The sequence below is a fragment of the Thalassophryne amazonica genome, chromosome 3 (genome assembly GCF_902500255.1).
Source record: "Thalassophryne amazonica chromosome 3, fThaAma1.1, whole genome shotgun sequence".
Classification (NCBI taxonomy): Eukaryota; Metazoa; Chordata; class Actinopteri; order Batrachoidiformes; family Batrachoididae; genus Thalassophryne; species Thalassophryne amazonica.
The window spans coordinates 130,494,293-130,638,471 of NC_047105.1; the positions used below are offsets into that span (position 1 = coordinate 130,494,293).

At 42.6% G+C, this 144,179-nt stretch overlaps 2 protein-coding genes and 1 long non-coding RNA gene across 3 annotated transcripts; 2 read left to right on the top strand and 1 right to left on the bottom strand.

Annotated features, from left to right (window-relative positions):
* Nucleotides 1–22,531: 22,531 nt before the first annotated feature.
* On the bottom strand, nucleotides 22,532–26,924 carry LOC117507610. The gene is made up of 8 exons (XM_034167439.1): nucleotides 25,707–26,924; nucleotides 25,539–25,607; nucleotides 24,863–25,085; nucleotides 24,674–24,789; nucleotides 24,337–24,545; nucleotides 23,985–24,172; nucleotides 23,376–23,869; nucleotides 22,532–23,266 (listed from the first exon to the last, which is right to left on the bottom strand). Exons 7-8 carry the CDS (start codon nucleotides 23,830–23,832, stop codon nucleotides 22,863–22,865), a joined length of 861 nt encoding a protein of 286 aa, XP_034023330.1. The 5' UTR covers nucleotides 23,833–23,869; nucleotides 23,985–24,172; nucleotides 24,337–24,545; nucleotides 24,674–24,789; nucleotides 24,863–25,085; nucleotides 25,539–25,607; nucleotides 25,707–26,924; the 3' UTR covers nucleotides 22,532–22,862.
* A 29,329-nt stretch (nucleotides 26,925–56,253) lies between these two features.
* Nucleotides 56,254–83,513, top strand: LOC117507612. The gene is made up of 3 exons (XR_004559791.1): nucleotides 56,254–56,401; nucleotides 68,630–68,832; nucleotides 83,495–83,513. It is a non-coding gene; the product is annotated as an uncharacterized LOC117507612 (long non-coding RNA).
* Nucleotides 83,514–83,823: 310 nt separating this feature from the next.
* On the top strand, nucleotides 83,824–109,080 carry LOC117507611 (non-histone chromosomal protein 6-like). Its single transcript, XM_034167441.1, has 6 exons — nucleotides 83,824–83,878; nucleotides 100,825–100,955; nucleotides 101,960–102,121; nucleotides 102,200–102,292; nucleotides 108,810–108,852; nucleotides 109,047–109,080. The coding sequence occupies exons 2-6, from the start codon at nucleotides 100,839–100,841 to the stop codon at nucleotides 109,064–109,066; spliced, it is 435 nt and encodes a 144-aa protein (XP_034023332.1). The 5' UTR covers nucleotides 83,824–83,878; nucleotides 100,825–100,838; the 3' UTR covers nucleotides 109,067–109,080.
* Nucleotides 109,081–144,179: the final 35,099 nt, after the last annotated feature.

Here is a 144,179-nt window from a genome sequence, read left to right on the forward strand (position 1 = left end):
AAAAAAACAAGGTTACAATGGGCTAAGGAAAAGCAATTGTGGACTGTGGATGACTGGATGAAAGTCATATTCAGTGATGAATCTCGAATCTGCATTGGGCAAGGTGATGATGCTGGAACTTTTGTTTGGTGCCGTTCCAATGAGATTTATAAAGATGACTGCCTGAAGAGAACGTAAATTTCCACAGTCATTGATGATATGGGGCTGCATGTCAGGTAAAGGCACTGGAGAGATGGCTGTCATTACATCATCAATAAATGCACAAGTTTATGTTGATATTTTGGACAATTGAAAGGATGTTTGGGGATGATGAAATCATTTTTCAAGATGATAATGCATTTTGCCATAGAGCAAAAACTGCAAAAACATTCCTTGCAAAAAGACACATAGGGTCAATGTCATGGCATAGGGTCAATGTCAAAGGGCAGATCTGATTTGATGCAGGTGTTAATTTGGGGGATGAAAATTTACAGGGTGATTCCATAATTTTTTCCTCAGAATTGAGTGATTCCATATTTTTTTCCTCTGCTTGGTCTAAAAAAGTAACCGTTACTGACTGCCACAATCTTTTTTTTCTTGATTTCTTATAGTGTTTCTTAAAGCCAGAAAGTTGCCATTTGAAATGACTTTAGTTTTGTGTCATGTCTGTGATCTGCTTTTTTTCTACAAAATTAAACAACTGAATGAACATCCTCTGAGGCTGGTGATTCCATACTTTTTGCCAGGGGTTGTATGTTACTTTTTCAAGGAGTAATCAGTAATTGGATTACTTTTTCAAAGTAACTGTGGCAACACTGATTACCAACCCCCAGAGCAAGCACACAGGCGACAGTAGTAAGGAAAAACTCCCTCCAATGTATTGAGGAAGGAACCTCAAGCAGACCAGCCTCTAAGGGGTGACCCTCTGCTTGGGCCATGCTACAAACACATTTAACACAACACAGACTCAAGTCCCGTCATCATAAACATCTCTAGTGTAGATACATACATAGATTCACATACTTACATACACACATACCTACATACATATGCAATGCGTGTGATTTTATACTACATATTTACAAGATAGAAAAACAAAGTGCACACAACTAAACAATGATCAACAAAACACCCTAACCCTCAACACCCTTCCTCCTCCTTATACCTAGAAAAAACCATGTACCTATACCGCTGCTTAAACTGGTTCATGCTTGGACATTGCTTGAGCTCCACCCTCAATCTTTTCCACATCCTCACTCCACAAACAAAAATACAAAAACCTTTTAATGTTGTACGTGCCGACTGTTGTTTTATGTTAAACTCCCCCCTCACATTATAATCCCCTACTCTATTAAAGAACATGTTTTTAATATTTCCAGGAAGTAAACTGTTTATTGCTTTATACACAATTTGCACTGATTGAAAATGAACCAGATCAGTAAATTTTAAAGGTTTTGATTTTAAGAATAGTGAATTTGTGTGGTCTCTATAACCAGTATTATGAATTATTCTTATAGCTCTTTTCTGCAGTATGAATAATGGTTGTGTTGTACATTTATAATTATTGCCCCAGACCTCTGCACAATAGTGTAAATATGGTAAGATCAGTGAGCAATAGAGAATGCGGAGTGAGTTGTGGTCCAGAATGTATTTAACTTTGTTCAGAACTGAAATGCTTCTTGACAGTTTGCTCTGTATATGTTTTATATGAGACTTCCAGTTTATTTTATCATCAATTATCACCCCAAGAAACTTAGTTTCATATACTCTTTCAATATCCACCCCTGTACTTGTAACTGTACTTGTATGTCTTTATTACAATATTTTGTTTTACTTAAGTTTAATGATCATTTATTTCTGTCAAACCACATTTTCAGGTTTGCCATTTCTGTAGTGATGTTCCTTAGTAGTTTCTGCAAATCCCAAAAATATCATTTATATAAAGTAAAAAGAGTTTCGGACCCAATACTGAGCCCTGTGGGACACCACAAGCAATGTCCAAGCATGATGATGTATATTCCCCCAACTTCATAAATTGTTTTCTGTTACTCAGTGCAACACTAATCCCCTGATCCCATACTGTTCAAGTTTAATGATTAATATATCATGATTGATTGTGTCGAAAGCTTTTTTAAGGTCTATGAATACTCCAAGTGAATGTAATTTATGATCTATGGCATTTGTGATCTCCTCAACTGATTCTATTAATGCCAGTGATATTGAACTATTTGCTGTAAATCCAGACTGTCAATAAGTAATTTATGTTTGTTTATGAATTTATCTAATCTATTGTTGAATAATTTTTCTAATATTTTGGAAAATTGTGGAAGCAAAGAAACAGGCCTATAATTTGTGAAGTGGTGTCTATCCCCAGTCTTATACAGCGGTACAACTTTGGCTATTTTCATTTCATTGGGAAATTTACCGGTTTGAAATGACAAATTACAAATATATGTTAATGGTTCTGAAATCCCTCCAATGACCATGTCAATTTCATTTAAATCAGTAAATGTTTCGTATTTGCAATTAACAATATCTATGATTTCTTTTTCTTCCACTGCTGTGAGGAACATTGAACAGGGATTCCTCTCTATAAGATTATCATTCCAGTCCTCTGATAACAATGAATCGGGAATCTTTTCTGCCAAGTTAGGTCCAACATTTACAAAAAATTATTAAAGCCATTAACCACCTCATCCATATTCTCCTTTCTGATATTGTTATCAATGAAATATTGATGATAGCTCTGCTGTTTTGTACCATTTTTAATAATGCTATTTAATATATCCCATATTCCTTTGATATTATTTTTGTTATAATATAGTATCTTACTATAGTATTCCTTCCTACATACCCTTATAATATTAGTTAACTTATTTTTATATTTCTTATATCTATTTTCTGCCTCCTTAGTCCTTAGTTTTATTAATTCTTTATATAGAGTATTTTTCTTTTTACATGCATTTTGTAATCCTTTCGTCAACCATGGCCGATCTTTGAATTTTTGTTTTCTACCGTATTGTTTTATTGGACAGTTTTTTTTCATATAGTGATGTAAATATTTTTTAAAAAGCTCCATATGCTCTATCAACATCACCTTCACTGTATACCTCTTCCCAGTTTTGCACCCGTAAATCATACTTCAGTGTATTCATCTTTTCCTCTGTTCGCTCTCACCTGTATTTTAGTTTTTCCTCTGGCTGATTCCTCCAGTGGTTTCTATTATAAACAATGAAAACTGGTAAGTGGTCACTGATGTCACTGATTAGTAATCCACTCACTGTATTGTTTTCAATATCATTGGTGAATATATTATTGATTAAGGTGGTACAATGGGATGTAATTCTACTTGTCCTAGTGATTTTTGGATATAAACTCATGCTGTACATTGTATTGATAAATTCATCTTATTTTATGCCTGTTTGGATTAAGCAGATCAATATTTAAGTCACCACAAACAAAGACAACTTTTTGATTGGTTTTTGAGAACATTTCTCCCATCCAGTCAGTGAATGCTTCAATACTAGACCCTGGAGCTCTCTATATACAGCTGACTATTACATTTTATTTTTTCCTTCACATATTTCAATAGTTATACATTCTAATAAGTTATCAATCACAACTGTCATATTTTCTACTACTTTATAATCCATGTTCTTATTCACATACACAGCCACTCCTCCTCCACTCTTATTGTTTACACAGTTAAATTCATATTCATCCACTTCAAAATCCATTCCTTTATCTGCGTTGATCCATGTTTCTGATATAGCAATTATACTGAACTTTTTTTTTTAAATTGACTTAAATATTCCTTGATGTTATTAAAGTTTGCATACAGACTTCTGCTGTTGAAATGAATTATTGATAATTTATTATCTGTTTTAATGGTCTGATTGAACTGTTCATCTGTGTAATAGCAACAGCTGTCACTGATGTTTGAGAAAAAATTATTGTCCGGATCTATATCACGCTCCAAGTCCAGTAAATTATGATCCGTGTATTTAAATGTTGTCAATTCCAGTTTTTCATTATCAACAATTCTTTGAATTCTATCCCTCTTGTCGCCAGATGTAGATGATGTAGATGAATAAGTTCTTCCAGTCTGCGTCATGGTGCTGCGTTATGTTTGAGTCATCATACCGTATTAGCCGTATTTGTCCAGTTCCTCCATGTTCCTGATTGCCATAACTTTGGCTTGCTCTGGAGTCTCGTTCAATTTGATGAATATTGATGATTATGATGATATTCCTCTGCCTCCACGACGGACTTGAAGATCAGATGCTGACCGTCATGAGTGATTACCAGATGAGCCAGATAGAACAGCCCATAGCGGATATTCATGCTCCAAAGCTGGGCCTCAACTTGAATTGCCGTTGATGCTGGCAGGTTTCAGCTGACAGATCCTGAAAGAAGCTGATTCGTTGGTTTTCATACTGCACTTCCCTCTGCTGTCTGGTCTGGGTGCTGAAGACCGGATTGTGTTAACTTTGCCCACTCAATGTGGTTGTTCAATTATCGGAGTGGGGGTGAGAGCGTGACCCAGTATTTTAGGAAGCCAATTTTCCAAAAAGTTGCACACATCTGGTCCTTCGGTTTTCTCAGGGAGACCGACTAGCCTGAAGTTTGAGCGTCTTTCTCTGTCCTCTTAGTCTTGGATTTTACTGTTTAGTACTTTCAGCGTCCCCTCAAGCTGTTTAACATTTTGTTGGAGGGCAGTTAAATCTCCCTCCGTTTGTGAGATTCTCTCTTCCTCTTCCCCAATCCTCCTGGAGTGACACACTAAATCACCTTTAATGTCATTAATCGCTTTCAGCATTTCGGCAGACTGTTTGACAATGTGGTCCTGGAGTGAATGTACTGCACCCAGTATGTCGCTGTTTGAAGGTCCGTCAGCATTAGCTCATTCGTGTTCTTTGTTAGTACTGTTGCTAGCATTGGTCATCTTGCTGCTAGCCGTGTTGGTTTGTGCCAGTGCCTTAGACGGTTGTTGTCCACTTTTAGAATTTTTGGCTGGCATAATTTCTGGCAAAGCTTCCCCCAAGCTTAGAAGAATTATAATATGAGCCGTCAGTCTCTTTTCAAGGATTTTCGCAGAAGTTAGTCACGAGCCCAATTAATGCAACTTGTCAGCGGCATAACATAACCGGAAGTCCTGTGTCTCAAGGGTTAAAAAGACATCAGCAGGCATCAGTGCCTTTTCTTGCCATGCTCATAGCTTGTGGAACAGGCTGCCTGTTGGCATTTGAAATGTAACTTTAAGACTATTTTTAAAACATATTTTCGATTGCCTGCAATTAGTTTTATGGTTTTTAATCTTCTTTTCATTTTTGTTTGTTATACTTCATTGTTTTGTGTTTTTAATTGGTTTTGTTTTTGGTTATGGGGATCTTTGTTTAATGTTTGTCTGTGGCTTTGTTTATCAAACTGTTGATTTCTGTTCCTCATTTAAAATGCTTTATAAATTTAATATTACTGAGGACAGCACGGTGGCTTAGTGGGCAGCACTGTTGCCTCACAGCAAGATGGTCATGGGATCGATTCCCACCTGTGGCCTTTCTGTGTGGAGTTTGCATATTCTCCCTGTGTTTGTGTGGGTTCTCTCCGGGTGCTCCGGCTTCCTCCCACATCCCAATACATGCATGTTAGGCGTACTGAAAACTTTAAATTGACCCTCAGCGCGGGTGTGAATGAGTTTGTCTGTCTATATGTGGCCCAGCGATAGACTGGCATCCTGTCCAGGGTGTAACCTGCCTCACACCCCATGACTGCTGGGATAGAGTCTGACCCCCCGTGACCCTTATTGGAGTAAGTGGCTATCAAAAATGGATGGATGGATTATTATTACTTAAATGACAAACAAGATGTCAGAATTCATCAAATATGACACGAACACATCTATCGTGACATTACAACTTATACAAGAATGTATAAGGCAACTAATTTAATTAATATTTTGTAATGTTGCTGTTCACACCAGAGAGTGTGTGTAAACTACAGGGGCATCACACTACTCAGCCTCCCAGGTAAAGTCTACTCCAGGGTGCTGGAAAGGAGGGTTCAGCTGATAGCCGAGCCTCTGATTTAAGAGGAACAATGCGGGTTCCGTCCTGGTTGCGGAACAACCGACCAGCTCTTCACCCTCACAAGGATCCTGGAGGGGGCCTGGGAGTATGACCATCCAGTATACATGTGTTTTGTGGACTTGGAGAAGGCGTATGATCGGGTACCCCGGGAGATACTGTGGGAGTATGAAGTGAGGGGGTCCCTTCTCAGGGTAATCCAATCTCTGTACTCACAAAGCGAGAGTTGTGTTCGAGTGCTCGGCAGTAAGTTGGACTCGTTTCTGGTGGGGGTTGGCCTCCACCAGGGCTGCGCCTTGTCAACAATCCTGTTTGTGATATTTGTGGACAGGATATCAAGGCGTAGTCAGGGGAGGAGGGTTTCCAGTTTGGTAGACTCAGGGTCCCATCACTGCTTTTTGCAGATGATGTGGTCCTGTTGGTTTCATCGACCTGTAACCTCCAGCACTCACTGGATCGGTTTACACCCGAGAGTGAAGCAGCTGGGATGAGGTTCAGCACCTCTAAATCTGAGGCCATGGTTCTCAACAGAAATCAATGGATTGCCTACTCTGGTCTTGATTTTCCTCAGAAAAACTGAGTGGGTGTGGGAGGACACTGAGCCCACAGAAAATTATTTTCAGTCGGCCTCAAAGCGGTTCTGGAAAACAGTCAGACGAGTCAGGAAACTGAGGCAGTTCTTCGATCAGACCGTTTTCAACAAGGGTGCAGAGTCGCTTACCTCGAGTGGACATATCATGAAAACATGACCAAATCAGGCTGAGAAGTGGCAAAGTTCATTACAAAACATGACAAACTTTTGATAGAGGCAGAGTTTAACAAAAACTGTGTAATGCCATCAGTGGAGAACATTTGCCTTGAGAAGAAGCAACAAATTTCTGATGTTTGTTTGGGTCATAACACTGTGTTAGAGAAATTGTAAATATATGTTATCATTTATAATGTCTCTATTATAAGGTCTTTCTTGTACATTGGTTGCAGGTTTTCATTTTCCAAATGAACTACTGATCATGGTTGTGTGAAATGACCTCTTGTTGCCTTTGAGGAATGTCTGAGAGCGTAAATCTTATGAGCTGAGCACAGTAGTGTATTTTTAATTAGGTGATCATCCTTGAATGGGAACGTTGAAGCCCTGTGAAAGCCAGCTGTAACCAGTTCTGTTTTGACTCTGTCGAGAAATCCATAATAATGTGTTATCTGGATGGAGACAGGTGCCAAGTTGTTTTTATGCTTATTTTTTACCTCTTATGTTTATGTCTGAATAAAAGGAGGAAAGCAGGGATGGGCCCTTCGGAGACAGATTAGGAGAGGGTGGGGTCCCGCTGTCTGCTCTCCTTGCATGCAAGAAAGAATTACAGTGTCTCATGTGGTCATTTTCTGTATTCAGATGTTTGGGTTGTCTTGTTTTAACAGGTTTAACTCTGACATTTTCATGGTCCTTTGGAGCCGGATGCCAACAAACCTGAGGGTGATCAACCCATGAGGGAGGACTCCGTGGAAGACCGTGGCCGGGATCACATCCCGTTGAAAACCCTTTCCACGGCGGACTCCTCCCTGACGGGTTGGCATTCATCAGGGTGAAGGCATTTGAATTTCAGCGACAGAGATTGACCACGGGTGAGAATCATTTTTCTTGGTACAACCTTGGGCGTGTGACTGGGGATCACCACGTAGAAACACCCCGTAATGTCTTTAGACTTGTCTTTTTGACTGTAAGGTCATCGCAACTGTCACTAGGCTGTAAGCTGTTATGTCACGCTTGTCTTTTGGCTGTAAGGTGTGAGAAAAAGTCCTCTTATGGGTCCGGATCAGCGCAAAAATTCTGTACAGTGTCGGGTCTGTAAAACCTTCGGTGGACGGGCTGTAAAATTCTGGGATAAACGCGTTCCCTTAATATTATCCACAGGAAATATTAAAAAATGGATGGTGGAGTTAAAACGAGGTGTGAATGTGTTTGTATGAGTGTGTTTGTATGGAGTGTTCGCAATCGAATCGCGGGTTGCGTGGGATCTGTCTAACCAGCAGACAAAAATGAAGCCACTGTCTGAAGTAGAATGTGAACATTCTATGCTGCACCTGCTTGGAAACCAACAAATCTGAAAAGAAGCTCTAGGCAAGGTTCACCTGCCTCTGAGGTTGAAGTGGTGGCACTTTTCTGGTTGATCGGTGACAAAGCAGTAAAAGCAAACAGCAATCCATTTGTTTAGATCTCCCTATGAGATAACTCCACAAACGGCTAAAATGGGAAATTGTTGTTGTTCCTGCTGCAAAGATGACACCGAGCCATAGTCAAATGATTACAGATACATGGAGGTTAAATATCCAGGGTTGTCTAAATACCTAAAAATGCGGCGAAGGAAATTTAACTTTTCGGGAAGATTACAACCAGATTCAACAACAAAACTGGTTAATAACATAAAAGAGAAAACCAAAGATTCTACAAAATGGCAAAAGAAATACAGATTGGAAAATGCACAAAGAATAAAAAAGCTGACTCCAAGTGTAGAAGGTCAGAGACCTCCGAGTTGTAGGAAATAAAAGACGTCTTATTTCCAAGTTGAGTTTATGTAAGGGTCAAAGGTGACTGAGTTGTGAAATAAAATTAAGAAAATTAAGATTCTGTCTGGTCTCGGGGTCAGGAACCCTGTGGATATTGTGTATTGTATTTTGGTGTGGATTTGACTACCTCAACGTGATGGACAAAACAGGTATTTATAAGGAAAGACTGCAACACCGGCTCTTTGAGAATCGGTGTTATCACTGACGACTTTGATAAGTGTATCGCGGATGTCTGTTATTGTATGTGTATATGTGTGTGAGTCTGTGTCCAGGGTGAAAAGAAAGATTCTTTAAGGGGAAAATTCTGAGATAAACCTGTTAATGAAATAAACTTATTCAGCTTGTTAAGATGATAACTCAAAAACAATAAATACTATCACCTTCCTATTTTCCATATCGAATAATCATATAACTTGGATGAAGTGGTTAGAATATGGCTAATTTTTGCACACTCGAAAAAGTGGAAAAGCTGATTAGTTTTGCCTATTTAATATATTTCAAGCAAAAGGTAATCAAAATTACATACCGGTAAAACAATTAATGATTGGATTTATTATTGTAAATATTTCTATGTGGTGTTGGATTGTGTATTTGTCCTCTGTAAATGTACTTGTGGGATATTGAAATTTGTGTGGGCTGGTTCTTTTCTGCCTGGAACAAAATTCAGATTGACTGTTTTAACTGAAAACTGCAGTATTTGGCTTATTTTTGCCTCAGTAATCATGAATGAGCTACTGTGGAACTGACCAATTAGATCAATAAGTTCCAGCAGGTATTCATTAACTTGTCTGGAAGCAGGCTCATCTAGGCAATAAAGAATTTGTGTTATAAAACATTTCTATGAATCAGTTCCCCAGTATACATATTAAATACTGCTTTAAAAAAAGAGTAAATTTTTAATTGACTGATCAATTAATTATTTTTGATTGAAATAAGACAGAATTGCCTGTGTGGGTAGACAGAATAGAGTGGGTGGTTGTGGTAGATTCTCTGTGGACTGTTAAAAACTGATTTTGAGACTGAATTAACACCCAGTTCCCATCCTCCAGGCCCCAAAAGGTCTGGTAGACGGTTGGCGGGCAAGTCTCCTATCAGGGCACTGTAATTAATAGTTCCTTTGAGTTGTAGCTGTATACATGTGTATATAATATGTTGAGTGTAATGGGACAAAGGTCATTTTTGGACCTGTGGACGTTTTCTATTTTTATTTGAGAAAAGTTGGTTTATTCTGCTTATTTGATATACTTTAAGCAAATGTGAAATTCTTATTTTCAAATTATGGTATTGTGAAGAAAAAACAAAAACTGCTGTGAAGTGTTATCAGTTTGTTTGGGAACACAGTGTAATTAAACTCTCAAGTCTGAGGGAAGGACAGTGAGCCAACTGAAAGGTATCAGAACGTTTTTGGACCCTCAACTCCGATGGATTTCAGTTGACAGGATGGAAATGTGGCACTATGTGTGTTATTTTCCGTGCATGATATGTGGAGAGAAGGTACGTGCAAGTGAAAGTTGGATTAAGAATGTTGGAAAGTTGGAAGTGCAAGTTTGGTTTGGTGGAAAGTGTGTGGTCACATGAAGTATGGAGAAAACAAGGTGCTAAACTGAGAGGTCACTTTTACATGTGACCTTTGGGCAGGCCGATATTACCCAATATCAATGGGTAGGTATTTTGAGCCATGGGCTTTGCCATGCCTCAACAGGAGGGATGGTGACAGGTACATCAACATTTCACCACATTTGGGTTTCAGAATATGACATACCAGAAACATTGTACAGTGATAACGGCACACATTTGCAAATAAAATCATCCAGTATTTAACAGATCACTTGAGAATAAATGCAAAAATGTACTGTGCTTATCATCCGCAAAGTACAGGTTTAGTGGAAAGAACAAATGGCACAATTAAAGATAGACTGAAAAAGTGCATGGAAGAAAACAGGAAAAAACTGGATTTATTGTTTAGATCTAGTGAAACTGTACATGCATATAACGCATAGTTTAGAAACTGGTCTTACTCCATTTGAAATTCTGTATGGGAGACCCTATAGGTTGCCAGACTTACAAGCAATAACGGGGCCCGATAGTGAAAATGAGGGATTAGTTGATTAAATGAGATGAGTGTTGACCCACAAAAACGTAACACACGCTAACAAGATGCCAGATTCTCCTGTTTCTGTGCAGGAAGCTAAGAATTCGATCCAGACTGGCGATTGGGTGCTGATAAAGGCCATTAAGAGAAAGAATTGGTCATCTCCAAAGTGGGAAGGTCCATTCCAAGTGCTGCTAACCACCCCTACTGCAGTAAAAACTGCAGAAAGGTCATCTTGGGTGCATCTATCCCACTGCAAAAGACAAAGATATCTGAAAGATACTGAACTGGATGACGGAGACAACGTGGAAAGGTGTCAGCTGATGACCTGTATAGATCCAGCAACGGCTGGAAGCACATCTGTCCCTCCGTAGAGTCAAGATGACAACCAAGAGAAGGTGACCAGAGGGTGATCAAGGGCAAGATAAAGATAAAGCAGATGAGAAACCAGTTAAACTGAGGAGAATCCTATCAATATAACCCAGGATGAGATGTAGACGGACTACAGGCTTGAAATAGAGCAAAGAAGCAGACAAATCCAATTCTTTGAGAACAGGACACAAGGAAATCCTGTTCCATTCCTGTGTACCTGTGTCTGAGAAACATTAAGAACAGGACACAGGACAAAGTACATAACACATTATTGTACTTCCAACTACAGCATGCTTTACACATACTGATATAGTACAGATTTATGTACCACATCTGAAGGAAAACAGCATAAAAAGAGTTCCTGATTCCTTCAGTCCCTAAGCCCAGAACTGCTGAACTGAAATCCTGAACTGTTACCTAAGAAAGAAGACATCTACTCTCCAAGCACAGAACTGTTGAGAGATTACAAGACTGTTCCAGCTATGGAAAGATTTGCCACCAGAGCGGGGTGTAACGTTCACACTTTGCTGCTAATAGATTAGATTAGATTACGTAGATTACATAAACCTTTATTCATCCCTCAATGGGGAAATTTCAGATTTCCACACTCACATTCCACATACAAACAGCAATTGATCTACAATTATTACTTGTTTACCGTAATAATGGCACACATCAGAATTAGTACAACACATATACATTGACATTGTTTATGTGCACTAAACTTGAAACAGTCCGTTTTCCAATTGAGGCAATGTGAGTGTGTTGGTAGCCACTGCAACTATCAAGTCACGATGCCTGCCATCTTGGGAAAGAACGGAGGCCAGCCACAGGAAGGGAGGGGCAGGAAGAGGTGAGAGGAGAAAACTGGAACATGCTTCAGTCCATGTGTAAGTCTGTCAGTTTATTGTCCTTGTGGGTTGAGATAAGAATGGAGCCGAATAATCTCACCAGAGCCTGGATAAATTCCTCTGGAGGTTAACAGTGGGCAATTGACCTTGATGCTAGATAGCCTGTAGTGTTGCAGCCAAGCAATGAAAAACACTATTAACAGTTCCACTCGCACAGCCAAATCCCAATTCTGAATTAAGAATATTCCCAATATTGAATTAAGAATATTCACCGGCCTCCGAAACTTTCAGCTTCAACTGCAAGGCACGCATCAGCTCCAAGGTGTCATCCAATTTGCGTCCGAGTTCAAGAGTCAACGCAGTCTGAGAATGCACTGCCTTGCCAACCTCATTAATCATGACGGACAAGCGAGGGCCCGTAGTTCTTGATGCCGCCGTCTTGCCAATTTTCCGGTAGATCAGGGCAGCACATAAGCCAAAAAGTACCAGCCCTGCTACCATGAGACCAAAAATGAATAAATCCTCGACATCCTCAACGGAGAAAGGCGCCAAGCATGCCACATGCCAGGAACTCCAGGAGCTGAGGACATAGCCCACAGGATACGTTCCATCTGGGCAGGCAGGATCCCGCGGTCCTGACCTTCTTGTAGAAAAAAAAATGGTGTCAACAGCATTCAGAGACCAGCTGATCAATTCCATGGTTAATCCAATAGTAGTCAAATAGATCCAGAATCCAATATAGTTTTGAGGAATTCACAGTCTGGTGGAGTAGGGACTTGAAGATTAAAAGCAGAGAGATAAGGGAGAGTGGAGGAGATGCGACCGCCCTCGTCGGAGTCCCAAGCAGTAATACTGATGCTTATTGCTATAATTGTGACATCCACTTCTTGGTATGAGCACGTAAGCCCGCGATCAAGTTTTGAGTGGATGTTTGATACTCCACGTAACCCATATCAGATGAACATGTGGTATAGGTATGCTACATTTTTGGCTAATGGGGTGAATTTGACCAGTTGTTATGTGTGCTCTTTGATGCCTGTTTCTGCAGCCCACCCACGTATAAAACTACTGCCGTTTCTCAATGTCAGTCTTTTGTTTCCACATGTATTGACATCAGCAATCAATCCGATGCTACTTAATCTGTCAGTTCAACAACATACGGGCTCCTACATTACCACAGAGGCACCAAAAAATATATCATTTAAAAATTTACTATCTGCAGAAGGATCGCTTGATGCACCCATGCACACTAATCTTTTCCTTGATCCCAGAGCTCGACTCACCTGTTATGCAAATAACCAGCTCTTGTTGTCTGGTCCAATTACCAATTTGGGAAAGATAGCCAAGCCATTGTGTGGCATCATTTTGGGGTTGTGTACTCAACAGCCCAATGGGAGTTTCAACAACACCCAGGCCCCTGACAGAGGCAAATGTGCAGACTACTTTCAGGCACCTGATCCGATGGGAGCATCTGCCCGGGTAGACATATACTGGCTTTGTGGTCATGAAGCCTATGTGGCTCTCCCAGTAGGGTGAAAAGGCAGATGTTGTTGTATGGCTGGGGGGCCTGGCTGCCTTTTTGTTTCTTTTGTTTTTCCTTCCAGGTGGCTTGCATTTGGGACTGAGTGGCTGTGTTGCTGAGGTTATCAGGACCTCACCCTGATCACCTGCGGCTCATCAGGACTCACAGCTGAGGTGCATCTATATGGATTGGAACATGGTGGCATTTAAGACTGGAGTATACAGTGTGTATTTGCCAGAGACTCGACCTTGTGACCAGACGGGTGAGATCGTCGTCTCGGGAGCCATCTCATCATCAGTGGATGCAGAGAACGTCCAGGGTTTGATGCACGGTCTGTGAAAGAGGATGGGGTGAGGTCTCACGCTCGTCAGCACACTTCCTGAGGTACGTTAGATTTTGTGACTAACATTTATACAGTCAGTAAATGTGGTGTCCCTCACACCTTTTTATATTGAGCTGTATGTTAGTCATGTATCGGCTTCCACTGCAGTGGAGTTTTGTGAACTGGATGTTCCATGCCTGCAGGTTGGGAAGCTGATTAGTAATCAAGCCAGGAAGTGTTTGCTGTTTGTACACCTTTAAGTGTTCTCTCTGTGTGTAGAGTGTGGACTCACATAATGGTTCCTTCTTTCACAGACTCGGTTTGTTGCGGCCACCTGGGGGGTGTCGGCGGGGTCCTTGGGTCCGAACAGCTTCTGGCTCCGGACCGTTAGCGCTGCTGGGAGCGCACCACGCCAGACCGCACTTTCTTTTGTTATTTTTTGTATCACTGTTATGTATTAAATTCAGTTAGCCTTTGTACCGTGCTCTGCTTATTTCATACTGGGTCCTTCAAACGCTGGTCGGTTCTCCGAGCTGCGTCCGACACATAACAGATGTGCCCCGATAACCACTTCTTGGCATTCCTACATCGTAGCCGCTTACCTCTCGACCAGTCATCGCTTTAAGCGTGACTTTGTTCCCCACAACTCTGTATGGGGAACGGATGTGCCTCTGGATGCGAAGCTGTAACCGACAGACCAGAAAGTCCTACTGTCACTCTTCCCCTGGTTGGGTGTGGGCAAGTTGATGTTATGGGTGGAGACTCTTAAATTATCGATTTAGTTATTTTGTAAACTCCACTGTTGTGGCTCTCAGAGGCATAAAGGCAGAGTTGACAGTTCTGAAGATCATAGAAATGCAAAATCGGATGGTTTTGGATCAATTAACTGTGGCCTCAGGTGGAGTGTGTGCCATGGTGGGAGAAAGCTGTTGTATATTCATCCCAGACATTGATTATGATGGAGGCTTAATACACCTGGCCATCCAAAATCTAACACTTCTGAGAAATACCATGTGTAAGGATTTTATTACAGATAATAGCTGGTCCTCATGGCTTTTTTCTGGGCTGTGGTACCAAATTCTGTTAAAACTGCTTACCCCAATTATTGTAATACTGGGCCTGCTGAGTATTATGGTATGCTGCATAATTCCATTCATACAATCATTAATTCAGCAGATGATTTCTGGCACAGCAAACGATTTGTTGCTAGATGGTGATTATATAGCCCTGTTACAGTTTGATCCTGATATTTGTCGTACCACCCAGGTGGGAAAATAACTGTTGTAATGTCTGAAGAAAACATTTGACCCCTCTGAGTGTAAAGTTTAAATGCATCTACAGATATGATCAGACTGCCGAAAATCTGTAAACTGGAAGGGGCAGATTTGTGATAAAGGAGAATATAGACATTAAAATTGATAAACAGAGAATGTTTTAGAAATTGTAGATATGTTATCATTTATAATGTCTTTATTATAAGGTTTTTCTTGTACACTGGTTGCGGGTTTTCATTTTCCAAATGAACTACTGATCATGGTTGTGTGAAATGGCCTCTTGTTGCCTTTGTGTAATGTCTGAGAGCATAAATCTTATGAGCTGAGCACAGTAGTGTATTTTTAATTAGCTGACCGTCCTTGAATGGCAACGTTGAAGCCCTGTGAAAGCCAGCTGTAACCAGTTCTGTTTTGACTTTGTCGAGAAACCCAAAATAATGTCAAATCTGGATGGAGACAGGCGCTGAGTTGTTTTTAGGCTTATTTTTTTTACCTCTTATGTTTGTGTCTGAATAAAAGGAGGAAAGCAGGGATGGGTCCTTCGGAGTCAGATGAGGAGAGGGAAGGGTCCCGCTGTCTGATCTCCTTGCATGCAAGAAAGAATTACAATGTCTTGTGTGGTCATTTTCTGTATTCAGATGTTCGGGTTGTCTTGTTTTAACAGGTTTAACTCTGACACACTGTGGCACAGAGGACTGAAGACACATCATCTGATATTAAAAAGACAACTGGGGAACAGAGGTGAATTTAAAGCACAGACTCTTCTGACACCAATCAGTGATTTTTTTGAGGCTCTGATGACATAAACGTAGCAGAAAAATTGCTTTACATGAAATGCCTTCAAGACCAAAAAAAGAGGAACAGATTAACAGATAAAGAAAATGTTCAAGTTGTTTTAAATCCACATATTTGTGTGAGCAGACATTTTCAGATATTAACACAGGGCTCGAAATAGTACATGCATGTGCTAGTTTGTGCACGTACTATTCAAGCGGTGCACGTAATTTTATCAACTTTTAATTTTATCAACTATAAGCACCAGTAGAATGAACCAATGAAGGAATAAATAAGGAAAAAAAAACAATTTTCATTGTGTTGTCTTCATCTTCCCTGTGTTTTATGACTCTCACACATGGAGTGAGTTGCTGTGATGATTTGTTCATGCACGCACATGAAAAAAAAAAAAAACTATGTGCCGCTGCTTCTGCTCTTCCATCAAACCACACCGGACCTGCTTCGAGTTGCTCCCAGTCGCGTCGTGTGTCGTTATGATGAGGCCATGTGGAAGCAACTCAGTGCCGAGACGATGCAGCTCGGGGCCAAAACAGCACGAGGGGCGCAAAGGACGAAGCAAACCGGACGCTGAAAATTAAACATTTAATTTTTGTTTGGGTCCTCTGCTCGACGCAGAAATTAAGTGGTTTCAGCACAAGTCAGAGCCAAAGGACAGTACTCAGCGTGACACATAACACAGAGACACCTTGTTCTGTGCGCTGAACAGACAAGGGGGAACATGCTGCTCACAGTGGCTGCTGTTAGATCTCTGCTCCTGGACATCCCAGCTGGAGAACACCTACTGTGTTTTGAAGGACATGGACTTACAACATTCCTAAAAGTGGTCCTCACATGGAAATACATAAAACATACATCGCTTTTGCGATGGGCTGGAGAGCGTGCACATTGACAGGCTGTTCCAGCTGGACAGACCGTCAGTTCATGTGGACACACAGCAGACGATCTGAATGTCACGTCTGACAGGACATGCGCGTCCTGTGAGTGGCGCGCTGCAGGACCATATGACAAGCCAACAGTGTGACAAATATGCCAGTTTGTCACGTATCAGCAGAAATATGCCGTAACAAATGCCGTTTGGTCAGTTATCACTGCATTTTTTCTCTTCTAAAAAAAACAAACATTTATCTGCTTGTTGATTTTAGCCATTTCACGCTCCTGTTAAAAGACAGTGATTGTAGCACAGCGGTAAAGTTTCCATCTGGTAATCAGAGCTTACAGGTTCAAATCCAGTGAGTGGCATTTATTTTTTTTATTTAACCACAGGGTTCTGTATTGCATCCCATTTTATATCAACCCGGTGATGTTCACTAATTATACAGTTGGTTTTTATTTTATTTTTCTCCACATCAGCAGTGCGATGTGGTGCACCACGTCCCAGCTGGTCACACTGTGTTCCTGCTCGTACGACACCGTCGTGTGCATGATACCGTCGCAGCGGGATAGTGCACGCTTGCCCGTCGGCTCTATGTTTTTGTGGTTTGCTCATATGAGTTGTTCCGCCGTGATTCGCCTTGATTTGTACTCAATAATTTGGTCAGGAAATCCCACCAGTGCCTCTACTTCCTTAGGAAGCTGCGGAGAGCTGGACTTGGGAGCTCCATTCTGAGGAGCTTCTATCACCCGTGTAGTGGAGAGCATCCTCTGCACCTGCATCACTGTGTGGCACGGCAGCTGCACGGTTGCTGAGAGGGGGACTCTGCAGAGGGTGGTAAAGGCTGCACAGAGGACTGTAGGGAGCAGTCTTCCCACCACCTCAGATCTCTACTCATCACGATGCAGAGGAAGGGCTCTTCACATTCTGAGGGACTCCTCATATCTTGCACACAGTCTGTTTCAGCCCCTCCCCTCAGACAGGCGGCTCAGGAGCATTCAGAGTAGAACTACCAGGCTCAGAAACAGCTTCTTCCCTGACGCTGTCACTGTTGAACTTGAGCCGTGCTCCACAGAACTTACACCATCACATAAAGACTGCACTAAAAACACTTAAATTGCCCATGTGCAATAATCTCTCGTGTGCAATATATGTGCAATGTTGGTTTTCACTTAATTCCCAGTGCAATATTATAGTCTACTTGCTGTTCACACTTATATTTGGTATTAAACATAGCTAATTTGGGCTTTTGTTTTATTAGGTTATATTTATATCTATAATTTTTGTTTTTAAATAACCGGGACCTGAGTACTAATTTTGTACCACTAACATGGAAATGTGGGTTGGCACAACAAATAAAGTTCCTTGAATCCTATTTAATGTTCACACTGTCAAACTTTATTATTTTTGTGCAAATATTTGCTCATTCTGAAATGGATGCCTGCAACACGTTTCAAAAAAGCTGGGACAGGGGCATAAAAGACTGGGAAAGTTGATGAATGCTCAAAGAACACCTAATTGGAACATTCCACAGGTGAAGAGGTTAATTAGAAACAGGTGAATGTCATAATTGGGTACAACAGGAACATCCCCAAAAGGCTCAGCCATTCACAAGCAAAGATGGGGTGAGGATCACCACTTTGTGAACAACTGTGTGAAAAAAATAGTCCAACAGTTTAAGAACAATGTTTCTCAATGTTCAATTGCAAGGAATTTAGGGATTCCATCATCTACAGTCCATCATATAATCAGAAGATTCAGAGAATCTGGAGAACTTTCTACACGTAAGCGGCAAGGCTGAAAACCAACATTCAATGCCCGTGACCTTCGATCCCTCACTGCATTAAAAACCGACATCATTGTGTAAAAAGGATCTTACCATGTGGGCTCAGGAACACTTCAGAAAACCATTGTCAGTTAACACAGTTCGTCGCTACATCTACAAGTTAAAACTCGACCATGCAAAGCGAAAGCCATACATCAACAACATCCAGAAATGCCGCCGCCTTCTCTGGGCCCGAGCTCATTTGAAATGGACAGACGCAAAGTGGAAAAGTGTGCTGTGGTCTGATAAGTGCACATTTCAAATTGTTTTTGGAAACCAGCGCAAAGTTCAAAAGCCAGCATCTGTGATGGTATGGGGGTGTTAGATGGCATGAGCAATTTACACATCTGTGATGGCACCATCAATGCTGAAAGGTACATCCAGGTTTTGGAGCAACACATGCTGCCATCCAAGCAACGTCTTTTTCAGGGACGTCCCTGCTTATTTCAGAAAGACAATGCAGAGCCACATTTTGCACGTGTTAAAACAGCGTGGCTTCGTAGTAAAAGAGTGCGAGTACTAGACTGGCCTGTCTGCAGTCCAGACCTGTCGCCCATTGAAAATGCGTGGTGTATTATGAAGTGCAAAATACGACAACGGAGACCCCGGACTGTTGAACAACTGAAGTCATACATCAAGCAAGAATGGGAAAGAATTCCACCTACAAAGCATCAACAATTAGTGTCCTCGGTTCCCAAACGCTTATTAAGTGTTGTCAGAAGGAAGGGTGATGTAACGCATGGCTTGTCTGCAGGATGTGAAGAACTGGCTGGCTCAAAATTTTTTTAAACTGAATGAAGACAAAACCGAAGTTGTTCTGTTTGGTCATCCTAATTCCTCATCATCCACTGATTGTGCTCTTGGCTCCTTGGCACCTTTCTCCCAGTCTGTGGTATAAAAACAAAACAAAAAAACCTTGGGGTTCTTATAGACAGCTCATTTAAGTTGGACAAACAAATCAATGCTGAGGTTAAAGCTAGCTTTTTTCAACTGCAAGTCCTTAGCAAGGTGAAACCTTACCTCACCTGCAAAGACTCTGAGCGTGTTGTCAACACATTTATCACATCACAACCTGATTACTGCAACTCGCTGTACTGTGGAGTAGACCAAACCAACCCTTAGCCGCTTACAGCTCGTGTAGGATTCTGCTGCTCGCTTGTTGACGGGCACAAGGCGCAGTAAACACATCATGCCTGTTCTGTCAATTCTGCACTAGCTCCCAGTCAGCTATCGTATTGATTTTAAATTTTTGCTCATTGTTTTTAAATGCCTGTATGGTTTGGCTCCACCTTATCTTTCTGAGCTATTGTCCTTGTATGCTCCCTCAAAGATGATGGGGTCCATCAATCAGCTGCTGCTAAACGTGCCAAGAACATGTTTAAAAACCAGAGGAGACAGGGCCTTCTCTGTAGCTGCTCCCAAATTGTGGAACAGTCTTCCTTTTAATATTAAAGCTGCGCCCTCCTTAAATGTTTTTAAGTCATCACTGAAGACCCGTCTCTTTGCACATGCCTTCATTACCTAGGCGGAGTTGCACTTTTGTATTAAATTTTTTTCTTGTATTAATTAGTGTTTGGATTTTGTATTTTTGTATTCTTTATATTTTTTATTATGTACCTGTGAAGCACATTGGGCAGCTTTGCTTGTTGTAAATGTGCTGTATAAATAAACTTGACTTTTTTTTTAATGTGTTGCAAGCACCCATTTCAAAATGTACAAATATTTGCACAAAAACAAAAAAGTCTATCAGTTTGAACATTAAATATCTTGTCTTTGTGGTGTATTCAATTGAATATAGGTTGAGGAGGATTTGCAAATCATTGTATTCTGTTTTTACTTACTTTTCAGACAACATCCACACTTCATTGGAATTGGGGTTGTACAGTACGGATGGCGCATTCCTCACAACACAATCTCTGTTGTCATCTGAGAAGTGTGTAAAGCCACCTGTGAAGAGCTTATGGACGAATGTTTGACACCTCCAACTGCATCTCCACAGTAGCTTGCTATAGCTGAGGGCTTCTTTAAGAAATGGCAGTTTCCAAACTGTTATGGTGCCCCTGACGGCAAGCATATTGCTTGTGTCCTCTTGGTACAGGAAGCATGTACCACAATTATAAAGGATTCTTTCTGTCATTCTCCTTGTCTTGGTTGATTCAGACTCATCTCATCAAATTCATCTGGGCAGACATCGGTGGTAAGTAGAGATAAAAGTCAATAAAAAAAATTTAATTAAATATAGTCATTTATTAATTTTATTTGTTCAAATTTTTTACTCTCAATTTCTACTTTAGGTAAAGGATCATTAAGTGATGCCCAGATTTATAACGAATCTGAACTGAAGGCCAGCCTGGAAGACGGCACAAAAGGGCTTTCTGACCCACGGCCACTCCCACATGATACAGAAGACGTATCATTCTTCTGGGTTGCAGATGATGCCTTAGCTTTGCGTCTTAAAATGATTAAACCATACGCTCATCGCCACATCACAGATGAAAAACGGCTCTTCAATTACAGACTGTCACATGCAAGAAGAGTGGTCGAAAATGCGTTTGGAATTCTAGCAAATCAGTTCCAGGTTCTCCTGAGGACAATGCAGCACAGTCCGAGGACTGTGAGACTGACTGTCCAAACCTGTATGATGCTCCATAATCTTATGTGGATTAGATACCCCGGCCTCCAGAATAACATCATTGATCTTAAAGATATCCCCACTGGGCAGTTGGTGCCTGGAAAGGGAGCAAGGGAACAATCTGCAGGATATACAAATCCAGAGAGGGCGCAATACTGCATATAACCCCGGCAAGAGCCAGAGGAATTTACTGAAGCACTAATGCAATTCCGAGGCCGGTGCAGTGCCATGGTAAAGAGAAATGTGTCACTTATGAACATTGTGCATAATTATGTGCAATTGTATTTTGGAACCCTCATTGTATAAATAACTGATTTGTTAGGAGCCATGAAAATTTATGTTCTAAATAATAAAATGGTTATCAACAATCTATAAATCTTCTTCTGTCTTTATTGAACAAAATATAAAAATTATTGTAATTTATGTGTAATAGGACTGCAAAATATATTTTTTAATGGGAATGAAAATTATTCTATGTTGTTTTTACTAGGACCGGAATTTATTACATTTTTACTTGAAATCAAAGTTATTCTTATAGGGAAAGTTATATTTACCATAAAAAATTAGCAAAAAACACAAATCTCAAGTTTGAGAAAAATCTATTATTCTGCTATCTACACGTGCCAAACTTTGGCATTGTGTGCACTGAACTGACAGGAGGTGTGGTCAGCAACAGCTACGGATATCTGTGGATCTGGATGTCACGGCTGGACAACAAGCACTGTTTGGACGGACATGGACTAACAACTGCCCACTGTGATGCATGCATCTGCTTGCTGTCCTCACATGGACATAAATAAAAACATATATGGCTGTGGTGATGGGCTGCAGTGAGCGAGCGCGCGCACACACTGACAGGCTGCCCCCATGTTGAAACGGACCATCAGTTCATAACACGCAGCGGGTAATCTGACTGTCACGTCACTCATGTGAGCTCTGTTCCATATGATGCGGTGACTGTCCTGCGGCATGCCGCCCACAAGATGAGTGTCGGGCAGGACACGCACGCAGGGCCGGCTGGACACGAGGACGGCAGATATGGACATGATGAGAGTGCACTGCCTCTCATTCATGTTATTTCATGACTGTACGTCTGTGACCATGGGTCACTGACAGAGGAACAGACGGATCATATTTGTATTGCCCGCTTGATAAGAGGGATTCACCAAAATGTGGTGTTTTTAATATGGTGTGTGTTTTTTTTTGTTTTTTTTTTTTAAATATGCCCATGTCCTTCCTGATATCAGGCAGTTTCCTGCACTTTTCACAGGACAGTGATGGCAGCTCAGTGGTAAAGTTTCTGACTGCCAATCAGAGCTTTTGAAAAGTGTGGGTTTGATTCCTGTGGGTGGCATGCAATTTGTATTTTTTTTAATTTTCACAGCAGTTGCGCAATGTGTAACCCCATCACGCAGCTGCTGTGAAAAGCTGCAGTGCTCCCACGTGCACAAAACCGTCACAGCATGTATTTTTATTTTTTTTATTTATTTCTTCTTCACAGCAGCTGCGTGATGTGTAATCGCTGTCACTGTGTCCCCGCGTGCATGAACTGTCGCAGCGTTATCGTTCATGCCTGGCTGTCAGTGCCATGTTTGTGTGGTTCCCTCATATGAGCTGTTCCGCCGAGAGTGGCCCTGAGTTGTACATATTTCCACTATGTGTGAAGGGGCCCTTAGTGTCTCTCCTCACTTTTTGTCAAGTGTGGATCTGTCATCATTGTCATCATGTTGGTCATCATCTGCTGTAGACATAATGTTGTCAAGCAGGCTGGTGTTGGGTATCTGGAGCTGGGATGTGCTGGATGATGGAAAAGACATACTTGAAAGGTTGACATCATCCTCAGCCTCCTGAACAAACCTGGACATCACTCCCGACACTGAAGTCTGCACAGACTGTTGTCTCACAGCTAGAAGTGGTGAACGTGGCACACAAGCACTCTGGGTGGCACTTGTCATCCTGTTGGAACTTGCAGATGTGGGATTCAGGTTTGGATCCACAGCCTGCATCCATGCGATGTTCTGTGACTGCCAGAGCCCTGTGTCCATCCAAGGAGGTACTGCAGCCCACTGAGCTGGCATGGGTTGGATTCCTGTCCCACAAACCGAAAATAAAAAAGGTTAATGTATCATTACCAATAATTTTACAAATTTATTGACAAATTGAATAAAATAGTTCAGTTAAATATTTTTTTTACTCACTAGACGATGCCGGTTGCTGGCTAGCCAGTTGCAGTCCTTGGACAGGCAGGACAGTGTGTGGTGGCCTCATGTGGTGGTGAGGTAGTTGCTGTTGGAACTGCTGTTGTTGCTGCTGCTTGACCCTTTCCTCTTCAGCCCCATCTTCATACTTTGTCAACACCCTGTAGATTTCATCCTTTGCTTTTCTGTAGCTCCATTCTGACATGGTGTTTAAGGAGTCCCGGACATAGGCTGCGAAGGCGTTCTTAGCTGTGCTGGGGTGCTGTTCTTTACACTTTCGCAGTTCGTCCATGTGGGCCCGACTCTTCTCCACTCGTTCCTGTATTAGCTGCAACATTCGGTCCATCTCACCTTCTTTGACACTTCGCCTTCTTGGACCAGCTGAAGTGGAAGCTCTCGGTTCACCTTCATAGTCTAACGTCTGTGGCCTCCTGTGCAGCAGTAGCTTCAGCAGCATCCAAGATGCCTGAGTGCTCAAGGATAATAGCCTCCGCCTGTAAAGACAAAATCAGAAACCAAGGTAAGTTTTATGGGAAGTTAAAAAAAAAAAAAAAAAGGAAATAATTCATTTTATTAATTTTAGGTAATTAAAGTAATGTTTGTACTTACACGTCTGACTGATTTCAGCAGATGACGAATCACTCTTTTCATGAATTTCATGGATGCCATGATGAACCGTTGCCGGTCTGTCCAGATTTCATCATCATCATCTCCGTCCCCCGACTTCCCTTTGCCCTTCTTGACGAGTCGAGTGTTTGTGTCACGGACACTCTTAAACCACCCAATCAGATGTTCAGCTTCAAGCAGAGAAAAGTACACAATTTGGCATGTTAAAATATTGTAAGTAAAAATAAGTTAAATTTTTGTTTTTGAAGTCTAAATATTATAGAATATATTATTGGGGCTCAAATCATGGTGGACAAAGTGAAAATACAAAAGGAGCAGCTTATCTAATTCTTACCACTCTTGTTCATAACTTTGGCCTGGACCTCCCAAAGTCCTTGTTTGACATTATGTTTGTGATAACCAGCCTTCTTTGCATTCAAAACCTCTTCTGTTGCCTCAAGCCACTCAAACCTGACTTTTTATTCTTCTTCGGATAGCACAAAGTCTTGTCTTGGGGCCCTTGGCTTCTTGGTAGTGGCTTTGGTTGCCTTCAGACTGGGAGACCTTGACGAAATACAAATATAAAAACCAGTAAAAAGAAAGAGTCATAATAAATTACATAAATGACAAGCATTGAATGATATGAATGGAATGTACAATTAAAAAATGACTGTCAACAAAGTTACACTTACGCATAGTGTGATCGGGTGGAGCATGGAGACTGATCATGGGAGGACTGACTGGTGGGGCTGGTGACCAAAGGTGTGGCAACCAGTGATGCTGTTGCACCAGCATCTGTTGCTGTGGCCTGAAAAACTAGTAGTTGGTGATGAAGCAGTTGAAGTCATAGCTGGAACAACACAACTCAATTATTTTCTCACCTAAGAAGATGTGTGCAACTGGGAGGTTTGGTCCCTCAACCTTGGAGAGATGCTTATCGGGGGTTCTGCAAATTGATGAGGTGTCTCGTCACCTGATGAGGAAAGGGATTCCTCTGGAGAGGGAGTCCTCTCCCTCTCCTTTCTCCTTGCCCTCAACTTCGTCTTTGTCTCAAGAGGCTGCTTGGGCATGATACTGCTGACCAACTTCTAAAACTGCTCAGAACTACAAAACAAGAGTCAGATACTTGTCAAAGGTACTCGTCAGCAGTATTTCCACAGTTACTTTGAAAAAGTAATCCAATTACTGATTACTCCTTGAAAAAGAAACTCAGTTACTTTACTGATTAATCAATTGTAGAAGTAACTAAGTCAGATTACTAGCTACTTTTAGCAGATGCCTGTTGACACCCACCTGCCACCTCAACATGAAAATGATAACCTGCTTTGCCAATGCTCACTTTATAGTCACCCTTTCTTGACTTCAGTGAACATAAATACTTGTTTAATAAAAAATAAAATAGACATCTTTCTTGAATGCATATTTAACCATTGACAGCACTGCAACTGTAAAACTTACCATTTCTAACCTATATTGCTCATAAATGTAACTATTAAGTTATTTCTAACATTTTTCTAACATTTAAATTCTTTCTAAACATTTTAGTAGTTGACACACCTTGGGATCCCCCAGTCAGAGGTGGTCAATGTGGCACAGGAAAGGGAAGTCTGTGGTCCCCTGCTGGAGCTGCTCCCCCCATGGCCCAAGCCCAGAAAAGCGGTTGAAGATGAGTGAGTGATTATAAGTAGCAGTAGTAGTATGAAAAAAATGTCTTCAAAAGTGGACCTTTAATCCACAGGTGTTGTGGGGGGCTGTGCCCCTCATGCTCCCTTTCCATCTGGATTTGTCCCTGGATTGGCGTCTCAGCAGGAAGAATTGGTAACATGTATTTATGGAGAAAAGGAAAAGGAAAGTTTTATCAGCGTTTCTATGTCATCCTCAGAAAGAGACTTTAGGTGCATTTGGGTGGAAAAAAGAGCATTAGTATTAGTTGATAATGCATTGCGGGTCTTCAGCTGTTTTTAGTGACACACACACACACACACACACACACACGTTTAAAGAAAAAAAATTGTAAAAAATGTCTTTGTAAAGCTCAGTGCAGGTGTGCTGCTGTCACCGCGCTTTCAGAGATGACAACTGTTTTTTTCAACTCTGACCTGCTACACAAACCGCTGATGGAAAAGCTCCAGCTTGCTGAAAGTGGCCAAAGTGGGCAGTTCAGCTGAACCCTGATCTTCTCCTGTCTATGGGAATTTTAATCCTACAATCAACCCACAATACAAAAATAACATGAACGTACAGTGATTTGGAGAAGTAACTTTAATCTGATTACTGATTTGGAAAGATTAACGTTTTAGATTACTCGTTACTGAAAAAAGTGGTCAGATTCGAGTTGACCTTTTCGCATTAACTTCGCCTTACTAAGTAACACGTTACCGGCATCACTGGTCAGGATGGGTATCTGGGTGATCCTGAGCAAAAAGAGAGAAGCTGAAGAACTTATGATGGTAATTTTTTTTATTCAGTCTCCTGCTCTTCATGTCAACTTGTATCTGTTTTCCTGTGCAGTTGGAACATCAGCAGTTTCCTTCAGGATAAATTAAGTCTTCTGATTCTAACTGGTTATCAGGGTGCTGCGTTTTGAAGCTCAGTGTTTCTACAACAAAGTGAACAAACTTTGATAAATGATGCTTTTTATGTTCAGAGGTTTGTTTGCATCACTGTGATGCAAATCACAGTGAAACCACGATGTTGTGCTCAGAGGTCGGCAGTCTGGAGTCATGATGTTGATATGAGCTTCAGATTTTAGGAATTGTGTGCAGAGTTACATTTTTGTGTGTATAAAATGAGAAAAAACTGTAATCGATAGTATCAATTGATCGGCTTCATCAGTCCATCAACTTCATTTATCATCATAAAGCACAGTTTTTCTTATTTATTTTTGCTGATATTTGGTGTTCAGTCTATAATAAGAACTCCAACACAAACTAACAGCATCATTTGGATGTTTAGTGGACAAACCTGCTCTGGATCAACGAACTTCAGGCTTGAAAACAGCATCCAGCACGTTGACTAGTTTCTTCTCTTCTTTAAATCCACTCGTTTCTTCTTGCTGCTCTGTGATCTGTTTGTTTCTACCAACTCAAATATCTCGACATTAGCAGCAGTTAGCCGCTGTTACAACAACCTTCTCAGCTGTTCCACCTTTTCGCGCTAACTTCGCCTTTTCTTCTTTTTCCGATTTACTGTCGACCTTTGTTCTTCTAGAGCTCTTCAAAAAACATATTCGAGGATCAGAGAGTGAAGTTTGATCTGTTCAGAGAAGTTTCCAGCATGTCCAGCTAACTAACTTTAGCCTCGCACACCAAAAAGAATGTTCTTCTTCTTCTTAATGATTTCCGGCAGGCTGTACGCTAAACAAGCGCAATGCTGCCCCAGCCGGTCTTCTTCTTCTTCTTTTATGTTTCCGGCAGAAAAGACGCCTTCAGGCGTATTGCTGCCTCTCACAGGTTGCTGACAGTACTACGCTGATTTACTCAAATCTTTAGATGGAGATTTGTGCAGTGAATAAACGATACAGCAGCAGCCACAACTTCATCTCTGTGGCTATCTTGGCCAAGAAGAGTCTTCAGAGAGATTTTTTCAATGCCTAACTCAGTGATTCTTTTATAGAGGTGCGCTTTCTCCACTTTATAGTTGACACACTCCATCAAGACATGCTTTACGTTTTTTTTCTTTTCCACACGAGCAGAGTGCATTAGTCCTTTTTCCAATCAAACACAGGTCAGGAGCCAGGCCACAATGTCCCAGCCTTAATCTTGAAAAAAATCACTTGCTCTGACCTACTTTTTCCCAAACTGGTGTCTCCCCGTTTAACATCCCTCTGCACTCGATGGTAATGCCTCCCTCTCTTCTCAGAGTCCCATTGTCGCTGCCACTGACTCAAGCACGTTGAGGGCCACCACGCTACAGTACTCCGAGAACCCCAATGTTGTAAACACACTGATAAAATCCTGCCTCAGAGCCTGCTTGGCAGTCAGGTGTGCCACCTCGTTGCCCACCACTCCCACATGGGCCGCTACTCATATAAAAGCAACAGACAAGCCCACCATATCAGCTCTTTTTAGACAACTAAAATTTCAAAAATTAAGTTAGCCCGCACCTGTGACACTCCAACCTCCAAAGCCATTAAAGCAGCAGCTGAATCTAAACAAATTAAAGCATGTTGAGGCCCAATTTTGCCCACCCATTCTAGAGCACATAACAAGGCTATAACTTCTGTGGTGAATACTGACACATTATCTGGAAGTCGATAACCCTGGCTCAAGCCAACCTCAGGAATGTGCACAGCAAAAGCCACTCTGTTGGTAGTCGGATCCACAGATCCATCAGTGTAAACTACCAAGTGCCCATCCCAATGCTCATTAATCACTTTGTTGTGATTACATTGCATTTTCTTTAATAAATGGGGAACACTATGACCCCCTTTCCAAATTGCCCCATTATCAGCAAACAGAGATATTAAAAAGAACAGATCACACTAGATCACACTACCCTGCGGAGTACAATTATCAATCTCCAGGACATCAGACAGTACAATACCTACTCTAACCTGGATCCTCCACTTCTGCAAAAAAAACGGCAATCTTGTTCAGAGGCTTTCTCTGTCTAAAAAATTGCTACAACCCCCTCTTTGTTAACCATTGCCTTCTGCACTTCCGATTCCAGCAATAAAACAGAGTCCATAGTTCCTCCCCCCAACCTAAAACCATTTTGTACTTTGGAAAAACATCCCTCCCTTTCCAACTTGTACACCAACCTATCAGCTACCATTCTTTCCATAATTTTGCAAATAACTGATGTTAACGCTATTGGCCTGTATGACCCTGGATTCTTGGCTTCCTTACCTGGTTTTAAAATAGGAACCACAACTGCCAGGCTCCAAGAAGCTGGTAACTCTCCCATTTCCCACACATTATTAAGCAGAGCTAAAATCTCATATAAAAATTCCTCATCAAATTGCTTAAAAATCTCATACCCTAACCCATACTTTCCTGGTGCGGTTTTGCCTCCTCTATTAATAGCATTCTGCAATTCCTTCAATGAAAAGAATAAATTAACACAGTCAGAATTATCAACATTAACCTCTAGTTTAAAATTCTGATTAGTCAAAGTGTCATTCCTTTGCCTGCTCTCACCCATCCCAATATTATCACCGCAATGAACTTCCTGAACTTCTTGGCCATCATATTTGCTTTCTGGCGGTCACATAAGGCTTCCACCCCCTTATGCTCTAACACAGAAATTAATCTTCACCTACAAATCCCTGCCATACAACACATAGCTGACCAAACTTAAGACACTGATGTCTCCCTCCTCAGCTTACTACAACATTTCCTCCAACTGTCTGGTTTAGCTGTCTTAATTGTACTTTGAGCCACAGCTACCAACCTTTTACACTCAACAAAAATATAAATGCAAAACTTTTGGTTTTGCTCTCATTTTGTATGAGATGAACTCAAAGATCTAAAACTTTTTCCACATACACAATATCACCATTTCCCTCAAATACTGTTCACAAACCAGTCTAAATCTGTGATAGTGAGGACTTCTCCTTTGCTGAGATAATCCATCCCACCTCACAGGTGTGCCATATCAAGATGCTGATTAGACACCATGATTAGGGCACAGGTGTGCCTTAGACTGTCCACAATAAAAGGCCACTCTGAAAGGTGCAGTTTTGTTTTATTGGGGGGGGGGGGATACCAGTCAGTATCTGGTGTGACCACCATTTGCCTCATGCAGTGCAACACATCTCCTTCGCATAGAGTTGATCAGGTTGTCAATTGTGGCCTGTGGAATGTTGGTCCACTCCTCTTCAATGGCTGTGCGAAGTTGCTGGATATTGGCAGGAACTGGTACACGCTGTCGTATACGCCGGTCCAGAGCATCCCAAACATGCTCAATGGGTGACATGTCCGGTGACTATGCTGGCCATGCAAGAACTGGGACATTTTCAGCTTCCAAGAATTGTGTACAGATCCTTGCAACATGGGGCCGTGCATTATCCTGCTGCAACATGAGGTGATATTCTTGGATGTATGGCACAACAATGGGCCTCAGGATCTCGTCACGGTATCTCTGTGCGTTCAAAATGCCATCAATAAAATGCACCTGTGTTCTTCGTCCATAACAGACGCCTGCCCATACCATAACCCCACCGCCACCATGGGCCACTCGATCCACAACACTGACATCAGAAAACCGCTCACCCACACGACGCCACACACGCTGTCTGCCATCTGCCCTGGACAGTGTGAACCGGGATTCATCCGTGAAGAGAGCACCTCACCAATGTGCCAAACGCCAGCGAATGTGAGCATTTGCCCACTCAAGTCGGTTACGACGACGAACTGGAGTCAGGTCGAGACCCCGATGAGGACGACAAGCATGCAGATGAGCTTCCCTGAGACGGTTTCTGACAGTTTGTGCAGAAATTCTTTGGTTATGCAAACCAGTTGTTTCAGCAGCTGTCTGAGTGGCTGGTCTCAGACGATCTTGGAGGTGAACATGCTGGATGTGGAGGTCCTGGGCTGGTGTGGTTACACATGGTCTGCGGTTGTGAGGCTGGTTGGATGTACTGCCAAATTCTCTGAAACGCCTTTGGAGACGGCTTATGGTAGAGAAATGAACATTCAATACACGAGCAACAGCTCTGGTTGACATTCCTACTGTCAGCATGCCAATTGCACGCTCCCTCAAATCTTGCGACATCTGTGGCATTGTGCTGTGTGATAAAACTGCACCTTTCAGAGTGGCCTTTTATTGTGGGCAGTCTAAGGCACACTTGTGCACTAATCATGGTGTCTAATCAGCATCTTGATATGGCACACCTGTGAGGTGGGATGGATTATCTCAGCAAAGGAGAAGTGCTCACTATCACAGATTTAGACTGGTTTGTGAACAATATTTGAGGGAAATGGTGATATTGTGTATGTGGAAAAAGTTTTAGATCTTTGAGTTCATCTCATACAAAATGGGAGCAAAATCAAAAGTGTTGCGTTTATATTTTTGTTGAGTGTATATACAGTTACTAGTTAAAGTTAATGGAATACTCAGCTCAATAGAGCTCTGACTCTTTGTCAGCCTGGCTACAGTGCTGAAAAGAAACCTGGGATTGTTCTTATTTTCTTCAATTAGTGATGAGTAGAAAGATGTCCTAGCTTTACGGAGGGCTTTTTTATAGAGCAACAGACTCTTTTTCCAGGCTAAGTGAAGATCTTCTAAATTAGTGAGACGCCATTTCCTCTCCAACTTACGGGTTATCTGCTTTAAGCTACGAGTTTGTGAGTTATACCACGGAGTCAGGCACTTCTGATTTAAAGCTCTCTTTTTCAGAGGAGCTACAGCATCCAAAGTTGTCTTCAATGAGGATGTAAAACTATTAACAAGATACTCTATCTCACTTACAGAGTTTAGGTAGCTACTCTGCACTGTGTTGGTATATGGCATTAGAGAACATAAAGAAGGAATCATATCCTTAAACCTAGTTACAGCGCTTTCTGAAAGACTTCTAGTGTAATGAAACTTATTCCCCACTGCTGGGTAGTCCATCAGAGTAAATGTAAATGTTATTAAGAAATGATCAGACAGTTAAGTCTTCTATTTCCATACCATAAGTCAGAACAAGATCTAAGATATGATTAAAGTGGTGGGTGGACTCATTTACATTTTGAGCAAAGCCAATAGAGTCTAATAATAAATTAAATGCAGTGTTGAGGCTGTCATTCTCAGCATCTGTGTGGATGTTAAAATCGCCCACTATAATTATCTTATCTGAGCTAAGCACTAAGTCAGACAAAAGGTCTGAAAATTCACAGAGAAACTCACAGTAACGACCAGGTGGACGATAGATAATAACAAATAAAACTGGTTTTTGGGACTTCCAATTTGGATGGACAAGACTAAGAGTCAAGCTTTCAAATGAATTAAAGCTCTGTCTGGGTTTTTGATTAATTAATAAGCTGGAATGGAAGATTGCTGCTAATCCTCCGCCTCGGCCCGTGCTACGAGCATTCTGACAGTTAGTGTGACTCGGGGGTGTTGACTCATTTAAACTAACATATTCATCCTGCTGTAACCAGGTTTCTGTAAGGCAGAATAAATCAATATGTTGATCAATTATTATATCATTTACAACAGGGACTTAGAAGAGAGAGACCTAATGTTTAATAGACCACATTTAACTGTTTTAGTCTGTGGTGCAGTTGAAGGTGCTATATTATTTTTTCTTTTTGAATTTTTATGCTTAAATAGATTTTTGCTGGTTATTGGTGGTCTGGAGGTGGGAGCAGGCACCGTCTCTACGGGGATGGGGTAATGAGGGGATGGCAGGGGGAGAGAAGCTGCAGAGAGGTGTGTAAGACTACAACTCTGCTTCCTGGTCCCAACCCTGGATAGTCACGGTTTGGAGGATTTAAGAAATTGGCCAGATTTCTAGAAATGAGAGCTGCTCCATCCAAAGTGGGATGGATGCCGTCTCTCCTAACAAGACCAGGTTTTCCCCAGAAGCTTTGCCAATTATCTATGAAGCCCACCTCATTTTTTGGACACCACTCAGACAGCCAGCAATTCAAGGAGAACATGCGGCTAAACATGTCACTCCCGGTCCGATTGGGGAGGGGCCCAGAGAAAACTATAGAGTCCGACATTGTTTTTGCAAAGTTACACACCGATTCAATGTTAATTTTAGTGACCTCCGATTGGCGTAACCGGGTGTCATTACTGCCGACGTGAATTACAATCTTACCAAATTTACGCTTAGCCTTAGCCAGCAGTTTCAAATTTCCTTCAATGTCGCCTGCTCTGGCCCCCGGAAGACAATGACTATGGTTGCTGGTGTCGCTAACTTCACATTTCTCAAAACAGAGTCGCCAATAACCAGAGTTTGATCCTCGGCGGGTGTGTCGTTGAGTGGGGAAAAAACGGTTAGAAATGTGAACGGGTTGGCGATGTACACGGGGCTTCTGTTTAGGACTACGCTTCCTCCTCACAGTCACCCAGTCGGCCTGCTTTCTCGGCTGCTCGGGATCTGCCAGAGGGAAACTAACGGTGGCTAAGCTACCTTGGTCTGCACCGACTACAGGGGCCTGGCTAGCTGTAGGATTTTCCAAGGTGCGGAGCCGAGTCTCCAATTCGCCCAGCCTGGCCTCCAAAGCTACGAATAAGCTACACTTATTACAAGTACCGTTACTGCTAAAGGAGGCCGAGGAATAACTAAACATTTCACACCCAGAGCAGAAAAGTGCGGGAGAGACAGGAGAAGCCACCATGCTAAACCGGCTAAGAGCTAGTAGCTGCGCTAAGCTAGCGGATTCCTAAAAACACGCAAAGTGAATAATGTGTAAATAATTTAGAGGTGATTCAGCAGGAGTGCTTTAGTTAAGGCACGTGAAGATTACACTGGGAAACAAATCGTAATCTAGATAACTAGATCAATCTAACTGCACAGATTAAACAGCTAACAGATACAGCAAAACACCGCTGTGCTCCGGAACAGGAAGTGATACAATACCGCAGTGAGAGCCAACTACCAGTAGAGGCAAAAACACCCTTTAACACCCTAAAAGCTCGGTTCCTCCGTTTTACAGCTTCTGTACATGCCCTATTACACCATGGGACACTAACCCTCTCCTTCACACCTTATATTTGAGGAATATATTTACGAGCATTTTTCGTAATGATTTCACAAACACTCTCCCACCACTCATCTACAGTGTCATCATTTACTTGACCCAGATCACCATTACACCCCTCCACAAATTCCCTCCACTTTGCTTTACTAAAATCAAAAGTCTTAGGCCTACCAAAATCTTCCTATACCAAAATATTACTAAACTTTAGTATAATTTGAAAGTGATCAGTCACTCCCTATTGCACTGGACTTTAAACAATCCCACTCCCCCACACTAGCCAGTGTCAGAGAAGCTAGAGTTAAATCAATACAAGAAAACTGCCTGATCTAATATCAAACCTTGTGCGCCTGCCGTTATTCAAACATACTAAAACATTACAATCCATAAAATCTTCAACCACCACACAATTAAAGTCCTGCTCACCACTACCCCAGAGCGGGTTATGCGCATTGAAATCACCAACCCACAATACTGGCGCCACAACTGACTGCATTATGGTGCAAACATGGATTATAAATATTAACAGTAATTTTACCCTGTGCACCCCAAATTCTAACTACTAAACACTGCAATTCATTGTCTAATGATAACTTTTGATACTGACCCCCTGCATTAATAAATATTGCACATCCCCCTCCAGGCCTATCAGAATGTTCTAGCCTCACACTGTCATAATTAGTCATAATTAAATAAATCTAGGCATGGTTTTAGCCGTGTCTCTTGTACACATATTACATCGGGTTTGAGCAGAAATTCATCTACATATTTTTAAGTTTCTGTCCATTTGCAATAAGACTTTGGAAATTCCATTGTAAAACGTGGAACATGTAGATATACCTTAAACCTTCAGAGTGTCTCAGAGGCACCCCAGAACCCCTGTGAACATAGGTTATGTTCAAGTGTTCTGGGGGTACCTCAACTCCTAAAAACCTCTGAGCCTCTTTGACAATTATTGCCTTAATATCACTCGAAGTCTCCGCTGCCTTACTGCCCACAGCATTTCCACCAAAAATGCAAGAAAAGCAGCTTTATCAACAACTAAGAGATTGTCTGGCACAGTAGGTTTGGCTTCTGTGGAGCCCATGGCAAAGGGCGACACCTGGTGGTAGGCGCATCTGGCCTTAACTCGCCTAACAGCCTCTGCATAAGAGATGCTTTCCAATTCCTTAACCTTCTCCACTTGTTGGGCTTGAATTTGCGCCACGCATCCTCTGAAACCCGCCACATGGTTGCCGCCACATGGTTGCCCTCACAGTTACAGAATTTCACATTATAATTTGTACAGTGAGACCGATCATGTCCTTCACATTTCCCACACCCCTCTTCACCTCTGCACACTACCGCAACGTGCCCAAACCGCTGGCATTTGTAAGAGCGGAGAGGAGGGCGCACATATGGTTTAACAGGATAAACCATAAATCCAAGAGTAACTCATTGTGGGAGCATTTCATCTTTAAATAAGATATAACAAGCACCGCAGTATTATTTTCTTCAGCTCCTTCTCTCCTCGTCTTAAACCTCTTCACTCCCACAACACCTCCTCCCTTCAGATTTTGAAGCAAATCTCCCTCAGAAATCTCTGGAGCAATGTAAACAACTCCTTTTACACCTTGATCAGACTCTTGACTGAGCCCAAAACCTTGAACTGCTCCTTTACCTAACTCCCTGAGCTTCAGAGCTTTCGCTCTCTGGGCTTCAGATTTACAAAAAATCAATACATTCCCATTAGACAACATCTTGGCGTGCAAAATATCCTCAATTTGGTCTCGGATCTCTGAGGATAACTTAAGCGGGTTAAGGGCTTTCTTAACATCATCACAGAATTTAATGATAACTCTAAATTCTGCCTCATCAAGCCTCACCATTTTGACCCCCTCCCTATCCTGGCTCTCCTCATTACACAACCTTCCACGCTTACCCTGTTCAACCTCCACCCCTCCAACACCAGAACTCAACCCTCTCTTTCTCACCAAGGAAAAGTGCAGAATAATATATACAAGTGCTCAACATGAACCACTTACTTTATATTCTTACGTAGTGGTTGGTGGAGAGAAGAAACCCTATAACAACTCTATTAACTGCAAATTCTGTCCGGAGGAAAAAATAGACTTTATAGAGAACGTTGTTAACCCAATCTCTGAAAGCTCCTCAAACATAATCCTTCTTTCGGCAATGTAGTGATCACATGATTGTTGGGAAAGTGTAGTGACACGGACCCACAACAGGGGGCGCAAATGAACGGTCAATAGATGAGCCAAAATATAACAATTTAATGTTGTGAATGTGCACAACGAACATACAGACAATCTCAGAATATCACAACAGTCAATACACAAAGGTGACGTGTGGGCAGGCTCGAGGATAGAAGACGTCTGTCCTGAGGAGAGCCGGAACCACACGATTTCCGCGGCCCCAGAACCTGGTGAATACTGGAGCCGCCAAGTCCCGAATTCCCAGGTGATCACCGTCCCCGACTGTCGGATCTGGTACTGCTGGCGAAGAACAAAGACAGTCAAGTGTGGGTGTGTGTACACCCAGTAACAATAACGGTGGGAATGCCACCTCCACCTCACACTCAGCGCGTTGCAGCGGTCTCAGCTGAAAAGGAGCGCCGTCTTGCACAGCCTCCTCAAAAACGACCGGTTCTCCTGCAAACACTCACAATAAACATTTACAAAAGGCTGAGGATATTACCTCCAATGAAGTATGATATCTCGGCAACGAGGTGGAGATGACGTCTGGTCTTTATGGAGTGAGATGATGTTGAGTAGATGGGTGACAGCTGTCAAGAGGTAATGAGCGACAGCTGTCACCCCCGGCTGTGTCCATGGCGGCAGCGCCCTCTCGTGCCTGAAGCCCGCACTTCAGGCAGAGCGCCCACTGGTGGTGGGCCAGCAGTACCTCCTCTTCTGGCGGCCCACACACAACAATGATAATAACACATGAGAAATAGCTTCAGGTTAGCCAGTCCACAATGCCCCAGTCTTAATCTAGTAATTTTGACTTGATTGATCGGACAAACTAACTCCAGAGTTCTTTTATTCTGAACAGAATGTTGACACTGAAAATAATGTCTCCCCTTTGACCCACACACCCACTCATCTTCCCACTGCTGCTGCACAAAGCGTTTAAAAATACTACTAATACAAGTTTACTAATTACTTTAGTAATACAAGTACACTAATACAAGTACAATATGTGGCTAATATGAATCTAAACACATTCAACTGAACGGTGCAAGCATACATGAACACAATATTATCATAAATTAGTAGTTTTAGGATTATGTTATAAACATCACACCGTTATTCAAATGTCAGCATAACAAAATCAGGTCAAAAATAGCTCAGATAAGATAATTATAGTGGGCGATTTTAACATCCACACAGATGCTGAGAATGACAGCCTCAACACTGCATTTAATCTATTATTAGACTCTATTGGCTTTGCTCAAAAGTAAATGAGTCCACCCACCACTTTAATCATATCTTAGATCTTGTTCTGACTTATGGTATGGAAATAGAAGACTTAACAGTATTCCCTGAAAACTCCCTTCTGTCTGATCATTTCTTAATAACATTTACATTTACTCTGATGGACTACCCAGCAGTAGGGAATAAGTTTCATTACACTAGAAGTCTTTCAGAAAGCGCTGTAACTAGGTTTAAGGATATGATTCCTTCTTTATGTTCTCTAATGCCATATAACAACACAGTGCAGAGTAGCTACCTAAACTCTGTAAGGGAGATAGAGTATCTCGTCAATAGTTTTACATCCTCATTGAAGACAGCTTTGGATGCTGTAGCTCCTCTGAAAAAGAGAGCTTTAAATCAGAAGTGTCTGACTCCATGGTATAACTCTCAAACTCGTAGCTTAAAGCAGATAACCCGTAAGTTGGAGAGGAAATGGCGTCTCACTAATTTAGAAGATCTTCACTTAGCCTGGAAAAAGAGTCTGTTGCTCTATAAAAAAAGCCCTCCGTAAAGCTAGGACATCTTTCTACTCATCACTAATTGAAGAAAATAAGAACAACCCCAGGTTTCTTTTCAGCACTGTAGCCAGGCTGACAAAGAGTCAGAGCTCTATTGAGCTGAGTATTCCATTAACTTTAACTAGTAATGAGTTCATGACTTTCTTTGCTAACAAAATTTTAACTATTACAGAAAAAATTACTCATAACCATCCCAAAGACGTATCGTTATCTTTGGCTGCTTTCAGTGATGCCGGTATTTGGTTAGACTCTTTCTCTCCGATTGTTCTGTCTGAGTTATTTTCATTAGTTACTTCATCCAAACCATCAACATGTTTATTAGACCCCATTCCTACCAGGCTGCTCAAGGAAGCCCTACCATTATTTAATGCTTCGATCTTAAATATGATCAATCTATCTTTGTTAGTTGGCTATGTACCACAGGCTTTTAAGGTGGCAGTAATTAAACCATTACTTAAAAAGCCATCACTTGACCCAGCTATCTTAGCTAATTATAGGCCAATCTCCAACCTTCCTTTTCTCTCAAAAATTCTTGAAAGGGTAGTTGTAAAACAGCTAACTGATCATCTGCAGAGGAATGGTCTATTTGAAGAGTTTCAGTCAGGTTTTAGAATTCATCATAGTACAGAAACAGCATTAGTGAAGGTTACAAATGATCTTCTTATGGCCTCGGACAGTGGACTCATCTCTGTGCTTGTTCTGTTAGACCTCAGTGCTGCTTTTGATACTGTTGACCATAAAATTTTATTACAGAGATTAGAGCATACCATAGGTATTAAAGGCACTGCGCTGCGGTGGTTTGAATCATATTTGTCTAATAGATTACAATTTGTTCATGTAAATGGGGAATCTTCTTCACAGACTAAAGTTAATTATGGAGTTCCACAAGGTTCTGTGCTAGGACCAATTTTATTCACTTTATATATGCTTCCCTTAGGCAGTATTATTAGACGGTATTGCTTAAATTTCATTGTTACGCAGATGATACCCAGCTTTATCTATCCATGAAGCCAGACGACACACACCAATTAGCTAAACTGCAGGATTGTCTTACAGACATAAAGACATGGATGACCTCTAATTTCCTGCTTTTAAACTCAGATAAAACTGAAGTTATTGTACTTGGCCCCACAAATCTTAGAAACATGGTGTCTAACCAGATCCTTACTCTGGATGGCATTACCCTGACCTCTAGTAATACTGTGAGAAATCTTGGAGTCATTTTTGATCAGGATATGTCATTCAAAGCGCATATTAAACAAATATGTAGGACTGCTTTTTTGCATTTACGCAATATCTCTAAAATCAGAAAGGTCTTGTCTCAGAGTGATGCTGAAAAACTAATTCATGCATTTATTTCCTCTAGGCTGGACTATTGTAATTCATTATTATCAGGTTGTCCTAAAAGTTCCCTAAAAAGCCTTCAGTTAATTCAAAATGCTGCAGCTAGAGTGCTGACGGGGACTAGAAGGAGAGAGCATATCTCACCCATATTGGCCTCTCTTCATTGGCTTCCTGTTAATTCTAGAATAGAATTTAAAATTCTTCTTCTTACTTATAAGGTTTTGAATAATCAGGTCCCATCTTATCTTAGGGACCTCGTAGTACCATATCACCCCAATAGAGCGCTTCGCTCTCAGACTGCAGGCTTACTTGTAGTTCCTAGGGTTTGTAAGAGTAGAATGGGAGGCAGAGCCTTCAGCTTTCAGGCTCCTCTCCTGTGGAACCAGCTCCCAATTCAGATCAGGGAGACAGACACCCTCTCTACTTTTAAGATTAGGCTTAAAACTTTCCTTTTTGCTAAAGCTTATAGTTAGGGCTGGATCAGGTGACCCTGAACCATCCCTTAGTTATGCTGCTATAGACGTAGACTGCTGGGGGGTTCCCATGATGCACTGTTCTTTCTCTTTTTGCTCTGTATGCACCACTCTGCATTTAATCATTAGTGATCGATCTCTGCTCCCCTCCACAGCATGTCTTTTTCCTGGTTCTCTCCCTCAGCCCCAACCAGTCCCAGCAGAAGACTGCCCCTCCCTGAGCCTGGTTCTGCTGGAGGTTTCTTCCTGTTAAAAGGGAGTTTTTCCTTCCCACTGTAGCCAAGTGCTTGCTCACAGGGGGTCGTTTTGACCGTTGGGGTTTTACATAATTATTGTATGGCCTTGCCTTACAATATAAAGCGCCTTGGGGCAACTGTTTGTTGTGATTTGGCGCTATATAAAAAATTGATTGATTGATTGATTGATTAGGTTCTGTTTGTGATTTATTGCATTCTCTGTTTTAGTTATTTTGTATTGTCTTATTATTATCAGGTCTATGCATTTATGTTTATACATTATTCTGTGACAGTTCTGTTGCAGCTTAGTTTATTATTATTATTGATCTCCTAGTTTTCCACTTTTTGGATTAGTCACATTAGTTCCTAGTTTCTTTCCCCCTTTTGTTTTGCTCACATTAATTATTGTCTGCCTTAAGCACTTCACTTAGTTCTCTTGGTTCTGTCTGCACTGCATTTTTTCTTCCTTCACTCTCTTGCACCTGTTCCTCATCTGTCAGCCACGCCCCCCTTTCCAGATCCTTTGTCCTCACGTGCATCTTGTTTTCCTGTCACCACCTTCCTTATTTATACTGCCTCTGTTCACTCCCTCATGGCTCGTTTGTTGATGATTATCACTTACCAGCACCTCGTCTCTGTCCTGTTTATGCCATGCTGTGTTTTGACTCTGCTCTGTTTACCGGATCCTGCCTTTTGCCTCAGCTCTGAAAACCCAGTTTTCTCGTGTACTGACCCTGCTTGTTTTTTGACCATGTCTTCTGTCTCGCCCCTGCCTGGTACTTTTGCTCCTCGGACTGCCTTCCTGTTTACCGAACCCCTGCCTGAAATCAAGACCTGTATTTTTACTCATACGTTCTGCATTGAGAGCCTGCATTTGTGTCCAGCCTCTGTCTGTGCCTTGCCTCCGCGCAGCCTGACAATCTTGGTGCTATTTGTTGTTGTTTTATTGTCTGAAACTTGGTGCTAAATTTGTTGTTGTCTACACTTCTACAGAGATACAGTTGCTATTTATTTAAATTTATTAAGATCTTATTGTTCTGTGTTCAGTAGGGATGGTGGCCAAGTGGTTAATGCACTTGGTTTCAGTGCAGAAGGTTCCCGGTTCAAATCCCACCCCTACCACATTTCTCCATGTAATGTGGAGTTGCGTCAGGAAGGGCATCCAGCGTAAAATTTGTGCCAATTCAACATGCAGATCCACCTTGGATTTGCTTTGGCGACCCCGAGTACAAAACAAGGGAGCAGCCGAAGGGACTTACTTTTTATTGTTCTGTGTTCAATTTGTACTTATTTTATTTCATTGGTATCCCAGTGTAAATGATTATATATAAACTATACACTTATTGCTACTTACATTAATTGATGAGATTATAATGCCTTTGCAATCTGTACATGTTCAATCGAGCTCCTCAGTGTTGTCAAGTTTTAGCCTCACATGGACCACAATGGAAATAAGCCTTTATGATTTGCTGTGTCATCCATGTATCATTGATATCGTCACATTTCTGTGTTTATATTGATTTTACAAAATTAACTCAATCAATTTTGTAAATACTGATGATTTCTGTTTTACTCTAAATACAATTTTATTTGAGGGGGGGAAAAAGTGTGGCTTCAGATGCACCCAACAAGGCTGTCCACATTGCAAGACTGGGAACTCTTCAACTCAGCATCCAACACCTGCAGAGCCAGCCACATGGTCAGCTGGTGGTCTCCAGTGACAGCTGTCACCTGTGTCATCCTGTCAGCCGCTGTTTGGTAGAATGCCCCTTGTGGGGTATATCCTGGACGTCTTGATGATGCAGGGATGCAGATGCTTCTCTAGTAATGTGCACAGTTCTGAAACTACAAAACGTTTATGTCAATTTAAATCATGTAATGTCACACAAAACAGTTGGGCTTATCTGGTGATTTTTCCACAGTTTTGGCAGCTTGACAGAAACTGAATGCAGATGTCAGGTCCTTCATGATGCCTCTAATATGTTCTTTGATTTGTGTGGACTGAAATAAATGATGCAAATTTCATCATATTGACTGTGTGATACCGAAATAATTTGACTCAAAATAAAATGCAAATTGTTCTTAACAATGAGTTTTGTTGTCCAGCAAAAGAGGGAGGCTCTTCTGGAACAATATCAGGATCTTCAAGATTGATATCAGCCAGTATTTCTTTGAAGTCCTTGGGAAAAAAAAATAGAAATTGCTGTAGTGAGGCTTGCAGCCTTCTGATGCCAGACACATCTCTGCATGTTGCCTTTGGACTGACTAAAATCCCCACCCCTATATCTATATACATAAAGGGCTATGTCTGTCTGTCTGTCTGTCTGTCTGGGATAAACTCCCAAACTATAATATGTAACCCTAAAAAAAAAAAAAAAAAAAAAAAAATGACTGAGAGAGGAATGTAATTTAATTTAGGGAAGAGACCAACAATGCCACCCGGGGATATGGCCCTGGGACCATTCAAAACTTAAATTGTTCCAAAAAGGCCTCACTAGGCAAGGGAAATATAGAGAGCTGTGTTATCACAAGGTAGATTTATTTTTTCATAATTTAACATAGGCCTACAATTATATATAATATATTCCCAGAATTACAGATTACACAATTCACATATTACATAATTACATAAATGCATGAGAGAACCAAGAATACAATAAAGAACCAAGACCAGGAACACAGAATAATACATGAACCAGAATACTAGAATGAACATAAACAAGAATGAACATAATCAAGAGGCAAAAATTAAAAACAAAGTCAAGACCGGGCTAAACTGAAGGAAAAGAAAAGGGGACGAATAAGACTGGAACCCAAACAGGACAGAAACATGACAGAGATTCGGACTAAAAAATAATGGATTGCAAGATAAGCTCGTCTTTTGGACCAGAAATGACATTAAAAAATGAAAACAAAAGGGTAGCATTCCTCTTCCCTTAGCTGACTGAATAAAATTGACTTTAACTGTCTTTTAAAACTTGTGTTGTTGCAAATCAACTGCAAGATCTATATTTTTTATAAGATATATTGATCTGAATAGTTCCAGACATGTGGGATATGTGGGTTATATCTTGATCTTTCAGCTAAACCGGTTGTTTGCAAACCTTCACAGCAATAACGGTGTGGCAGCGACGAAGCATTTTCATTTTGAGAGCAGAGTGAATTTGGGAGCGATAATCGGGGCAGCTAGAAAATGTAAGGATCAGTAAATTATTCAGATTAATTGATCAAAATATATGTTAATCTTTAACCTTATTTTGTGATGTGTGACATCTTCGATTCCCAGCAGAATATTGGAGTGGGGCAAAAAAAGCATTTAGTCAGTCCCTGATTGGCAAGTTCTCCTACTTAGAAAGATGAGAGAGGTCTGTAATTTTCAACATAGGTACACTTCAACTGTGAGAGACAAAATGAGAAAACAAATCCAGGAAATCACATTGTAGGATTTTTAAAGAATTTATTTGTAAATTATTCTGGAAAATAAGTATTTGGTCAATAACAAAAATTCAACTTAATACTTTGTAACATAATCTTTGTTGGCAGTGACAGAGGTCAAACATTTCCTGTAAGTCTTCAACAGGTTTGCACACACTGTAGCTGGTATTTTGGCCCATTCCTCCATGCAGATCTCCTCTAGCGGAGTGATGTTTTGGGGCTGTCGCTGGGCAACATGGACTTTCAACTCCCTCAACAAATTTTCTATGGGGTTGAGGTCTGGAGACTGGCTTCGCCACTCCAGGACCTTGAAATGCTTTTTACGGAGCCACTCCTTCATTGCCCGAGCGGTGTGTTTGGGATCATTGTCATGCTGGAAGACAAAGCCACACTGCATCTTCAATGCTCTCACTGATGGAAGGAGGTTTTGGTTTAAAATTTCATGATACATGGCCCTGTTCATTCTTCCCTTAACACGGATCAGTCGTCCTGTCTGCTTTGCTGATAAACAACCCCAAAGCATGATGTTTCCACCCCCATGCTTCACAGTAGATATGGTGTTCTTGGAATGCAACTCAGCATTCTTCATTCCTCCAAACACGACGAGCTGAGTTTTTACCAAAATGTTCTATTTTGGTTTCATCTGACTACATAATATTCTCCCAGTCCTCTTCTGGATTGGGAGATGTGCTCTCTGACAAACTTCAGATGGGCCTGGACATGTACTGGCTTAAGCAGGCGGACACACCTGGCACTGCAGGATTTGAGTCCCTCTCTGCGTAGTGTGTTGCCTTTGTTACTTTGGTCCCAGCTCTCTGCAGGTCATTTATCAGGTCCCTCCATGTAGTTCTGGGATTTTTGCTCACCATTCCCATGATCATTTTGACCCCACGGGATGACATCTTGTGTGGATCGAGGGAGATTATCAATAGTCTTGTATGTCTTTCATTTTCTGCTTCCATAGTTGATTTATTCACACCAACCTGCTTGACTATTGTAGATTCGCTCTTCTGAGCCTGGTGCACATCTACAGTTTTCTTCCTGGTGTCCTTCGACAGCTCTTTGGTCTTGGCAGTGGTTGAGTTTGGAGTGTGACTGTTTGAGGGTGTGGATAGGTGTCTTTTATACAGATAATGAGTTCCAACAGGTGTCATTAATACAGGTAACAGGTGGAGCACAGAAGCACTCCGTAAAGAAGAAGTTACAGGTCTGTGAGAGCCAGAAATCTTGCTTGTTTGTGGGTGACCAAATACTTGTATTCCACCATAATTTACAAATAAATTCTTTAAAAATCCTACAATGTGATTTTCCTGATTTTTTTTTTCTCTCATTTTGTCTCTCATAATTGAAATGGACCTATGTTGAAATTACAGACCTCTCTCCTCTTCCTAAGTAGGAGAACTTGCACAATCAGGGGCTGACTAAATACTTTTTGGCCCCACTGTACCTGAGAAAGAAGCGCTGGCTGCAGAGCAAAAGACCGGAAGTAAAGAACACCAAGTCCTCCCACTCATGCGGGGCACAACCTCAGCCCCCAAGATCAGATGCAGTTTTTGATGCGGGAGAAGTGGGCAGCCGCCCGGGGCGCACTTTTTCATGACAGACGGGGGGCACAAACAGTTAAGAAAAAAAGAAATAAATCCTCTGCACTGCAAAGCGGTTATCATATCACTGTGTGGAGAATTAGTAAATTGGCGTCCCCTCCATGCAGCTGTAGACGCCCCTGCTTGCTGAGCTGCACAGAACAGAACCAGTGTGAAAGGCGTCTCCTGCGTTGTCCTCTGGGACAGGCACTGTCCTCCATAGTGCTCTGCTCGGTTTTGACTGTGGATGGAGCATTCCACAGTGCTCCCGTTTCTCGGCTATTCCCCTCAGCAGGATCCTGCTGACCGGTGGCAAAGTCCACTTAGGATGCAGCACAGAACCAGAACTCTGCACCCAGAACAGGCGTTTGAAAGTGGCTAACACACAGGGTGTAAGAACGGGTTTGAATTTCACCAGAGAGGACAAACTGCCCACTCAGCGGAAAAAAATTTGCAGAAAGGACAGCCTGCCTGTTTGTAAGAAGGGTTTAGAAACTGAGCTGCGTTAACATTACAAGCTGAAGTGCCTTGAATCTGTTTTTTTGTGTGTGTGTGTGTGTGTGTGTACGTGTGCCTGCCTGTGATGCAGTGTACACTTTAACAAATTGGAATGGAATGGAATGAGATTTATTATCATTGTCATTACAAATGCAACAACAACGAGATTACGTTTACACTCCAATTACCTCAGACAAAATACAGCAATTAATCCACAATTATTACTTGTTCACCATAATAATTGCACACATCAAAATTAAAGACAACACATATACATTTGACATTGTTTATGTGCTCTAAACTTGAAGCAGTCCATCATTCGAACTGCGGCAAAGTGGGTGAGGGCCGCAGCAAACATGAGTCGCACCGCCACCAGCTTGGGGGGAGTCCCAAGCTGAAATTACAACATATATGTACTTAATATAATTTTTTGTTAACACTCATCACATAATTTGGTTGTTCAACAAAATATATAGCTTGTTATGTGCCGATGCGGGTTGAGGAGCGGACCTGCGTCTGACTGAACCCAGCGCTAAATAACCAGAAAGCGGTTCCAAAAACAAAACATTTATTTCCCTTTCTGTGCAATAATTGTGTACAACATAATATATGGTTTGTCTGGCGGAGTGAAGGATGGCACGCTCTCCAGCGCCCAAAAGGGATCGAAGCCCGGCGCTTCTGGACTCAAATTCACCGCCAAACACCCCCCAGGTGGACACGACAAACTGACTCTGTGAAGGATAGAAGAGGTGAGGTAAGTCAACAGCTACAACTGATATCCTTCAAAGGCACACACTATCAGCAACACATTCAGGTCTGAATTTAAGCTTTATGTAAATGAGCAGCTTCTCACAACAGGTGGAGGATCATCAGTCCGCACGCCACGGCCGTGAGAAGCGAGCTGCACAATTCTCATCAATGTTCAAATATACTGCGTAACAAAATACCATATTACTATTAACACTTATTCAGACAATCAATCACCTCTGATGTGTGCTGACAGCATGTGTCCCTCACCCGTCCTCCTTCACAGGCACGATGTGTCAAACCCAGGCGCGGTCCTCAGCGTCTCACAAACGAACGTCACAAGGTCGAGTTCCCGGCAATTCTGCTTGAATCACTCATGGCTTAAATGCAGAACGCCATCTCATTATCTGCCCCAGCTGAAAGTCTTTAAGTCTGCACATGAGCATCATCCACAGGTGCTGCGAGTCATTAGGCCTGCACATGAACATCTTCCACAAGTGCAGCCAATAATGTTGATAAGGGTGAAGGATTCTTCTGCCAGCACCTTCTCCACAGACAAAAACCAGTTTGCATACCACCTGGAGAGCAAAGAAAAGAAAACAACACAAAAACGTCCAGCCAAACCCCCCAACACACAACATAGCTAATTTAACAAAATATGCAATTCATTGTTTTGTATTCTACAGTATATTGTGTTTTTTATTTTAACAACCGAGGTCTGTGGGACTGGTTTACAGAACTAGATTAGGTGATTATAGCAGAGTGTGAATGTGCCAAATCAAATTATTTGATGTGAGATTTGGGCTCCTTACTGTTTTATGAGCTGCCTGAACACGTCAAGTTTAATTTATGTATTTTTCCTGTTACCTTCCTCTGTGTATGTGCTCAGAGATCAGATTCAATTCTGATTTCATTCTGCTTTCAATGTCATCACTGGTGATATGACTGCTGTGAGATCAGATAACGGTCACTTACAAACAGGAAAAAACAAACAAACAAAAAGATTTAGGAACAAATATCACAAAGACTCAGAAATGGGTGGGGTCTCATCAGAAACTGTAATGATGAAACAAGGGCCAGAAGGAAAGTCAGCACTGTGGAATCACTCGCAGCTACAACAAGCGTCTGTCTGCATATGTCAGAAATATCACAGAGGATGTACATCTAAGATTGATCCACACAGTCAAACAAGACGATCTGTTTGGTGCTACACCATAGTCAATATGACTGACGGCTGACAACAGATACAAATAAGTAAAAAACTTTTCACCTTTAAAAATGCATAACGTTTACATGCCGTTAATATTCGGGATAAGGGCAATATTCCGGTTTCTGAATCATTAGGAATAACCCTGTTGTGTGGGCCGCTGAAGAGGAGGTACTGCTGGCCCACCACCACCAGATGGCGCCCTGCTTGGAGTGCGGGCTCCAAGCACGAGAGGGCGTCGGACCTACTGGGAGTGACAGCTGTCACACATCATCAACACCAGCTGTCACTCATCAACCACATCCTCCATAAAAGCCGGACTGCAACTCCACCTCCCTGCCGAGAAATCAGCTACCATTCAGGTAACCTTCTCTGCTGTGATTTTTCTGAGACTGAATATTGTTCTGTGTGCAGCCGTTTTCCTGTGGTGACAGTCTGAAGCTGGACTGGCAGATAGTGTGAGCGCGACGTCTTCGCCTCTCACTCCTTCCAGGGAAGTGACTGACAGGAGCTGCACGGGTGATTCTGTGTCTGGAGGTGGAGGTTTTCCCTCCTGGAGGAATTAAGCTCTGTAAGATTGCTGGGTGTATATACACACACCCACCATTAACTGTTTTTGTCTCTGCCAGCAGTACCGGGTCTGACTGCTGAAGACAGTGGCCACCTGGGGCGCAGGGCTTGGCGGCTCCGGTGTTCTTCAGATCCGTTGGCGGTGGAAACTGTGTGGGATCCGGCTCTTCTCTTGCCAGACGTCTTGTATCTTCGAGCCTGCCCACACGTCACCTTGTGTATGATTGACGATCCACATTCTCTGTCATTGTCTGTCTTTCGTTGTGCGATTCACAACATTAAATTGTTACTTTTTGGCTTATCCATTGTCCGTTCATTAACGCCCCCTGTTGTGGGTCCGTGTCACGATACCTTCCCAACAAACCCATTTACATGCTTAAGCAGACAGAGTTACTCCTGTATACATGGTCATTGGTATCATTTGGAATATCCCCATCTAAACAACGATGCACGTCTTCCACTGGTGCTTGATTTAGTCTGGCGTTCATGCAAATCCTGCTTCGCATAACTTTTCGGCCACCTTCTTGTAAATGTCGTTATCTCGGTACTTTCTACCGTCAATAAAAGACATTATATTCATGTCTTTCACGATACTAATAAAGTACAGTACTCGGTTTCCTCCTCGCTAAAAAAGAGTGGTGCTGTGCTGCCGCGTCTGGATTTCCCCATGCTTGTTTTCCTCCGCTTCTGTGGTGTCCGGTGGGATCCGGCTCTTCTCTTGCCAGACGTCTTGTATCTTCGAGCCTGCCCACACGTCACCTTGTGTATGATTGACGATCCACATTCTCTGTCATTGTCTGTCTTTCGTTGTGCGATTCACAACATTAAATTGTGACTTTTTGGCTTATCCATTGTCCGTTCATTAACGCCCCCTGTTGTGGGTCCGTGGCACGATACCTTCCCAACAGGATTTCTCGGCCAGCGTCATGGATCCCAAGGGGCGTCAACCACAGCTTGGACAGCCAATGGAAGAGCAAGGTGCACAGGCGCCAGCAGGAGGCGTGTTAGGTGAGCTGCAGCAAATTCTAACCGCTTTCACTGCTCGGTTGGATTTGGTAACTGAGCAGAACTTTATTCTCAATCGGAGGATGGAGGCACTCACCGCCAGGGTGGAGGCGCGCGATCAAAGCGCTGCTGCAGCACCTCCTCCTGCTGGTCCCATGCCCGACACAGACGTTCCACTGGTCGTTCAACGACCCCCCCCCCCCCCCCCCCCCACCGTCCCCTGAAGCATACATAAGCCCTCCGGAGCCGTACGGAGGTTGTGTCGAGACGTGCGCGGACTTCCTAATGCAGTGTTCGCTTGTCTTTGCACAGAATCCCGTCATGTACGCAGCAGACGCTAGCCGGGTGGCTTATGTCATCAATTTGCTTCGAGGAGAGGCACGCACCTGGGCTACGGCGCTCTGGGAGCAGAACGTCATATGCTGGGTTTGTAAGGGAGTTCAAACAGGTTTTTGATCATCCCAACAGAGGCGAGACCGCTTCGAGCGTGCTACTGTCAATGAGACAGGGGCGCCGGAGTGCAGCCGAGTATGCAGTCGACTTCCGCATCGCGGCTGCGAGGTCCGGCTGGAATAACGTTGCACTCCGTGCCGCCTTCAGAAACGGACTGTCTCCGGTCCTGAAGGAGCATCTGCTGGTCAAGGAGGAACCGCGGGATTTTGATGGGCTTGTCGACCTGGTTATACGCTTAGACAACTGCTTAGAGGAACACCGTCGGGAGCAGGGCGGGGGGCGTGACCGGGCACGAGCCGTCCCTCTTCCTTCTGGGTCCGAAAGGGTGCCGTCGTCCCCATGCTCCACAGCTAGAGGGCTCCGTGTGGCAACAGCTCCCCCTCCCCCCCATCTGTTCTGTTAATCGGTTGTCTAACCATATAACCAGGTCGATAAGCCCATCTAAATCCCACGGCTCGTCCTTCGCCACCAGGTGCTCCTTGAGGACCAGAGACAGTCCGTTTACAAAGGCGGCGCGGAGCGCAACAGCATTCCAGCCGGCTCGCGCTGCCGTGATGCGGAAGTCGACTGCATACATTGCTGCGCTCCGACACCCCTGTCTTATCGACAGCAGCACACTTGAAGCGGTCTCGCCTCTATGAGGGTGGTCGAACACCTGTCGGAACTCCCTCACAAACTCAGTATAAACCGTTAGGAGCTGTGAATTCTGCTCCCAAAGCGCCGTAGCCCAGGCGCGTGCATCTCCTCGAAGCAAGTTTATAACGTAAGCCACCCGGCTGGCATCTGACGCGTACATGACGGGATGCTGTGAAAAGACGAGCAAGCACTGCATCAAGAAGTCCGCGCACGTCTCCACACAGCCTCCGTACGGCTCCGGAGGGCTTATGTATGCTTCAGGGGAAGGTGGGGGGGGTCGTTGAACGACCAGCGGAATGTCTGTTTCTGGCACACGGTCAGCAGGAGGAGGTGCTGCAGCAGCGCCCTGATCATGCGCTTCCACCTGGGCGGTGAGAGCCTCTATCCTGCGATTGAGAACACTGCTCTGCTCGGTAACTAAGTCCAACCGAGCGGCAAAGGCGGTTAAGATGTGTTGCAGCTCACCCACCACGCCTCCTGCCTGTGCACCTCGCTCTCCCATTGGCTGTTCAAGCGATGGTTGACGCCCCTCGGGATCCATGACGCTGGCCGAGAAATCCTGTTGTGAAAGTGTCGTGACACGGACCCACAACAGGGGGCGTTAATGAACGGACAATGGATAAGCCAAAAAGTAACAATTTAATGTTGTGAATCGCACAACAACGTACAGACAATAACAATATGGTGGACTGTCAATCATAGACCAGGTGACGTGTGGGCAGGCTCGACGATAGAAGACGCCTGGAGAGAGAAGAGCTGGATCCCCACACAGCTTCCGACACCAATGGAGCTGAAGAACACCGGAGCCGCCAAGCCCTGCACCCCAGGTGGCCGCTGTCTTCAGCAGTCAGACCTGGTACTGCTGGCAGAGAACAGAGACAGTCCAGATGAGTGTGAGTTCGCACACTCAGTAATCCCACAGTCTGTATTAAGTAAAGGAGGGAAAACCTCCACCTCCAATCACACACACTCGTGCAGCTCCTGGTCAACCACTTATCTGGGTTGGGGTGTGAGGCGAAGCCGTCGCTGTCACACCAAACGCCAATCCCTCAGATAAGGACACACTCCAAGAAAACGGCTGCAACAGAAGTTCAGGTTATTACACACAAAGTGTCAGTCAGCAGAGAAATTACCTGAATGGTAGTTGATTTCTCGGCGAGGAGGTGGAGTTGCAGTCCGGTCTTTGTAGTGGTGGTGATGGGTGACAGCTAGTGTTGTCACCTCCAGCAAAGCCGACGCCCTCTCGTGCTTGAAGCCCGCACTTCAAGCAGGGCGCCATCTTGTGGTGGTGGGCCAGCAGTACCTCCTCTTCAGCGGCCCACACAACAGAACTGACCCAAATGGTCAAAACTACAACGCCCGTCCTTAGATAATGGGCTAAGGGTGGGCCATAACATGCACGCGGGGAAGCCCCGTAAATCCGCACGAATCCCAGTCACGATCCTAAGTGAGGATTTAACCTTTCACGCCCCAGCACTAGTAGACACGGGGTCGGAAGGGAATCTGCTGGACAGCAGATGGGCAAAGGAAGTAGGGCTCCCTCTGGTGGCTCTGCCTTCACCTTTGAAGGTACGGGCACTAGATGGCACCCTTCTTCCATTAATCACACACCAGACACAGCCCGTGACATTGGTTGTGTCTGGGAATCACAGGGAGGAGATTGTGTTTTATGTAACACCTTCTACCTCCCGAGTGATTTTAGGGTTTCCATGGATGGTGAACTACAATCCCCGGATTGATTGGCCGTCTGGGGTTGTGACGCAGTGGAGCGAAACCTGCCACCGGGAATGTTTAGGATCTTCGGTTCCACCCGGTGTGACAGCTAATGAGGAGGTCAAAGTCCCCCCCAATCTGACGGCGGTGCCGGAGGAGTACCACGATCTTGCTGATGTCTTCAGCAAAGATCTGGCACTCACTCTTCCCCTGCACCGACCGTACGATTGCGCCATCGATTTGATCCCGGGCGCTGAGTACCCGTCCAGCAGGCTGTACAACCTCTCACGTCCGGAACGCAAATCAATGGAGACATACATCCGGGACTCATTAGCTGCCGGGCTGATCTGGAACTCCACCTCCCCGATGGGTGCTGGTTTCTTTTTTGTGGGCAAGAAAGACGGCGGACTCCGTCCATGCATTGATTACAGGGGGCTGAACGAGATCACGGTTCGCAACCGATACCCTCTGCCCCTGTTAGATTCAGTGTTCACGCCCCTGCATGGAGCCCAAATTTTCACAAAACTGGATCTTAGAAATGCGTACCACGTGGTTCGGATCCGGAAGGGAGACGACTGGAAGACGGCATTTAACACCCCCTTAGGTCACTTTGAGTACCTGGTCATGCCATTCGGCCTCACAAACGCCCCCGCGACGTTCCAAGCATTGGTTAATGACGTCTTGCGGGACTTCCTGCATCGGTTTGTCTTCGTATATCTAGACGATATACTCATCTTTTCTCCGGACCCTGAGACTCATGTCCAGCATGTACGTCAGGTCCTGCAGCGGTTGTTGGAGAACCGGCTGTTTGTGAAGGGTGAGAAGTGCGAGTTCCACCGTACTTCTTTGTCCTTCCTGGGGTTCATCATCTCCTCCAACTCCGTCGCCCCTGTCCCGGCCAAGGTTGCGGCGGTGAGCGACTGGCCCCAACCAACAAGCCGTAGGAAACTACAACAGTTCCTCAGCTTTGCAAATTTCTATCGGAGGTTCATTAAGGGCTACAGTCAGGTGGTTAGCCCCCTGACTGCCCTGACCTCCACTAAAGTCCCCTTCACCTGGTCGGATCGGTGCAAAGCCGCATTTAGGGAGTTGAAACGCCGATTCTCGACTGCGCCAGTCCTGGTACAGCCTGATCCTAATCGCCAGTTCATAGTTGAAGTGGATGCCTCTGACTCAGGGATAGGAGCCGTGCTGTCCCAGAGCAGGGAGTCCGATAAGGTTCTCCACCCTTGTGCCTATTTTTCCCACAGGTTGACCCCGGCTGAAAGGAATTATGATGTCGGCAACCGGGAACTCCTGGCGGTGAAGGAGGCTCTTGAGGAGTGGAGACACCTGTTGGAGGGAGCGACGGTGCCCTTCACGGTTTTCACAGACCATTGGAACCTGGACTACATCCGGACTGCCAAGCGGCTGAACCCCAGGCAAGCCCGCTGGTCACTGTTCTTCGGGCGCTTTGACTTCCAGATCACATATCAGCCTGGACTTCATCACGGGCCTCCCACCGTCCCAGGGCAACACCACCATCCTCACGATAGTGGACCGGTTCTCCAAGGTGGCCCACTTCGTGGCCCTCCCGAAGCTCCCAACGGCCCAGGAGAAGGCAGACCTCCTGGTCCACCACGTCGTGTGTCTGCATGGGATACCATCGGACATCGTTTCGGATCGTGGTCCTCAGTTCTCTTCCCAAGTCTGGAGGAGTTTCTGCAGGGAACTGGGGGCCACCGTGAGTCTCTCGTCCGGGTATCACCCTCAGATAAATGGACAGGCAGAGCGGGCTAACCAGGAGCTGGAGCAGGCCCTCCGCTGCATGACCTCTGCGCACGCGATGGCCTGGAGCAACCATCTGGCCTGGATCAAGTACGCCCACAACAGCCAAGTGTCGTCTGCCACCGGCCTCTCCCCGTTTGAGGTGTGTTTGGGGTACCAGCCCCCATTGTTCCCGCTCGTGGAGGGAGAGGTCGGTGTGCCCTCGGTCCAGGCCCACCTCAGGAGGTGCCGCCGGGTGTGGCGGACCGCCCGTTCTGCCCTGTTGAAGGCCCGGACGAGGGCCAAGGCCCATGCAGACCGCCTGCGTTCCCCGGCCCCTGCATACCAGCCCTAGCAGGAGGTGTGGTTGTCGACCAAGGACATCCCGCTTCAAGTGGAGTCACAAAAACTCAAGGACCGGTTTATTGGACCATTTCCCATCCTCAAGGTCCTCAGTCCGGCCGCAGTGAAGCTAAAACTGCCAGCTTCACTGCGGATCCACCCGGTTTTTCATGTGTCACGTCTCAAACCTCATCACACCTCACCACTCTGCACCCCTGGACCTGCACCGCCTCCTGCCCGGATCATCGACGGGGAGCCGGCATGGACCGTGCGTCGGCTCCTGAACGTCCGTTGTAAGGGTCGGGGGTTCCAATATCTGGTGGACTGGGAGGGGTATGGACCCGAAGAACGCTCCTGGGTGAAGAGGAGCTTCATCCTGGACCCGGCCCTCCTGGCTGACTTCTACGCCCGGCACCCGGAGGAGGCGCCCGTTGAGGGGGGGGTCCTGTTGTGTGGGCCGCTGAAGAGGAGGTACTGCTGGCCCACCACCACCAGATGGCGCCCTGCTTGGAGTGCGGGCTCCAAGCACGAGAGGGCGTCGGACCTACTGGGAGTGACAGCTGTCACACATCATCAACACCAGCTGTCTCTCATCAACCACATCCTCCATAAAAGCCGGACTGCAACTCCACCTCCACGCTGAGAAATCAGCTACCATTCAGGTAACCTTCTCTGCTGTGATTTTTCTGAGATTGAATATTGTTCTGTGTGCAGCCGTTTTCCTGTGGTGACAGTCTGAAGCTGGATTGGCGGATAGTGTGAGCACGACGTCTTCGCCTCTCACTCCTTCCAGGGAAGTGACTGACAGGAGCTGCATGGGTGATTCTGTGTCTGGAGGTGGAGGTTTTCCCTCCTGGAGGAATTAAGCTCTGTAAGATTGCTGGGTGTATATACACACACCCACCATTAACTGTTTTTGTCTCTGCCAGCAGTACCGGGTCTGACTGCTCAAGACAGTGGCCACCTGGGGCGCAGGGCTTGGCGGCTCCGGTGTTCTTCAGATCCGTTGGCGGTGGAAACTGTGTGGGATCCGGCTCTTCTCTTGCCAGACGTCTTCTATCTTCGAGCCTGCCCACACGTCACCTTGTGTATGATTGACGATCCACATTCTCTGTCATTGTCTGTCTTTCGTTGTGCGATTCACAACATTAAATTGTTACTTTTTGGCTTATCCATTGTCCATTCATTAACGCCCCCTGTTGTGGGTCCGTGTCACGATACCTTCCCAACAAACCCATTTACATGCTTAAGCAGACAGAGTTACTCCTGTATACATGGTCATTGGTATCATTTGGAATATCCCCATCTAAACAACGATGCACGTCTTCCACTGGTGCTTGATTTAGTCTGGCGTTCATGCAAATCCTGCTTCGCATAACTTTTCGGCCACCTTCTTGTAAATGTCGTTATCTCGGTACTTTCTACCGTCAATAAAAGACATTATATTCATGTCTTTCACGATACTAATGAAGTACAGTACTCGGTTTCCTCCTCGCTAAAAAAGAGTGGTGCTGTGCTGCCGCGTCTGGATTTCCCCATGCTTGTTTTCCTCCGCTTCTGTGGTGTCTGGTGGGTTGCACGTGCCGCATACAAGTTGTTGCTGTACTCAAAAGACCAAGATTCCATGCGGATAGGACATGCGCAGAACACAAAATAATGTTCCTTTCTATGGGCATATCCCGATGCGCATTTATATGACCTGATATTTGGGTTAGAAAAGGAGTAACCCAGGGGTCATATTCGGGTTTTTAAAAACCGGAATATGAACGTATTCGGGTTTTTGCGGGTGTTTACATGGCCGTGCGCAACCTGGTTATTGCTAATATTCCAGTTATGAAAGGGTTATGAAAGAGTTATTGGCTGCATGTAAACGTAGTCAATGTTTTAGATGGTTTCACAAACATCAAGCTAAATATTTAGCTAAATGTTGAGACAAATATGCACCTTAATAAAAGCGCTATTCGTTCCTCCCTGAAATACAGATTAATAAAGTGTCTAATGACAAACATTTAGCATGTAAGGGCATGTTTCTTTAAATTTGCAATTCATGGGTGTTTTGTATAAGAGTTATATTGTAACCAGCGGTCTTTTGATGTCAATTTCAATTGCAATTTCAGGGGCACTTCTAAAATATAAAACAATAATAATAAAATAATAAAAAATGGCTGTGTTTGCAAAATTTTGTCTGTTTTTTTGGGGGGGGGGGGGGGGGGGGCTCGGAGGGGGTCTCACCCGGGGACTAATTCAGTGTAGAACCGCCACTGCCCGAGATAAGAAGCTGGCAGTCCATCTCTCTACTTCTTTGGTTTTACATATGACATGCTCAATTAATGCTCTACTCCCTAACAGTTGGTGACGGTAATGCACCGGTTTGCAAACCGCCAAAAAAAAAAAAAAAAACAAACAAAAAAACGATAGAAGAAGAAGAAAAATTCAACGAAGAACTGTTTCCTGTTAGCTTCCGTGGCTAAAACTAGTTGGCTGTACACGTTGGAAACTCTTCTCTGAACAGGTCAGACTTCACTCTGTGATTCTCAGATATGTTTTTTGAAGACCTCCAGAACCACAAAGGTCGACAGTAAACCGTAAAAAGAAGAAAAGCCGAAGTTAGCCCGAAAAGGTGGAACAGCTGATAAGTTTGTTGAAACAGCGGCTAACTGCTGCTAATTCCGAGATATTTGAGTTGTTAGAAACAAAGAGATCGCACAGCAGCAAGAAGAAACGATTGGATTTAAAGAAGAGAAGAAACTAGACAAAGTGGTGGATACTGTTTTCAAGCCTGAAGGTCGCTGATCCAGAGCAGGTTTGTCCATTAAATTTTATTTGAAACCAACACCTTTGGTGTGTCTAAACACCGACAGGAGGCCTAAAATAAATAGTTGTACATTTATTTTACTCTACTGTAGCTTTTGGTGCCATTGTAGCAGCACTTGTAAATTTGCGAGAGTGACTAATACAATGAAGGCAAAGCCTTTGATCGAGCAGCGTTTTTTGTTTGATTGAAATAGCCTATTGTAAAAATTGAAGATTCAATTGGACAGTATTTTCATAATTTTCTTCAGGGGTTGACGATTTAATTAAAAAAGTGATCTTTACACAATAAGATATTTATTCTCCTGACTTATGTGGTACTGACAACACGTTATAACGTATTAAATTGCAGTTACCAAAACTTTTTCCCGACTTTACTGTTACAATGAGGCTTATAAACAGTTTGTAGTTTCTAAACAGTTCCAATGAAAACTTTTCATTGTGAAAATGAGTGAAACCCCCTTCCTCCTGCTCTCTTTCTCTCTCCCACCCCTCGCTCTCACCGAGCAAACGGAGCGTTTTAGAAACACGAAGCCTTTACCATACATAAACCATACATTTCTTAATGAATCAGCATCTACAGGACACAAAAATAACTGGATTATATAATGAAAGATTCTGATAGTTTTTTTTCTTTCAACTCAGAGCGGAGAGCGACTTTGTTGATCGAAGTTACGGCAGTAATGCGGCTCACTCAGTGTATTCCTACGCCAGCCTTTCTCTGGTGTTCGGTGTGAGGAGCTTTGCGCTCACAAATGCAGCGAAAGCTGTAACCAGTTAACGCCATTTCTACACGTTTCCTGCCTTTAATTAGTCCGCAAACGGAATATATTAAGTAATTTTTCCGAACTACTTTGATGGAAGCCGTAATGCGGCTCACTCAGTGTATTCCTACGCCAGTCTTTCGCTTGTATCCACAACGGGACGACCACCGCGGCAACAGCGGTAACCAGGTAACGGCGTTCTCCCATCATGCACCTCGGTTTCTCCCATCAGTTTACAGACTTGCAAGACATTAACATTAATCTGAGCAGCCATTTGTAAAAGGCCGTGGCTATTCGCACGGCGTCCGTGTCCATAATTCTCATTTGGCTATTCGCACGGCAAGACTGTGGTACGTATATTCGCGCGTCAAGTCTCTGGTGGCAAATCTTGGAACTACTTGTATAAACAACCATACTGCATTCAAGATGTCATAACTCCTTTAATATTTTTCGATTTTGATTTTTGTTATTATTATTATTATTATTCGGCCGTGTCCATAACTCTCATTTCACTATTCGCACTGCAAGACTCTGGTGGCAAAACTTGTATAAACAAACATACTGCATTCAAGATGTCATAACTCCTTTAATATTTTTCGATTTTTTTTTTTTTTTTCGGCCGTGTCCATAACTCTTTTCACTATTCGCATGACTCTGGTGGCAAAAGGCTGACCCTATTTGAACGGTGGCCATGTCCATAACTCTCATTTAACGCAGTATGTTTGTGTGACCGTAGGACCTTCGTGGCTGGGACGGCGGTGGGATCGAACCCGGACGGCTCGCACTAAAGACCATTCCTCTACAAGGTCGGCCAAAGGGGAATTCCCCATTAGCCAAGCTAGCGGGAACGTCTTTTCAATCAGGACCCTGGACCTTCATCCCGCTACAATTGTTTATACAAGTACTTCCAAGTTTTACCACCAGAATCTTGCCATGCAAATAGCCAAATGAGAGTTATGGACATGGCGGCCGTGCAAATAGCCACTTCCTTTGTAAAAACAAAAAGAAACAATGCAAAAACAGCCAACAACATTAAGGTGCCCCCAGGGTAAAAGACAAATCTACCATGTTGTCATGAAGCCATAACGCCTTCTTAGTTTTACAGATTTTTAAAGTAGACCTGCATTGAAATAAATGTGGTCAGATTTCAGAAAGAAATAGCTGATATGTATTTTTAAGACCCTTGTGAATGCAGTAAAGTAAATCTGTAAGCCCAAATTTGTAATTCAGCTGAGAAATCTTCGTTTAAAAATGACAAATTTGCAGCTAAAATTTAGCCCTCTGTGAAAACAGTTTGTACAGCCGTATCATTTCCATGACGTCAGGAACAAGACGACGCGTTCCCGCCTTCAGTCCGATCCCGCATTGAAATTGATTTTATCTGTTAGTAATGTTACTTATACACGTCCTGGTTTCAACATCCAAAAGTAAGCTGCAATGAATGTGAGATACAGATCTGTGTGCTCAGATCAGCAACGACATCGACAGCGGGCACCGTTCTTCCTCTCCCACTCTCTGCCTCCGCTGCGCTTATTAAGTCTGCGGGCTTGTTAACCGCCGACGCGGGCCACTCACACCGCCCGTATCTGCTTTGCAGCCGGTGTTGTGCCAGATTCAGCGCACAACACCGGCATCACCTGTCTGTCTACTGAATGGAGCTGCAGCACACTTGGCACAAGTCCTGAGCTTACGCTCGCTGTTTTAATGCGAAGCGGCCGGTACACCTGTTGCTGCAAGGACAGACTTCTTGCAGTAAAATCCACAGCACCGCACGTCTCGGCAATCGGAGCCCCAGAGCTCCATGGACGCTGAGAGAGGTTTATATATTTTTAATGACTGGGATTCTTTGCGGGTCTCGCCTCCATATCCCGCGATGGTACCGGAGGCGAAAGACAGTAGATTTTCATTGTGACACCACTCAATCAAACGGGCGTATGAAAAAGTCCCCCGAAATAATTTTCAGGCAAAAATAAAAATAAATGTATACTCATCAAACGTACCACAAGACAATATGAAGTTTTAAAAAACCGTCCATCCTTCCGTATAAGACAAAAGGGTAAGTGATGCAAACTGACATAAATCCACTAATTACAATTGGCGCAATGCATGCTGGGAGAGGGTCTTGTCCGTGACGTCTCGGCAGCGTCCATGATGAGAAGGACAATTTGCGGAGGGCTAAATGTTAGCTGTAAATTTGTCATTTTCAAATGAAGATTTCTCTGTTGAATTCAGAAGGATCTCATGTGTAAATGTAAGTCATTTTTTGTTCAAAAAATCTGACTGCATTTTTTTCAATGCAGGTCTCCTTTAAAGAGTCCTTAAAGGAAGCAACTTCTTTCAAAAAAACAAACAAAAAAACAATAAAGGCAGGTTTGTTATTCCAAACTTACATTTACGTAAAAAGAATTACCATGATAAGCAGGTTATTAATTGTAAATTATTTTTTCTTGTATTCACCAGATTTTACGTCTGTATAATTCAAAGACAGGATACCCAAGTTATAATGTTTAGCCCATGAACAAAAACTGTCCCAGAAAATTTTTGTAAAAATACAGGTGAAAAAGAGAGGTTCTTATGTTTCTGTATTATTGTTACAAAAAAATACATTCATTGTCAGCATTGAATTTGGAATGTGAAAAATCTTTACAGGGATAAATGTTGTTAATCTTAAAGTGAACTTTTTTGGCCTTGGGTGGGATCGGAAATTTAACATTATTGCATCTAATGCTTCTAACATCTTCACTACTGAATCCTTCTAATAAATTCTTTCTTCTCAGAGATAAGGGAAAAAATTAATTGGTGAGGGAAGTTCTAAGAAATTTATTACATTTTTTGTTCACAAGGGGGCAGTTTTAGATTAATAGAGAGTGCAAAGAAGGAACAATGTGTGTATATAAAAGGGCACCTCTCAAAGTGCAGATAAGAGCTTGTGGGATTGCATTAATAACATTAAACTGTTGAACCGTGCAAACAATGTTGTATTTATGGGTAAACTGCAAAGTTGAGAAAGTTCCCTCTCACATCCATTAAATGCAGTATCGGCCATAAGGATATATCTATTGTTCCATATTGGTGTATCATGAAGGGTGAAGTTATTTTTATACATTAATTTCCACTACTGTAAAACTTGTTCATGAAATTTGGACAGTTGTTTGGGTAATTTGGATGATTCGAAATCGCACTGTAAAACAAATTGGATTGCCGCCTACATTTGAGAATATTTTGGATGGGAGATTAAACCATAAAGAATTAGGGTTGGGTATCGAGAATCGGTTCTTTTCGGGTATCGTTAAGAAATGATTCAATCCACCATTATCAATAGTCTTTTTGCTTAAGGATTCCATTATCAGTCCTTCAGAGCAGCTGTTGTTTTTGAGAGTGTCTGTCGGGAAAATGATCATTCCTCTACGTTGATTACAGACCCTGCAGCGGGTCTGTAATCAACCGTTTCTGCAGCGCGACTCCAGTTTGAAGTGTGAATCAATGAAGCAATGCTTTGATCTGCTGGCTCAGTGGTTCTTTGACTTGCTCCTCTTCAGAAGTGGAAAGTCCGCTTCTTAACCCTTCTCAAAGCCATTAAATTATGTTAATTGTGATTCACTTTTGTGTGGATTAAAGTAACTAACTGGGAGTCTTGTCTTGTTGCAGTCAAGAAACGAGAATTGTCCTTCGTTCTGTTGGCACAGCTCCAAACACTGCGCAGGTCTCTGCCGAGACAGAGTCCGGTCAGAATTAATAACTTCAAAACGAATTGCTGCTTTAAATAAAATGACACCTCTTTCCAAACGTTGTAATACAGACAATAAATTACAATAGACTAAAACGGTATTTTCCTCCCAAAATAAGACATCCTGCATTCTTTATGAATTACATCCTGACGTGCAGCGCAGCCAGCTGCAAGAGCTCAGCTCAGATGTATGGAAAGACATTCATGCCAATAATGTCTGAAAGGAAATGCTTTTGACAATAACTACAGATTTTGATTATTTCTATTTATGTCCCATGTAGAGTTTATTATGTCCAGAGATTAAGGATCCAGTCACCAATTTCACATTTATTTACTTTAAGACTCAATAAAATGTTGTTGACATAGAAAACCTGTAAAGCGTACTTTTAGCACACAGAAAATTCACAAGAGGTATCGATAAGGGAATCGATAAGGAATCGGATCGATAAGCGGAATTGATAATACTTGTAGTATTGATAGACACAATCTTATCAATACCCATCCCTATAAATAATCTATATGTCAAAAAATTTTGTAGCCACCTCCATTTTAGGGCCCCATTCATAGGGTCAAAATCAGTCGCATTAAAGCCCACCTTCCTCAAGAGATTTCACAATATCATTCTTCCATATATAATGATGTCGGTTTTTCCAGATGAGATTGAAATTGTTTTGATTTGTTTAATCACACACTGTGGAATATTTTGAAAATATGTGAGCAACAGTTTACTGAAAATGGAGAGATCTCTCTGTAGCCATGTGTTTAAAATAGCTTTACTATTTTTAATAGTGTTACCAAAATTGTTTTTTACTCTTTGTTCTTGATTTTTTTTTTTTTTTTTATTAATTCCTAAATATTTAACTTGATTTTTAACTGGTATGCTATATAGTATTGTCTGTGGGCAATTGTGGATGGGTATTAATTCACATTTATCTATGTTTAAATAAAGACCAGATGCTTCTGAAAAGCGTGTTACTATTTAAGAGCTATTGGTATTTGTGCTTCATTTTTAAGGAAAAGAGTAGTGTCATCCATGAGCTGACTTGTAGCTCATTTATTTTAACTCTTCACAATTTTTTACCATAATGCTTAAGATTTCAGCAACCATAATAACAATAAAGGTAATGCCGGGCAGCCTTGTCGGATGCCCCTTTTCACACCAAAATCAATCAATCAATCAATCAATCAATCAATCAATCAATTTTTTTTATATAGCGCCAAATCACAACAAACAGTTGCCCCAAGGCGCTTTATATTGTAAGGCAAGGCCATACAATAATTATGTAAAACCCCAACGGTCAAAACGACCCCCTGTGAGCAAGCACTTGGCTACAGTGGGAAGGAAAAACTCCCCCTTAACAGGAAGAAACCTCCAGCAGAACCAGGCCCAGGGAGGGGCAGTCCTCTGCTGGGACTGGTTGGGGCTGAGGGAGAGAACCAGGAAAAAGACATGCTGTGGAGGGGAGCAGAGATCGATCACTAATGATTAAATGCAGAGTGGTGCATACAGAGCAAAAAGAGAAAGAAACAGTGCATCATGGGAACCCCCCAGCAGTCTACGTCTATAGCAGCATAACTAAGGGATGGTTCAGGGTCACCTGATCCAGCCCTAACTATAAGCTTTAGCAAAAAGGAAAGTTTTAAGCCTAATCTTAAAAGTAGAGAGGGTGTCTGTCTCCCTGATCTGAATTGGGAGCTGGTTCCACAGGAGAGGAGCCTGAAAGCTGAAGGCTCTGCCTCCCATTCTACTCTTACAAACCCTAGGAACTACAAGTAAGCCTGCAGTTTAAGAGCGAAGCGCTCTATTGGGGTGATATGGTACTACGAGGTCCCTAAGATAAGATGGGACCTGATTATTCAAAACCTTATAAGTAAGAAGAAGAATTTTAAATTCTATTCTAGAATTAACAGGAAAACAATGAAGAGAGGCCAATATGGGTGAGATATGCTCTCTCCTTCTAGTCCCCGTCAGTACTCTAGCTGCAGCATTTTGAATTAACTGAAGGCTTTTTAGGGAACTTTTAGGACAACCTGATAATAATGAATTACAATAGTCCAGCCTAGAGGAAATAAATGCATGAATTAGTTTTTCAGCATCACTCTGAGACAAGATCTTTCTGATTTTAGAGATATTGCGTAAATGCAAAAAGCAGTCCTACATATTTGTTTAATATGCGCTTTGAATGACATATCCTGATCAAAAATGACTCCAAGATTTCTCACAGTATTACTAGAGGTCAGGGTAATGCCATCCAGAGTAAGGATCTGGTTAGACACCATGTTTCTAAGATTTGTGGGGCCAAGTACAATAACTTCAGTTTTATCTGAGTTTAAAAGCAGGAAATTAGAGGTCATCCATGTCTTTATGTCTGTAAGACAATCCTGCAGTTTAGCTAATTGGTGTGTGTCCTCTGGCTTCATGGATAGATAAAGCTGGGTATCATCTGCGTAACAATGAAAATTTAAGCAATACCGTCTAATAATACTGCCTAAGGGAAGCATGTATAAAGTGAATAAAGTTGGTCCTAGCACAGAACCTTGAGGAACTCCATAATTAACTTTAGTCTGTGAAGAAGATTCCCCATTTACATGAACAAATTGTAATCTATTAGACAAATATGATTCAAACCACCGCAGCGCAGTGCCTTTAATACCTATGGCATGCTCTAATCTCTGTAATAAAATTTTATGGTCAACAGTATCAAAAGCAGCACTGAGGTCTAACAGAACAAACACAGAGATGAGTCCACTGTCCGAGGCCATAAGAAGATCATTTGTAACCTTCACTAATGCTGTTTCTGTACTATGATGAATTCTAAAACCTGACTGAAACTCTTCAAATAGACCATTCCTCTGCAGATGATCAGTTAGCTGTTTTACAACTACCCTTTCAAGAATTTTTGAGAGAAAAGGAAGGTTGGAGATTGGCCTATAATTAGCTAAGATAGCTGGGTCAAGTGATGGCTTTTTAAGTAATGGTTTAATTACTGCCACCTTAAAAGCCTGTGGTACATAGCCAACTAACAAAGATAGATTGATCATATTTAAGATCAAAGCATTAAATAATGGTAGGGCTTCCTTGAGCAGCCTGGTAGGAATGGGGTCTAATAAACATGTTGATGGTTTGGATGAAGTAACTAATGAAACTAACTCAGACAGAACAATCGGAGAGAAAGAGTCTAACCAAATACCGGCATCACTGAAAGCAGCCAAAGATAACGATACGTCTTTGGGATGGTTATGAGTAATTTTTTCTCTAATAGTTAAAATTTTGTTAGCAAAGAAAGTCATGAAGTCATTACTAGTTAAAGTTAATGGAATACTCAGCTCAATAGAGCTCTGACTCTTTGTCAGCCTGGCTACAGTGCTGAAAAGAAACCTGGGGTTGTTCTTATTTTCTTCAATTAGTGATGAGTAGAAAGATGTCCTAGCTTTACGGAGGGCTTTTTTATAGAGCAACAGACTCTTTTTCCAGGCTAAGTGAAGATCTTCTAAATTAGTGAGATGCCATTTCCTCTCCAACTTACGGGTTATCTGCTTTAAGCTACGAGTTTACGAGTTATACCACGGAGTCAGGCACTTCTGATTTAAAGCTCTCTTTTTTAGAGGAGCTACAGCATCCAAAGTTGTCTTCAATGAGGATGTAAAACTATTGACGAGATACTCTATCTCACTTACAGAGTTTAGGTAGCTACTCTGCACTGTGTTGGTATATGGCATTAGAGAACATCAAGAAGGAATCATATCCTTAAACCTAGTTACAGCGCTTTCTGAAAGACTTCTAGTGTAATGAAACTTATTCCCCACTGCTGGGTAGTCCATCAGAGTAAATGTAAATGTTATTAAGAAATGATCAGACAGAAGGGAGTTTTCAGGGAATACTGTTAAGTCTTCTATTTCCATACCATAAGTCAGAACAAGATCTAAGATATGATTAAAGTGGTGGGTGGACTCATTTACTTTTTGAGCAAAGCCAATAGAGTCTAATAATAGATTAAATGCAGTGTTGAGGCTGTCATTCTCAGCATCTGTGTGGATGTTAAAATCGCCCACTATAATTATCTTATCTGAGCTAAGCACTAAGTCAGACAAAAGGTCTGAAAATTCACAGAGAAACTCACAGTAACGACCAGGTGGACTATAGATAATAACAAATAAAACTGGTTTTTGGGACTTCCAATTTGGATGGACAAGACTAAGAGTCAAGCTTTCAAATGAATTAAAGCTCTGTCTGGGTTTTTGATTAATTAATAAGCTGGAATGTAAGATTGCTGCTAATCCTCCGTCCCGGCCCGTGCTACGAGCATTCTGACAGTTAGTGTGACTCGGGGGTGTTGACTCATTTAAACTAACATATTCATCCTGCTGTAACCAGGTTTCTGTAAGGCAGAATAAATCAATATGTTGATCAATTATTATATCATTTACCAACAGGGACTTAGAAGAGAGAGACCTAATGTTTAATAGACCACATTTAACTGTTTTAGTCTGTGGTGCAGTTGAAGGTGCTATATTATTTTTTCTTTTTGAATTTTTATGCTTAAATAGATTTTTGCTGGTTATTGGTAGTCTGGGAGCAGGCACCGTCTCTACGGGATGGGGTAATGAGGGGATGGCAGGGGGAGAGAAGCTGCAGAGAGGTGTGTAAGACTACAACTCTGCTTCCTGGTCCCAACCCTGGATAGTCACGGTTTGGAGGATTTAAGAAAATTGGCCAGATTTCTAGAAATGAGAGCTGCTCCATCCAAAGTGGGATGGATGCCGTCTCTCCTAACAAGACCAGGTTTTCCCCAGAAGCTTTGCCAATTATCTATGAAGCCCACCTCATTTTTTGGACACCACTCAGACAGCCAGCAATTCAAGGAGAACATGCGGCTAAACATGTCACTCCCGGTCTGATTGGGGAGGGGCCCAGAGAAAAATGTTTACAGGTACCAAAATGAACAAAACAGAACTATTAATGTCACTGTATAACATTTGAATTATTTCACAAAAAGAAGCCCCAAACCCAAAGTGATGTAAGGTATCCCAAATAAGCCAATGTTCCACACGGTCAAAAGCCTTGCAAAAGTCCAAGAAAAAAATGAAACCCTCGTCAATTTTGTCACGATAATCTAATAAATCTAGTACTAGCCTTATATTATTATGGATAGAGCGACTTCTGAGAAAGCTAGATTGAGATTCGCTGATAATCTGTTAGACACCTTTTTTGAGCCTATTAGCAATGACATGAGCAAACAATTTATAGTCTACGTTGAGCAGTGTTACTGGTCTTATGTTGTTCAAATATTTTGTTTGTCCTTACCACTTTTGATGAGACTTTGTTTCATTGTGGTCATCAGGGATTTGTTTTTGATATATTCCTGTATAGCAAAGGAAAAAGGTCTTTTATGTCTTCCCAAAAGTGTTAATAAAAGTCTGAGGAGAGGCCATCCTGGCCAGGAGATTTTCCTTAAGAGAGTTGTTTAACTGCATCATCCGGTTCAAACAATTCAAAGTCAGAGTCACACACATTCTTAAAGTCCAGGGAAATGGATGGAATGTTGTGCTTCATGCTGTTCAGAATAGAAGAGTCACTAATGGAGGTCGAAGGAGTGTAAAGACTTATAAAATTGGTAAACCTCATCAGAAATGACTTTTGGGTCCATGCATCCCACTCCATTGATCATGAGAGTGTTGATCAGATTCCTCTCCTGTCTTCTCCTTTCCATACCCCAGAAATAAGCTGTGTTTCTCTCACCTTCTTCGATTCATTTGGCTCTTGATCTAATGAAAGTTCCTTTAGCTTTCCTAGCGTTCATTTCATCCAGCTTGAATTTAAGATTTATGAAGGCAGCATTGTCTGAGTCAAACATTGGGGTTCTTTTACAATAATTGTCCAAATTTTGTATTAGTTTAAGTTCTTGTTTCCTTAAGACTTTACTTCTTTATTTTCCAAATTGAATGGAGATTTGGCTGACCTTGAATTTAAAAAAATTACCATCTACACCCATCATGCTTCTTGTGTACTTCCTGTTTGTGGTAACGAAAGCATACTTACGGCTTGTGATCATGGCGGAAACTGAGTTGGATGGACTACGAACTCACTCACACACATCTGTCAACATCCTCGCCCTGCTCAGTATAAGCCATCTCACAGTTACGAGTGCGCATGCATGGGAGAGCCTATAGTACTTCAGGGTTAACGGTAAAGTACCCCAAACAATAAGTCTTTTCACAGTCTGGAAATGCGCATGTCTTTTTGCTTAATGATTCCCTTATCGGTCCTTCAGTGCAGCCGTTGTTTTTGAGGGTGTTTGTCGGGAAAATTTACTTTGCAAAAGTAAATTCTGAAATATCAAAATTATCTCTCAATTTACTCAGAGTACAGCTCTTCAAAACTTTGTAACAAAATTGCGTTGATGACTGAATTGCTAGTTTTATGATGCCATGAAAGAAAAAGTTCAGTAATCTGTCTTTCAAAGTTGATCTACCATTCAGAGCTGATATTTTGCTTTCTGAATATGCAAATACAGGTTCACAATTGGTTCGAGCCATGTTATGGTACCCTACTTTGCAATTTTTTTTTTCTCTATGAAGGTATTTGAGCTATATTAAATTTTTTTTGACAAAGTTGGTATATCAATATGCTCTCCAAAAAAAAAAAAAAAAATTATGAGGTGGCTGAGCACTTGCCCACATGGTCAAATCATAAAGAGACTGGAGGCCTATTTTTGACATTCTGTGATCATGTTCGATTTTCAAAAGTAAATAATTCAAAAACCCTTCAAGTTATGACCACAGTGTTTTACACACATAACGAGTACCCCAGATATATGTATTCTGCAATATGAAGCTTATCCATTGAATCCCTTCTTTAGTACAGCTCTTTGTAATTTTGTAATTTTTTGCAAGAGTGAACAAATTGCCATTTTTGTGATGCTACAGAATGAAAAATTAGCTCTGTATCCAATTTTTGAAATCGACTACTGTATCTGGGGTGCCCAAATAGGGTGCATTCCAAATTTGAGCTTTATATCTGCATTTTTAGCTGAGATAATGCTTTTTAAAAATGAAAAAAAAAAAAGCTCAAAATGTGTTCGCAAGTGAAAAATAGGATTGTGGGTACCCTTATTAAAGAAGGTATATCTAAAAACAAAACTACTTGGAATTAAGCAGAAATATTTTGCATGTGTTCATCAGACGTATGTAGATACTTGCAAAAAAAATCATGAGAATCAGTCGGTGACCTGGGAAGCACCTGATTTCACATGGAATGACCCACAGCTTTTCCAGGTAGATAAAAATTCTTACCATGTTTCCTGAGGGCACAAGATTACATTTACGTTTCTTTTATCTTTTTTCACAGTCTTTCTTGCCACCTCTCTGTCTGACGTAGCTCTGTGACACAGACCTACCACGAAATTCTTTTTTAAAAACCTTGATAGCTCTAAAAGTATGTGATGTCCACATGCTATTTTTAGCTTAAAAACAGCATCTTGGAGCAAGCACACGGTGTCGTCTTAGCAACCAACCAGTTCCACTTTAAGACAGCTGTTGTAAACCTGCTGTCCTCATTCCATCTCCCCACAGACTTTGTGATCAGATGATTAAATTGGCCTGTTTTCAGTCATTCCTGGTTTCTCCTCAACGACTCTTCACCTCAGTCAGTGTCTGCACTTGTTCTCTCCCTGACAGTTCACTGATTCATCAATTCACTTGGTCATTAACTCTTTTTGTGTCTTTAAAGGCTTTCTACAAACATGTCCAAAGCCCAACAGCTGAGGGACAGGCTGAAACCACGGCTGACAGCTGCTGATGAAGAAATATTTGAGCTGTTAGAAGGATTGATTGCAGACTATGAAGAAGAAATTCATCGTTTAAAAGAAGAGATCAAAGGATGGAAAGTTCTTGAAGCTGTTTTTAATCCTCGAGTTTGCTTGTACAAAGCAGGTTTGTTCACTAAACATTCTATTACGTTTACCCCATAACAGGTTGTTATGACTGTCAAATAGTTTCCTAATCAGGTGTTCAACCAGTAATTTTGCGAATACTTGTGCAGCTGGATGAGAATGATTTTATGAAAAAATTTAGAAAATCGTAAATATTTCATGATATAAAAGCTCTGATTTGACATTAGAACACATTGAAGGACAAAGTGTTTCCTTTATAAAACAGAGCCTAGGACTCATGATCAGGAAAGCTGGAGATGGTGTTTGAAAAAAATCAGGTTTATAAAAACCATGCATATACACACACCTGCAAACAATGTTCTTTATAAATGGCCCTCTAAAATTGTGCACACCTGATCAGCCACATATTCCACCCTGTAAATGACCACATTCAGCCATACTTTAGGCAGGTGAGAACTGCACATTTTTACGTATTTATGCATTTTAAACTTTCTGCCAAAGTGTTTTGCGATGAGCCGGTCTGTTTTGATGGCACATGTTATATGTATTGCTTAAAAAGGACTACCGTAAATGGGCGAAAATGTCCGTAAAGCTGTCAAAACAAACAAACAACAAAAAAAAAACAAACATGCTTTTTAGTGGCGCCGAACTGCAGCCAAACAAAATGAGTCTAAATCTGCGGAAAGACAACAGGAGATGAAACTGGTGATTTGGATGACTTTGTGTGAGATCCTTGTAGGTTATTTAATGTCCCGCTTAGCAATACATCATGTTATCATTGTATAACTGATATATTCACTTCTGTATGTTTATAGGCAAAGGCTATATGCCCAACCGTTGGTCAAATAAATGTGTCTTACCTTATTCGCCCAACCGTTTGGGCAGATAAGTCATACATTGAACGTTACATGCACAGCCGTTGGGCAGATAAATATAATATCTTATCTTATTCGCCCAACCATGATCATGTATTTGACATGTTTTGTGCATCTAAACTACGTTTTTTACACCACTTTTTAAGGCTCTATTACGGCGTATGTTTGACATTTAACGGCACTGTCTTTAATTACTGCAAAAACACCGCAATGGATGAAAACAGACAAACTTCATAAGCATTTTGAACGGAAGCCTGTTAACGACGAAACAGTTTTTGAACAAAATCCTGCTTGTTGGCTGTAAGATGGTTAGTTTGACACTGTTCCCTGGGTGTGATGAGCCAAACAGAACCACTTTAAATCACAGCTCTTCCACGGGCTGCGGGCTGGCAAGAAAATATCCGCCTTTTTTCCCTCCCGCATTGAAACCTGAAGTGAGCTTACAAGCGCGCTCATTGGTCGGTTGTGGTTGGGCGTATATGCTCGTGAATTTACTTTATTGACTCAGTGGTTTGGCGTATAGCCACTCTCATGTTTATATTAATGTTGCAGAATAAACTCAATCAACCAATCATAAACAATATTTTATTTTTGGATTAAGGGTGTCTGCAGGAGAGCGTGCTTGTGCGCATACATCAGCTTTTTGAAAAGAGCGCAAGTTAGGGCCCCTTCACACACAGTGCGAAGTTTGATCGATTACGGCGAAACAGCGCGAAACAGTTTGAAATTAGCGCACCATGAAACATCTCGCCAACGGGCAGGCGTGCACGATCCCGGTGCGAGAGTTCGTGTATGCGCTAGTGTCTTTCGATCAGGAAGAAATAAAAATAAAAACCAGCTGGCACCTGTGGGACCACATCGCGCCTCTTATGTGGGGGAGAAGTGAAAAAAAAAAAAAAGCACCCCACCAAGAGATTCATAGCTGCACTTGACTGATTGCCAACCTGACACTTTACCAACTGAGCTACCATCACTGTCTTGTAAAAGATGCTGAAAACTCCCTCACATTGGGAAGCATTTGGATGTATTTAAAAATAAAAATGACGCACTAAATCAGTGGTCTCCTACCTATTCCAGAAAAGGCTGAGAGAGTGCAGATTTTCCTTGTAGCCACTGACTTCAGCAGGTGATTTCACTGATTAACATCCCTTTGAGCAGGTGGGATGAGTTCATCGGTGAAATCACCTGCTGGAGTCAGTGGCTGCAAAGAAATCCTGCACCCTCTCAGGCATTTCTGGAATCATTTGGACGCCACTGCACAATATACAAACATCACATTGTATTAAATACCTCTTATCAAGCGGGCAATACAAGTATGATCCATCTGTTCCTCTGTAGATGACCCATGGTCACTGATATACTGTCATGAAATGACATGAAAGAGAAGCAGTTTGCTTGTCTCATTCATGTCCACATCTGCTGGTGAGTCTCCAGCCGGCCGGAGGTGCGTGTCATGCCGACACGCGTGTCTTGTGGATGGCGCACCGCAGGACACCGCGTCATGTGGAACAGAGCTCAAGTGGGTGACGTGACAGTGAGATCGCCTGCTGTGTGTTATGATCTGACGATCCGTTTCAACCTGGGGGCAGCCTGTCCGTGTGTGCAGGAGCTGCAGCCTGTCACCACAGTGATATATGTTTTTATTTTGTCCACTTGATGACAGCAAACACATGCACATCACAGTGGTCAGTTGTTAGTACATGTCTGTCCAAACAGAGTACTGCCCAGCTGGGATGTCCAGAATGACAGCTCTCCGCAGCCGCTTCTGTCATAGCCTCCTGTCAGTTTTTAGCGCACACACAACACTCGTGGGGCATTTAGGCAAATTTCACTGCCAAAACGACAGTGGTTGTTTGCAGACTGTTGTCGTGCCAAGAGTGCGACTGGCCACATATTTTCTAAGTGCCATGCGAGCAGTGTTAGATGTTCGTGCATATCAGTTGGAATTTTGCTGACACCTGCCGTGAAGGGGTTCGATGGGCTCGCACAGCACACACTCTGTCTTTCAGTCACTGGTGTGCGCAAATAGTCGTAGCAACAGGTGTACGAGGCGTTAGAGGCAGCTACGACATTACACAGTTTGCATACGATTCCTGTTTCGTGCGCACTGAATGTGCAGTCTCACCAAATTTGCTCCATGTGTGGAGGGTCGCTTACCTTTGACCATGTGTGTGTTAAGGTGCGTTTACACATAGGCAAGATGCATTACGATTGTCATATTTGCGTCATTCTTGGCACATTCCTGACATTCTTAATGTGACTTAATGCATCTGAATAGGTTTCTTAATAGCACGTGTTGGTGCGTGATATTCATGATTTTCGTGGAGCATGTTTTTGGCTGTCAAAAAATCTTCCACAAATGTCACGCACCACCTTCATTTCACCTCATGTCGTGGAGGTTGCAACTGAGGGTGTTGAACCATCTTGATTAGTAATGATCCTTAATAGAGCATGACAGCGTTCTTTTCTGACGTGTGCACAATTAAACCTTGCTGCGCTACATTCAGTTTCATTGCTGCAATATGCTGAAGGAGGACAGTGACACCAAAAGTCTTGTTCCAATGCTCCTCAGCGTGTTCCTGCAGGTGTTCCACCTGCTGCATGTGCATGATGTTTGGGAAAATGAGTGAGACGCGAGCCGCATGAAGCCACACATCTGGCTCTCGCCATCTCCTCCTCCTCTCTGCACCACTCCATGGCACAGAGCCCAACGAAGCATGCAGTAACAAAGTTCTGCTGTGGCTGTTGAGGAAAATTGGAGCGGTCTGAATTGTTCAGCAGCTGACAGTGGGATGTATATGGGTGTGTGTGTGGAGACAATTCGCCTCATTCACAACGTGACAGAACTTAACAATGCGCTGTTACACGCGATGGCGTGCAACAACGAGGAACATTCTTGACCGTGCGTAATGGTTCCTGATAATTCTCCAGCAACATGTGCCATTTATTGTAACGTGTGGTAACAGGTTACAGTAGTTCCTGAGACCTGATGCCTCTGCCCCGAATCATCACATTTGTGATCAGCTGCCAAGAATGTATACTACTTGACATTTGTGACGGGCTGTCGTTATGTGTAAACGCAGCATTAGGCGTGCACACTGACATCTGCGAGATGTCTTGTAAATCACTCCAGAGGTGTTATCAGGGTACAAAAACATATTTCTAGTGAGCTTTTACATAATATATGATAAACATGTTGGATTTACAGAGAAACGCAGCAGATTGGGAGCGAGCTCTGCCATGTGTAATGCGCCTTCATACTGACATCCATGAGATGTCTTGTAAATCGCTCCAGAGTTATCAGGTTACAAAAATAGCATTTTCAGTTTTAGAAGTGTTAGTGTGAGAAACATGTTATATTTACACAGAAACACAGTGATTTCAATTAGCAGCCAGATAGAGACAAGCCAGTGACATCACTTGCCTCTCTTCTCTGATTGGCTGCCAATCCCCACCAAAAAAACAAACAAAAACAAAAGAAAAAACATTTGCATGGTTCATAGAACTTATAATAGGAAACAGAATGTGATATTTTGACCTCTTCACCCTCTGGAGTCGAATGATGTGCCCTCGCGTCAAGTCACATGATCTAATTTAGCAGACATAGCAAAAAATCTGCTCCACTCTGAGTGTCTGTTTGAATGCATGTTGAAAGTGGAGACTTCAACCTCCACACCACTTTTTAAATTTTGTTATTAGGCCAAGTATAACTTGAATTATGATTAATAATTTATGCAAGTTTTTTGGGGATGATATTATCATATTCGCTGCGTGTTTTGCGGACGGCCGCAGCAGAAATTACTCGTTTTCTGATTCAGCTGCAGGAGCGAGAGGGATGGAATGAAATACGACTCCCTCAGCTGCAGCAGGAGAGAGGGGCATTACCCTTGGTGGAAAACTCAAGACTCACTGACTACGTTTACATGCCGTTAATATTCGGGTTAAGAACAATATTCCAGTTTCTGGATTCAAAGGATTCAAAAGGAGTTTATTGTCATATGCACATAGGAACATGTTCCCTGCACAATGAAATGTGTTTACTGCATTTTACCCATCCTAATTGCCAGTTAGGAGCAGAGGTCGCCTTTTTGGCGCCCGGGGACCAGCTCCAGATGTACATCCCTGCCCTAATCATTCGGAATAACCCGTTTACATGCTTAAGCAGACAGTTACTCGTGTATACATGGTCATTGGTATCATTTGGAATATCCCCATCTAAATAGCGACGCACGTCTTCCACCGGTGCTTGATTTGGTCTGGTGTTCGTGCAAATCCTGCTTCGTGTAAAACCCCTCACTACACACTTTATACACTTTTCTCAAACAGGCATTAACATTTTCTCACTTTTCTCTCCTGTGTAAACACTCTCTTTTTCTTCTGGATGAGAAGATTATAAATAGACACACGCAGAACACAATGCGCATGCTGTCCCTTCGCTCACTGCCTCCGGGGGTACGGATGCGGGACCTGCAAAGAAGCCAAGTCATGGCCATGGAGCTCTGCGGCTGCGGTATACCGAGACCCTGCGGCGCTGTGGATTTTTTCCCGCAAGAAATCTATCCTTGTGGGTTGCCTCTGCATCAAAACAGCGAGCGTAGTCTCTGGACCTGTTGCCACAGTTGGCACAGCTCCACACAGCAGAGAGGGGCGGTGTGAGTGTCCCACTGCGGCGTTTACCGAGCCCACAGACTCAGTAAGCGCATCGGAGGCAGAGCAACCATGGTGATGCCGACTGGTGCCGCGACCGGCCCGCCTGATAAGGACGCAGAACACAATGCACTGTTTATCTCTGCTTCTGTGGTGTCCGGTGGGCTGCGCGCACCGCATACAAGAAGTTGCCTTACTCAAAAGACCAAGATTCCTTGCAGATAGGACATGTGCAGAACACAAAATAATGTTCCTTTCTATGGGGATATCCCAATGCATGTTTATATGACCTGATATTCGGGTTAGAAAAGGAGTAACCCAGGGGTTTTATTCGGGTTTTTGCGTCTGTTTACATGGCCGTGCGCAACCGGGTTATTGCTAATATTCCGGTTATGAAAGGGTTATTGCATGTAAACGTAGTCACTGTTTTAGTGCAGTATATCAGAATGAAAGAAAAACTGTAAAGTCACACAGGTGGGGTTGTGCTGAAAAAAAAAAAATAAAATTACACCAGACAAGGCAAGGTAAACAGTTTTTGAGGTAAATTTTATATATATATATATATATATATATATATATATATATATACACACACACACACACAAACATTCTAGTTGACTTTTGATGTTCCTTGTGGTCAGAAGTGGAGTGCATCTTGGAATCCAGCTGTGAAGTCCTTGTTTATTCAGTGTGTAGCCTGGGTCCCACCGAATAATGAAGGCTGAATAATGAGCCATGCAGCATGTTTTCTTTGCTACAAGAGGGTTTCTTCAACTATCGTGGGAGTTTCGTGGCTCTTACAGACATTATCTTCAGTTAATGAGGCTCCTCTCTGAGTGTGGCGCTAATTTCAAGTTCAAAATTTAGCAACAACTGCATGGCACAGTTTGTGTACGACTTACTGCAATGACTTAGAGGCATTTGTGTGGTGCTTACGAATCTGCTAAAAGCCCATTATCTGTGCGCCTGGCAGCTACACAGGACCTGAGAGGCTATTTTTGGAGTGGCTGCCCTCTTGCACACACAATTCCACCTGCTCTGTGAGCTGGACGTTGTGTATAAAATAATTATTTTGTAGCAGATTAATCATTTTCTGCCAAACCTTGGATGCTGAAAACACCTCTAATCGCTTCTGGAATCACAGAGGATTGTTTCATCTGGATGCTTTTTTTTTCCTCTTTCCTGCGCAGTGTGGAATGTATTTTGAACAGCTTAAGGTAACTATTTTTAATGTTTTTATAGCTTGATAAAACAGTTCCTAGCTGTAAAAGTATGTCTCTAGTTGATTTAATGTCTTGTTAATGGATCACATGAGCTCCACTATGTGTGCGCACTGACGCAGTGACTCATCATGCTCCAAAGGAGCATTTAGGTAGAATGCCAGCTCACGAAAGAGTAATTTTTCAGTCAATATTGGACAAACACAAAGTTAAAATTTGGATGACTGCGTGAAAGTGGATGTGTTTAAAGCCGCGGAAAAAATGACTCCAGTGAAGCTGTTAAGAGCAGAGCTGTGCAGCCACACAAAAAGAGAGCGCACAAAAGACCAATTTTTAAGACATAACACAAAGTTATATGTTGTATCACAGTGACTTGTGAGCTTGATTTGATTTGATTTGTTGATTTAGCACAAAATAAAACACAAAATAATTTATACATAAAACAACCAAAGAGAGATGGAGAGAGGAAAAAAAAATACAATATAAATAAAATGCAAGGGAGTGGTGGAAGCCAAAAGGCTTATAAAGAGTCCACTCCCAAACAAAGCAAACATAACAGAATACAAAAGAATTACACAATTTTTTCCAGATTAAAACAAATCATTGTAAGTACTCCTGCAGGATCTTCGCGTTTAGAGAACTTTTATACATATATAAAGTGATAGATGGATTCACAAGATGTACATTATCATTCCAAGATTTAACACCATGATATCTGATCTGATGCTGATAATGAGTCGCTCTGTGCAAAGGTAAATGCAAATATGGAGCCTGCCTGGTCGGATAATTATGAATTTGATGGTTATGCACAAAATAATATTTATTGAAGGAAGGCCACTTAATATCATACAGAGCTCTGAAAACAAACGTACAAGTCAAGAAAATATTTATATGGAAAATATTTAAGAGCTGCAATGTATATTAAAAAAAAAAAAAAAAAAAAAAAAAGGTGTACTTGGAGCACAACGTTTCGAACGAGTAGCAATTCGAACAGATTTTTTGTAGAAAAAATATTTTGTTTATATAGGTTGCAAAGGTTCTTCCCCACACAATATCACAATAACTTAAATGTGGATAAATGAAACTATAATATAATGTTAAGAGACATTTGTGATGTATTCAATATCTTATTTTGCTTATGATTCCTATTGACGGGTATTTTTTTACAAACATGATCAATATGTTCTCTCCAAGACAGTTTCTCATCTATCCACACACCCAAAAAACATATAGATGAGACCCTTGATATTATTTCATTATCAATGCAAATTTTCATTACACCATGATTACATTTTTTTATTGCCAGCAAATTACATAAAATTTGACTTTTTATATTTAACGATAATCTGTTGGCTTTGAACCAGGTTGAATAATTAAAAAGATCATCATTTAAAGTACTAACCAAACTATCAATATCTTTGCTGGAAATAAAGAGTAGCATCATCAGCGAACAACAAAGGGAAGTAGTGGTAGAAACAGATGCAAAATCATTAATATATATTATGAACAATAACGGTCCCAGAATTGAATCTTGAGGTACTCCACACTTGATACAATTGATATCCGAGTCCAGGTTTAGAGAAACATACCGTTTTCTTTCAGATTAATAATTACTAAGCCACGTGTGTGTACAGTTGCCTTAAATCCATATTTGTTTAACTTTGAAAGCAAAATTACATGATTTACCGTATCAAATGCTTTTGAAAGATCTAAAAACACACCAATACCAAACTCATTATTTTCCAAAGCTAAATGAATTCTATCCAATAATTCGATCAAAGCCATATAAGTTGAATGATTTTTTCCGAAAACCATATTGATAATTATATAAAATTGAGTTCTTAAGCAAATAATTATTTAATCTCTTATAAACAAGTTTCTCCAAGATATTTGAAAAACATGGCAAGAATGAGATAGGGCTATAATTTGAAAAGATGCAGAATCACCTTTTTAAACAGAGGTATGATTTTAGCGATCTTTAAATCAGAAAGTACTATGCCCGTTTTCAAATTCAAAGAAAAAATATGTGTAAGTGGTTCAGAAATTTCACATATAACAGATTCAACAACAGATGTACTTATTCCATCATGGCCAGCTGCAGATGGACACAGACCAGCAATGATTTCACAAACCTCATTGGAATTTGTGGGTTCAAATTCATCCATAAAAGGAAATGAACCTTTAATGTAATCAACAGGATTTATATTTGTGGAGTCAATTTTCTTTGCAAGAGAAGCACCAACATTTGAAAAGAAATTATTAAACTTGCAAGCGATATCAAAAGGATCAGAAAAACTTCTAGATCCATCTGAAAAAGTTGACGAATATTTTGATAAACATGTTTTCTTTTTAAGTAATTCATTGATTATTTTCCAGGTGCCTTTAATATTGTTTGATTTTTGAAAATTGTCACTGAAGTATTTCTTCTTTGCAGCCCTAACAAGAGTAGTGTATTTGTTTTTATAGATTTTATAAGTTGATAAATTTAAAGGTGAAGGAGATGATAAATATTTTTTATTCAACTTATTTTTTCTGAATAAGGATTTTTGTAGTCCCTTAGAAAACCATGGGTTTTGCTTTCTGGACGTATCACCAGATAATTTAATGATTGGAAATTATTTTTTGTAAGCTTCATTAAACATGTACATGAAGACCTGATAGGCTAAATTGGGATCGGTTTCCATACATATATTTTTCAAAGGATATGTTCTCAATTAGTCTCTTAAATTTCATTTTATTAGTAGTATTGACATTTCTATAATAAGTAGTAGACTTCTTTTTTGGCATATAACAATTTTCTAATTCCACAATTTGAAATATTGGAAAATGATCTGAAATATCCGTAAACAATATTCCAGATTTCATTGCGTAATTTAAGTTATTAAATAAAATATTATCTATTAATGTAGCAGAATATTCTGTACCTCTTGTTGGTTTGGTAATTGAGGGGAAAAAGTAATTTGCATGAAGATTATTTAAGAAATCATTTGTTGCACAATGAGTTTCCCTGTTGAACAAATTTATATTAAAGTCACCAAGAATTTGACAGATTTTATCCTCTCTGTTAATGAATTCCAGAATATTTGAAAAACACTGGTTGAAATTTACAACATCTGTATTTGGTGGTCTATAAATACAACTAATGATAAGTTTTTTGTTCTATCAGACAATATTTCTATGAAAATTGATTCTAAATCAGATTCACTTGAGTTCATAAGATCAGATCGCACCTTGAAATCCAGATTTTTATGTACAAATACTGAAACTCCTCCTCCAGACCTTTGTTGTCTAACAAAGTGAGTAGAGTTATAAAGTGGCAATTCATACAAGCCAGTGTCTTTGCACTGCTCAGTCAGCCATGTTTCTATAAGGGCAGTTACAGAAAATTCATGATTCAAAGAGGATATAAAATGTGTCAAATTCTCATAATTTTTAGGAAGACTACGAATATTTAAATGTAAGACTGAAAATGTTTTATAAGAATTAGGATAAGATTGTAGAACATGTCTGAATTTGAGTTCGTCATAATAATCACATGAATTAGTTATTTGCATTAGAAAAATAATTCATATCTGGATCAGATTGTAATCTATGAGTAACATCATCTCGATCTAGTTCAAATGGATTGAATAACAAAGTCTCATTAACAGCAAAACTATCATAATTATCAAGATGTCTTTCAAACTCCATCATTAAGTGAAGAGAATGGGAACATTAAGCAACAACTTTCACAGAACCACGTACAATCTATCTTCTTAATTCTGTCAGAAAAAAAGTGCACATTTAGGATGAAATATATTTTTTTAGCTGCGGAAGAAATAAAGAAATACATATATATATATATATATATATATATATATATTTTTTTTTTTTTTTTTTTTTTGAAAGTGATCCACAGGTGTATATAATTAAAGTGGCCACCTCATTGTGTATGCAGAATGGCACAGGGCGCAAAAGAGCAATTTTGCAGAAAGAAGCGGACAAACACAAAGTTTAAAGTGGGGTCATGTGTTGTGTGGGCTGCCCGAAGAGGAGGTACTGCTGGCCCAACGCCAGAGGGCGCCCTGCCTGAAGGCGGGCTTCAGGCACCAGAGGGCACAGTCCCCGCCAGGAGCACCAGGAACTTTGACAGCTGTCACTCATCTACTCATCATGCCTCACCCATAAAAGCCTGGAGAAGACACCACACCTCTGCCGAGAAATCGTCTAAACCGTTCAGGTAGACACTCAGCCATATTATTCAGCAAAGTTAAGTTGTGACGTCTTTCACATCTGTGCTGGTAGCGATTGCATCTTCTGAGTTTGCAGCTTCTCCACTGACAGCCAAGTTGGAGGGAGTGGTAAGAGTTGGTGTTCTCCAGTCTTCACTCTAACACTTGTGTAGTGGAGTCTTCACGGATAACCGGAGGAAGTAGTAAGATAAGGAGGTAGTGTTTTCTCTCTCCACCAGGAATAATCAGCTGACTGTTTTACTGGGTGTGTGCACTCACACCCACTCTTGACTGTTTCTGTTTCCTGCCAGCAGTACCTGATCTGACAGCTGGAGACGGTGGCCACCTGGGGACTCAGGACTTGGCGACCAGATCCATTGGCGGTGGAAATCGTGTGGGTCCCGACTCTTCTCTGGACGGGCGTCTCCTATCCTCGAGTCTGCCCACACGACACCAACTTTATAATTGACCGTAGTATTGAATTGTATCTGTATCCGTTGTGCACATTTCACAACATTAAAATTGTTACTTCGTATTTCCATTGACCGTTCATTTACGCCCCCTGTTTGGGGTCCGTGTCATCACACTTTTCACAACAGTCATGACTCTTTAAAGCCAGAGAAAAATTAAAGCCAGCAAGCCACGGATAGAAAGGAAGCCAGTGAGAAGGAGTACAGAGGCGGCTGTCCAGAAATGGAGAACAGCAGCGTGCGCGCAAAAGAGTGATTTTGCAGCAATAAATGAATGAACACAAAGTTTAAAGTGGGATCACGGTGTGAAAATGACTGTGTTTAAAGTCAGGGGAAAAAATAAAGCCAGCGAGGAGCACAGAAGTGGCTGTCCAGGAGCCCTTGGTTCGGTTCTAGCTGGTCTGGTGCATTACCGGTGCTGCTGTGAATCTGTGAATTGAAAACCCACATTTTAAAGGGACCAGGTGTGGGAGGACTGAGGTTTGGACCAAACCCATCATGCCTGAACATGCGCCAACATTGTGTTATCATGGCGCTATCACGGTGCTACGTGGCTTAGTGTGGCTGATGCGAGCCATTCGAGGCTCTAATGACCGGTCGGTCGTGGCTCACTAGAGGCTGCTACGTGGCACATGCGGGGTACAGAGAGGCACATAGAGGCACCTTCATAACAGATAAGGGATAGATGAAAACATGGGTCATTCTTCGAATAATCGCTGACACACCCATGCGTGGCTCATTATTCATGGCTTATTATTCGGTGGGACCCAGGCTTATGTCTTATAGTTGCCACTGAATCACTTGTACCAGCCTTCATCAGATCATCCTGTAGGTGTCCTGCAGTCACACTGGGGCTTCTCTTAGTTGTCCTGACTAAGTTGCTAAGAGTCCTTGATGAAATTATGTGCTTTCTTCCACAACCAGGCAGGTTTGCCGCTGTTCCATAAGTTTTAAATTCCTTATAATGCTCCCACTGATGTCTCTTGAAATATATATATATATATATTTTTTTTGGAAGTCTTCTTCAGCCCAAGGCCCTTCAGGTGTGATGAAATAATCTCCTCAGTCAGATTTTGTGGACGCTCCTTTGTCTTTTCTATGATTGAAACTCACCTTGAGAACCTTCATGGGTGGGGTTTATATTTGCATCACAGCTGAAGCAAATGAAGGATCATTGAAGAGTTCCCAAAGACTTAATTATGTTTTAGCTCCACTTTTGGCTATAAAAACTGCCAAACAGCTTTAAAAAGAACAAAATTATATTGGTGTTGAATAATTGTGACATGGCTATCTTAACAAAACATACTGCTACACACAAATACTACATCATGGATTTTTTTTTTTGTGTGTGTGTGTGTGTGTGTTTGGTGTTATACTTTGCAGTGTTTTTTAGTGGTGAACTCATAAAAGTCATCCAAAGCAGAATCTTGTTCTTTGAAAAAACGTTTGATAACTGCAACTGTACCACCTTGTTCTGGACTTCCATGTGTGGAGAAAAAAAAAATATATATATGCAGCACGAGGATGCTGACGTACAAGTGTGAGTGAGTGTCGTAGTTCATCCGACTCAGTTTTCATCATGACCGCAAACTGCAAGTACACTTTCATCACCACAAACAGGAAGTTAAAACAAAATACACAGGAAGTACACAAGAAGCATAATGGGAGGAATTTTTCCTGCTAACGCAGTGAAACAGCATTATGTCGTTACGCTGGACACCAGCAAAAGGCTGGCATAGGAATACACTAAGCGAGCTGCATTACCGCTGTAACTGTATAACTTCGATCAACAAAGTTGTTTGGAAAAGAATCAGCCCGAATCTGACTTTCTTCTTCACATTTAATAGCGGTTGACAACCAGCTTTTACAGAGCATTACTGCCACCAGCTGGACTGGAGCATATGTCAGGAGGCTAACGTCCACAAAATAAAATAAGAGGGAAAAAATAGGTGGTAGACTTATACCCTGTGCAGTATTCTTCAGAAAGTCATAAATGTAATTGAAGCAGATGGAATTTGACTATCTAATGGATCAGCTTCTTAAAGAGCTCAGTGGTAATTAGTCATTTGTAATCAAAATTGTGAATTGGGCATAAATAATATATATTGTTGTGACATTGATTACAAATCTTGAAGAAAGAATTATATATATATATATATAAAATAAAGTATGAACTGTTACTAATTAGTTGCTGTAATGAATATTTCTACATTGTACATAGCATAGGTATCTACTTTCATTGAATTAAAATGTTTTCTGATAGTCATTAAATATCTCTCAGTATATTTATTATTCAATTTAATACATGTTATCGTGTCACATAAGTCAGGAAAATAAATATCTGTTGTGTAAACATCACTTTTTTTTATGAAATCATCAGCCCCTGAAAAAATGATTTAAATAATATTGCCAATTGAATCTTCAAATTTTTACAGTATTTCAGTTGAACAACTTCAGTAATTTTCCATAGAGAAAAATGCTGCTCAGTCAAAGGCTTTGCCTTCATTATATTATATTTTTGTGAACACAATCATAAATTTTCTTTTGCACATCCCCTCAGTCTCCACAATTTAGGAAACCAGGGTCTACAGCAGGGGTGGCCAAGTTTGGTCCTCAAGAGCCACCTTCCTGACACTCTTAGTTGTCTCCCTGCTCCAACACACCTGAATCCAATGAAAGGCTCATTAAAAGTCTGCTAACAACTCTTTCATTGGATTCAGGTGTATTGGAGTAGGGAGACAACTAAGAGTGTCAGGAAGGTGGCTCTCGAGGACTGAACTTGGCCACCCCTGGTCTACAGTTTAAAGCCACAGATGTCAGAGCAGAGGATCCTCATTTCCCTGTCAGATTTGAAACTCACAAAGGATGTTAAACACCAAATTGCTCCACTTCATGTGTGAAGATTTGCATGAGACATCACTGTTAAGCTCTTTGAGCACATTTATCAGATGGTAAAAAGTGCTGTTGAAGTGAAGTCCATTAACATTGTGTTTAAAATCAGCAACATTATAAAATATTAATTACAATAGTTAGCTTATGTATTTTTTAATGAGTTGTAATGTCACTGTAAATGTGTTCATGTCATATTTCATTAATTTTGACATTATGTTGGAGTCCAGCTAAAGTATGTGTGAAATGTAAAACAAATCCTGATGTCCATTTCTACTTTATCATTTCCATTGCCATCCAACTTAATGTCATCAGGTCAAACTCGCCACTCTGCTTCTTAATTTTAATTAGTGTTGTTCTGACATTTATTGTTAAATTGTTTCTTTGCAGACATGCAGCCATTAGTGGTGATTAAAGAGGAACCTCTCCCTGAACACCAGGAATGGAATCTGAGTGTTTACCAGAAGGACATTAAAGAAGAAGACAAGCTGTGGATAAGTCAGCAAGGACATCAGCTTCAGCAGCTGGAGGAGGCAGATCTCACCAAGTTTGGTTTCACTGCCGTCCCTGTGAAGAGTGAAAATGATGATGAAAAGCCAGAGTCATCACAGCTTCATCAAAGCCAAAGTGATGAAAGCACAGAGGCTGAGCCTGTAGCCAGCAGCTCATCTGTACACAGAACACTGACAGCAGAAGCTGATGGAGAGGACGATGGAGGACCACAACCAGCCAACAACTCAGGTCCAAACAGGCATTTACAACCAGATACCATTGGTAAGAGTTCAGGCAGTTCTGGAACAGAGACTGATGACAGTTACAACTGGAAACAGACCAGAGGACTTCGGTCAAGTTTTAGCTGTCAAAAAATGTCTATTATTTGTTCAAGAAATTGCAACATTGCAGAGAGACCATTTAATTGCTCTAAACATGTAAAAGCATCTAGCCACATGAACAGATCAGAGCAGCACAAGGGGAGGCAAGCAAGTGTAGAACCATTTAACTGTTCTGATTGGAGTAAAAGAAACAGATGGGCACTCTGAACCAAAAAAATGATAAATCATTCAGGAGAAAAACAATTTGGCTGTTGTGAATGTGGTCAGAAAGTTGTACCAAAGGGCAACCTGAAAACGCACATAATAATTCATACAAGACACAAACAGTTTGGGTGTTCTGAATGTGGTCGAAGATTTGGACAAAAGGGGCACCTGGACAGACTTGATAATTCACACAGAACAGAAACAGTTTGGCTGTTCTAAATGTGGTCAAAGATTTGGACAAAAGAGCAACCTGCACAGACACGTGACAATTCAGGAGTTCAGACAGTTCTGGAACTGAGACTGATGACAGTGATGACTGGAAACAGACCAGAGAACTTCAGTCAAGTTTTAACTGTCGAAAAAAAAACCCAATATTGTTCATTCAGGAAACACTGATGAAAAACAATTTAAAGGCTCTAAATATGGAAAAGCATCTGGTCACATGAACAACTCAGAGCAACAAAAGGGGAGGCAAGCAAGCGGAAAACCATTTAGCTGTTCTGATCGACAACAAATACTGGAACAGAAGGACACTCGGCTGGATAATCCACCAGATCAGCATAGTTCTGATCCTGGACTCCAGCAACAACAACAGCATCAATGGGCCAGAAGAAACAAGCAAAACTACACCACAGTTAATTGGACCATTGAAGAGAAAAAAAGATCTTTCACTGCTTCACTTACTCAAGGCATGAGAAGTGGGGCAGAAAGAAAAAGGCAGTATTTGAGGAACGCATAAAAGAAGCGGATTTACCTACACAAAAGAAAGAAGCCACCACAACCGCAAAACTGGAATCAATCGCCTCACAGATCGGGAAATATCTGACGGCTGAGGAAATAAAAAAAATAAAGGAAGAAGCCCAAAAGGAAGCGATAAGACTATCAATTGCTGGATAAAGGGAAGCAACTCCAGTTTAAAAGGAGTCAGTGGAAGAGGGAGGAAGAGTGGATACTGTTGCGGGCAAAGGAATATGCCAAAATAAAATACCCCAAAAATCAGACAAAGAGATCCAAAGAATGGCAAAAAATATTCCACCACCACTGCCCAAATAAGAAAGACATCACTTGTAAGAATCTCACAACCCAAAAACATTTCTCGGATAATGAAATAAAAACGATGCAACAGGAGGTTGAGCAAATGATAAGAGACGGCATCTGCCCTCTGACGCAACCCATTACACCACCAAAAAATGATTGCCCTCAAAAAAAAGTACATCCCCGAAAAAACAAACCATCCACTGCCCCCCGAAAAACCAAACCATCCACTGCCCCTCGAAAAAACAAACAACTCACTGCTCCCCGAAAAAATGAACAGTTCACCAGCTCATCTACAAAATAATATACAGGTGCACACAGACCCAGAACAGCAGGAACTAGAAGAGGAATTGGCAAATAAGATTGAAGAAACAAGAAAAATGGACATGAAAGAGCGCCCAAAACTGACTAAACTAAAGGAGAATACAAAATTCAAAAATATCCTTCAAAAAGTTAACATAGGACTGACCAAACTGGTCCCAAAAGGAGCCACATTGACAGAGTTAAACTCTGTAAATTATGGAGCGGCATGGTACATACAAAGTAAATTAGCCCCACAAGATTTGGAGAGAAACGGCACCACAAATAAGAAAAAGAATACCATGCCACGATGGAAAAAGAAATTACAACAAAAAAATCAGCCACCTAAGAGCAGAGATCTCCCAAATGGCCACATTTTCGGGAAACAAGAACCACAAAAAGAATCTTAAAGTACATCGCATTAAAATAAAATACAATGTTGAAGACAAACTGCTAGGTGGAAGGCTGGCTGAACATCAAGCCTTAGTAAAAGCTTTCGCAGCACAAATTAGGAACAAAGACAAGAAAATACAAGCAAAACAGATAAACTATTTGCAAAAAATCCCAGACTAGTGTACAGAAAGCTGGCAAATGACACAATAGAAGTACAACAGCCACCTGAGAGAGAAGAAATTGAAAAATTCTGGAGACCACTCTTTGAAGACCCAAAACAACACCAAGAGGCTGAGTGGATTGAAAAAATAAAACAGAAAAACAAAGACAAACAACAAATGCCAGCAATTGTAATCACTGAAGAGGACATCAGAAAGAAAATGAGTGAATACAGTAACTTCAAGGCACCTGGCATCGACAAAATCCCAAATTTTTGGCTGAAAAGACTGACAGCATTACACCAACATTATGCTGTGACTTTCACAAAAATATTGAATGAAGAAGAGGACACACCAGACTGGCTACCGACAGGGAACACAAGCCTAATTCCAAAGACCAAGGAAACACAGCTTCCCAACAAGTACAGACCCATCTGCTGCCTAACAACAATGTACAAATGGCTGACAGGAATCATAGCTGATGCTATTTATGAACAGAAAGGATGTTCCAAAAGAAGATTAGGAGCTAAAGACCAGTTACTGACAGACAAAGTTATCCTGGAGGACTGCAAAACAAGGCAGAGGAATCTCAGCATGGCTTGGATTGACTACAAAAAGGCATTTGACAGTGTACCACACTCCTGGATCATGAGGTGCTTAGAACTCTACAACATCAATGAGGAAATAAGATCTTTCCTGAGAGCACAAATGAACAAGTGGAACACCACTATCACCCTCAGTCACACAGAGGGACAAATAACAATCCCAGACGTACGAGTTCAGAGAGGGATACTTCAGGGAGACAGCCTTTCACCTCTCTTATTCTGCTTAATCATGGACCTGCTCAGCAAGATCCTGAAGGAGCAAGACATTGGATATGACTTAAGTAAAGACAAAGGAAAGGAAAACCATAAACTTGTGAACCATCTGTTGTTCATGGACGATTTGAAAATCTATGCCAACACAAAAAACGGACTCACTCAGCTCGTGGAAACTGTCCATAAGTTCTCAGAAGACATTGGCATGGAATTTGGACTGGATAAATGCTCAAAATGCACAATGTCAAAAGGAAAAAAGACAAAAACCGAAAACATACAATTGGATGAAGGGAGCTTCATTGAAGATCTGGCTGCAGACTCCACATACAAATACTTGGGAATTGAACAAAGTAATACAATTGAGCACAAGAAAATGAGAACAAAAACAACAAAAGAATACCTAAACCGCTTAAAGATCTGCAAAACACAGCTGACACCAAAACAAGATCACAGCCATAAACCAGTTTGCAATACCAGTGGTGACCTATGGGTTTGGCATAGTGAACTGGCCACAATGTGAGCTTAATAAGTTGGACACAAAAACCAGGAAAATGCTCACCCTCCACAAAATCACATACAGAAATCAGTGCATGGACAGAATATATCTCCCTCGCAGAGAAGGTGGTATGGGTCTCACTGAAATCAACCAGGCCTACAGAGCATCGGAGTATTGGACAGTACTTAAAGAGCTCTGAAGAAGAAATCGTAAAAACGGTTACACAACACCACGAGGCCATAACTGAACAGACCTCAATCACTAAACTGACAAAAAACTTTGGCGGAGAACTTCTACAAGAGAGAAAAAGCAACAGTCTCATGCCTGCAACAAAACTTGCAAGACAAACCGGAGAACAATACAGCAAAAGAGAAGGAAAACATCGAGTGGAAAGATGGAAACAGCACAAAAGAGCCGGACGTTTCCAAGAAGAACTTGAAAAGGAATACATCGACAAAGTTGGATCAATGCATTGGCTAAAAAATGGAAAACTTGGTTTTGATGGAGAAAGAATTCTGATTGGAGCACAAGATCAGGGACTTCTAACAAATGGCTTCAAAAAAATGGCAGGGATCTCACAGAATTATAAATGCTGATTCTGTCATACAGCTGTTCAGAGTGTAAACCATCTAACTTCAGCATGCCAGATCCTCATGGCAGATGGGCATTATACATCCAGACACAACAAGATCTGTCAATATCTCCACTGGAAGATCTGCAAGGAACTGGAGATGGAAGTCAAAGAACATGTCTGGGAGCACGAGCCAGCACCAGTCTCATCCAAGGGAAAAGTAACGATCTTCTACGACAAAGAGATCCCAGCAGGAAGACACATTGAAGGAGGTGCAATCAAACCTGATATTGTCATCTGGAACAAGCAAGAGAAAACAGCCAAAATCATCAATGTGACAGTCCCCAATGACTACGGCCTGAATCGAGCTGAAAGGGGAAAGATCTCGAAATACCAAGACCTGAAAAATGACCTACGAACAACATGGTCATTGAAAGACATCGATATCATCCCAGTTGTGGTGGGAGCAACAGGCCTGATGTAGAAGAACCTGAAGAAATACCTTGAGGCAATCCCCGGTCACCCAAGTGCACATGGGTGCAGTTGTCTGCGATTAAGGGAACGATCACCATCTTGAGGAGAGCCCTCGGATACAATGCCAGATCTGGTTAGGATAACCATAGAGCCTAGGGTGCAACTTTAGACCCCAGGTTTGGGGCCCATTGCATTCTACTAAAAAGACATCAAAGATAAATGAAAAACCAAAAGACAAAAACTTTGTTGCAGGTATCATCCACCTGCACCAAAGTTTTCTCAGATTGAGATGTCATCTCCTGACCTCCACCACTTATCAGTTATTCTAATTCTCAAAGGATTCTTGATGCCCCAGTCACACTGAGATAAGACATAACATCCCAACATGTGCAACATTTGTTTTGTGTCTGCATCAGCATCTCTCAAAGTAGGGCTGAAACGATTAGTCGAGTAATTTGAATAATTACAAAAAATGTTTGAGGCAAATTCTGTGCCTCGAAGCTTCGTTTAATGTTGTAGTACATATGCCAGGCCTGTGTGTGGCGCTGTAATGTCCCCAGAAAAACAAACAGAAGAAGACTAGAGCAAGCGCTAATCAAATTAGCACAAAAGCTACAGCTTTCCAACGCGACAGAGTGAAATAAAGCCTTTTAGGAAAGACGGTCCACGCTGATCATCTGAAATTGCTTACTGTGCATTTAAAGCAAAGCAGTGTTTTGTTTTTTTTTTTTTTGAAAAAAAATACAGTTTCGTCCGGTGGCCAATCTACGTGCGGCGGCCGGCTGCTGCCTCTCTCTGCCCGGTGTGAGCGGCTCAGCACTGCCCTCACACAGCTCCCTCCTGGCCACAGTCTCTGGAAGAAGTCCACTCTTTCTTCTGTGTTTTGGTTAGACTCGCAATGAGTGTTTCGCTTTTTAATTTTCGCTTTTTTCGGCAACACAAAATGCTTCACAAACACGGGAACTCAAATAAAATAATAATATTAATAATAAACAGTGACTGCGAGGCTGCATGTTCAGTCTCCAGCTGAAAATGAAATGCATTGGCCGAATCTCAGAGAGAGTGTTAAAAAGAAATTCATGCAGGGACCTAGTCCACCACCTTAATAAATAAATAAAAATGGTTAAATTTTACAAGTTGGGGAAAACAAAAAACAGAAAGCCACAACCCATCGCCATTTCAGCAAAATGTGAAGACTTTGGCTGAGCTCCTGACACCAGGAAAGATCCAAAACAAAAACTTGTTAAGTGGTTACCCAGGAACACAGAAAGGGATACACTAAATTTGGCAATCTCCGTGATGACGCAGTGACATTGTGCCTGTTGGGAAAGTGTAGGTACACGGACCCACAACAGGGGACGCAAATGAACGGACAATGGAGGAAGTCAAATAACAACACTTTACTGTTGTGAATGGGCACAACAAACACAACAGATTACAACAATAGACAAAAAGCCAAATCACAAAAGGTGTCGTGTGGGCAGGCTCGAAGATAGAAGACGTCTGTCCAAAGCAGAACCGGAACCACACGATTTCCTCCGCCACCAGACCCCGGGAATACTGGAGCCGCCAAGTCCCGAACTCCCAGGTGGCCACTGCCTCCGTGTGTCGGACCTGGTACTGCTGGCGAGGAACAAAAAAACAATTAAATGTGGGCGCGTTTGCACCCAGCAATCCACACGGCAGGAAAACTACCTCCACCTCTCGTTGGAAAAAGAGTCTGCTATACAATGCACAAAAGTCACAAAAGGTTACTGTCGAAAGATCACACAGTCAGCTGAGAACGTTACCTTCCAGGTAGAGCGATATCTCGGCAAAGAGGTGGAGACGTCATCCTGCTGATCAGGTGATTGGTAACAGCTGTTGCAGGTGATGCGTGACAGCTGTCACCCTGGCTGCTCCTGTGAGGCAGCTGCGCCCTCTGGTGCCTGGAGCCCGCACTCCAGACAGGGCGCCCTCTGGTGGTGGGCCAGCAGTACCTCCTCTTCTGGCGGCCCACACAACAGGACCCCGCCACCCGACCAGGCTTGTCCGGGTGGCGGCGGTAGAAATCGGCCAGGAGGGCCGGGTCCAGGATCAATCAATCAATCAATCAACTTTTTTCTTATATAGCGCCAAATCACAACAAACAGTTGCCCCAAGGCGCTCCATATTGCAAGGCAAGGCCATACAATAACCATGAAAAACCCCAACGGTCAAAACGACCCCCTATGAGCAAGCACTTGGCCACAGTGGGAAGGAAAAACTCCCTTTTAACAGGAAGAAACCTCCAGCAGAACCAGGCTCAGGGAGGGGCAGTCTTCTGCTGAGACTGGTTGGGGCTGAGGGAAAGAACCAGGAAAAGACATGCCGAGAAGGGGGGCAGAGATCGATCACTAATGATTAAATGCAGAGTGATGCATACGGAGCAAAAAAGGAAAGAAACAGTGCATCATGGGAACCCCCCACAGTCTACGTCTATAGCAACATAACCAAGGGATGGTCCAGGGTCACCCGATCCAGCCCTAACTATAAGCCTTAGCGAAAAGGAAAGTTTTAAGCCTAATCTTAAAAGTAGAGAGGGTATCTGTCTCCCTGATCTGAATTGGGAGCTGGTTCCACAGGAGAGGAGCCTGAAAGCTGAAGGCTCTGCCTCCCATTCTACTCTTACAAACCCTAGGAACCACAAGTAAGCCCGCAGTCTGAGAGCGAAGCGCTCTAATGGGGTAATATGGTACTACGAGGTCCCTAAGATAAGATGGGACCTGATTATTCAAAACCTTATAAGTAAGAAGAAGAAGTTTAAATTCTATTCTAGAATTAACAGGAAGCCAATGAAGAGAGGCCAACACGGGTGAGATATGCTCTCTCCTGCTAGTCCCCGTCAGTACTCTAGCTGCAGCATTCTGAACCAACTGAAGGCTTTTTAGGGAACTTTTAGGACAACCTGATAATAATGAATTACAATAGTCCAGCCTAGAGGAAATAAATGCATGAATTAGTTTTTCAGCATCACTCTGAGACAAGACCTTTCTGATTTTAGAGATATTGCGTAAATGCAAAAAGGCAGTCCTACATATTTGTTTAATATGCGCTTTGAATGACATATCCTGATCAAAAATAACTCCAAGATTTCTCACAGTATTACTAGAGATCAGGGAAATGCCATCCAGAGTAACGATCTGGTTAGACACCATGCTTCTAAGATTTGTGGGGCCAAGTACAATAACTTCAGTTTTATCTGAGTTTAAAAGCAGGAAATTAGAGGTCATCCATGTCTTTATGTCTGTAAGACAATCCTGCAGTTTAGCTAATTGGTGTGTATCCTCTGGCTTCATGGATAGATAAAGCTGGGTATCATCTGCGTAACAATGAAAATTTAAGCAATACCGTCTAATAATACTGCCCAAGGGAAGCATGTATAAAGTGAATAAAATTGGTCCTAGCACAGAACCTTGTGGAACTCCATAATTAACTTTAGTCTGTGAAGAAGATTCCCCATTTACATGAACAAACTGTAATCTATTAGACAAATATGATTCAAACCACCGCAGCGCAGTGCCTTTAATACCTATGACATGCTCTAATCTCTGTAATAAAATTTTATGGTCAACAGTATCAAAAGCAGCACTGAGGTCCAACAGAACAAGCACAGAGATAAGTCCACTGTCCGAAGCCATAAGAAGATCATTTGTAACCTTCACTAATGCTGTTTCTGTACTATGATGAATTCTAAAACCTGACTGAAACTCTTCAAATAGACCATTCCTCTGCAGGTGATCAGTTAGCTGTTTTACAACTACCCTCTCAAGAATCTTTGAGAGAAAAGGAAGGTTGGAGATTGGCCTATAATTAGCTAAGATAGCTGGGTCAAGTGATGGCTTTTTAAGTAATGGTTTAATTACTGCCACCTTAAAGGCCTGTGGTACATAACCAACTAACAAAGATAGATTGATCATATTTAAGATTGAAGCATTAAATAATGGTAGGACTTCCTTGAGCAGCCTGGCAGGAATGGGGTCTAATAAGCATGTTGATGGTTTGGATGAAGTAACTAATGAAAATAACTCAGACAGAACAATCGGAGAGAAAGAGTCTAACCAAATACCGGCATCACTGAAAGCAGCCAAAGATAACGATACATCTTTGGGATGGTTATGAGTAATTTTTTCTCTAATAGTCAAAATTTTGTTAGCAAAGAAAGTCATGAAGTCATCACTAGTTAAAGTTAATGGAATACTCAGCTCAATAGAGCTCTGACTCTTTGTCAGCCTGGCTACAGTGCTGAAAAGAAACCTGGGGTTCTTATTTTCTTCAATTAGTGATGAGTAGAAAGATGTCCTAGCTTCACGGAGGGCTTTCTTATAGAGCAACAAACTCTTTTTCCAGGCTAAGTGAAGATCTTCTAAATTAGTGAGACGCCATTTCCTCTCCAACTTACGGGTTATCTGCTTTAAGCTACGAGTTTGTGAGTTATACCACGGAGTCAGACACTTCTGATTTAAAGCTCTCTTTTTCAGAGGAGCTACAGCATCCAAAGTTGTCTTCAATGAGGATGTAAAACTATTGACAAGATACTCTAGCTCCCTTACAGAGTTTAGGTAGCTACTCTGCTCTGTGTTGGTATATGACATTAGAGAACATAAAGAAGGAATCATATCCTTAAACCTAGTTACAGCGCTTTCTGAAAGACTTCTAGTGTAATGAAACTTATTCCCCACTGCAGGGTAGTCCATCAGGGTAAATGTAAATGTTATTAAAAAATGATCAGACAGAAGGGAGTTTTCAGGGAATACTGTTAAGTCTTCTATTTCCATACCATAAGTCAGAACAAGATCTAAAATATGATTAAAGTGGTGGGTGGACTCATTTACTTTTTGAGCAAAGCCGATAGAGTCTAATAATAGATTAAATGCAGTGTTGAGGCTGTCATTCTCAGCATCTGTGTGGATGTTAAAATCGCCCACTATAATTATCTTATCTGAGCTAAGCACTAAGTCAGACAAAAGGTCTGAAAATTCACAGAGAAACTCACAGTAACGACCAGGTGGACGATAGATAATAACAAATAAAACTGTTTTTTGGGACTTCCAATTTGGATGGACAAGACTAAGAGACAAGCTTTCAAATGAATTAAAGCTCTGTCTAGGTTTTTGATTAATTAATAAGCTGGAATGGAAGATTGCTGCTAATCCTCCGCCCCGGCCCGTGCTACGAGCATTCTGACAGTTAGTGTGACTCGGGGGTGTTGACTCATTTAAACTAACATATTCATCCTGCTGTAACCAAGTTTCTGTTAGGCAGAATAAATCAATACGTTGATCAATTATTATATCATTTACCAACAGGGACTTAGAAGAAAGAGACCTAATGTTTAATAGACCACATTTAACTGTTTTAGTCTGTGGTGCAATTGAAGGTGCTATATTATTTTTTCTTTTTGAATTTTTATGCTTAAATAGATTTTTGCTAGTTATTGGTGGTCTGGGAGCAGGCACCGTCTCTACGGGGATGGGGTAATAAGGGGATGGCAGGGGGAGAGAAGCTGCAGAGAGGTGTATAAGACCACAGCTCTGCCTCCTGGTCCCAACGCTAGACAGTCACAGTTTGGAGGATCCCAAAAAATTGGCCAGATTTCTAGAAATGAGAGCTGCTCCCTCTAAAGTGGGATGGATGCCGTCTCTCCTAACAAGACCAGGTTTTCCCCAGAAGCTTTGCCAATTATCAATGAAGCCCACCTCATTTTTTGGACACCACTCAGACAGCCAGCAATTCAAGGAGAACATGCGGCTAAACATGTCACTGATTGGGGAGGGGCCCAGAGAAAACAACAGAGTCCGACATTGTTTTTGCAAAGTTACACACCGATTTAATGTTAATTTTAGTGACCTCCGATTGGCATAACCGGGTGTCATTACTGCCGACGTGAATTACAATCTTACCAAATTTACGCTTAGCCTTAGCCAGCAATTTCAAATGTCCTTCGATGTCGCCTGCTCTGGCCCCCGGAAGACAATTGACAATGGTTGCTGGTGTCGCTAACTTCACATTTCTCAAAACAGAGTCGCCAATAACCAGAGTTTGATCCTCGGCGGGTGTGTCGTCGAGTGGGGAAAAATGGTTAGAGATGTGAACGGGTTGACGGTGTACACGGGGCTTCTGTTTAGGGCTACGCTTCCTCCTCACAGTCACCCAGTCGGCCTGCTTTCCCGACTGCACGGGATCTGCCAGGGGGGAACTAACGGCGGCTAAGCTACCTTGGTCCGCACCGACTACAGGGGCCTGGCTAGCTGTAGAATTTTCCACGGTGCGGAGCCGAGCCTCCACTTCGCCCAGCCTGGCCTCCAAAGCTACGAATAAGCTGCACTTATTACAAGTACCGTTAATGCTAAAGGAGGCCGAGGAATAACTAAACATTTCACACCCAGAGCAGAAAAGTGCGGGAGAGACAGGAGAAGCCGCCATGCTAAATCGGCTAAGAGCTAGTAGCTACGCTAAGCTAGCGGATTCCCAAAAACACACAAAGTAAATAATGTGCAAATAATCCAAAGGTGATTCAGCAGAAGGAGTGCCCCAATCAAGGCACCAAACAGGCCATGAAGCAGCACAGGCAACGCACGACAACGGTGCTAAAATAAAATAAAAATAAAAAAAAAATAAAAACGAAAGCGTTAGCAAGCTAGTTAGCCTGCCAACGCTAATAAAAGTTAGCTGATAAAAGTGCTCCGTCGCGATGTTTCGACCGTTAGAGGTCTTCCTTAGGCGTTGGAGCACAGTAAAAAGTTAAAAAAAATTAAAAAGTAAAAAAGTAAAAAAGTCTTGAAAAAGACTGTTAGTTCAAGTCCAAAGCAGCAGGTAGCAGTCTCTGTGTAAACAGTCCCCAGGATGTAAACAGGATGAAGCTCCTCTTCACCCAGGAGCGTTCTTCGGGACCGTACCCCTCCCAGTCCACCAAATACTGGAAGCCCCGGCCCATCCTACGGACATCCAAGAGCCGGCATACAGTCCAAGCCGGCTCGCCATCGATGATCCGGGCAGGAGGCGGCGCCGGACCCGGAGTACAGAGGGGTGAGGTGTGATGCGGTTTAACTCGGGACACATGAAACACAGGATGGCCTCACTGCGGCTGGACTGATGACCTTAAGGATCTTGAAGGGGCCGATGTAACGGTCCTGTAGCTTGGGGGAGTCCCCTTTGAGGGGAATGTCCTTTGTGGATAACCACACCTCCTGCCCTGGCCGATACGCAGGGGCCGGGGTCTGCCGACGGTCTGCATGGGCTTTTGCCCTCGTCCGGGCCTTTAGCAAAGCAGAACGGGCGGCACGCCACACCCGACGGCACTTCCGTAGGTGGGCCTGGACCGAGGGCACACCGACCTCTCCCTCAACCACCGGAAACAACGGGGGCTGATACCCCAGACACACCTCAAAAGGGGAGAGGCCGGTGGCTGAAGACACCTGGCTGTTATGGGCATACTCGATCCAGGCCAAATGGGTACTCCAGGCCGCCGGGTGCGTGGCAGTCACGCAGCGCAAGGCCTGTTCCACCTCCTGGTTTACCCGTTCTGCTTGCCCGTTGGTCTGAGGGTGGTACCCGGTCGAGAGACTCACCGTGGCCCCCAGTTCCCGGCAGAAGCTCCTCCAGACTTGCGAGGAGAACTGGGGACCGCGATCGGAGACGATGTCTGTTGGAATCCCATGCAGCCGGACGACGTGGTGGACCAGGAGGTCCGCTGTTTCCTGGGCTGTTGGGAGCTTCGGGAGGGCCACGAAGTGGGCCGCCTTGGAGAATCGGTCCACTATCGTGAGGATGGTGGTGTTACCCTGGGATGGCGGGAGGCCCGTGACAAAATCCAGGCCGATGTGGGACCAGGGGCGATGAGGCACAGGCAGCGGCTGGAGTAGTCCTGATGCCCTGCGATGGTCAGCTTTGCCCTTGGCGCAGGTGGTGCAGGCCTGGATATAATCCCGGACGTCGGCCTCTAGGGACGCTCACCAGAAGCGCTGCCGGACAACTGCCACGGTTCTTCGCACCCCTGGATGACAGGAGAGCTTGGAGCCGTGACAGAAGTCCAGGACTGCAGCCCTAGCTTCTGGTGGGACGTATAGTTTGTTCTTCGGCCCAGTTCCGGGGTCCGGGCTTCGTGCCAGGGCCTCCCGGACGGTTCTCTCTACGTCCCAGGTGAGGGTGGCCACGATAGTGGACTCCGGGATGATGGGTTCCGGTGGATCCGACAACTCCGCTTTGACTTCATCTTCATGTACCCGGGACAAGGCATCCGATCTCTGGTTTTTGGTCCCGGGATGGTAGGTGATCCGGAAGTCAAAACGGCCGAAGAACAGTGACCAGCGGGCTTGCCTGGGGTTCAGCTGCTTGGCGGTCCTGATATACTCCAGGTTCCGGTGGTCAGTGAAAACCGTGAATGGCACGGACGTTCCCTCCAACAGATGTCTCCACTCTTCAAGAGCCTCTTTCACTGCAAGGAGTTCTCGATTGCCGACGTCATAGTTCCGTTCGGCCGGGGTCAACCTGCGGGAAAAGTAGGCACACGGGGTAAGGACCTTATCGGTCTTCCCACTCTGGGAAAGCACAGCTCCTATCCCTGAGTCCGAGGCGTCCACTTCAACCACTAACTGGCGACTAGGTTCGGGCTGCACCAGAACGGGTGCAGACGAGAAGCGCCGTTTCAACTCCTTGAACGCGGCATCGCAACGATCCGACCAGGTGAAGGGGACTTTTGGTGAGGTCAGGGCTGTCAGGGGGCTAACTACCTGACTGTAGCCCTTAATGAACCTCCTGTAGAAATTTGCAAAGCCGAGGAACTGTTGCAGCTTCCTACGGCTAGTGGGTTGGGGCCAGTCTCTCACCGCCGCAACCTTGGCCGGATCAGGAGCGACGGAGTTGGGGGAGATGATAAACCCCAGGAAGGACAAAGATGTGCGGTGAAACTCACACTTCTCGCCCTTCACAAACAGCCGGTTCTCCAACAACCGCTGCAGGACCTGACGTACATGCCGGACATGAGTCTCAGGATCCGGAGAAAAGATGAGTATATCGTCTAGATATACGAAGACGAATCGGTGCAGGAAATCCCACAAGACATCATTAACTAATGCTTGCATCGTCGCGGGGGCGTTTGTGAGGCCGAACGGCATGACCAGGTACTCAAAGTGACCTAAGGGGGTGTTAAATGCCGTCTTCCACTCGTCTCCCTTCCGGATCCGAACCAGGTGATACGCATTTCTAAGATCTAGCTTAGTGAGTATTTGGGCTCCATGCAGGGGCGTGAACACTGAATCCAACAGGGGCAACGGGTATCGATTACGAACCGTGATTTCGTTCAGCCCCCTATAATCAATGCATGGACGAAGTCCGCCGTCTTTTTTACCCACAAAAAAGAAACCTGCACCCATCGGGGAGGTGGAATTCGGGATCAACCCGGCGGCTAAAGAGTCCCGGATGTAGGTCTCCATTGATTCGCGCTCAGGTCGTGAGAGGTTGTACAGCCTGCTGGACGGGAACTCAACGCCTGGAACCAAATCAATGGCACAAACGTACGGACGGTGGGGGGGAAGGGTGAGCGCCAGATCCTTACTGAACACATCCACAAGGTCATGGTACTCCACCGGCACCGTCCCTAGATTGGGCGGGACTCTGACCTCCTCCTTAGCCTGGGAACCGGGAGGAACCGAGGAACCTAAACATACCCGATGGCAGGTCTCGCTCCACTGAACCACTACCCCGGACGGCCAATCGATCCGGGGATTGTGTTTTAACATCCACGGGAACCCTATAATCACACTGGAGGTGGCAGGAGTCACAAAAAACTCGATCTCCTCCCGGTGATTTCCTGACACCACCAGAGTTACTGGTGGTGTCTTATGTGTGATTAGAGGGAGTAGGGAGCCATCTAGTGCCCGCACCTGCACAGGCGAGGTAAGCGCCACCAGAGGGAGCCCTATCTCCCTGGCCCATCTGCTGTATAACAGATTCCCTTCAGAGCCCGTTTCCACCAGTGCTGGGGCCTTCAGGGTTAAATCCTCATAAAGGATTGTCACTGGGAGTCGTGTGGCAATATGGGTATGTCCCACGTGAATGTTTTGGCCCACCCCTAACCCAGTGTCTAGGGGCGGGCGTTGGTGTTTAACCACTCGGGGCAGTCCCTCACTTGATGCTCTATTGAGCCACAAACAAAGCACGCTCTGCGGGCCAGCCTCCTCTGTCTATCTGGTGCCCTAAATGTGGCCCTGCTCGTGTCCATAGCTTCGTCAGCAGGGGGAGCTGTCACCAAACAGAGCGTAGAGGCCGTGGAGCGTGGGGAGGGCGGAACTCGGTTGGAACTGGAAGGGAGAGGGACGGAGCGTGCCCGGCCACGCCCTTCGGCTCGTTCCCGACGGCGTTCTTCTAACCGATTGTCTAATCGTATAACGAGATCAATAAGCCCGTCTAAATCCCGCGGTTCGTCCTTGGCCACCAGGTGCTCCTTCAGGACCAACGATAGTCCGTTTACGAAGGCGGCGCGGAGGGCAGTGCTATTCCAGCCGGACCTCGCAGCTGCGATGCGGAAGTCGACTGCATAAGCAGCTGCGCTCCGGCGCCCCTGTCTCATTGACAGCAGCACGGCTGAAGCGGTCTCTCCTCTATTTGGGTGATCGAACACTGTTCTGAACTCCCTCACAAACCCATCATATGTCAGAAGGAGCCGTGAATTTTGCTCCCAGAACGCTGTAGCCCAAGCGCGTGCCTCGCCGCGAAGCAGATTAATCACATAAGCTATCTTACTAGCATCAGTCGCGTACATGACGGGACGTTGTGCGAAGACGAGCGAACACTGCATAAGAAAGTCCGCGCATGTCTCCACACAACCCCTGTACGGTTCTGGAGGGCTTATGTATGCTTCAGGGGAAGGTGGGAGGGGTCGTTGAACGACCTGTGGAATGTCACTATTGCGCACAGGATCAACAGGAGGGGGAGCCGCAGCAGCGCCCTGAGGGCGCGCTTCCACCTGCGCGGCGAGAGCCTCCACCCTGCGGTTAAGGAGGACGTTCTGCTCGGTCTTCAGATCCAGCCGAGCCGTAAAAGCGGTGAGGATTCGCTGCAACTCACCGATCATTCCTCCTGCAGACGCCTGTGCGCCCTGCTCTTCCATTGGCCGTTCAACGGCCGGTTGACGCCCCTCGGGGTCCATGACGTTGGCCGAGATATCCTGTTGGGAAAGTGTAGGTACACGGACCCACAACAGGGGGCACAAATGAACGGACAATGGAGGAAGTCAAATAACAACACTTTACTGTTGTGAATGGGCACAACAAACACAACAGATTACAACAATAGACAAAAAGCCAAATCACAAAAGGTGTCGTGTGGGCAGGCTCGAAGATAGAAGACGTCTGTCCAAAGCAGAACCGGAACCACACGATTTCCTCCGCCACCAGATACCGGGAATACTGGAGCCGTCAAGTCCCGAACTCCCAGGTGGCCACTGCCTCCGCGTGTCGGACCTGGTACTGCTGGCGAGGAACAAAAAAACAATTAAATGTGGGCGCGTTTGCACCCAGCAATCCACACGGCAGGAAAACTACCTCCACCTCTCGTTGGAAAAAGAGTCTGCTATACAATGCACAAAAGTCACAAAAGGTTACTGTCGAAAGATCACACAGTCAGCTGAGAACGTTACCTTCCAGGTAGAGCGATATCTCGGCAAAGAGGTGGAGACGTCGTCCTGCTGATGTACCCCTGCTGATCAGGTGATTGGTAACAGCTGTTGCAGGTGATGCGTGACAGCTGTCACCCTGGCTGCTCCTGTGAGGCGGCTGCGCCCTCTGGTGCCTGGAGCCCGCACTCCAGACAGGGCGCCCTCTGGTGGTGGGCCAGCAGTACCTCCTCTTCTGGCGGCCCACACAACAGTGCCATGACTTAGGGAGAGCCCTGGACTGTTAATGTTTTAAAACACAAAAGTATTTTTTTTTTATCCGATTACTCTATTAATCGCCAGAATAATCAATAGAATACTCGATTACTAAAATAATAGATAGCTGCAGCCCTAGCTCAAAGCACTTTACACATCAGTGCCTCACATTCACCCCGATGTCAGTCTGATGCCATGCAAGGCGCCCACTACACACCGGGAGCAACTAGGGGATTAAGGACCTTGCCCAAGGGTCCTTAGTGATTTTTCCGGTCAGGCTGAGATTTGAGCCGAGGATCCTCTGGTATTAATCTCAAATCTTAACCACTAGACATCACCTCCCACAAAGAAGTGAAGGTCAAGAGCTGCTTTGTAAAGTGAAAATAACAAAGTACCCAAATCAGGACCCTGACATCCCCTGATGATGTCACATAAGGTGCTCCGTAGTTTATAAAACAGTCAGGTTTGACATTACTCTGCCTTTAAACTTTCACTAATGAAATAAGTTCACTGGTGATGACGATGTTGTGTATTTTTATCTTCACCTGCAGGAGAACCACCATGGATGTTTTCCCGTTTTCGAGTGAATGGTTGCAAGAATGAGCCAGCGCTGAAAGACCTGACAGGTGTGCCTTGTGTTGTCATGCGCGCACGTCCCCTCCCCCCTGAACAACAAACACAGGTAGGTTCAACAGTGACAGTACATGTGGAAATATCACTGCAAAGCCTGAAAAGTTAGTTCAACTCAAACAGTTTGAGGAAACACTGACCTCAACACCTATCCTTGTGCTGGTGACGACATTGAGTTTGGACACGAAAACTGTAGATGAGCGAGTCAGCCAGCCAGTGATTCAGTGAGTCAGTCAGTCCATTCCAGCCATCCTTGTGTAGACAATAACTCTGGTCATATTGTGTGTAAATCACAAACTCAACTGCATCTGGTGAACTTTGATCAAAAGAGCAACTTCATTTTGTCAAATTAACATCATCATGTGACTCTGACCTGCTGGATAATCAGGAGAGACGTCCATCTTCTGATCAGCATCAGGGAGGACACAGACACGAGTGTCACTGCAAGACAAGTGACTGTGTCCACAAGTTCAAGGGTTTTGCTGCAAAATATAAATGTCTGGTGACCGAGTCCTGGAAGTCATTAAAAGCCTGGATTTTAGACTTTGTTCAGACGGCTAGTTCAAACCATATTTAATGTAAATCTGATTCAAGTCTGATCTCACTCACTGACTGTCTACATGACATTTAGTGAGTGACCACATCTGATCTGTGTGTCTGATCCCTGGAGGTTTCCCTTATTTCCATCAGTCATTAACAAACAGGATGGTTCTGTGTGGAAAATCTGTCTGGAGGCAGCAGTTCTCAAAAACTGAGTGAGTGCAAGAAGGATACAAGTGAGGGAAGCCACCAAGACATCCAGCACAACTCAGAAAGAGTAAATCAGCTTGTGTGACTGTGATTGGAGAAACTGTATCGTGAAGCTTTTGTTGCATCTGTTGCACAAAGACTCACAGATCAAATCCAGACTTGAGTCTCCCGTGTGCTTTCTGACAAACCTGGAGTTTGTCATAGTTTTAGGTTTGGGTCCACACAGTTTTAGAAATGAAGTCCTGGAAGGATGTGACGTCCCATTTGCTGTATGTGTCCTTTTTAACGTTCTGTCCCTCTCCACAGCACGTGGACAACCGACGAGTCTGCAGTGGGAAAGCGAAGTCCCAGAAGACCAAAAGACCTCCTAACGCCTTTCATTTTTATGCACGAGAGCACCGGAGGACCGTGGAGAGGGAGTTCAACACCACCAACGGTGCCTTCATCAACAAGGTGCTGGGACAGAGAGTAAGTGTCTGTGGGTGAGACATTCACAGCATCCTCACTGAGTGTGTCCACTGACATTGTGTTCTTGTCTGTTGACAGTGGCGTGCTTTGCCCTCATTGGAGCAGTTCCCATTTTATCGAATGTCTCGTGCTGAAGAACCCGCTGAGACGAATCTGCACCGTGTCAGACATGTAAGTGTCCACATGACTTTTCTGACTTTTTTTTTTCTTCTGACAGCGTCCTATCTGTGTGGACAGTCTCACTGTGTCTCTGTCTGTCTGTGGCAGTCTTCTGCTCACACTGAAGCAAAAGCCCCACAGTTTTCTAACAGACTGTAATAATCATCTGGAAAGTATTCACAGCACTTCACTTTTTCTACATTTTGTTATGTTACAGCTTTATTCCAAAATGAAGTAAATTAATTTTTCCCTCAAAATTCTACTCACAACACCCCATAATGACAACATGACAAAAGTTGGTTTTGCCATTCCTCTTTGCAGCACCTCTCAAGCTCCATCAGGTTGGATGGGGGTCATTGGTGCACAGCCATTTTCAAATCTCTCCAGAGATGTTCAGTCAGATTCAGGTTTGGACTCTTGCTGGGCCACTCGAGGACATTCACAGAGTTGTTCTGAAGCCACTTCTTTGATATCTTGGCTGTGTGCTTAAGTACCTTTCACACCGGGCCCACTTCGAGTTGCGTCATGCAGTGTCATGATGACACCACGTGGAAGCAACCCAGTGCTGAGACGATGTAGCTCAACACCAGAACAGCACGAGGGATGCAAAGGACAAAGCAAATTGGACGCCAAGAATTAAACATGTTTAATTTTTTTTCCTGTGTCGACCACAGGACGCAGAAATTAAATGGTTTCAACAAAGTCCAGGCAAGGCGACAGTACTCAACGTGACTGGAAGCCACACCCTTACAATACAACGTTACCTGATGCCAATTTATGATTCCTGCTGTGTTCCATTGTTCCCGAAGTATAAATCACGCAGGATTGTTTTTATACTCACTTCCTGTTCCGGAGCACAGCCGTGTTTTTTTGTATCTGTTAGCTGTTTAATCTGCGCAGTTAGATTGATCTAGTTATCTAGATTACGATTTGTTTCCCAGTGTAATCTTTACGTGCCTTAACTAAAGCACTCCTTCTGCTGAATCACCACTAAATTATTTACACATTATTCACTTTGCGTGTTTTTAGGAATCCGCTAGCTTAGCGCAGCTACTAGCTCTTAGCCGATTTAGCATGGCGGCTTCTCCTGTCTCTCCCGCACTTTTCTGCTCTGGGTGTGAAATGTTTAGTTATTCCTCGGCCTCCTTTAGCAGTAACGGTACTTGTAATAAGTGTAGCTTATTCATAGCTTTGGAGGCCAGGCTGGGCGAATTGGAGACTCGGCTCCGCACCGTGGAAAATTCTACAGCTAGCCAGGCCCCTGTAGTCGGTGCAGACCAAGGTAGCTTAGCCGCCGTTAGTTACCCCCTGGCAGATCCCGAGCAGCCGGGAAAGCAGGCCGACTGGGTGACTGTGAGGAGGAAGCGTAGTTCTAAACAGAAGCCCCGTGTACACCGCCAACCCGTTCACATTTCTAACTGTTTTTCCCCACTCGACGACACACCCGCCGAGGAACAAACTCTGGTTATTGGCGACTCTGTTTTGAGAAATGTGAAGTTAGCGACACCAGCAACCATAGTCAAATGTCTTCCGGGGGCCAGAGCAGGCAACATTGAAGGAAATTTGAAACTGCTGGCTAAGGCTAAGTGTAAATTTGGTAAGATTGTAATTCACGTCGGCAGTAATGACACCCGGTTACGCCAATCGGAGGTCACTAAAATTAACATTAAATCGGTGTGTAACTTTGCAAAAACAAAGTCGGACTCTGTAGTTTTCTCTGGGCCCCTCCCCAATCGGACCGGGAGTGACATGTTTAGCCACATGTTCTCCTTGAATTGCTGGCTGTCTGAGTGGTGCCCAAAAAATGAGGTGGGCTTCATAGATAATTGGCAAAGCTTCTGGGGAAAACCTGGTCTTGTTAGGAGAGACGGCATCCATCCCACTTTGGATGGAGCAGCTCTCATTTCTAGAAATCTGGCCAATTTTCTTAAATCCTCCAAACCGTGACTATCCAGGGTTGGGACCAGGAAGCAGAGTTGTAGTCTTACACACCTCTCTGCAGCTTCTCTCCCCCTGCCATCCCCTCATTACCCCATCCCCGTAGAGACGGTGTCTGCTCCCAGACCACCAATAACCAGCAAAAATCTATTTAAGCATAAAAATTCAAAAAGAGAAAATAATATAGCACCTTCAACTGCACCACAGACTAAAACAGTTAAATGTGGTCTATTAAACATTAGGTCTCTCTCTTCTAAGTCCCTGTTGGTAAATGATATAATAATTGATCAACATATTGATTTATTCTGCCTTACAGAAACCTGGTTACAGCAGGATGAATATGTTAGTTTAAATGAGTCAACACCCCCGAGTCACACTAACTGTCAGAATGCTCGTAGCACGGGCCGGGGCGGAGGATTAGCAGCAATCTTCCATTCCAGCTTATTAATTAATCAAAAACCCAGACAGAGCTTTAATTCATTTGAAAGCTTGACTCTTAGTCTTGTCCATCCAAATTGGAAGTCCCAAAAACCAGTTTTATTTGTTATAACATTTACATTTACTCTGATGGACTACCCAGCAGTGGGGAATAAGTTTCATTACACTAGAAGTCTTTCAGAAAGCGCTGTAACTAGGTTTAAGGATATGATTCCTTCTTTATGTTCTCTAATGCCATATACCAACACAGTGCAGAGTAGCTACCTAAACTCTGTAAGTGAGATAGAGTATCTCATCAATAGTTTTACATCCTCATTGAAGACAACTTTGGATGCTGTAGCTCCTCTGAAAAAGAGAGCTTTAAATCAGAAGTGCCTGACTCCGTGGTATAACTCACAAACTCGTAGCGTAAAGCAGATAACCCGTAAGTTGGAGAGGAAATGGCGTCTCACTAATTTAGAAGATCTTCACTTAGCCTAGAAAAAGAGTCTGTTGCTCTATAAAAAAGCCCTCCGTAAAGCTAGGACATCTTTCTACTCATCACTAATTGAAGAAAATAAGAACAACCCCAGGTTTCTTTTCAGCACTGTAGCCAGGCTGACAAAGAGTCAGAGCTCTATTGAGCTGAGTATTCCATTAACTTTAACTAGTAATGACTTCATGACTTTCTTTGCTAACAAAATTTTAACTATTAGAGAAAAAATTGCTCATAACCATCCCAAAGACGTATCGTTATCTTTGGCTGCTTTCAGTGATGCCAGTATTTGGTTAGACTCTTTCTCTCCGATTGTTCTGTCTGAGTTATTTTCATTAGTTACTTCATCCAAACCATCAACATGTTTATTAGACCCCATTCCTACCAGGCTGTTCAAGGAAGCCCTACCATTATTTAATGCTTCGATCTTAAATATGATCAATCTATCTTTATTAGTTGGCTATGTACCACAGGCTTTTAAGGTGGCAGTAATTAAACCATTACTTAAAAAGCCATCACTTGACCCAGCTATCTTAGCTAATTATAGGCCAATCTCCAACCTTCCTTTTCTCTCAAAAATTCTTGAAAGGGTAGTTGTAAAACAGCTAACTGATCATCTGCAGAGGAATGGTCTATTTGAAGAGTTTCAGTCAGGTTTTAGAATTCATCATAGTACAGAAACAGCATTAGTGAAGGTTACAAATGATCTTCTTATGGCCTCGGACAGTGGACTCATCTCTGTGCTTGTTCTGTTAGACCTCAGTGCTGCTTTTGATACTGTTGACCATAAAATTTTATTACAGAGATTAGAGCATGCCATAGGTATTAAAGGCACTGCGCTGCGGTGGTTTGAATCATATTTGTCTAATAGATTACAATTTGTTCATGTAAATGGGGAATCTTCTTCACAGACTAAGGTTAATTATGGAGTTCCACAAGGTTCTGTGCTAGGACCAATTTTATTCACTTTATACATGCTTCCCTTAGGCAGTATTATTAGACGGTATTGCTTAAATTTTCATTGTTACGCAGATGATACCCAGCTTTATCTATCCATGAAGCCAGAGGACACACACCAATTAGCTAAACTGCAGGATTGTCTTACAGACATAAAGACATGGATGACCTCTAATTTCCTGCTTTTAAACTCAGATAAAACTGAAGTTATTGTACTTGGCCCCACAAATCTTAGAAACATGGTGTCTAACCAGATCCTTACTCTGGATGGCATTACCCTGACCTCTAGTAATACTGTGAGAAATCTTGGAGTCATTTTTGATCAGGATATGTCATTCAAAGCGCATATTAAACAAATATGTAGGACTGCTTTTTTGCATTTACACAATATCTCTAAAATCAGAAAGGTCTTGTCTCAGAGTGATGCTGAAAAACTAATTTATGCATTTATTTCCTCTAGGCTGGACTATTGTAATTCATTATTATCAGGTTGTCCTAAAAGTTCCCTAAAAAGCCTTCAGTTAATTCAAAATGCTGCAGCTAGAGTACTAGCCGGGACTAGAAGGAGAGAGCATATCTCACCCATATTGGCCTCTCTTCATTGGCTTCCTGTTAATTCTAGAATAGAATTTAAAATTCTTCTTCTTACTTATAAGGTTTTGAATAATCAGGTCCCATCTTATCTTAGGGACCTCGTAGTACCATATCACCCCAATAGAGCGCTTCGCTCTCAGACTGCAGGCTTACTTGTAGTTCCTAGGGTTTGTAAGAGTAGAATGGGAGGCAGAGCCTTCAGCTTTCAGGCTCCTCTCCTGTGGAACCAGCTCCCAATTCAGATCAGGGAGACAGACACCCTCTCTACTTTTAAGATTAGGCTTAAAACTTTCCTTTTTGCTAAAGCTTATAGTTAGGGCTGGATCAGGTGACCCTGAACCATCCCTTAGTTATGCTGCTATAGACGTAGACTGCTGGGGGGTTCCCATGATGCACTGTTTCTTTCTCTTTTTGCTCTGTATGCACCACTCTGCATTTAATCATTAGTGATCGATCTCTGCTCCCCTCCACAGCATGTCTTTTTCCTGGTTCTCTCCCTCAGCCCCAACCAGTCCCAGCAGAAGACTGCCCCTCCCTGAGCCTGGTTCTGCTGGAGGTTTCTTCCTGTTAAAAGGGAGTATTTCCTTCCCACTGTAGCCAAGTGCTTGCTCACAGGGGGTCGTTTTGACCGTTGGGGTTTTACATAATTATTGTATGGCCTTGCCTTACAATATAAAGCGCCTTGGGGCAACTGTTTGTTGTGATTTGGCGCTATATAAAAAATTGATTGATTGATACTATGTACACAATGCAGTGAAACTACACGCTCAAAAAGAGCACAGAAAAAAAAACAAAATACTGATTGCAGCCTGACTGCTGCTGCAGCTACTCACTCTTAAATTCTCTCACAACTGTGTTTAAATAAAGTCCATAAAAGTCCTGCTCACAGACTGATTGCCAGAGACAGGACATGTCTACATCCAGTAAAAAGTCCAGACAGTCTGGCTGGAGCCAAACTGTGCACTCTGATTTCTCTGTGCAGAGGACCTGCAGGCAGACCTGCAGGAGGTGAGGACGCAGAGTCCTCACCTCCTCTCTCACCCCTGCTGCGTGCACCGGACGCAGACATTTCTGCGTCGTCATGATGCCACATGAAGCAACTCGAAGCAGCCCCGTGAAAGAGGTGTTAGGGTCATTGCCCTGCTGAAAGATGAACCGTCGCCCCAGTCCGAGGTCAAGAGTGCTCTGGAGCAGGTTTTCATCCACGATGTCTCTGTACATTGCTGCATTTCCCTCAATCCTGACTAGTGTCTCAGTTCCTGCTGCTGAAAAACATCCCCACAGCATGATGCTGCCATCACCGTGCTTCACTGTAGGGATGGTGCCTGGTTTCCTCCAAACATGATGCCTGGCATTCACGACAAAGAGTTCAATCTTTGTCTCATCAGACCAGAGAATTTTATTTCTCATGGTCCGAGAATCCTTCAGGTGCTTTTTGGCAAACTCCAGGTGGGTTGGCATTTGCCTTTTACTTACGTCTGCCACTCTACCATACAGGCCTGATTGGTGGATTGCTGCAGAGATGGTTGTTCTTCTGGAAGTTTCTCCGCTGTCCACAGAGGAATGCTGGAGCTCTGACAGAGTGATCATCAGGTTCTTGGTCACCTCCATGACTAAGTCCCTTCTCCCACAATCGCTCAGTTTAGATGGGTGGTCAGCTTTAGGAAGAGTCCTGGTGAATCTGAACTTCTTCCATTTACAGATAATGGAGGCCACTGTGCTCATTGGGAACTTCAAAGCAGCAAACATGTTTCTGTACTCTTCCCCAGATTTGTGCCTCAAGACATTCCTGCAAAAATCTAAAAAAAAAAACCCATTTAAATAAAAATAAAAACTTGCATTGTCATTATGGGGTATTGTGTGTAGAATATTGAGGAAAACAATAAATTTCATCCATGTTGAAATAAGGCTGTAACATAACATAATGTAGAAAAAGTGAAGTACTGTGAATACTTTCCGGATGTACTGTAGTTCAAGAAAAAATAGTTTAAAAAAACTGGCAAAGTTGATATTGTTGTTTTTGTTGGACTCGTGTCCACTGTTGGACAGTGACACATTTTTAGCAAGATCAAACACAGAAACCCAAATGTGTTCTTTTTTTGTTGTTGTTGTTTTTTTCCCATGCAGGCTGAGATGAAGGTGAACGCCCTGGCTTCCACTCAACGTGAAGGTAAGACAACATTCTGATGAAAAACAACTTCTCATGGCAAATGTAACTTCTTGAAAACAGAATAAATCATTTTAAAGGCTTCAGTCAAACTATAAATATACAACGCTGCATGTTTTATTTATACAGCCTGTAGTTTTGTTTCAAAAACAGGATTACAGTGGAAACATTGATGGATTTGTGACCTTGTGTTGCAGCCGCCCGTCCACAAAGATGACCCTCTGAGATGCCGCCCCCCCCCCCCCCCCCCCCCCCCCCCACTAATAAATGAAAAAAAAAAATTCTAAATAAAATCCAAATTCTGTTGAATATTTTGTCTTGTGTCCAACATTATTAATGGTCTTTGTGGTCTCCGATGAGGACTTGAATTTCTTCTTAATGTCATCAAGATAAAATTAATCTTGATTAAATCTTTAATATTTCAAAGTTTAAGCTCCGGTGTGAGCTGTGCTGCCACGCTGAGGTTATAAAATCTAAAATAACTTCATATAAGTAAATACAGTAGTGTTCAGAATAATAGTAGTGCTATGTGACTAAAAAGATGAATCCAGGTTTTGAGTATATTTCTTATTGTTACATGGGAAACAAGGTACCAGTAGATTCAGTAGATTCTCACAAATCCAACAAGACCAAGCATTCATGATATGCACACTCTTAAGGCTATGAAATTGGGCTATTAGTAAAAAAAAAAGTAGAAAAGGGGGTGTTCACAATAATAGTAGTGTGGCATTCAGTCAGTGAGTTCGTCAATTTTGTGGAACAAACAGGTGTGAATCAGGTGTCCGCTATTCAAGGATGAAGAAAACTGCGTATAAGGAAAACTTATACGCAGGTGCAAAAATTATAGGCTGTTCATCTACAGTGATCTCCAATTCTTTAAAATGGACAAAAAAAAAAACAGACGCGTGGAACAAAACGGAAAACAACCATCAAAATGGATAGACGAATAACCAGAATGGCAAAGGTTCACCCATTGATCAGCTCCAGGATGATCAAAGACAGTCTGGAGTTACCTGTAAGTGCTGTGACAGTTAGAAGACGCCTGTGTGAAGCTAATTTATTTGCAAGAATCCCCCGCAAAGTCCCTCTGTTAAATAAAAGACGTGCAGAAGAGGTTACAATTTGCCAAAGAACACATCAACTGGCCTAAAGAGAAATGGAGGAATATTTTGTGGACTGATGAGAGTAAAATTGTTCTTTTTGGGTCCAAGGGCCGCAGACAGTTTGTGAGATGACCCCCAAACTCTGAATTCAAGCCACAGTTCACAGTGAAGACAGAAGCATGGTGGTGCAAGCATCATGATATGGGCATGTTTCTCCTACTATGGTGTTGGGCATATATATCGCATACCAGGTATCATGGATCAGTTTGGATATGTCAAAATACTTGAAGAGGTCATGTTGCCTTATGCTGAAGAGGACATGCCCTTGAAATGGGTGTTTCAACAAGACAATAAGACAGTAAGGGCACAGGACCACAGGAAGCTTTCATGTTGATGGCTGCTGAGAAGGATGTCCTCGTGCACCAGGACACAGACAGACACTGTGATCAACAGAGCAGCACAGAAGACTGAGCTGTTGACTAAACTTCATCTAATGAGGTAAGACAACTTTAGATGTACAGTAGCAGTAATATTATTGAAGATACTGTGATGTGACTCAATCACTATGTCCCATGTTTTCTTTCTCTCTCTCTCTCTCCTGTTTATGAAAACTGTTGAAAGCAGGCAGTTCATCAAGGGCCAGTCAGCATTTTATTTCACTCTGTGAGTATTGTTGTGAGTTAGTATATTAAGTACTGGGTTGTTAATTTATAATTTGTAATCACTTAAATAACGGTGTCTTATGTTTCACAAGGATGTGGAGAGCTTTATATTTGTTCCATACAGTGTGTGCTTTGTGGGACCTACAGTCGTCTTCCTTGCAGTCAGTGTCCTGATGTGTTTTTAGCTGCATCCTCCTTGTAAGAGAAGTACACTTACTTTCCTGTTTTCTTGGCTACAGCCCCTGGCAAAAATGATGGAATCACCGGCTTCGGAGGATGTTCATTCAGTTGTTTAATTTTGTAGAAAAAAAGCAGATCACAGACATGACACAAAACTAAAGTCATTTCAAATGGCAACTTTCTGGCTTTAAGAAACACTATAAGAAATGAGGAAAAAAAAAATTGTGGCAGTCAGTAACGGTTACTTTTTTAGACCAAGCAGAGGGAAAAAATATGGAATCACTCAGTTCTGAGGAAAAAGTATGGAATCATGATAAAAGAACGCTCCAACACATCACTAGTATTTTGTTGCACCACCTCTGGCTTTTATAACAGCTTGCAGTCTCTGAGGCATGGACTTAATGAGTGACAAACAGTACTCTTCATCAATCTGGCTCCAACTTTCTCTGATTGCTGTTGCCAGATCAGCTTTGCAGGTTGGAGCCTTGTCATGGACCATTTTCTTCAACTTCCACCAAAGATTTTCAGTTGGATTAAGATCTGGACTATTTGCAGGCCATGACATTGACCCTGTGTGTCTTTTTGCAAGGAATGTTTTCACAGTTTTTGCTCTATGGCAAGATGCATTATCATCTTGAAAAATGATTTCCTCATCCCCAAACATCCTTTCAATTGATGGAATAAGAAAAGTGTCCAAAATATCAACGTAAACTTGTGCATTTATTGATGATGTAAGGACAGCCATCTCCCCAGTGCCTTTACCTGACATGCAGCCCCATATGGAAATTTACATGTTCTCTTCAGGCAGTCATCTTTTTAAATCTCATTGGAACGGCACCAAACAAATGTTCCAGCATCATCACCTTGCCCAATGCAGATTCGAGATTCATCACTGAATATGACTTTCATCCACAGTCCACGATTGCTTTTCCTTAGCCCATTGTAACCTTGTTTTTTTCTGTTTAGGTGTTAATGATGGCTTTTGTTTAGCTTTTCTATATGTAAATCCCATTTCCTTTAGGCGGTTTCTTACAGTTCGGTCACAGACGTTGACTCCAGTTTCCTCCCATTCGTTCCTCATTTGTTTTGTTGTGCATTTTCGATTTTTGAGACATATTGCTTTAAGTTTTCTGTCTTGATACTTTGATGTCTTCCTTGGTCTACCAGTATGTTTGCCTTTAACAACCTTCCCATGTTGTTTGTATTTGGTCCAGCGTTTAGACACAGCTGACTGTGAACAACCAACATCTTTTGCAACATTGCGTGATGATTTACCCTCATTTAAGAGTTTGATGATCCTCTCCTTTGTTTCAATGGACATCTCTCGTGTTGGAGCCATGATTCATGTCAGTCCACTTGGTGCAACAGCTCTCCAAGGTGTGATCACTCCTTTTTAGATGCAGACTAGCGAGCAGATCTGATTTGATGCAGGTGTTACTTTTGGGGATGAAAATTTACAGGGTGATTCCATAATTTATTCCTCAGAATTGAGTGAGTCCATATTTTTTTCCCTCTGCTTGGTCTAAAAAAGTAACTGCTACTGACTGCCACAATTTTTTTTTCTTGATTTCTTAGTGTTTCTTAAAGTCAGAAAGTTGTCATTTGAAATGACTTTAGTTTTGTGTCATGTCTGTGATCTGCTTTTTTTCTACATAATTAAACTGAATGAACATCCTCTGAGGCTGGTGATTCCATAATTATTGCCAGGGGTTGTACTCAAAACCTGGATTAATCTTTTTAGTCACATAGCACTACTATTATTCTGAACACTACTGTAAGTTGAAGAGGATTTTCAAGTCATTGTATTCTGTTTTTATTTACATTTCACACAACGTCCCAACTTCATTGGAATTGGGGTTGTATTAGGAACTAGAGCAGTAAGAATTAGCCAACAAGATTAAGGATACAAGAAAAATGTACATGCAGGAGCACCCTAAACAGATCAAATTGAAGGATGATAAACTGTTCACAACTATACTACAGAACATTAACCTAAGAATGGCTGGACTGGTCCCAGAAGGAACCATACTGACCAAGTTAAACTGTGGGAATTATGGCGTTAATTTGCCGCAGAATATTTGGAGAGAGGAACAAGACTTAGAAAGAGCCTTCTAATAAAAAACACGGGGAAAACAGTTTTAGTCCTCCTTTTTTTTCACTCATGCAGTCCACAAGTTTTGGACTCCGGTTCACCTCCCGATAAGAGAATGAAAGTCCTCCAACTGTCACCATTGGCTCATTGTCTACTTCCTCAAACTCATGCTCGTCGTCTTCATTGACACCGTGTTGAGCAGCTGCAGCAGGATTCGGGCTTGTGTGAGAATCCTCGCCTGAGTCACTCGTACCGCTCTGGGTTGCTGACATTAGCTGTGGCTGGAGTCCCTTTTTTCGGAGAGTAGTAACATGAGATGAAAAAAATCAGTCACATGACTCGTGGTCCCATCTTGGGGCCAAAGTAGCGTTCGCTGTTAATCTGTCTGCATGTAAATACAGCTATTTTATTTATTTATTTGCTGAACAAACAAACAATAAACAAAACCTTTTTTTTGCAATTATTGTTAAAAACCATTGCATATTTTATGAAATACTCTGATTATACAAAACTTGTTAATTGGCATTTATTTTCAAACATACTGTAAATTCTGTGCTCAAATGTAGGGGTGCCAATAATTCTGAAAAGGACTGGACCTACGAAGAGTCAGAGTTGTTTGCTTTGTTTATGTTTTGAAGGTTTGTAAGTTAATGAGTATTTTTAATAAATTTGAAAAGAAAATCTCACTTTAAAAAGTAAGTACGTTTGGACATTTCAAGTTGATATTTATTACTGACCCACTGACTGGAGAAAAATAAAATTAAGGTGCCAAAAACTTTTAGGACAGTGTGATATATTACAATGACAATAACCTGTGTCTTTTTGCAAGGAATGTTTTCACAGTTTTTGCTCTATGGCAAGATGCATTATCATCTTGAAAAATGATTTCCTCATCCCCAAACATCCTTTCAATTGATGGAATAAGAAAAGTGTCCAAAATATCAACGTAAACTTGTGCATTTATTGATGATGTAATGACAGCCTTCTCCCCAGTGCCTTTACCTGACATGCAGCCCCATATCATCAGTGACTGTGGAAATTTACTTTCATCCAGTCATCCACAGTCCACGATTGCTTTTCCTTAGCCCATTGTAACCTTGTTTTTTTCTGTTTAGGTGTTAATGATGGCTTTCGTTTAGCTTTTCTGTATGTAAATCCCATTTCCTTTAGGTGGTTTCTTACAGTTCGGTCACAGACGTTGACTCCAGTTTCCTCCCATTCGTTCCTCATTTGTTTTGTTGTGCATTTTCGATTTTTGAGACATATTGCTTTAAGTTTTCTGTCTTGACGCTTTGATGTCTTCCTTGGTCTACCAGTATGTTTGCCTTTAACAACCTTCCCATGTTGTTTGTATTTGGTCCAGAGTTTAGACACAGCTGACTGTGAACAACCAACATCTTTTGCAACATTGCGTGATGATTTACCCTCTTTTAAGAGTTTGATAATCCTCTCCTTTGTTTCAACTGACATCTCTCGTGTTGGAGCCATGATTCATGTCAGTCCACTTGGTGCAACAGCTCTCCAAGGTGTGATCACTCCTTTTTAGATGCAGACTAATGAGCAGATCTGATTTGATGCAGGTGTTAGTTTTGGGGATGAAAATTTACAGGGTGATTCCATAATTTATTCCTCAAAATTGAGTGATTCCATATTTTTTTCCCTCTGCTTGGTTTAAAAAAGTAACCGTTACTGACTGCCACAATTTTTTTTTTCCTGATTTCTTAGTGTTTCTTAAAGCCAGAAAGTTGCCATTTGAAATTACTTTAGTTTTGTGTCATGTCTGTGATATGCTTTTTTCTCTACAAAATTAAACAACTGAATGAACATCCTCCGAGGCCGGTGATTCCATAATTTTTGCCAGGGGTTGTATATTATACATTTATTTTAGTCAAGATTTGACAACTTGCATGGATATTGTTCAGTAATCACTGAAATAATGCATAAATCTTTAGTTGTCTGTCTTTCTCAGGGCTCTCTGTGTGATGTGACCTGCAGTACCTTGCTGCCAACCTGGCAATGTCACGACAGTTTCACCGCCTATGAGTGAGTGACTGATAAATAAAACACTCTTGAATCTTAAGTCCTTTCTCCAGAATCCTTCTTAAGGCCAAGTCTGCAACATACTGTGTAGTCATCATTTATTTCATTCAAGGCTCCAGAATATAAAAATATAAAGGGATATGTTCACTCCTTCCCCCTTCGACGGGGGCGGTGCAGTTTTAGCTGCAGCCCCCATCACTCCCACCCAAGCTGATGGCGGCGCATCTCAGGGTTGCTGCGTGGCCTTCACCCACTTGCCTCAATTTGGATAACAGACTTCTTCAAAATTAGTGAAGATAAACAATGTCAAATGTATATGTGTTGTCTTTAATTCTGATGTGTGCCATTATTATGGTAAACAAGTAATAATTGTGTCAAATTATATATCATACATCATCATCATTTTGGAGGAATGAATGGAGAGGAGGGGAAGGAGGGACTGGGAATGAGGAGGTGAAGGAGGGACTGGATGGAGAGCAGGTGAAGGAGGGAGAAGAGGCTAACAAAACAGTAAAATGGTTTCTCCTCTCACTGGGCCTCATGTATCAAAGTTGCGCACTTGTGGCATAAATTTACGGTGTAAATTTGAAGTACACCAAAGTTGCCGTGTCATGTATCAAGCAGTGCGCACCTGCCCATTTCCGGCGTACGCCTGACGTGACCTTGATAAATGTGGCGGGTGAAAACAATCGTAATTATAATAAACACGCCCATAAATATTCAGACTCCGCTTCAGACACACCCTCATTTTACGACATGGAAGCCAGGAAGACGGCAAAGAAAAAGAACTCCACCAATCACGACGCGTCAAACTGTCATTAAACTTAAATAAGACAGGGATGAAATTGAGGTGTGAGAGTCACTAGGTGTTCACAGGAAACATTTATTTCTGTATTTATTTATTTATTTATGCTAGTTGCTATTATATATTTTCTGTTGTGTTTCTATTCAGGTTATTTTTGTCTCTTTCTCTAAAATTGTATATAATAATCATTAGATTATTAATATATAAGCAAAGTTTAACATAGAAAAGGTAAATAATACTCACAGACGTATGCTGTTTAGGGTTTTAGCGGGGGAAAATTAAGCGAAAGAAAGAAATAAACGAAGCAATCGACCGAAGCATTGCTTCAATCTGCGAACCACGCTTCGATTGGTTCAAGGTTCAAAGCAAAGCCGCGCTGCAGAAAAGTTGATTAAGGACCCGCTGCAGGGTCTGTAATCAATGTAGAGAAAAGATCATTTTCTTGACAAACACCCGCCAAAACAACGGCCACTCTGAAGGACCGATAACAGAATCGTTAAGCACAAAGCTTATTGATGTCGGTGGATCGAATAATTTCTTAACGATACCCGAAAGGAACCGGTTCTTGATACCATCCCTAGTCCTGACGTCGCGCCTTTTTCCACTCACACCTGGCTGCAGGTGTGTGTTTCCGAGTGACAAACACTGTTATGAGTAGTTGTTGGCGCTCTTTTTTCTTCTGGGAGAGAAGATTCTTATAAACAGACACAAAGAACACATAACACTGTAAAAAAAAAAAAAAAAAAAAAAGCATGCAAAATTGGACTAAAAACGCAGCGAAACTGCGAGGCCGCGAAAGGTGAACCGCGTTATAGCGAAGGACCACTGTATTCTCTTTTCACATGTCAATAATTCTTGATATGTGGATATTTGCTCACTCAATTAATGAGATACGTCTAATTTTTCAGATTTCTTTATTCTTAAAATGTATTTCTTTATTTATTTTATTGTAACAAACGAATGGTGAAAACAAAACCTGATTGCAGCACGGGCGAAGGGAATGACAACACTACAGTTGTAATTATCAATTTCATTCTCTAAAACGATCACACCACATAAAGTTAAGCTCAGCGCTGCTCTGGCTCCAGGCTCGAAGTCTGGAGAAAAAGGCGAGCAGCGCTTTCTTTGCAGTCAGCGCTGTGGCCACGGATCGTGCTCGATAGACCAGCAATCCCGCAAAAGCGGGATTTGTATTTATTATTATGTAGTATAATCAGGAAAGTGTTATTTATGTAACATATGCATTGATTTGTATGATGGCACTGTTTATCAGGCCGATCATTTTCATGTGGATTCCAGCGCTGGTTCATTTTAGCGTCTAATTTACGCCACCTCTCAACCTGGTGTATATTTTCAGCGCAGCGTACTCCGACCACATTGATAAATGCCAAGTGGCGCAGCCGTTTTGCCGTACACCCCATATACGCTCAAATATCGCTGTACGCACGTTGATACATGAGGCCCACTGTAGGCGTGTGTGTGTCTGTGCACTACCGCACAAAATATTTTTTGATGATGAGAACAGGCAAATGGTTTCTGTGTGTGTGTGTGTGTGTGTGTGTGTGTGTGTGTGTGTGTGTGTGTGTGTGTGTGTGTGTGTGTGTGTGTGTGTGTGTGTGTGTGTGTGTGTGTGTCTTAACAACACTGAAATGGTTCCTCCTCACACTGGATGTTTATGCCTTTATTCTCAAATTGCTGTTGAGAACAGCAACATGGTGTCATTCCTGCTTTGTCAGTGTCCTTTGATCCAAACTTTTCATGAACTGAAGAGTAAAATGGTTTCTCCACACACTCCACTCACACTTTTTCATGAACCGACTGGGGGAAGGGAGGTGAAGGAGGGATGGAGGAAGAGGAGGGGAAGTAGGGACTGGAGGGAGAGTTGGTGCAGCAGAGATTAGAAAGAGAGGAGGGGAAGTAGGGACTGGAGGGATTGGATTTGAAGGAGGGAGAAGAGGTGAAGGAGGGACTGAAGGGAGAGTGCAGGAGGGACCGGAGAGAGAGGAGGTGAATGAGGGAGAAGAGGTGAAGGAAGGACTGGAGCGAAGTTGGTGTAAGAGGGACTGGAGGAGAGTAGGTGCAGGAGGGACAGGAGGTGAAAGGGGGAATGGGGAGAGGAGGTGAAGGAGGGACTGGAGGGAGAAGATGTGCAGGAGTGACTGGAGGAAGGGAGGTGAAGGGGAGATGGAGGGAGGGGAGGTGAAGGAAGGACTGGAGCGAAGTTGGTGCAAGAGGGACTGGAGGAAGGAGAGGATGGGGATGAGAGAAATTGTATGACACTTTGGAGCTGATGCGTGCCTTGCAGTTGAAGCTGAAGCTTTCGGAGGCCTGTGAATATTCTTAATTCATAATTGGGAATATTCTAAATTCATAATTGGGATTTGGCTGTTCAAGTGGAACTGTTAAAAGTGGTTTTCACTGCTCAGCTACAACACTCCAGGCTTATCTAACCTCAAGGACAAATTGCCCACTGTTTACCTCCAGAGGAATTTATTCAGGCCTTGGTGAGATTATTCGGCTCTATTCTTATCTCAACCTACAAAGACAAACTGACTTACACATGGACTGAAGCATGCTCCAGCTTTTCCCTTTCACCTCCCTTCCTGCCCCCCTGCGGCAGGCCCCTGTTCTTCCCAAGCTGGCAGGTGGCGCGACTCCAGTTGCAGCGGCTACCACACACTCACATCGCCTCAATTTGGAAAACAGACTGTTTCAAGTTTAGTGCACATAAACAATGTCAAATGTATATGTGTTGTCTTAATTCTGATGTGTGCCATTATTATGGTAAACAAGTAATAATTGTGGATTAATTGCTGTTTGTCTGTGGAATGTGAGTGTGGCAATCTCGTAATGTCAATGATAATAAAGCTAGCCATCCATCCATCCATCCATCCATCCATCCAGGATGGAGGGTGAGCAGAGGATGAGGGTGAGCAGAGCAGGATGAGTATAAAGGGAGATGAGGTGTATGGGAGACTGCAAGGAGATGAGGAGCAGGAAGGGGAGGAATCAAATCAAATCAATTTTATTTATATAGCACCAAATCACAACAAACAGTTGCCCCAAGGCGCATTATATTGTAAGGCAAAAGCCATACAATAATTACAGAAAAACCTCAACGGTCAAAACGACCCCCTATGAGCAAGCACTTGGCGACAGTGGGAAGGAAAAACTCCCTTTTAACAGGAAGAAACCTCCAGCAGAACCAGGCTCAGGGAGGGGCAGTCTTATGCTGGGACTGGTTGGGGCTGAGGGGAGAGAATCAGGAAAAAGACATGCTGTGGAAGAGAGCAGAGATCAATCACCACTGATCAAAAGCAGAGTGGTGCATACAGAGCAAAAAGGGGTGAATAAAAAGAAACACTGGGTGCATCATGGGAAACCCCCCAGCAGTCTAAGTCTATAGCAGCATAACTAAGGGATGGTTCAGGGTCACCTGATCCAGCCCTAACTATAAACTTTTTCAAAAAGGAAAGTTTTAAGCTTAATCTTAAAAGTAGAGAGGGTGTCTGTCTCCCTAATCCGAATTGGGAGCTGGTTCCACAGGAGAGGAGCCTGAAAGCTGAAGGCTCTGCCTCCCATTCTACTCTTACAAACCCTAGGAACTACAAGTAAGCCTGTAGTCTGAGAGCGAAGCGCTCTATTGGGGTGATATGGTACTAAGAGGTCCCTAAGATAAGATGGGACCTGATTATTCAAAACCTTATAAGTAAGAAGAAGAATTTTAAATTCTATTCTGGAATTAACAGGGAGCCAATGAAGAGAGGCCAATATGGGTGAAATATGCTCTCTCCTTCTAGTCCCCGTTAGTACTCTAGCTGCAGCATGTTGAATTAACTGAAGGCTTTTCAGGGAACTTTTAGGACAACCTGATAATAATGAATTACAGTAGTCCAGCCTAGAAGAAATAAATGCATGAATTAGCTTTTCAGCATCACTCTGAGACAAGACCTTTCTAATTTTAGAGATATTGCGCAAATGCAAAAAAGCAGTCCTACATATTTGCTTAATATGCACATTGAAGGACATATCCTGATCAAAAATGACTCCAAGATTTCTCAGTATTACTGGAGGTCAGGGTAATGCCATCCAGAGTAAGGATCTGGTTAGACACGTTTCTAAGATTTGTGGGGCCAAGTACAATAACTTCAGTTTTATCTGAATTTAAAAGCAGGAAATTAGAGGTCATCCATGTCTTTATGTCTGAAAGACATTCCTGCAGTTTAACTAATTGGTGTGTGTCCTCTGGCTTCATGGATAGATAAAGCTGGGTATCATCTGCGTAACAATGAAAATTTAAGCAATGCTTTCTAATAACACTGCCTAAGGGAAGCATGTATAAAGTGAATAAAATCGGTCCTAGCACAGAACCTTGTGGAACTCCATAATTAACCTTAGTCTGTGAATAAGACTCCCCATTTACATGAACAAATTGTAATCTGTTAGATAAATATGATTCAGACCACTGCAGCACAGTGCCTTTAATACCTATGGCATGCTCTAATCTCTGTAATAAAATTTTATGGTCAACAGTATCAAAAGCTGCACTGACATCTAACAGGACAAGCACAGAGATGAGTCCACTGTCTGAGGCCATAAGATCATTTGTAACCTTCACTAATGCTGTTTCTGTACTATGATGAATTCTGAAACCTGACTGAAACTCTTCAAATAGACCATTCCTCTGCAGATGATCAGTTAGCTGTTTTACAACTACCCTTTCAAGAATTTTTGAGAGAAAAGAAAGGTTGGAGATTGGCCTATAATTAGCTAACATAGCTGGGTCAAGTGATGGCTTTTTAAGTAATGGTTTAATTACTGTGTGATGTATGCGTTAATTCTCAAATTGCTGCTGCATCAATATAATTTACAGGAATGAGAACCACTGTTTTGTCAGTGTCCTTTGATCCAACTTTTTGGAAGGAGAGACTGCATGAAGAGGTGAAGGAGGGACTGGGGGAAGGGAGGTGAAGGAGAGAGAGGAGGTGCATTAGGGACTGTAGGGTGAGTAGGTGCAGGAGGGAATGGAGAGAGAGGAGGTGAATGAGGGAATGGGGAGGGACTTGAAGGAGATCAGGAGCAGGAGTGAGAGATGGTCGAAGGATGGCCTGGATGGGGATAAGGTGAAGGAGGGACTAGAGGTAGAGGAGGTGACTGAGACAGACAAGGTGCAGAAGGGACAAGAGGGAGAGGAGGGGCAGGAGGTGAACGAGAGTCTGGAGGGAGATGAGGGAATGGAGGGAGAGCAGGTGATGGATATTTTATGATGATGAGAACAGGCAAATGGTTTCTTTTTCTCGTATAATTGTTTCTCTCTCTCTCTCTCTCTCTCTGTGTCTTAACAGAACATTGAAATGGTTCCTCCTCACACTGGATTTGTTTGCGTTAATTCTCAAATTTCTGTTGAGAACACCAAAATGGTGTCATTCCTGCTTTGTCAGTGTCCTTTGATCCAAATGTTTCATGAACCGAAGAGGGAAATGGTTTCTCCACACCCCGTGTGTGTGTGTGTGTGTGTGTGTGTATGCACTCATGCACGCACAAACTATTTTATGATGATAACAGGCAAATGGTTTCTTTTCTGGTTTAAACATCTTGTTTGTGCTTGTATCCAGTTTTTTTCATGGGAAGAACAGCAACATTTCTACACACTCTGTGTGTTAACAGAACAGTCAGATGGTTTCTCCTCACACTGGATGTGTGTGTGTATTCTCAAATTGCTGTTGCATCAATATAATTTACAGGAATGAGACCAGCAAAATGGTGTCATTTCTGTTTTGTCAGTGTCCTTTGATCCAACTTTTTCATGAACCGACTGGAGGAAAAGGAGGTGAAGGAGGGACTGGATGGAGATGAGGTGTGTGTGTGTGTGCGTGCGTGAATATTTCATCTTTGTCATCAAAATATTTTACAATGAAAACAGCAGAATGGTTTAATTTTTAATATGTTATTCATATATATATATATATATATATATTCATATGTTATGTATTTTTATATTTTATTTTTGTTGTTAGTAGTCATAGTACTATTATCATCATAAGGCTCAAAGGAAATAGAAATATTGTGTTATGATCATGATTAGTATTCATGGGTTTATTTAAAACTGTACAACAAAAATGCCCTTTTTTTTGTATGGGACACTAGCCTGTGCAGCGACCGGAAGAACAGGGGTCAAAGGGGTCAAGAGAGAGATTGGCTGGATGACCACAGGCATCAAGGTGCTGTTCAGTCTGACATATGTCATAAAGGTTTTAGTCGAGATGGAACTGAGTTGAGGGAGAGGAGGTGAAAGAAGAACTGAAGGGAGAGGAGGGGAAGGAGTGACTACAGGGAGAGTATGCGAAGACGGGAGACAAGGTGCAGAAGGGAATGGAGGGAGAGGAGGTGAAGGACGAACTGGAGGGAGGTGAGGTGCAGGACAGACTGGAGGGAGAGGAGGTGCAGGAGGGAGAGGAGGTGCAGGAGGGAGAGGAGGTGAAGGAGGAACTGGAGGGAGGTGAGGTGAAGGAGGAACTGGAGGGAGAGGAGGTGAAGGAGGGACTGGACAGAGGTGAGGTGAAGTAGCGAGAGGATGTGCAGGAGGGACTGGAAGGCGGTTAGGAAATAAAGACCCTGGAATTATATTGCTTTTTTTCTGGCCTTGAAAAAAAATGTTTCTTTGTAACAAAACCTGGTGAGCGAAGCAGGGGAAATTAAAGTGATGTTGTGTGAGTATGAGAGAGAGAGAGAGAAATAAATTCCATTGAACAATCCAAACTTGTTTCTTTGCTAAATTATAAAATTAATTAATTTATACATTTATCTATATGCCATACCATATGTCTTTGTTAAAGAGCACAAGACAAAGTCTTTCAGCATGAAAGTACATATTTTTAATGTGTGACAGCATCCTGCATCCTAACTGAATCTCTGCTGTTTCTCTGCTGAAAATAGTGTCAAAATTCGGGGAGTTACGGATTAGTGTAGTTGGGGATACACTTTCCTCACAACAAATAAATGCACTGGGGATGCAATAGGGACCCATCCAAGATGGTAGCCGCCCTGATATGTCAGCTCCAATAGGCAGCAGCAGTCAATGAGGCATTTATGTATATAATGTATATGAGTACATCATCCCTAGAGATCAATATGGGGTCACCAACAAGCTGAAGCAAGTGTCCTCTTTGACTACTGGCTCCAAACACTGACCCTGAAGATTCACATGTTGCTCTTTGTGATAGTCATAGAGGCAGGTTGACTTTGAGTTGGATATACAAGTGCTGACATCTGCCTTGGATGTTTGCTCTTGACCACACCCCTGATGCCAGGCGGCAAGATCTGCTGGTACTGGATACTAGAGTTTTAGCAGATCCCTCTGTTTCCAACACTGTCAGGACAGCTGAAGATTAAAAATTGTTTAGCAATGGCTGTAAATTTTCTAAGAGTGATTTTAGCATTTAGACTATTATGTAGACTTTTGAATGAAACCTGAAGTACCAGCTGAAACATTGACAGTTTGTCAACTGTATCGGGGGACAGTTTGCTGGAAATATTTTTACTGGAAGTTGAGGTTTAAAATTTATAAAACTGGAGGAAAAGAAGCATTTTAGGTGAATTTTATTATTTTACCAACAAACCAATAAGACATCAAAAATGAGGTGGAAAAAAAACATTATGGATGAATTTCACCCACATCTTTTTTTTTCCCACAAAACATATAATTTCATATTTCCACAGGGAATAACTGTTAAGTGTTTGGATGAACAACAATAACCATGATCATCAAGAGAGAGAGAGAACGAACGAACATTTGGGTGAATTTCTGTTTACACCCCAAAAACTCCATATTTTCCCGAAGATATAAAATTTCAACATTCACAGAATCAAAGTATCCCAGCATGCAGCAGGACTCAGAGTGACACAGACGCCACCTCACATCTCGATTATTGCAACACCTTGCTGACAGGTGAACCACCATGAACATCTAAACACATCACACCTTCACACCACCTATTAGTCCAAATCTTCTGCCACACTGACTGCCACTGTTTTTGTTTTTTTATTATTATTATTTCTGTTGGATTTCTTTTTAAAAGAATGCAACGTGCCCCGGGGTTTATAGTTGCACCCTAAACATTGCTGCCATTGTATCCAAAGGCCCTCTTTAAGCTGGTGACATGTTTCCTTAATTGCTGATGTCTGCACCTCTTGGGCACTTGGGTGACCAGGGATTTCCTCGAGGTATTTCTTCAGGTTCTTCTTCCTAAGCCCTCTCGCCCCCACCACGACTGGTATTATATCTCATTCTTTCAATGACCATGTTGTTCATAGGTTATTTTTAAGGTCTTGGTATTTTGTGATTTCTTTTCCCACCATTACTGCTCTATTGAGACCAAAGTCATTGGGGACTGTTCCATCAATACTTTTTGGCTATTTTTTCTTCTTCATTCCAAATACCAACATCAGGTTTTATTGCACCTCCTTCAATATCACTGTTGCACTTCTATTGTGTCCTTTACGTTTTATTAAAGGTTTTGCATTTATTTTCTTGTCTTTGTTCCTAAAGGCCCCCTGACATGAACATGTCTTTGATTCACGCACTACCACACCTGTGTTGTGCTCTAGAGTAAACTTGTCTTCAACAGGACGTGAGAGGGGCGCCGGTGTGTGCTTTTGCGCACAGAGAATTTCGAAATGTTCAAAAAAAAATCTTTCACACATAAATATTGTCCTACGTGGCGCGATCTAATCACCAACGTGATGTGGAGCTCGTCAAGTGGAGTAAAGAAGACGTGAACAGAGCAAGTGGTGATCGCATCAGAGCGCAGCTCATCTGAACGATTATAACAAGTTAAATGTCTCAGGGGACCTTAATTTGTGCAGCCAAGACTTTCGCCCCCCTGACACAAGCATGACTTTGATTCACGCACTTGCACGCCTCGTTGTGATGATCCCACCCACTGTGATCCCAGCTGGATGCCGTTCTTTGTTCTTCCGGCTGCCACACGCTCTGTGCTGGACGCTGTGTATATAAAATAATTATTTGGTGTCGAAGTAATCATTTTCTATGCAAATTGGCTGTTGAAAACAGCTGTAATCACTTCCTGAATCACAGAGGACCGCTCAAGCTTCAGTCGTTCGTGCGAGCGCCAAACAAGCTACAGGGAGCATTTTGAGCTATCTAAAAAGGTAATCTGTTATGTTTACATTGTCATTGCTTGGTAAAACAGTTGTGTGTTCTTTCCTTCTTGTGTGCAGCTGTTCAAGTATATTTATAACAGATTTAACGTCTTGTTATAATCGTTCAGATGAGCTGTGGTCTGATGTGATCCACTGACGCCACCACTTGCTCTGTTCACTTCTTTACTCCATTTGACGAGATGCACATCATGTTGGTGATTAGATTGTGCCAAGTAGCACGACATTTATGCGTGAAAGATTTTTTGAACATTTCAAAATTCTCTGTGTGCAACAGAATGCACCGGTGCCCCTCTCGCGTTCAGTCTAAATACTGCCCGATACTTATTGTAGATCCTCTATTAGCCTGTTTGATTTCTGTAAGACCCAGGCTGCCTTCTCGACAGGGGAGTTATTTTCTGTCCATGCACTGATTTCTGTATGTAACTTTATGTAGGGTGAGCATCTTCCTGGTTTTAGTATCTAACTTATTAAGCTCACCCTGTGACGAGTCTACTATGCCAAGCCCATAGGTCACCACAGGCAATGCAAACTGGTTTATGGTTGTGATCTTGTTCTTTGGTGTGAATTCTGATTTGCAGATCTTTTTGAACAGTTTAGGTATTCTTGTGTTACTCTCTGTCTCATCATCATCATTTCTGTCCTGTATGATTTATCATGTGTGTGTTCAGCTGGCTCTTTCGCCCAAATCTCTGACCACATTCAGAACAGCCAAATTGTTTTTGTCCTGTATGAATTATCATGTGTCTTTTCAGGTTGCCCTTTAGTCCAAATCTTACACCACATTCAGAACAGCCAAATTGTTTTTGTCCTGTATGAATTACCATGTGATTTTTCAGCTGGCTCTTTCGTCCAAATCTTTGACCACATTCAGAACAGCCAAATTGTTTTTGTCCTGTATGAATTATCATGTGATTTTTCAGGTTGCTCTCGAGTCCAAATCTTACACCACATTCAGAACAGCCAAATTGTTTTTGTCCTGTGTGATTTATCATGTGATTTTTCATGTTGCTCTTTCGTGCAAATCTTCTACCACATTCAGAACAGACAAACTGCTTTTGTCCTGTATGAATTATCATGTGGTTTTTCAAGTTGCCCTTTAGTCCAAATCTTCGACCACATTCAGGACAGCCAAACTGTTTTTGTTCTGTATGAATTATCATGTGTGATTTCAGAGTGCTCTTTTGACCAAATCTTCGACCACATTCAGAACAGACAAATTGTTTTTGCCCTGTATGATTTATCATGTGATTTTTCAGGTTGTTCTTTCTTCCAAATCTTTGACCACATTCAGAACAGACAAATTGTTTTTGTCCTGTATGAATTATCATGTGTTTCTTCAGGTTGCCCTTTAGTCCAAATCTTCGACCACATTCAGAACAGCCAAACTGTTTTTGTCCTGTATGAATTATCATGTGTGAGTTCAGAGTGCTCTTTTGACCAAATCTTCGACCACATTCAGAACAGACAAATTGTTTTTGTTCTGTATGATTTATCATGTGATTTTTCAGGTTGTTCTTTCTCCCAAATCTTTGACCACATTCAGAACAGACAAATGGTTTTTGTCCTGTATGAATTATCATGTGTTTTTTCAGGTTGCCCTTTAGTCCAAATCTTCGACCACATTCAGAACAGCCAAACTGTTTTTGTCCTGTAAGAATTAGCATGTTTTTGTTCAGTGTGCCCTTCTGTTTTTGTCTTTTACTCCAATCTGAGCAGCTACATGGTTTTACATTTGCTTGCCTTCCCTTGTGTTGCACTGTGCTCTTCATGTGACCAGAGGTTTTTACATGTTTAGAGCAATTGCATGGTTTCTCAGCAGTGTTGCAATTGCTTGAACTAATGAACTTTTTTTGACGGTTAAAACGTGACCGATGTTCTCTGGTCTGTTTCCAGTCATAACTGTCATCAGTTTCAGTTCCAGAACTGTCTGAACTCCTGCCACTGGTATCTGGTTGTAAATGACTGTTTGGACCTGAGTTGCTGGCTGGTTGTGGTCCTCCATTGTCCTCTCCATCAGCTTCTGCTGTCAGTGTTCTGTGTACAGATGAGTTGCTGGCTACAGGCTCAGCCTCTGTGCTCTCATCACTTTGGCTTTGATGAAGCTGTGATGACTCTGCTTTTTCATCATTTTCACTCTTCACAGGTATGGCAGTGAAACCAAACTGGGTGAGATTTGCCTCCTCCAGCTGCTGAAGCTGCTCTCCCTGGAGATTTATCCACAGCTTTTCTTCTTTAATATCCTCCTGTTCAACACTCGGATTCCATGTGTAGTGTTCATGGAGAATTTCTTCTTTAATCACTAACAATGGCTGCAAATCTGCAAAGAAACAATTAAATGCACAATAAATGTTCAAACAACACTCATTAAAATGAAGCTGAGCTGGATTCCAACATAATGTCAAAATTCATGAAATATGACGAACACATCTACAGTGACATTACAACTCATTAAAAACTATATAAGCCAACTACTTTAATGAATCCAATATATAAAGCTGATCGTGTGTGTGTGTGTGTGTGTGTGTGTGTGTGTGTGTGTGTGTGTGTGTGTGTGTGTGTGTGTGTGTGTGTGTGTGTGTGTGTGTGTGTGTGTGTGTGTGTGTGTGTGTGTGTGTGTGTGTGTGTGTGTGTGTGTGTGTGTGTTCTCTATGCACAGCCACAGTAATTAAGCAATCAACACCAAACTTGCTAAGGTGACTGGGGGCACCAAGGGGGAGGTCACTGGGGCCCTTAGGTTGAAAGCATAAGTGTACGAACACACACACACACACAGTCAGCCTTATACAGTAGTGTTCAGAATAATAGTAGTGCTATGTGACTAAAAAGATTAATCCAGGTTTTGAGTATATTTCTTATTGTTACATGGGAAACAAGGTACCAGTAGATTCTCACAAATCCAACAAGAACAAGCATTCATGATATGCACACTCTTAAGGCTATGAAATTAGGCTATTAGTAAAAAAAAAAAGTAGAAAAGGGGGTGTTCACAATAATAGTAGCATCTGCTGTTGATGCTACAAACTCAAAACTATTATTACCTCTGCCAAGGAGGTTATGTTTTCAGTCGAGTTTGTCTGTCTGTCTGTCAGCGGGATAACTCAAAACATTTTGATGAAATTTTGTGGAGTGGTTGGAAATGACAAGAGGAACAAGTGATTAAATTTTAGTGGTGATCCAGATCACAATCCGGATCCAGGAATTTTTTAAAGGATTCTTCACCATTGCGGGATAAGGGGGAATTTTGACATTCTAGTTTCTACCTCCATAAAAACAAGGCAGAAAGGATTGAAAAAATGAGGGTGTAACATAGTCAAATGTTCTATCAAACAACAAAGTTTGGTGATGATCGGATCCGGATTCCGGATCTGGTGATCCAGAATATGTAAAAATATAGGGAAAATAGAAAATGTCAGTGTGAGGTGACAAATGAAGCTAGAGATGCACAACAAACACCAAATTGTAGCTGAAGGTGTCATCAGATTTGATGTAGCTTCAAATGTTATAGAGCTAGATCCAGAAGAAAACCGCCATTACAGAAAAATCATTTTTATACAATAACTTTTCAACTAATAAAGACATAAAAGTGATTCCAAGTTCTAGTGGTATGTTTTCATGGTCAAGGATGTCAAATATAAAGGAAAGAAAAGTGTATGTATCATAGTTTTGGTTGTAACAATGAATTGTTGAATAGATCACTGTGCCAAGGAGGGAATCTCTTTAGGGTCAGTGACCCTATGGCCTTGTTAGTAAACGATGTCAAATACAACACACTGCAAAGAGGAAATCCCTCATGACAAACTATACAGGGCTGGGGAGCACAATGAATTTATTAGATGGACTATCAGCCCATGGGGCCCGGCCGGGCTCAGCCCGAAAGAGTGACGTGGGCCCGCCCTCCTGTGGGTTCACCACCTGCAGGGGGGGCCATGGGGGTCGGGTGCAGAGAGGATTGGGTGGCGGTCGAGGGCGGGTGGCCCGGCGGCCCGGTCCATGCTCACAGCCCCTGGCTGTTGGGACGTGGAATGTCACCTCGCTAGGGGGGAAGGAGCCTGAGCTTGTGCGGGAGGTTGAGAGATACCGACTAGAGATAGTCGGGCTCACCTCCACGCATAGCTTGGGCTCTGGTACCCAACTCCTGGAGAGGGGCTGGACGCTTCATTTTTCTGGTGTCGCCCACGGGGAGAGGCGAAGAGCTGGGGTCGCATTGCTTATTGCTCCCCAGCTCAGTCGCCAAGTGTTGGAGTTCACTCCGGTGAACGAGAGGGTCACGTCCCTACGCCTTCGGGTCAGGGACAGGTCTCTCACCGTTGTCTCGGCCTACGGGCCGAGCAGCAGTGCAGAGTACCCGACCTTCCTGGAGTCCCTGGGAGGGGTACTAGATAGCGCTCCGACTGGGGACTTCATTGTTCTCCTGGGGGATTTCAACACCCATATGGGCGGCAACAGTGAGACCTGGAGGGGAGTGATCGGGAAGCACAGCCTCCCCGATCTGAACCCGAGTGGTGTTCAGTTGTTGGACTTCTGTGCTAGTCACAGTTTGTCCATCACGAACACCATGTTCGAGCACAAGGGTGTCCATAAGTGCACGTGGCACCAGGACACCCTGAGCCGGAGGTTAATGATAGACTTTGTAGTCGTATCATCTGACCTTCGGCCACGTGTCTCGGACACTCGAGTGAAGAGAGGGGCAGAGCTGTCGACTGATCACCACCTAGTGGTGAGTTGGATCCGCTGGGAGGGTAGGAAGCCGGTAAGACCTGGCAGGCCCAAACGTATCGTGAGGGTCTGCTGGGAACGACTGGTGGAACCCTCTGTCAGCGAGGTCTTCAACTCCCACCTCTGGGAGAGCTTCTCCCAGATCCCGGGGGAGGTTGGAGACATGGAGTCCGAGTGGACCATGTTCTCCACCTCCACTGTTGATGCGGCTGCTCGTAGCTGTGGTCGCAAGGTCTCTGGTGCCTGTCGCGGCGGCAATCCCCGAACCCGGTGGTGGACACCAGACGTAAGGGATGCCATCAAGCTGAAGAAGGAGTCCTACTTATCTTTGTTGGTAGGTGGGACCCCAGAGGCAGCTAATGGGTACCGGCAGGCAAAAACTTGTGTCTGGGAGGAGTTCGGGGAGGCTATGGAGGAGGACTATCGGTCGACCTCGAAGAGATTCTGGCAAACCGTCCGACGCCTCAGGAAGCGGAAGCAGCTCTCCACCAGCACTGTTTACGGTGCGGGTGGGGAGCTGTTGACCCTGACTGGGGATGTTGTCGGGCGGTGGAAGGAGTACTTCGAGGATCGTCACGTCTTCCGAAGAGGAAGCAGAGACTGGGGACTCGGAGGCGGACTCATCCATTACCCAGGCCGAAGTCACCAAGGTGGTTAGAAAGCTCCTTGGTGGCAAGGCTCCTGGGGTGGATGAAATCCGTCCTGAGTACCTTAAGTCTCTGGATGTTGTGGGGCTGTCTTGGCTGACACGCCTCTGCAACATCGCATGGCGATCGGGGACAGTGCCTCTGGATTGGCAGACCGGGGAGGTGGTCCCTCTGTTTATGAAGGGGGTCCGGAGGGTGTGTTCCAACTATAGGGGGATCACACTCCTCAGCCTCCCCGGTAAGGTCTATTCCAGAGTACTGGAGAGGAGAATTCGACCGATGGTCGAACCTCGGATTCAGGAGGAGCAGTGTGGTTTTCGTCCTGGTCGCGGCACACTGGACCAGCTCTACACGCTCCATCGGGTGCTCGAGGGTTCATGGGAGTTTGCCCAACCAGTCCACATGTGTTTTGTGGATCTGGAGAAGGCATTCGACCGTGTCCCTCGGGGCACCCTGTGGGGAGTGCTCCGGGAGTACAGGATCCAGGGTTCTTTGCTAAGGGCTATCCGGTCCCTGTACGACCGCAGCAGGAGCTTGGTTCGCATTGCCGGTAGTAAGTCAAACCTGTTTCCAGTACACATTGGCCTCCACCAGGGCTGCCCTTTGTCACCGGTTCTGTTCATTATTTTTATGGACAGAATTTCTAGGTGCAGCCGGGGTATAGAGGGGGTCTGGTTTGGGAACCACAGAATCTCGTCTCTGCTGTTTGCGGACGATGTAGTTCTGTTGGCTTCATCAAATCAGGACCTTCAGCGTGCACTGGGGCAGTTTGCAGCTGAGTGTGAAGCGTCCGGGATGAAAATCAGCACCTCCAAATCCGAGGCCATGGTTCTCGACCGGAAAAAGGTGCTTTGCCCTCTTCAGGTCGGTGGAGTGTCCTTGCCTCAAGTGGAGGAGTTTAAGTATCTCGGGGTCTTGTTCACGAGTGAGGGACGGATGGAGCGTGAGATCGATAGATGGATCGGTGCAGCATCTGCGGTGATGCGGTCGCTGTATCGGACCGTCGTGGTGGAGAGCTGAGTAGGGGGGCAAAGCTCTCAATTTACCGATCGATCTACGTTCCGATCCTCACCTATGGTCATGAGATTTGGCTCATGACCGAAAGAACGAGATCGCGAGTACAAGCGGCCGAGATGAGTTTCCTCCGCAGGGTGGCTGGGCACTCCCTTAGAGATAGGGTGAGGAGCTTGGTCACTCGGGAGGAGCTCGGAGTCGAGCCGCTGCTCCTCCACGTCGAAAGGAGTCAGTTGAGGTGGCTCGGGCATCTTTTCCGGATGCCCCCTGGACGCCTTGCTGGAGAGGTGTTCCGGGCACGTCCCACTGGGAGGAGGCCCCAGGGAAGACCCAGGACACGCTGGAGGGACTACATCTCTCGGCTGGCTTGGGAACGCCTTGGGGTTCCCCCAGAGGAGCTGGAGGAGGTGTGTATGGATCAGGAGGTCTGGGCGGCTTTGCTTGGGCTGCTGCCCCCGCGACCCGACTCCGGATAAAGCGGAAGAAAATGGATGGATGGCTGGATGGAAGGACTATCATTTGGCATTATTATATTTTAGTGGCAATGAATATCACTATCCAGATTACTTCAATTAGCAAAAGCAAAGTGATGAGTCAGCAGTATACTCAGCAGTGGTTAAGTTCTGGTTCAGTGCACATCAATGGAACAAAGTACAGAAGGTGCAAAACCAACTCCCAGGTGTTGATGAATCACGCCTAGGATCCAGAAAACCCAGAGGCTGACATCAGCACCTTACTGTCGCATATGGGTGATTCTTAGACTACGGGCACTTTTATGTCCCTTGATCATATTTTATGAAAAAAAGAAAAAAGGGGAAATTTCACACTTTTATAGTTATCTTTACAATGAAAGTGTTTGAAGAAATTTGTCCTAGTAGTCTATGATGACTTTTTCACCTTTTTTCAGCATCATTATATGCAAGTATTGCCGTTTTGTGCTTGTCCCACACCCAGACTTATGCTCTTCAATGATAAAAATAAATAGTAAACAAACATTTTTTCTAATGTTTTAAAATATCTCTGAATAAAATATCAGTAAAATAATCAAAACATAATTGGGGTATTCAATGTCATACAACTGTTGTGATTTTTTTTTAAACAAAATGTAGTTGTCCCACACTATTTCCGTAATTTCCACCACAACAATAATGTCCCTTTAAAAAGTTTGTATGAAAGATTGTGTGGGTAGTTTCTATGGAGATAAACAGTAACATCAGAGCACATGTATATAGCGCCAAATCACAACAAACAGTTGCCCCAAGGCACTTTATATTGTAAGGCAATGGTGTGGTGGAAATTACATTTACAAGGCCAATAGTGCCCGTAGTTAAAGAATCACCCATATATTCTGCTTCGGTGCACTTCCCTGAATATATAGAAGGTGCACTTCATTATGTAGCACATGCAACACTTAAAAAATAGTTCTATTTCAGAATTTACTGTTATTTATTTAGAGAAGTGTTTCATAAATGTTAAAAATTCATAAATTTGCAGTTTAGTTGAATAATTTGAATTTTGTCTCATTTGTTTTTCTCTATAAGCACATGCAATATCAATATCAGTGCTCAGATGACAGTAGCTTCTGGGAAAGGTGCAAGTTGCAATAAACTGTGATGCCAAGCGCTAAGGATACATGCTATCCAGTCACAGCAGATGAAACTTTTTTTTTTACTACTGAGCAAACATCGTTGTTAGACTTTTTTAGGTTCAATGATTCCACGGCGTGTAGATGTTATGGTGTCAGTGACCCCATGGCCTTGGCAGGGGTTTGCACTCTGAGTGCTTCTAGTGTTCAAACTGCTTTTTTTTTTAGCATTCTTGTGAATCACTAAACTAGTATTTAGTTGTATAACCACAGTGTTTCATGATTTTTTCACATCTGCGAGGCATGGAGTCAACCAACTTGTGGCACCTTTCAGCTGTTATTCCAGTCCAAGGTTCTTTAACAACATTTCACAATTCATTCACATTTCTTGGTTTTGCTTCAGAAACAGCTTTTTTTATGTCACCCCACAAGTTCTCAATTGGATTTAGGTCCAGAGATTGGGCAGGCCACTCCAAAACAATTTTGTTGGTTTGGAACCAAGATTTTGCTCGTTTAATAGTGTGCTTGGGGTCATTGTCTTATTGAAACACCCATTTCAAGGGCATGTCCTCTTCAGCATAAGGCAACATGACCTCTTCAAGTATTTTGACATATCCAAACTGATCCATGATACCTGGTATGCGATATATAGGCCCAACACCATAGTAGGAGAAACATGCCCATATCATGATGCTTGCACCACCATGCTTCACTGTCTTCACTGTGAACTGTGGCTTGAATTCAGAATTTGGGGGTCGTCTCACAAACTGTCTGCGGCCCTTGGACCCAAAAAGAACAATTTTACTCTCATCAGTCCACAAAATATTCCTCCATTTCTCTTTAGGCCAGTTGATGTGTTCTTTGGCAAATTGTAACCTCTTCTGCACATGTCTTTTATTTAACAGAGGGACTTTGCAGGGGATTCTTGCAAATAAATTAGCTTCACACAGGCGTCTTCTGTCACAGCACGTACAGGTAACTCCAGGCTGTCTTTGAGCATCCTGGAGCTGATCAATGGGTGATCTTTTGCCATTCTGGTTATTCTTATATCCATTTTGATGGTTGTTTTCCATTTTCTTCCACACATCTCTGGTTTTTTTGTCCATTTTAAAGCATTGGAGATCATTGTAGATGAACAGCCTATAGTTTTTTGCACCTGCGTATACGTTTCCCCTATCCAATCAACTTTTTAATCAAACTACGCTGTTCTTCTGAACAATGTCTTGATTGTCCCATTTTCCTCAGGCTTTCAAAGAGAAAAGCAAGTTCAACAGGTGCTGGCTTCATCCTTAAATAGGCGACACCTGATTCACTCCTGTTTGATCCACAAAATTGACAAACTCACTGACTGAATGCCACACTACTATTATTGTGAACACCCCCTTTTCTATTTTTTTTTTTTTTTTTTTTTTTTTTTACACTAATAGCCCAATTTCATAGCCTTAAGAGTGTGTATATCATGAATGCTTGGTCTTGTTGGATTTGTGAGAATCTACTGAATCTACTGGTACCTTGTTTCCCATGTAACAAGAAATATACTCAAAACCTGGATTAATCTTTTTAGTCACATAGCACTACTATTATTCTGAACACTACTGTATATTAAATCATGACCCGCTCACTGGAGCCCTTGTTTTTGCAGTTCACGTGATACTCAGGTCAGGTAGCAAGCATCACACTTTACTTAATACGTAGTAGTGGCTGGCTAAGGTGCACTTTAATTACGAATGGGCTAGTGCGCGCTGCATGCAAGTTAAGGTGCATGTTTTTTCAATTCAAATGTACCTGCTGTGTACGGCATGCCAGAGTATTGCAGTGATAAGACATGCTATCACCTTTATATCATCATTAACTTGAGTCTCAGGAATGTCACAAAGTCTATGAAAATTAATGACATGTCGTTTTTTTCAAGAAAAAAAAAAAATTACTCACTGGAGAAATGAGTTTAAACTTAATTATAAGGCTCTATCATTGATAGACTCCAATAATGCTTTACAATGTAAAACTAGCTGTGTTTTATAGACAAATTTCACTTGTAAATGTTTGGTTGCCCTATATTTTCTTTTATTATTTGTAAATAATATATAATAAGCCCCTTATGATGTATTGTTATCTGTATGAGGCTTTATTAGTTTTTCTGTCATGTCTGTCTTTTGTGCATCTGCCTCCCTGCTGCATGTCTGAGTCCTGGTGTGTTCTGCTTTTGTTCTGCTTTTCGGTCTCTGCTCTCTCTCTGCATGTGTGTCTGTGTCGGCATGCTGGTGTGAGTTTGTGTTGGGCACACCCTCTTGGCTGGACTCCACAATAGAACCGGCTCCTGGCTCTGGAGTGGGTGCTGGGACAATTAACCCTTCTGCCACCCTTTGCAGGTCTACGGGTGTATCCAGCAGCCTGGATGAAGCGGAGTGGATCGGTCCAGTTGCAGATGACATCACAGAAGGGTCCTGAGTCCCAGACTTTGCTGGCGCTGATGAGGAGCTGGCCACCTCCGCCGCTGAAGATGTCTCCGGAGACCTGTCTGTCCACACGGCTGATTACGTTAACATGGATCCTCCTGCCACCTCTACTGATAATGTCATCGTGGAGTCAGCAGTTCCAGCTCTTGATGGCGATACAAAGGAGCTGCTCGATTCCATCCGAGTGTGCCGCTGCGGGACGGTCTGCCTCCACCTCTGAGGACATTAGCATGGGAACGTCTGTCCTTACATCTGAAGACATTGTGGTGGACACGGACGCCTCCGCAAGTGACAGTGTCATAACGGAGCTGTCAACTCCCCCAATGGTGATTGATTGAGGAGCCTTCATCCCCCGCTCCAGAGGACATCCACGAAGGATGTCATCCCCGCTTCGGAAGACATCGGTGAAGCCAGGCTGCACGTCCCCACTTCTGAAGACGTCGTGAGATTGGGGCTGGATGTCCCTGTCCCAAACACGGCAGAGAACCTCAGTGGGCAGTGCAGCAGTTCTGTTGACTCAGTTAGGAACTGACGAGCCGGACAGTCACACTTCTGCCTCCACCGTGGTCTTCAGCCGGCCGACGAGCCAGTCACCCTTCACGCTGTCATCCTCCTGCTGGCCAAAGGGCCAGCTTTTTGTTTTTTCCATGGACTCTGGCCAGTTGATGAGCCGGACACGTGTTGTTCCTGGGAACTGCAGCCGGCTGACAAGCCGGTCACCTTTCACTTTGTCATCCTCCTGCCAGCCAAAGGGCCAGCCTCTCGTTTCTTCTTTGAACTCCTGCTCATTGATGGACTGACCACCCCCCCATCGCTCCTGTGAACTTCAGCCGGCCAATTAGCTTGACTCCTCTCTCCACCGGGTCCTTCAGCCAGCACCTGGGTCCATATCCCAGCTTGGGGCTGTGCTCCAGCCACATACCTGGTCAGCAATCAGCCCCCGCTTTCAGCGGTGGTTGGATGTTTCAGATGTTGTACAGTAATGTTCTGAGTAGTGGTGTTCTCCCAGGTGGCCCTTTTTTGTTTCATGAGATTTCCACCTGTGGGCCTTCCACCGCTGCCCCCCGTGTTTGTTTTCTGTGTATGGGCTTTTTGGGGTCTCGCAGTTTGGTGATCCTTTCCTTGTTCCACATCTGTCTTTTTTGTGTGTTCCTGTGGTTGTTTTTCTTTTTTGAGGAGAGTGGGAATGCCAAAACCCTCCTCCCATAGTGCCATATGCTTCGAGTGAGAGAGTAGAAATCCTCTGCGCGCACGCAGAAATCAACTTCGGGCACGCTGGTCGTCTCTCGCACAATCTTTGCATTCTGTGCATGTGAAATAATATAATACACCCAAATGCATTTTTTACGCAAGTGTGGTTTTGGTATTGATCTGATGCCATATAAGCCCCACCCATTAAGACAAAGAAGCTTCCACAAAATCTGACTGAGGAGATTATTTGATCACACCTGAAGGGCCTTGGCTACAAGATTTCCAAAAAAAAAAAAAAAGTAACATTTCAAAAGACATCATTGGGAACATTATAAGGAAGTTTAAAACTTATGGAGCAGCTGCAAACCTGCCTGGTTGTGGAAGAAAGCCCATAATTTCATCAAGGACCCTTAGCAACTTAGGATAACTAAGAGAAACCCAAATGTGACTGCAAGACACCTAGGATGACCTGATCAAGTCTGTTACAAGTGCTTCAGTGGCAACTATAAGACATGCACTGAATAAACAAGGACTGCATGGATGGACTCCAAGGCGCACTCCATGTTTGACCACAAGGAACATCAAAAGCCAAGCAGAAATATATTATATGTTGATAGTTAGATAGCTAGATAGTAAAGGTAGTAGCTATCAGCCATCTAATGTACATGGATGACATCAAGCTGTATGCCAAGAGTGAGCGAGACATCACCAGGATCTACACTGAGGATATCAAATGTCATTTGGATAAGTGTGGCCGAATGGTGGCAAAGAGAGGGAAGGTGATCCGGACTGAGAGAGTGGAGGTGCCAGAAGGCAGGATAGGGGACATACAGGACGGTTACAAGTACCTGGGAATCCCACAAGCCAGTGGAACCATGATGAGGACGCAAGAAGGTCAAATAGCAGCCAAATACCTCCAGAATAGGAATGTGGAGATTAATCAATACAAATCAGAATCTAGATACAAACGTGCATGATCCGACTGCATAGATTCATTCAGTGTGCATCGATTCATTTGACAGGTTGAATCATGCTGCATCGCTCGCTGTCTGCTTACAATGATTTTTTCTGATGCACATTGAATGCACCATGGACGGAAGCCAGAAAGCTTAACGATTCCCTTATCTGTCCTTCAGTTCGGGACACCGGAGCGGCCGCTGTTTTTGAGGGTGTTTATCGGGAAATGATCATTTCTCGACATTGATTGCAGACTGCGGCAGGTCTGTTTGAAGCTTGAAGCAACAAAGCAGCGCTTCGACCACTGTTCACTGTGTATGTCTGTGTTGATATGTAGTGTGTTGCGAATTTGTGTATATGTTGTTATGACTGTTATAATTGTTGGACTCATTCTAGCAGGGGTGGGCGTTGATAAGCTTTGCTTCTGCCCACACCCTTTCGGACTCACAGGCTTGTTTATATAACATTCATATTATTGGTATGATTCTGTTCTTTGTGTGTGTGCCGAATAAATCCATTCATTCATTCATTCATTCAGATCAAAGCATTTCACTTTCATTTAAAATAAATTCATGTAAATATAAACTCTTTATTAAGTAATTAATAAAATTAGTTACTAAATTAGTATTAGTAAGTAATTTATTTTTATTGTATTAGTTTATTTATAATCCCTCTGAACATGTTTAAATCTTGATTCGTGGCAATAGCTCTGCCCATCCCCCACCCTCTGCTCCTGCTGCACTGGGCAGCAAGATGATGCACATAGTAAATATTTAGACCTGTGGCTTTTCATAAATTTGAATAAGGCCCAAAAAGACACTGCATATGTTCTGCCCATCCCCCACCCTCAGCTCCTGCTCGGGGCCTGTGAGGAGGCTCAGACACTGCAGAGAAGCAACCAATTAAGGCCTGTATCTTGGTCAAATATGAACCAGTTCACTCCAAAATCACTGTGGTGAGTTTAGACAACGTGTTTGACTAGTCATAAAAAGCTGGGCTCTCAGATCCTTAAGGGAAGCTACTTCCTTTATTAAAGGGCACAGTGAGATGGAACAAAAATATTCCTATATAAGACAGTCAGGACAATGACAGTCGAATGTCAGCACAAAATTCCATTGGTAAGTATCCAAAAGGTTAAAAAAGCAATTAAAGCCATAAATTTGCTTTTTTTTAATAATTATGTGACCTTTGACCCTAGGGACAACAAAAAGGCACATAAGATCACTGGGGGACCTTCTACAAGACTGCATAGTTGTTTTTTCCTAGGACCCCCAAGGAGTTAATGGGCTGTCTTTAAAACAGCCCCTCAGAATGGGGTAAGGTGTCAGGCCTGTCACAGGCTTTGACATGAAGGCCTCAAGAAAGACATTTTCCTTGGTACATAGAGCTGGCAGGTGATTTTCACAAATGTTTTAGATCACATAAATACAAGTAGAACAAGCTTTGTTTCATCTCTCTCGGACTTACGGTTGGCCCATGGCGGGTGGTTGAAGGGCAGCAATTTGGGTAAAATGATCCAAATCACTCCAAAATCACTATGGCATATTAAAAAAAGATGTTTGAATAGCCATAAAAAGCTGGGCTCGCAAATCCTTAAGGGAAGCTACTTCCTGTACTAAAGGTCATAATGAGATGGAACAAAGATATTCATATATAAGACAGTGAGGACAATGACAAAGTCGAATTTCAGCCCAAAATTCCATTGGTAAGTTTTAAAAAGGTTAAAAAAGCATTTAAAGGCCTAAAAAGTGCTTTTTAATTTTCATTGCGTGACCTTTGACCCTGGAACCTTGGAAATAAGTAGAGGCAATACTGAGGTGGTCCCAAACCACATACTATTTATTCAGATTTTTTTGTCATAGCAAATTTGAATTATGAAGAAAAAGATATAATAAAAGGCCGACCAAAGGCCTAATTTTGCCCTCTTTTTTAATTACTCCATAACCTTTGACCTTGAACCTTTCAAAATTTGTACACACAATCTACCCATACTAACAATCAACATACTACATTTTCAGCCTTTTACCTTGTGCCAAATTTGAATAAGGCCCAAAAAGACACTGCATATGCTCTGCCCATCCCCCACATCAGCTCATGTTGTGAGTCGGTAGACTGCGCTTTTACCAATTAGAATCAGAATTGCCTTTATTGTCATTGTAATTTGCATTACAACAAGATCTGAGTGCAACTCCAAAAAGGTGCTTTCCGTGGTGCGAGTAATTTGTAGCCAAATAAAAGATAATGAAATTTAACGATAAATTATTCAGAGTATATGTACAACTAATATAAACATAAGGTAAAATAAAATAAAATGAAATGTGGACTAAGTAATGTAAAACGAGAATTCTACACAACTGTGGAATCATATTGCACGGGGAAATTGCACATGGTTTACAAATATTGCACAAGAAACTTGAAAGGTGCAGATTAGAGTGATTTGTTATTGTTCAGTGCAGTGAAATGTGTCCCTGAGTCTGTTTGTCCTAGTTTTGATTGACCTATACCATTGGCCAGAGGGTAGTAGGTCAAACAGATGGTTGCTGGGGTCGCATGTGTCAGCATCAGCAAATTAAGGCCTCGTTTGACTGTTTTACCTTGGAATTTTACTGCAACAATCACTACACACTATAAGGACATAAAGATGATGCACATAGTAAATATTTAGACCTGTGGCTTTTCACAAATTTGAATAAGGCCCAAAAAGACACTGCATATGTTCTGCCCATCCCCCACCCTCAGCTCCTGCTCGGGGCCTGTGAGGAGGCTCAGAGACACTGCAGAGAAGCAACCAATTAAGGCCTGTATCTTGGTCAAATATGAACCAGTTCACTCCAAAATCACTGCGGCGAGTTTAGACAACGTGTTTGACTAGTCATAAAAAGCTGGGCTCTCAGATCCTTAAGGGAAGCTACTTCCTTTATTAAAGGGCACAGTGAGATGGAACAAAAATATTCCTATATAAGACAGTCAGAAGAATGACAGTCGAATGTCAGCACAAAATTCCATTGGTAAGTATCCAAAAGGTTAAAAAAGCAATTAAAGGTCTAAAAATTTCTTTTTAATTTTCATTACGTGACCTTTGACCTTGGAACCTTGAAAATAAGTTGAGGCAATACTGAGGGGGTCCTCAAAGCAAAGACATACGGTAATCAAAGGCCCAACAAAAAACCTAAATTGGCCCTTTTTTAAAATTACTCTGTGACCTTTGATTTTGGACCCTTCTATATTTGTACACACCATCTACCCATACTAACAATCAATATAATCAATATACTACATTTGCTACTGCATCAGCCTTTTACCCTCTGCCAAATTTGAATAAGGCCCAAAAATTATAGTACAAATCCTCTGCTCTGCCCATCCCCCGCCCTCAGCTCCTGCACTGGGCTCAGAGGCAGAGTGCACCTTATCTTCAAATATGAACCAGTTCACTGCTCCTGTCATAGGATTGTTGTCTTGTCAGTGTCCTTCCCACTGTAGCCAAGTGCTTGCTCACAGGGGGTCGTTTTGACCGTTGGGGTTTTACATAATTATAGTATGGCCTTGCCTTACAATATAAAGCGCCTTGGGGCAACTGTTTGTTGTGATATGGTGCTATATAAAAAAAAAATTGAATTGAATTACATTGCACTGTACATATTTATTGACGAATGGCCATTCATATAATTCTGATCTTGTTTGTCTATGTTGCACTAATATATGGTACCATCAAAATCTATTCTTCAGTCTCTGTGTCTCACCTCCCGAACAGTCTTACCGTTATCGTCTGATCTAGCCAGTTATCTTAATTAATTAGCTTGTATTCTTGCTATTATAAATAAATCATATCTAGCCTGGTACATAGTAATAACATACTTGCTACAAGTAGTAGTACATGCAGTAGCAGTAGTGCATGCATTAGTACATGTGTAACCCAGGTCATTTAGCGCCCGGCTTCCTGTTGCCCTTTTATTTTTGTGGGTGCGTTTCTTTAAGTTGCCGATCCCCCTTTGTCAATTTATGCTGCTCCAGTGCTGCACCTCACGCTGCTTCTCGCTGTGGCTCTGTTGACGTTTGGTTCAAACAAACCGCTCAAAACCCACTCATATAAACACAACGGGCTGACAAAACCTTTAGCATTAGTTATTTCTCCTCTCATCGGTGAGTTTGTCCACTCGTATTTAATACGTATCCATTTAAACTGTTAACAATGACATCAAACTAATTAATTCAATAATACTGCAGAGTCATCACCCATAACTTTGTGGACATCACCCTAACAGGCTTTTACAAACCTCTACTCACCGGTGAGTCAATCCATTTTGTATTTTTAATTAAGATTGTGTTTTTGTGCCACCGCGGACGCCATTAACATTTCAGCTAAGTTAGCTAACACTTGTCATAGCACGAAACACAGTCAGCGTGACTAAAATTGTCCATATAAAACCCACTATGGTTCTTTTTTATGAATTATTACTGCCAAATCATGGCTTAAGAACTGTTTACATAAAGCGGTGCTTTATTTTTCTCCCCCTTCTCAATTTTTGTACATTTTTGTAACTTTTTGAAATATAGCATTTAGCGGCTATGACTTTTTGAATGGCCTCAAGCCTCTCTATAACCTCTTTTGAATGGGATGCAATCTCTTTATTTTAATGATTTTTGATTCAATAATGAAATGGTACTTTTGTACCAAACTTGAATTTTGATAAATAAGTGCACTTTACTTTTTTGACTGATTATTCTAAATTGAATTAGTTTATCATTTAGATAAACAGTTATATTAATTTATATTACTGTTGTAAGATTTATTGTATTTATATTGTTTATTTTTATTTATAGTTTTGTTGCTAAGGTTAAAAACATATATTTATTACTGGACTTGAGTTTTTCTGGCCTTGTTTGGGTCAGGTTCGGTGGATCACGGGCAATCGATCAGTGAGCTGTTTTCTTTTGAGTCTAGTGTGAAAAACCTGTTTTTAGGACTTTTGGTGAAGAAAGTGTCTTTCTGTGGAGGTTTTTTTTTAATGAGAGGGGAGTTGCATCTGGTTTGGGGTGCTGATAAGAATTCACAGCTCCATGTGGTATGCTCTTTGGGTAATCTTAAATCCTGAATGTGGTGGGGGTTTGTTGACAGATCCAAGCTGTGCATGGCTTAGAGCGTCTCCTCTTTGACACCTGGAAATATACCAGGCCTTGCTGTATGGAGTTTATCTTTCTTTGAAGAAACTCAATGGCCTCATCTTAATGCAAGCTTAAGATATTGGTTGTTTGATCCCAGCTTTCCACTACAATCTCAAATGTGGGAGTTTGTGAGTTTACTGACATTCATGCACAAGATGATGGTTCGGTTTTAATGACCGTGCATTAACGTCATCACTGAACTCAACAGGCTTAAAACTGATGTTTTTCATCCAGATTTTAATGTTCAATGGACAGAATGATTAAAGTACTTATCAGCCTTTATATCTCCCAACTTCCAAAATTGTGTTTTTACATTCTATATAATGTAGCCTTTTATTGTCATTATACATATTTATACAATAAAATGTTTGCATTTAACCCACCCAAATTACAGTTTAACAGTTCTCCTGATTCAAGATCAATTTATGTCACAGCTTTTTTCATACCTCCTTGACCTATGTAACAAAAATAACCCAGATCCTTTAATTTTACCAGATTATTAAATGTCCCAAACACACAGATTTGAGGGTTTTAATTATACATGCAATTAAATAAATCACAACGTAATCACAGACCCTGTAATCAATTACATTATTTTTTTAAATTACCTGACAGCACTAATTAAAATATGTACGCTCTGTGTGTGTTTCAGATGGTCACTGCTGCAAAACATTGACACAGAATGGGAAACCTCTGGCAACATTTGACTACACATTACACACATTTTGTCTTTCACTGTGATTTTTGACCAACAATAAATGTTTGTACTTTCTGCAAAAATGTCTCCACTTTTGTGCCACATAAATTTGATTTGTAAATGTTACCAAAGTTTACTGACAAATTAAATGCTGAAAGACTGGAAACCCGTTTAAGCATAATCCAGTAGTAAAATAAGTTTTACATTAAATGGGGCCATGAATGTAAATGGAAGTAAACAGACAGTAAAACTGGCTGTTCAAAAATATCTGAATAAATTACTTAATGTTAAATCTCATTAAACCCTCATACAGCCAGAACTCCTTGATGTAATGGTGCTATCACTGAAGTGTCTAAACCTTTTTGTTTATGTTAAATACTATTTGCTAAAATCTCAGTTTAAACATGATTATTCCAGCATCTTCATAAAGATTCAGCCAGGTGTAGTGTGCAGTGTCTTCTGGAGTGGCAGTGCCAAATTAAATTTCTTAGAAATGAACCATCATTGCACCAAAACATCAATGATAAATGTTTTTTTTACTGCTGACTCAGCCTGACGTGGCACAAAATTATAATAGTCACATAAGTCAAACTGTTTACTGCAACTAAAAGAAGAGCAAATAAAGAAGAGCAGGTGTCATCAAGGATCAATCAGATGTGTTGATCACATTGGGTCCAGTTCAGCTTCGGCCTCAATCTCCCTCAGGATGGACAGATTCTACTGCTGGAACAGGCTCCATCTTCTCTTGCCTGGACAATAATGAAGATAGAAATGGGAAGTGATTAACAAAAGCAAGTTTAAATAATAATAATAAAAGTATTTGGGAGCTAAGAGCTACA

What these genes read in the sequence shown, in the direction of transcription:
- LOC117507610 (XM_034167439.1), bottom strand. Translation starts at nt 23,832, where the DNA reads ATGCTGCTGAAGCTACTGCTGCACAGGAGGCCACAGACGTTAGACTAT. An exon ending in CCAGCAACCGGCATCGTCTA is followed by an intron (nt 23,267 to 23,375) that starts GTGAGTAAAAAA and finishes TTTGTGGGACAG; the next exon opens with GAATCCAACCCATGCCAGCT.
- LOC117507611 (XM_034167441.1), top strand. Translation starts at nt 100,839, where the DNA reads ATGTTTTCCCGTTTTCGAGTGAATGGTTGCAAGAATGAGCCAGCGCTG. An exon ending in CCCCTGAACAACAAACACAG is followed by an intron (nt 100,956 to 101,959) that starts GTAGGTTCAACA and finishes CCCTCTCCACAG; the next exon opens with CACGTGGACAACCGACGAGT. An exon ending in GGCTTCCACTCAACGTGAAG is followed by an intron (nt 108,853 to 109,046) that starts GTAAGACAACAT and finishes CTTGTGTTGCAG; the next exon opens with CCGCCCGTCCACAAAGATGA.